At 41.7% G+C, this 144,179-nt stretch overlaps 5 protein-coding genes across 8 annotated transcripts in view; 1 reads left to right on the forward strand and 4 right to left on the reverse strand.

The window, feature by feature from the left end:
- Positions 1 to 8,547: 8,547 nt before the first annotated feature.
- On the reverse strand, positions 8,548 to 27,775 carry frmpd2 (FERM and PDZ domain containing 2; the record flags this gene model as incomplete). Its single annotated transcript, XM_084341791.1, has 29 exons — positions 8,548 to 8,614; positions 10,085 to 10,175; positions 10,627 to 10,836; positions 10,917 to 10,983; positions 11,228 to 11,442; positions 13,523 to 13,718; positions 14,638 to 14,723; positions 15,482 to 15,575; positions 16,244 to 16,342; positions 16,476 to 16,657; positions 18,473 to 18,589; positions 18,990 to 19,097; positions 19,642 to 19,722; positions 20,007 to 20,107; positions 20,405 to 20,603; positions 20,738 to 20,897; positions 21,027 to 21,212; positions 21,316 to 21,468; positions 21,916 to 22,054; positions 22,145 to 22,280; positions 22,599 to 22,773; positions 24,925 to 24,996; positions 25,117 to 25,273; positions 25,543 to 25,630; positions 26,688 to 26,763; positions 26,907 to 27,086; positions 27,185 to 27,250; positions 27,351 to 27,514; positions 27,655 to 27,775. The coding sequence occupies 27 exons, from the start codon at positions 27,773 to 27,775 to the stop codon at positions 10,799 to 10,801; spliced, it is 3,456 nt and encodes a 1,151-aa protein (XP_084197917.1). The 3' UTR covers positions 8,548 to 8,614; positions 10,085 to 10,175; positions 10,627 to 10,798.
- A 6,329-nt stretch (positions 27,776 to 34,104) lies between these two features.
- On the forward strand, positions 34,105 to 68,292 carry mapk8b (mitogen-activated protein kinase 8b). 3 transcript variants are annotated; one of them, XM_084342931.1, is made up of 12 exons: positions 34,105 to 34,391; positions 44,015 to 44,195; positions 46,930 to 47,059; positions 47,671 to 47,729; positions 49,364 to 49,502; positions 52,820 to 52,985; positions 55,612 to 55,683; positions 57,434 to 57,616; positions 59,765 to 59,889; positions 61,113 to 61,176; positions 62,504 to 62,581; positions 63,027 to 68,292. In XM_084342931.1, the coding sequence occupies exons 2-12, from the start codon at positions 44,074 to 44,076 to the stop codon at positions 63,218 to 63,220; spliced, it is 1,332 nt and encodes a 443-aa protein (XP_084199057.1). In that variant the 5' UTR covers positions 34,105 to 34,391; positions 44,015 to 44,073; the 3' UTR covers positions 63,221 to 68,292. The 3 variants fall into 3 exon arrangements, with proteins under 3 accessions (XP_084199057.1, XP_084199056.1, XP_084199055.1); XM_084342930.1 differs by lacking the exon at positions 55,612 to 55,683 and adding an exon at positions 54,615 to 54,686 and having other exon boundaries at positions 63,022 to 63,163; XM_084342929.1 differs by having other exon boundaries at positions 63,022 to 63,163.
- Positions 68,293 to 69,119: 827 nt separating this feature from the next.
- Positions 69,120 to 105,954, reverse strand: arhgap22b (Rho GTPase activating protein 22b). 2 transcript variants are annotated; one of them, XM_084343068.1, is made up of 10 exons: positions 105,764 to 105,954; positions 96,732 to 96,931; positions 91,764 to 91,851; positions 78,574 to 78,702; positions 75,686 to 75,893; positions 75,115 to 75,247; positions 74,907 to 74,980; positions 74,702 to 74,823; positions 73,036 to 74,080; positions 69,120 to 72,319 (listed from the first exon to the last, which is right to left on the reverse strand). In XM_084343068.1, the coding sequence occupies exons 1-10, from the start codon at positions 105,804 to 105,806 to the stop codon at positions 72,097 to 72,099; spliced, it is 2,265 nt and encodes a 754-aa protein (XP_084199194.1). In that variant the 5' UTR covers positions 105,807 to 105,954; the 3' UTR covers positions 69,120 to 72,096. The 2 variants fall into 2 exon arrangements, with proteins under 2 accessions (XP_084199194.1, XP_084199195.1); XM_084343069.1 differs by lacking the exons at positions 91,764 to 91,851; positions 96,732 to 96,931; positions 105,764 to 105,954 and adding an exon at positions 83,239 to 83,342.
- An 11,885-nt stretch (positions 105,955 to 117,839) lies between these two features.
- Positions 117,840 to 121,600, reverse strand: lrrc18b (leucine rich repeat containing 18b). Its single transcript, XM_084341983.1, has 3 exons — positions 121,369 to 121,600; positions 120,119 to 120,386; positions 117,840 to 118,664 (listed from the first exon to the last, which is right to left on the reverse strand). Exons 2-3 carry the CDS (start codon positions 120,377 to 120,379, stop codon positions 118,149 to 118,151), a joined length of 777 nt encoding a protein of 258 aa, XP_084198109.1. The 5' UTR covers positions 120,380 to 120,386; positions 121,369 to 121,600; the 3' UTR covers positions 117,840 to 118,148.
- A 9,740-nt stretch (positions 121,601 to 131,340) lies between these two features.
- The window catches only part of vstm4b (V-set and transmembrane domain containing 4b), an 18,844-nt gene continuing 6,005 nt past the window's right edge, over positions 131,341 to 144,179 (reverse strand). Inside the window, exons 3-8 of the mRNA XM_084341945.1 lie at positions 138,312 to 138,365; positions 137,925 to 138,032; positions 137,708 to 137,741; positions 137,492 to 137,616; positions 135,957 to 136,021; positions 131,341 to 134,848 (exon numbers count right to left, since the gene is read on the reverse strand). Coding sequence (XP_084198071.1) covers positions 134,723 to 134,848; positions 135,957 to 136,021; positions 137,492 to 137,616; positions 137,708 to 137,741; positions 137,925 to 138,032; positions 138,312 to 138,365 — 512 coding nt within the window. The 3' untranslated portion in view covers positions 131,341 to 134,722. The remainder of the gene's footprint in view (positions 134,849 to 135,956; positions 136,022 to 137,491; positions 137,617 to 137,707; positions 137,742 to 137,924; positions 138,033 to 138,311; positions 138,366 to 144,179) is intronic.

Consider the following 144,179-nt stretch of genomic DNA (forward strand, 5'->3'; position numbering starts at 1 on the left):
TTGGCAAATCAAGAGAGTAGTAAAGGTAGTAAAATATGATTTAGTTTTGTGTGAAACTCTCAGTGAACTACATCGTCTCACACAAAATACGTCACCAACACCAACATGGCCGTCACCTCGGCACAGAAAAAGTATTTCAAAAGGTGAAAATCAAAACAAGTCTGGACTTATTGACAGCTGCAGTTATGTAAATGGAGACTCATTTCTGTGAGCTAGCTCATATACAGGCTCTACAGGGTGTCAGTTATGGGTTTCGGCGAGTCTTAAATGAGACGTTAGTTGCGCAGCTGCTGGGTAGATGGTCTTTCTAATTATGTATTTTGACAGTCTTATATTTCCTTAGTTTTATGGAGGTAAAAAATGTCAAGCGGACTCAAAAAATTAATTGTCTCTCGTCTTTAAGTACCATACATATTTTGTCTGAAATAAAGTCCCATGGCAGTCAACCGGAAGTGGCGGGACTTGGCCTCTCTATGAACAATAACGTTAGGGGGCAATGCAAATTATGGGAGTTTCCTGAGAGAAACAACAAAACAGCAGGGTGCTGGAAGATATGGTTTGTCTCTCCCTTCTCTCTTCTGCCTTCCATATATATTTGACCAGGATAGGAAGCAAATGCATACAATTACAAAATAAATCAGAGAATAAAGCCTCGGATTTAAGATGTGGTCACCATTTGACTGCAGCTCCTTCTTTCTTGATCAAACATTTCAAAACATTGCTGATCTCTGGCTCCGGCCCATTGAAATGATTTCTGTCTCTGAAGCAGCTGTGTCTAAGAGAACATTTTCTATAAGTAAAACCTCAACCTGAGAGTGCTAATGGGTCCTGGGGGAGTGGTCTGGGATGGGGAACGGGGCCTTGGGGGGAAATGGGGCTGGTTGATCGAGGGCAGGACAGAAAACGTAGGGCTTGTTAAACTTGTCTGGGGCTGATTCGGTCTCGCTGCGTTTCACGGAGGCTGATGTTAACTGCTGCAGCGAGGTGGAGGGTCTAGGCCCGGTCTGTTTATCCTGGACAGGAAGGTACCTGGGTGCACAGAGAGAGGGAGGGATGACTCTGGATGATCCAGGCTCTGACTGCAGATGGGTGGGCTTTACAGTACGTGTGAGAGTTGAACTGCACGGGTTTGACTGCATGTGTTCATGTGGCGGATGCTCATGCCATCCAACTGACAGAACGATTACTGCCTTTACAATGTACTCACAGATCCATAGCAGACTTTGACATAGGATGTAACTCCACTCCTGCACTATAAAATCCATCATTTACAATGGCATTGCACATGAACACATTTTCTTCCTCCATCTCAGCTGGATGTAGACCTGAAACTCACCTCAGTTTCCAACTACGACAGTCTTTGTTTGAATCCTTACACTGTGCAGGATAAATGCACTATGCAGCCTCCTCCTACTGTATAACAACAATCCTCACCTTGATTTATTTCCCCCGCTCATTTTCTCATGCATATCTGGGTGGTGCACTCCATCAGGATTCGAACCATAAAGTTGCAATGGAGCGTGTTTCACTCGACGGCACGGAACATTTGGTCCATTAACACCCGGCTCAGTGTCCCCGTGCAGGATCGGCCCGTGTGGAGATTCCTGATTTCCTGTGGAGAATAAACTCTCTGATGTCACACTTGACTGGAAAGTTTTACCAAGGGTCACGTTAGCTGTGACAGACTGAGTGGTGTGATCGTGTGTGTGTTTTATTAACATCATTTGTCAGGGAGGATTGATCGTTACACATCCAGCTCCATCATACTTGTGTGAACTAGAGTTGTAGAATATGAAATAACTTCAATCATATGCTAGTGGGCTACAGAACAGTTTCAGTGAGGTAGGTCTACTTTGGAAATTAGTGCCTTGCACAGGGAGTCTTTGGGATTAGTACTTAAGGAGGTGGGAGCATCTTTTGATTGAGCAGAGCCAGTTTGTTATTTGGTGTCCTGGTATTCTCAAAGAGAACTGGTAGTGAAGTAAGGAGACATTTCAAGTCATTTTCTTATGAAACATTTACAATGATAGCATGCTAAGTGCGTATTTACTATTTGAAATTATTCATAAAGATTAGACTATTAGATCTTCTGTATTGTTCAGATTTCAAAACAGTATTTTTCACTTTTAAAGGTGCAATACGTAAGAATAAGTCACCTTTAATTCATATTCCCAACAAATAGTGGCAGGATATCACAAGAGTAACTGCTAACTGCGGCTAACTGTATTCTTTTTATTTAACCATGACTGTAGCTACTGTTAGCTTGTTAGCTCAGTTAGCCGTGCAGTTAGCCACTGGCACAGGAGTTTTGGACCACTTGGAGAAAGAGGCTCGGACTAGCTGGTTAACACAATACAGAGACGTCTTTGACGTAACATCTCCACATTCTAGTGACCTTTTTTGTTATTTTTTTTTAATATTTTGAACTAAAGTTCTTACATATTGCACCTTTATCACTACATGAGGCTTTCAAGATGGAGATTAACCGCTGTGTTTGGCAGACCTAACGCTGTTAGTTTGGCTTGGGGCGCAGAAGTGTAGGCCTAAACTTCCCCTAAACAAAAGCAGGATGTTAGCTTACATTCTGATACAGCTCCATCCTGGACTGGGTAGCTCAGACAGAGCAGCTTTACTAGCTACATGTTGGATGTGTTAGTTGTGAATGGGACTTTTTTTTGTAACTGGTAACCTCACAACAAAATGTAGTAGGAAATGCTCCCACTCTTACTAACGCTGGGTTACTAATGAAGGTAACAAGCTAATAAGCAGTTATCAAGAAGGCCAGCTCCATCCTGGGATGCCCTCTTGACCCAGTGCAGGTGGTGGGAGAGAGCAGGATGACGGATAAGCTGTCATCGCTGCTGGTGAAGGAGTCCCACCCCCTGCAGGTCACCATCACTGCACTGGTCAGCTCCTTCAGCGACAGGCTGATGCACCCCAAGTGTGTGAAGGAGAGGTATCGCAGGTCCTTCCTTCCTGCTGCTGTCAGACTGTACAACCAGCACTGCTCCCAGTAGACCTCACTGTGCACTGTGCAATACAAAACTCTGCACATATCCACACACGTTCTGGTTTGCACAAAATGGACAATTTTTAATACCCATATTTATTATTTATTGTTTGTAAATAAAAATACCAAACTGTTTATACTTACACTGTCCATATTATAATACTATGTCATATTGTAAATACCAAGTTCATATTGTAGATACTATGTATACACGAGTTAAATTCTATTTCTTATCTCTTATTGTATTGTTTATTTTTTACCTTTTATTATTGTTTAAGTGTGATACTGTCCTTTGGCTGCTGTGACTAAGAAATGTCCCCATTTGCGGGACAAATAAAGGAATTCTGATTCTGATTCTGATTCTGGTTAGCTGGACATGCTAATGTTTGCAACTTAGTTTACTTTACACATTTGCTCTTATGATACTGTTTTATGAGAGGATAAAAAAAGAAGTCAACATCCACTCTTTATATACAGAAATCCTAAACTAGAAAGTTGCCATGTATGGCTATCATGACTATAAGCTTTGATTCTGCACATTATTTTCTCAGCTCAGTATTTTTTTACCTTCCTCTTACTAAAACAGTGGCAGGTTCCTGTGTCAGACTAGATTTTGGCCATATTGAGCTCCCTCACCTTATGTAAGCCTCATTAAGGCTGGAAAAATGAGTTAATTTGTCGCACAGTACCTCATCCTTCTGGTCTCATCATCACTGTAAAGGGATTCAGGGAAATTAAACTCCCATCACTCCTCTGTCTGTTACAAGTACCATTGCTCCCTCATTGTAAGTCCATAACCAGAATTCTTGGCCTTGAACTATCCAGAACATCAGGCCCTGGCCTCACCTCTGCAGCAGGGAGACTGAGCCTCTTTCCTTATGGCCGTTTGATCCTTTGCACAGATGGTTTTCTTCAGGAAAAGGTGCTGAGTGAGAGCTGAAAAAGCAGGTTTATGGTATCAAAAGATCTCAAGAATACTGACCGTTTATGCCGACCTGCCAAGAACGGCTCCGGCTAACGGGGGAATGAGGAAACCCAAATGCTCTGAGTGAAGGCTAATAGTTGTTTTTATTGAGAGATGTGAGCCATAATCACATATAAGATGATTTTTGTGCAATTGGCAAGCTTGAAATTTGCCAAATGCAGCGATGACATGTAATGTAACTTGTAAAAACCTAATACCCACCTGTATCAGCTAAATACTTGATGTTGGAGCGGAAAAAATCTCCTTGGTCGTAGACCTAACTTCTCAGATCCAAGCAAGATATCTTTATCCCGCTCCACCATCTCTTTAAATATGGTCACACAGGCTCCAACAAACTTGAGGCTTCAAAACAGTTGCCAACAAACCGACGGGTGACGTCACGGCGGGTTATGTACAGGTTTGAATAAGATAAGCTGAGAGTGTTCCAAGTCAAAGGTTTGTTGGCGGACTCTTGTCAAATGTCTTGCCGTGCCCTCAATCAGCCACATTAGCTTAAATTGGAGGTGCTCAGCAGCCAGCAGTAGAAGACTGATGATGTAGTGTGTGGCTCCCAGATGTAACTGGGTGTAACCAAGTGTGAAAAGGGGTGTTGGTGAGAAAGAACATGTGCACAAGACACATTACAGTCACCTTTCCCAGGATAGGTGGATCCTGTCAATATGTCTTAAAAGCTCCACTGGGTGGAACTGAGTATTTATTTCAAAGAGAGCAGGAAAGCTGTAAATCTCATCTAATGAAGTCATCTGTTAACCTTTGGCATCAATCAGAAGCCTTATCAGCCCCCAGCAGTCATATCTCGATGACTTGGTGCTACGGGGAAGTTTTGACACATGGAGTATCAGATTCCGGTCGTCAAAATGATCTTTCACGATCCTTTCCACCTCATGAACTGAGACAAACACAGCCGAGGCTCTGAGACTCGGGGCTCCACGGTCCTCTCCGAAGGTTGTTTTCCTAAAGCAGTGGAGATGTATGATGAGGATTTCCGTTGAAAGAGCTGTCGAATTTCTCCCTCGTGTGTTAGGCAACGTTCCCCTGGGGCGACCTCCCACACTGAACAATGTTGACACATTATGAGCTCGCTGTATAAGTCTCCTATTTCCTTTGATTCTCTCACTTTCCCTCAAAGTGTGCGTGTGTGTGTGTGTGTGTGTGTGTGTGCACGTACGAACACACACCCACTTAGCCCTTCACCCCCTATTCATCTATTCAACGTATTGAACTTTTATTCTCGTCTGACTGCTTCCTTTTCACTGACAACCCCTCAATTACTTTTTCAATCTCCTCTCCTTTTTTGACTCGCTCAGAAAGGTGGAATTCTTTGGCCGGCTGCTCCCGTAAAATGTGCAATTATCATTGTTTTCATTTTTAAATATCCACCATCTTGGTCAGGATATAATTATAATTAGGATATCCTTTTCCACTCGCCAGTAATAAGTCACATTTGATGATTTCCCTTCCACAGAACTGCGGGGCTTTTTCCGAGCCCCGGAGTTTGTGTCGCTGGATGCCTGGCGTTGCAGCCGCGGTGATGGATTCGAGGCCCTTCTCAAAAACAACACGGCTTACCTTTAATCGTGGCAGTCCACTTTACACATTAGCACAATCAATTTAATTGGGGAAATTGCTGAGCGAGAGGTGACATCAAAGACGGAAGGCAAACAGCCCAACGCATGCAATCACCCAGCATCCATCGCTGCCTCTGGACAGGGCCGTGCGTCACGGTGACTGAAGTGGAAAATGTGAATCGCTCACAATGCCTTGTAATGCAGAGAGAGGTCTTTGAGGCCTGCCAGACTGCATCACTGTGCCCATTTGTCTGGGTGGTGTTTTCACGTGACTCCGGGGGTCACGGAGCTCCGGCATGTGACTCCACATCTTGGAGCAGAGATATTTATCCGTAGCCGTGATGTGTTGGACACACGGTACGAAACAATCAGCAACTTTTATGGTTTTAGGAGCCAGATTCTCGTATGTCACATTCCCCCCGGTTACATCAAGGTAAGGGCAAGGTCAGACCAGACCACTTGCTTGAGTTCCAGTTACTGTATAATGCCGGTCTTTGTAAATGTGTACAATACACAATGCCACGTAACACAGTATGTGGGTGGGAAATTGTCACACCCTGCATGTGTGCTCATAGTTCGTGACGTTTAAGTGCAGACTGGAGTCAAAGCTTTTTACAGTTTGTCTGAAAGCAGGGCTGATCGTGAGTAAGAAATAATTGGTTAGGTTTAACCTTAAAGAGATGTTAAGAGACCTTCCCCGCCTTTCTCGGTTGCCGTTTCTTTGTGAAGGACTCAGAGAGGATTTTCTGCGACAGCCCAAAGGATGTGACTTGATGCAGAGCAACAGAAGCTACCGTTACTTCTGAGATGGAGTCCTTTGACATAAACGAACAACCGGCTTACAACACCACGCAGACGTGTGGAGCCCCTTTAAAGTGACAGGTTTGCAGGATATGTCCCAGATTTTATTTTAAGGCCACTCGCACAGGGACGGCCTTCCATTCCGAAACCCCTCCATTGCGAAACACCGCTGTTCCGAATCCGACTTTCAAGTTCAAATTACTTCCCAATAGGGTTAGGGTCAGGGGTACCCCAATAGCCTTTTCGGAATAGCGGGGTCTTTAGAAAAAATGGGAAACCACACCATTACGAATAATGGAAGTCTATTTTTGGAACAGCAGGGTTTCGGAAAGGCGGGGTGTAACCCACTCGCACCATGGCTAGCTCACTCGCTAACGGAAGCTAGTTGCCACAGCCAAAGAAGTCACGGCCCTTCCTGTGTGCCCCATGGGACCTTACTTAGATCTTTTTTTTTTTAGTAGTCAAAGGGGACTACTGGCCATATTGACAACAGCACTTACTGTATATGAAAGGAGAGTCATCTCCTCTGTGAGCTAACTGATACACAGGACCAGTTCTACAATGTTTCAGTTTAGGGTTTTGGTGAGCGTAAAACGAGACGACGTCACTAACTCGACCATTGGGTGTGTAGTCTTTCTTATATTTCATTAGTTTTGTGACAAATTACGACTTTCTGGAGTGGAAAAATTCTAAATTAAAAGCTCTTATGTAAAATTCATGTTACAATTCAAACAGGATTAAAAAAAGGGCAGTTAGTGGTTATGCTGCCCCCTATAGTTTTGGAGCTACCTTCAGCAGGTGGCCATATCTTACGTTACACCTTTAAAGCAGTGTTAAATGATCTTTTTGGGCACATCTCTGCACATAAATACAGTATAAATGTGAATGATGTCATGGTGTCTGAGGAAGGAAAATAATGTAAGGTAGCCAGAGCTCTGTTTTATGACATTCATGGAAATTCAGAGGAGCTGTCACCGAAAACTGCGATAAAAATGACTTTGAAAATCTGGAACCCTGGTGAGGTTTTCACTACTACGAGAACAAAAGTCAGCGAATGGACGGTGTTCTCGTCTCGTTTTTAATTTAAAATATTAATTTTTGTTGCACTCACACAACACTTGGCACAGCTAACAGTGGCCCAAATCCAGCATATCAGTGCAGTCCACCATAATACTCTGTTAGCACTTAATGAAATGTTCCCTGGCGTGTGCAGTCACGCACCTACGAGGTTGTAACAACACATGGGTTGTGCAAACAATCACATTTGCATGGTTTGTGTGCTAAATCAGATTAGGTTCAAACTATTTACATATATTAAACATGATGCGGGTCGTGCATACTGAATGCTTGGCTTGCAGTTGTAATAAGTGGACTAGACCAATAACCTTCTCTCAGCAGTGATGCTCTCACTCTGGATACTCCACATATGGTTGTACATATTTTATTTTACACCTCCTGCAACCTCAGCCACCCTTATAATCTCATCCCCCACCCACCAGGTTGGAAATCACTTGCGAACAGCAGAAAGACAGCGATGTCAGCAGACAAGACTGTTGGAGGAAATCCATCTCTACCTCATCTCTCAGCCATCAGTCATCACCACGTGCAGTGACCTAGGCAGAGGCTGCACAGGTCAAGGCCACGCTGTCCATCTCTGTTACCCTGTTCATGAATAAACAGAGGCCAGTGTATGGGTGTGCATGTCCGTCAGGGCGATTACACGCACACGAAAACACGCACAAGCGCTCACACACAGCCTCGTGCCGACTCCACTGGCATAATTAGAAACATTTGGGATCATTTGCAAAGGGAACACGAGCTCTGATGGGATCCAGATGCACTACTGGGTTTCACCAAAATACAGGAACCCTTATTTACGAGGGGCCATTACTGGCTCCTCACCCAGGGAGGTGTGTGTGTGTGTGTGTGTGTGTTTTTGTGTGTGTACTGCCTGGTTTGTCCAGATACTAAATGAGTGTTTGGGGGTGGATCATCCATATTCAGGTCAGACTCAGTTTAATGTCTTTTGTTTTGCTGAGAAAATGAGGTTTTGTATTTCGGAACACTCAAAAGCAGAAGAAGTTGCCAAAACACAGGAAAGTTGATGATTGTTTTATTTTTCAGAAAACAGAAAAATGGAATTCACAGTTTGCTTCACCATTTCATGATACATATTTTGTATGACTGGAGTTTATAATTAATACCAGTAATTCTTCTTGTTTAAGTCGACTTCTTCCTCTGGTCGATTTCCTGTTGAGGAAAAACAGAAAAGAAAAAGTTGCTGTATTAGCTTTACTCTCGTCTCCAGGAAACGCTGTTAATTAAGTCTTAGTGAGTGAGAGTGATGATTGCTGTTTGCCACACAAAGAGAGCAACTGTTGTCACTTCTAACACTATGCTGCCACCTTGTGGCCAAGAGATGAACAGGTCATAAAAAAGTTAATGAAGGTTGCTTTAGACCAGTGGTTTACAAGGGTGTGAGAAGACGTTCTTTGACCTGAAATGCTGCGCAGGCACAAGATTAAAAATGTTTGTGTTGGATATAATCCTTGGAATAGTTACATTTAGAAAATGGTTCAGATTTAGATTTAGATGAGAGATTGATTAGATTATGTAAAGGTTCATGTCAGCATGACAATTGTCTATCTGTGATTTTTTTTTTTTTTCTGAAATACTGTAAAACCTTCATTAAAATGGCAAAAAATGGTTCCCTATAAACCTTACTTTCACCATTCATTCATTCAGGCTGGATTTTTCCCAGAAAAAAACAGGAAGAGGCATTGTTTTCCCAGGTCGCTACCCCCAGGTAACAGTGGAACAACTGGAATAACTAAAAACTCTACACTGTATTACAAAAAAGACAAGAGCCTCGTTGATGTAGGAGGCAAAAATAAAGGTAAAGAGGGAGAGGGATAGAAACCAAGGTAAAACAAGAGTAAAACAAGGAACAGGCATTGAGTCGATGTCAGAGTCTGTCTCCCTGTTGATATGTTTCCACTTACTGCTTGACTTGAGATGGTTCATAACAGACATTCTTTTCATCAGGCCAGTAAGTGACAAAATCAGGTTTTTACCCTTTACTTGCTTTGGACAGTAGCCAGGCTGCTATCGGTAGCCATGTTGCTAACAGTTATGCAACAGGGAAACAGTAAGAGGGGCGGGGGGGGGGGGGGGGGGGGGGGGGGAGCTGTGAAGCTGTATATATCCAGTTAATAAACTTCTGGTTGATTAGATCAGAGCTGACTTTTTTATGTGAACAATGAATTCTGTATGAATGAACTGTCTCCAGCCCATGTTCACTTCCCTGCATTTAATCTCCAGACTTGCAGAGATTCTCCATCCATCCACCAGATGCCCTCACACTTTCCCACCGGTCCCAGTCACCTGACTACTACATCCACTTGCTCAGCTCTTACTCACACCGTACCCCCCAGTGTTTACTCTAGCCTATCTCCACTTTCTGCTGACCAGATTGTCAGTGTAGCTTTGTGCCTTTGCTCTCCAGCCACCTGAAAACAAATCTGTACCTGCCTGCCTGCACTGTTAACCATTCCTGTTTACCTGTGGATTCTTCGCTCCTTCTGTTCAGACTTGCTGCTTTTTGCTTGTAAGTATGCAAATCACTGAACTGTTCCTGTCTGCCCGGTTGTCTGCGTTTTCAGTCCTTTCCCGCGTGGTTGCGCACACGGCCGCCTGACACCTCATTATCCTGCTACTCACATTTTCATTTAATTATTCCTTTCACAAATCCATCCGCGTTCAGCCTCCGACCCCGCTGCTCTTGCGTTCTGTCGCTGTTTCTTCAGTATGCCTGGAAAACAGACAGGACAAAGCTGAACTTGGAGTAAGAAGTTGCATAATTGACATGAAAAAGACAAAGCAAACAGCAGGAACTGATTCAGATCCAGAAGTATTCTGTATTCTGGTGGGAAGCTTGTGTGTGTCAAGCACTAACATGACGAGAACAGCGTGGTATTAACACCTGATTTTTAATTGTCATATTTTGTTATGTACCCTGTCATGTTGTGTCATGTCCCACTGACTAGCATTATGCCATGTCACAACATGTTGTGTAAGATATCAGAGCGTGCTACATCACGTCAAATGCTGCTGCCTTGTTTCCTGATGTCTTTATGTAATATCAGTGCCTGGCTGCAGTGTTTCAGGTGACTGAGAACATCTGTTTATCCCTCTGGACTATCATGAAGGTCAAAACATGCTCTGTCAGCTCAAGTCACGTCGACTGGAGGAGTATCTCTGACCTTTCTGCAGCGTCGGGAGTCCGTTGATGCGATCAGCGTCACGCACTGATCGGAACACCGCTATTGCTCGCTCCGTCCTCGGTCTCCCTCGCCACGTCCTGATCGATCAGGAAGCACGGTGTCGCTTCTGAACATCCGCTGATGCTGGTGCTGCGTAACACTGCGACATCGCTCATGTGCCGATTAACTGATCAATGGACGGGAGGACCCCTGCAGAGAAGAGACGCAGGTGAGGAAGTCAGGTGGCCGCATATGTGTGTGTGTGTTTGTGTGAGAGTGTGTGTGTGTACCTGGTGCAGGTCGACACAGAGTCAGTCGAACCTCAGGTGGTGAAGACTTGAACAGCTTCAGCACCTTCTACAGAGGGAAGAAGGACGTTTTAACAGGCCCGTTTGAAAATAATTAATCTAGAGATTACATCTATAAATTTGGAGATACGTGTTTTCGAGAGGAAGGGTGTGAAATGTTGTAATCTGAAAAGTAATTAGTAACTGCAGCTGTCTGATAAATGTAGTGCAGTGGCTGAGGAGTGGCTGGTCTTGGAGCAGATCTTTAAAACGTCTCATGGCAAGTAAATGTGAACTGTGAAATGTGCACATACTGGATAGGACAGCTCCTTGAGTGACTGGCCGTTGATGGCTAACAGGACGTCTCCTTCCTGGATCCTGCCGCTCTCCTGGGCTGGCTGGCCATCGAAAAGCTCCTTTATCCGGACCAGGCTGCCAAAGTCCCGAGTGGGCGGATCCAGCTCGCACATCAGGAAGCTGAAGCCCAGGCCGTTGGCGCTTTTAGTCAGAGTCACGTCCTGGGTGTTTTCTGAAGGGGTTTTGAGGTGAGAGGCAGAGATGGGGAAATGATGGGGTGAAACGTGATGTTTGGAGGTCAGGAGATTAAATGAGTTGGAAAAGGGAAGCAGATGGGAGAGGAGGAGGGACGGGAGGAGAAAAGAAAACGCTGATTATCTTTTTTGTCGAGTAAATTCATTAGACTATGTTTATTTTAATTAGTTTAGTGTTGTCCAGATTTAATCTTAAAATGAAAAATGAATTAAAAGCAAAAATAAAAGCACAATAGATATTTGATGTTGAGTCTTTGACCTCGTCACTGCAACAAAACTGGGATTGGGCAGTGACTCTCCCACAGGGACAGTTAGACGGCAGCAAAAGGTGTGTACTGTATATGTCATGTTAGAGTAGCAGCAGGCTAGCTGTCTGCCTGAGCTGGCTCAGTGGCTTTGCTTCAGTGTAGTGCAAGAAGGACAGATACATTTATTTAATGTACTATTTTTTTGTTCAGTCATCTAAAGGCGACAGTCAGACAGTTTGGGATTTGCTTTCTTGCTGGAAGTAAGAAGATCAATTACTCTCTCATATCTCCCTGATAATATAAGGCTAAAGCCAGAAGCTAGTTAGCATGCAGACAGCTAGCCTGGCTTTGTCCAAAGGTAGAACAATCTGCCTACCAACTTAAATAAATGAGATACATCACGTCTTAATAAGGGAACTTCAGAGGTGTTGGGAGGTGGATTCTAGCAGCCGGCCTTGCTTTTTTCCTTGTCTCCTGTCTTTGTGCTAGCTAAGCTAACTGGCTCCTGGTTTGTAGCCCTATATTTACCAGTCAAACGTGAGGTATTGATCTCTCAGCTGTCACTCTCAAAAGGAAAATGAACAAACTTATTTCTTAAAATGTCAAACTACTCCTTTAACAAACTATATTTTTCTCAATAGTTGGCCTCATTTCTGGTCGATGCGAGACAGTAACTGCAGATTTGCAAAACTCTTGTGACATTCGTACACATGTTTTGTTATTGTGCCAATGTACGCACTAGTTATGTTTTTATAATGTGACGACAGCGTGGTTAAGATCTGTTTAGGTCAGGGACAGATCGTGGATTTGGGCTAAAATGATCACTCTCACAAGATCTTGCGATGGTCTGGGGTTACCATGTGGGCACTACCTGGATTTCCCCCACTATGCAATCATTACAAACACAACACAAACTATAATTTAAAAAGTTTAGTTGTTAGATATCTGATCACAACAACATTGTGTCATCTCAAAAGATGACATCACAGGAAATCAAGGCTTGTTAGGTCAAGATAAAAAAATAAAAAATTCACAGTCAAGATAAAGAAAGCATTACTTGCATGTCCTCTTCAGCCTTCTGTAGACATGATGAAAGACAGCAGTAAAATCAATTATAACACCATTTTAATCAATTAAAAAATCAATTCAGTTATATTATTCAGTAGCAGATACAAACATAAAGGTACAGCAAATGAGCAAGAATACAAGTCCGTGCAGAAATGGGAAGGACCCTCCTTCACATTTCCTTTTCAAGGATCATAGATCACCAGCTATTTTGGCCTCACATGTCTCGTGTTTGTAGTCACCAAGTTGATAACCTCTAATTGGGATAAAACTGACTCTGTATTGTGTTTAAACATGTGATCTGCCGAACTGTGTTAGAGGAAAGCAGAGAGATGTGCGACGACAGATATAGAAGGACAGGCCAAAGGATAAGGGAGGCCAGAGGGATAAGAAGAGGAAGGTCAGGGTCAGTAAGGAAGATCAGGATGAAGAGAAGGAAGTGTGTAAAAGTTCACCTTGAGGCAGTCAGACTAGTGGTGGGCTATTAAAGCATACAACAGCTTAGGGCCGACAGGTTCTCTCACGCAGGTTCTTCCTCAGCAGTGTGAGGTGTTGTGACTTAACGTTCTGAAGCGAACTTCACGTCCATCTATTGGCAAAATGTGATCCATTATGGGAAGTGCACGAATGCTCTCTGCAACTATTTCTGAGCAGCTTCAAAAAACAGATCCTGGCCTTTCTTAGTTTGTTGTGGCCACTTCAATGTGTTTTGTGTTTTAAAGTCCATTGGTCTGAGCTCTCCTACCGTCATTGACAAAGCTGTAGTCCCTGGAGCGCTCGGAGTTCGTTATTGGAGTAGTAATGATAGTCGGGCAGCTGTTGTTCCTTAGCGGGCTGGTAGTTCGAATGATGCTCTGATTGGATACGCTGCTGCTGGTGTTTCCACTGAGAGCGACCCTTGGTGAATTCATTGACTCCCTCTCCACCACCAAGGTCACCACCTAGAGGAACAAAGACGAGGAAAAGTCCAAGAAGAAGTTACCTGACTTTTCAAACTTTCCCGCTGCTAAAACAACCTTTCTAGCTTCACACTTGCACAATTCTGGCAGATTCCCAACTGGGCTAACCCCGACTTTAGCCGAGGGCTTGCTTGTCCTGCTCCGGAGCAGAGTAAGCCTGGAGTTTGCAGGTTTATCTTTGGAAAAATGACTAAACACGGAGCTAACAGTACAGTTGTGAAATGAGGCTTAAGTAAACAGATTAATCACTTTTGGAATGTAGACATCAGTCACATTTTAACATGCTTTTAATCCAGGGCTAGTAGAAATGCAGTGTGAATGGTACAGCACTAGGTTATAAGGTTAACCCAGGTAATAATGTGTGCATGAAAAGGGGATAAGTTATCCCAGGGTCAACTTTAATGTGTTAGCATGTAACATATACTAACTCAAGGTACAGCTGAACACAAAGTGTTAATAAAATAAAACTTTTGACTTGATCAAAATAAATATTACATTTTTCCTTCAGAGGACAGGAATGTCTGTACCAAATTTTGCAATGCAATGTATCAAATAGTTGTTGAAACATTTGACTCAAAACCACAAAAATCAACCTCATTGTGAAAGTCACAGCTCATCAGAGTCATGAGGATTCGTCCTCTGGGAACCATGAACGTCTGCACAAAACACTGTGACAACCCATCCAATAGTTTTTGAGATATTTCAGTCCTGACCAAAATGGTGGATCAACAGAACAACAGACTGACATTGTCATCCCTATAGGCGATGCTGCTAGCACGGCTAAAACATCTCATCAGCAGCAGCATACAGTATGTAGGTCATCATTCTCTCTCATAATCATGCTCTCTAATGGACTTCTCACACTGACATAATACAGCATCAGTCACATGTTGTCTTTTACCTGCCCAGTCTTACTCAGACACCCCACTGCTTGATGGTAGGTGAAGCCCTGGAAGCTAATCCCATCCACCTCCAGCAGTCTGTCACCTGGAAAAGAAGAAAAAATACTTATGACAAAAAGATTAAATTCCATTTCCCTCCTCTGCTTGTTTCGGTTCCTTGCATTCCTACGCTTGTGATATTGTTCTTTCTCTCTTGAAAGCATCAACTAAATGCCAAAATGTACACACCGCATTCTCCAGCCTTAATAAGTGTTGAATTTCAGGGACACAGTGTTAAACGGAGTGTTGTTTGTCCAGTCGGAGAGCTGTGATGGCTCCAGGGAAGATGCTCAAAAATAAATCTGAAGTGTTAAATGTAATTATTTGCGGTTTGCTATTATTTAGTGCAGCTTAAAAAAACAAAGACTTAAAATAACACAGCACAACGTTTATCCTAAATGGATTTTCTTCTTTTAATTTTGCCATGTACAATTTCAGCTGAATGCAGTGTGTAATATTTACTATTGTTTTCCTTGATCCCGAGGAACAACAGAGGCTTTAAATAATCTTGTAGCTCTCCATCAGAATAACACATTTTTAAAAGGTGGATATACAGTAATCCTGCAGTCCAACAATCCTGTGCTCAGGCTCGGAGCTGTTTCACTATGGACTCAGATGTAAACCTCTGGGGACTTCCTTGCAGTGTTGTGGTGAGTCTGCAGCCAATCTGCACAACTATCTATAATTTATCATGGTGAAAAATCAATAAATGGCTGCATGGGGAAGCTTCAAGTGACTGTAAACGGATCAAACGCAGGTTCATAAGGCCTCTGTATTGTTAGATTTGACATTTAGCTGTAATACCTGCTATTAATCGTCCATCTCTCTCAGCAGCCCCTCCTGGAACGAGGCTTCTTATGTAGATTCTTCCATTAGGAACGTTAGTGTTGACACCACCCTGATGATTCATGACAGAAACTCATTCAGAACACATCTGTGATAAACTGATGGGAAGGAGGGAGAACCAATATTTTGACATTTTCCCAAATGTTTTATTATTGTCAGGATGGATAACTGGTTGAAAAGTCAGGCTAAGAGTGTAAAATAAAATATTTTGGATAGGTTAGCAGCTTTATGACATGTAAGGAGCTGAGCTTTATTGCAGAATTTCAGGGAGGAGCTCCTGTTGGTGCGGACTCTTTCCTTTCTAACTTTCAAGACCTTTTACATGCATAAAATGAAAAAGCACAATATGTCTCCTTTAAAACACTACTATCAGACCTCTAAGTGTTGTATTGAAGAAACTGGACTTTCAGTTTCTTGAAAAGTTGCCTTCGATACAGCACTTAGAATTACCATGACCTGGATGACTGAGAACCTTCATCAACATGCTATTATCAGACTTAACACCGGCAAATACTATATCACTCCATGGGTGATGACATTTACTAATGCCACATTATGTAAGACGTCCACTGTACTGTCGTTTGTTTTTTGCCTTCTTTTTAACACAATTTTACATAATGTCAAGTCCAGTGATTCTAAGTATAGTCAAATAACATTTAAGCCTGGGGTGAGTTCTGCCATTTACATTTACGTCTCTTACAAAATGTTACATATACTCACGGAGATGCTGATGCCCAGACTTCCTGATATCTTCCTGAGCTCTACAGTAATCTCCTTGGGCCTCACACAGATTAGAGGGGGAGACAGAGAGCAGCCGTCCTGAAAACATGAGAGTAAACACTCACGTCTGTCCTGTCTTTTTATACGTCTGACAGCATACACACCTACCCAATGATCTATGCATCCATACTGATTATTGTCAGTATAAATGTGGCAGTATATACCATATTACCTGTGCACCGAGGACGCGTACTTCTCGGGGGACGTTAAGCCTGTTGCTGGTCTTCGGCGTCATCATGACCGACACAAGCTCATCCAAACTATCCTCTACACATCGGCCGTCTGCCATCAGCGTGGACTGGGACTCGTAATTCCTCAACACAGGAGAGCGCACACTGATGGGACTAAGGTGGACTGTGGAGAAAAACAACAATGAGTAAATGTTATACATCAAAATACTGATGTATAGAGGCTAAGGCTAACTTGGAAGACAATTGAAGTGTTGCACTCAGTTGTGCAAACTCAAATTGACAGACATAGTTGTGTGAAGAATGAAAAAACAGAGGTAGAGTGAGAAGTTCAAACTCTGGCTCCTTTCTAACCTCTGCACAGCTGACCAACTCGTGATGTGAATTTGGTTTGAAAGTTGTATTGTCGTATTGTCGGAGGAAGTTACAGAAATGGATGGACACAGAGCCCCTAATCTGACATCGGAAAGTTGTGGGGGGGAAGAGTTTCAAACATAGCTAACATTAGCCACATCTGTTTAAACACCCAGCAAGCACTTCTGACAGAGTCGGTCAACATGTCGTTTTTATATACAATAAAAAACAGTGATTTTATGTATTTCAGTTACACAAATTACATAAAGGCTTCTCATGTAATTCAATTACATAAGTTCTAAGTAAAGTATGTCATTTAATTCTAAGTATTTCTATCATGTTGAGTTAATGTAAATACATTAAATAACTTAGTCTGCTTTAATAGTTTTTCAAGTATGATACATAAAAATAATCCATGTGTAATGCACTATGGTGCCTTATTGTTTTCCATATGTAATGCAATTAATGTAATTGCATTAACTTAATTTAAGAAGATTAAGTTATTTAATTCATATCAGCTCAACGTGATAAGCATTAAATGACATACTTTATGTAGACCTTATGTATTTCAACTACATGGCAATCTTATATGTGATTGAAATCAATGTTTGAGGGAAAGTGTATATTTTAAAAATAGATGTCTTAATTATTGGGCTTTAGATGTGCTTGTAGGCACCTTTGGACAGACCAATGCTAGCTGTTTACAGTCTTTGTGCTAAGCTAAGCTAAGCTAACCAGCTGCTAGCTGTTGCTGTATATAGCACTATCATTACTGTATGATGAATATAAGGCAACTGCTACCAGCAAATTAGCTTCACATAAAGACAGAGGAATCGTCCAGCCTGGGTTCTGTCCATAGCTAACCAGCACCTGTAAAGCTCACTAATTTACACAATTACATTCTTGCACTAATTTAAGCCATGTGAATTTCTTCACCTTTGAATGGAGCCATGCTACCGGTTCCCCCGTGCTCAGCCTGTGTGCTGAGCTTAGCTAGCAGCTGCTAGCTTGCTGTAGCTTCATATTTAATGAACATACACAAGAGGGGTATCAATCTTCTTGTCTAACCCTCAGCAAGAATGCAAATAAGTGTATTTAAATGTATCTGATACTCACTGATGTTAAGAATAAAGCTTTATTTTTGTCCAGGTGGCTAAGCTACAGTACATTATATTGACTGAGATATAATCAAAGTCCTTCTGGTATGAACTGTTTTAGCATTTAAAATATAAAGGAATGGCAGATAGAGAGAGAACACCTCTCAGTTGGACTATAACGTGTTTCACATCAGAGTTTGAACTTTATACTCTGTGATGAGAAGCCGAGGAGGGTGTTTGTTTTTGCCCTTGAGAAAGAGATGAATCAACCTAAACTGACATTTTGCCCGGAGACAAACAAGTGGGGTGTTGATATAAAGATACACTTATATTTCTGACATATTATTTCATATAACAATAGAGAGCAAAGCAGTCCATCCAGGAACAGGTGCATCAGTAGAATAGGTTAATTACTAAATCACCAATACTGCACGCAATGGGAAGGGGAAGGGTCACAGCCACAGTATTATTACACACATCATATACTCTCCACACACAGACACACACACACACTGACAAACACAGTGCACCTTTTGGCTGGGAGATAATGAGCTGCACCTCCTCAGGGCTGCTCTGCATGACCTCCGCTGCCTCACTGAAGGTGACGCCCTCCAGGCTGATGTGGTTCAGAGAGATCAGACGACCACCTGCAGGCAAAGGTCACAGTGAAATGGTGCTGGCGTCCAATTTCAGTGGAGAGCCAAGAACTCAGCACCACCTCTGAACCCACGTGTGACTCCAAAGGCCTGTGATGGAACCCCACAGACACCCGTACCCTCTCTGTCCTCTCTTTCCTGCTACATATTCTTTGAATCTATTTTGTTAAAATGCTGGATGAATTCAAAAGAAAAAACACCCATCACTTTATAATTTGACATTAATGCACCAAAATGAGGTGTCCACTATTTGAAAAACACATTGAAAGCGCTTTAACAGAACAAATTAGCTGTGATTTTAGGAAACAAGATTGAAAAACAGAACTGATAGGGGCGAAGTAGCACACAGTGTCACTAAGGGTAAAGCAAAAACGTCCACATGATTCTCTACCTGGTCGGATGCGTCCATCCTTTGCGGCGGGTCCACCAGGCACAATGGAAGCAACAAAGATGCCCAAATCATAATGTCCCACAGTGTCCTCTCCCACTATCACTATACCTGTATGGACACGAACCACAGATGCATCAAGAAAAGACTTATCTGTAAGATTATGACTTACATAACGCCCTCACATGATCATAAACATTTATATCGGTAACATCCTTAAAATGAGCATTAATTAATAGGTTATAAGGCCCTTCTTTTTAACCTTAATAAGGCATTACTCTTACTTTAGATCTGGTAGCTGCAAAAAGCAGAGTTAACTGTTACTCAGTGCATAATTAACAAGGATTAATAAAAAGCCAGTTTGCTCGTATAGTTTGCTTGGTGCTGGGATAATCCAGGAAAAGACATTCAAATTCCAACACGTATAGCAGCATGAATGTGCATGTACTGGAAATTAAAGCAAAGGGGTGACATTAGTAGCAACAATTGTAGAAAGGGATCCTCAGCATGTTGCAGTGGTAGCTTAGTGAACATCTGCTGTACATAACGTGAAAAAGAGCAATCTAAAAAGCAGTTAAATAAAAATGTAAAAAAAAACAAACAAACATGACAAATCTCTCTGTTGATGCTGTGTGTTAAAGTGTGATCATCTTACCCAGGCCAAGCTTTGGGTCTTTCTTCAAAGAAACACATAAAACTTCTCTCTCTGACGCTGACCCTATTTTTGTTGGGCTTTCTGTAAGACACAACATAGAAAACACATTAATGTATTTACAAAGCAAACTTGTTTGATGAATACATATACATTCCATCATTTGCACATATTTAATCCAAGTCATACTGTGATATAGCAATGACTATGATTATATATGAAAATAAAGAAATATGGACAATTCATGGCAGCAAAACCTCCAATAACATCATCTTTGTTCTGTGACTTTATGATGGAGCTGTTGAGGTACAACATGTCTCACATGTTGGACATCAGATAGGAAGAATGGGCAGAGTGCTTGGTTATACCTCGGGCTGCTGGGGAGCCAGAGGGCGCTTCAGATCCGCTCCTCTGAGAGCAGGATGGGGAACGCATACCAGTGCTGCTGCGCTGACTGCTGGAGCAGGTACTGCAGAGGAAACACAGACAAAACAGAGTGATAACAGAGGGACTGACTGATATTACACAATCCTGTCCTTTGAGAACGGGAAGTGCTTTTTCTGCTGGAGTGGCTTGTTTGGAAAAAGCAGAAGAAGAAGTGGGTGAAATTACAGTGAGCTAGCCTTGAAGGGCAGACTTAAGATCACGTAAAGAAGGGGCACATTGTTTCTAAATGAACTTTTCACAAAAAGACCGTATGCTGTTGTTTGAGTGTGCAGGAAGTGGGAATATGCATATATAAGAGAACTGCTACATGACTAAGTACCTCTGCTCGTTGAGGCTCTGGTGCTGCTGTTTAATGCGGGCCTCGATCCTGGCTGTGACATCATCGCACAGCTTGGTCAGGGACTCGTCCTGAGGTGTGGTCAGACCGCTGTCGTCCTGTGGCGTCTCTGAACAGGAGAAGGACTTGAGCCGGCTGCTCTGAGCACGACACACTGTGGCATACTGCACGATGTTGTCCTCTGGAGGTAAACGGGTGAAGAAGAAGTGGAAACGGACAGCAAGAGAGGTCGATGGATATCAGTTTCTGACAAAAAATGCTGAGTTCTGCATCTCAAAAGCTGACTTTATCGATAGTTATGGTGCAGTAACTGACCTGAGACCAGGCTGTGGGTGAGCTGGCGAGAGTTCATCTCATTGTTGAACTTGTGTTGGGCTGAGCACAGGTTACACAGGTATTTGGCTATCTTGGATCTCTCTGTGATGAAGGTGTACTTCTTCTTGCTGCCCCGACACTCTACTACAAATTTACGCCTCTGCAGGAACACGGAGGGATGTTTATTAGAAATTTCATTACAGACAACACTTTTACTTTGGCAGCAATTTGATTTGAATTGAACCTAGTTAAAGGGATGATATGATAAAAAACCATCACTCCCACTCACACTAGAGGAGATCGTTGCTGTCTCCCTCCAGTACAAACTCTGACTGGTGGATCGGCAGCCATTTTTAACATCGTAGACGATGACTCCTTTGGCACAAACCCCGAGGAGGATCTCTCCTTCTAGAGGCTTTTTCTCGCGCATCACGCGGTGGAACAACACGCCGTATTCAGGCAGCTGCTGACACACCTGAAGCCACAAATAGAGAGTGGTGACTACAGTATATTTCGTATGATACTAATAGTAACTGCACAGCTGTGGCATTCATTATCATATTCGACTGTTTTGCTACCTTGAGGAACTCGAGCTCTGATTCGTCGGTGAGCATCTGAGCGTTGTTGGTGTGAAGTCGAAGCAGCTCCCCCTGAATGTAAGGCAAGGCACGTTTCTCCATCACGCTCTTGGAGACATACTGGTCAGGGCGGTAGTAGTTCCTACCGTACACCTAAACACAAGATACAATTTTTTTTTTTTTTTAATTTATGCACTAGAGATTTAGTTGTGTACTCTATGGCATTTTTAAAGGTGCAAAAACAGTTTGAAGGAGAAGCATTGATTTGTATGTAAATCTGCAAATCACATACACTCCTTAGATTAGCACATCAAGGCTACTGTACCTACGATGTATTAAGTGTGCTACAGGCATTGATTGGCACGCATCAAATGACACACCAATGTGTGTTGGACTTTGACAAAATAGTTGTATTCATGTCTTCACCATGTTCTCACTGCTTCCAGTAATTATACTATACCAAATACCATTGCTATGACAGTTAATTGACAATGATATTTCAATGTGACACCTTTAAATCAGTTTGAAGTGGGATGAATTTGATCTTAGATGCTACTGCCTTTGGCTTTACATGTTTTGTTAAAATGTATGTTGCACAACCTCAGGCATGCAGTCTCCACACTCCGTCTGCAGGGCCAGAGCTCCCAGGTAGAGAGCCGTTTCCTCATGGCAGGACAGTCTGTCCTCTAAAAGGTCTCTCCTGAGCTGGAGGTAATACTGGTGTCGGGTCTGTTTGTGCCTGAAAGAGAAGACGGCAGACATTTCAAAGATTGGACTTGACTTTAAGGAACACATTTTTTAAGTAATACGCAGAAAGAGAAATACTTACAAAAGAAGAGAAATGTCATTGACAAAGAATTTGACCCTGAAGAAAAGGACAAAGGTGGTTGTAGGCACTTTCTTCCAGCTATCTGGAGCAACTTTGGAAATCTTGCTATCATTGTCCACAAAGAAGAACTCATTATCTGATGAGAGGAACGAACACAGAAACATTTTGAGTTAACATGAATGATGGATGGCTTCTAATCTACATACACCACACAGAGTCCTATAAAAACAGTTGTGGTCACAGGCCACTGACCTTGTGTCTCTGTTGTAAAACCAGTTTTGTGCTTTTTGCTGTTAGGTCTTGAGTTTTTACTAACACAATCTAATCATATCACCTCAGTGACCTCAGTTGGTCATTTAGTTATTTACTCATCCCACCTATTTACAGTTTCAACCTAATCCTCATTCTCTCTGATTACTACACACTATCTCATTATTTTCTTAAACCTCTTTACCGTCGATATAAGCAAGGCCAAAGTAGAAATGTTCCATCAGGTTTGAGTGAGCCACGATCATGTCAAAGACGTCTCCTCCTCTGGATTTCACCTCACACTTGACCAGGATGTTCTGACCGTTTGGCATCACCACGCTCAGCTCTCTCTGGGTGGTTGCAGATTTCCCCTTCTTTGACTGTAAGAGAGAGAAAAAGAGCTTTAGGGACCGAATTCAATAAAATACCTGACAGGAGTGACCTTTTCAACTTTTGCTGGGAGTTCAGTGGTGGACAGTAACAAAATACATTTACTGCAGCACTATTCTTAAAGCAGCTACAAGAACTTTCATTTTGTGTTGATTCTGGCGGCCCCTGTGGACAAAAACAGTATGAGCACCACCGCCTCATGTGATAGAGATCTTGAACTGGTTACTGTGTTCAACTGCTCTGAATGAGAGTGAAAGAAAGATGCGGAATATTTTTAATACTGTTTTTCTTTAAAAACAGCTGTTTGCAGGATGCATATGACGTAATGTATCTATTTGTGGCTAGGTAAGATTAATAACTGTAATATGATGATGATGAAACATCAATAATTATCAACAAATATTGCACTTTTTACTCCATTTTTTTATTCAGCAACATTATTTACTAGATTCAGATTAATGATATATTGTAATATAATCAAAAAAGAATAAATGATGATCTGTATTTCAGGTAATACTGAGACTTGCAGGGGAAATTCACAAGCTACCCAGCAGCATATAGTCATTTAAAGGAGCAAAAAGCGAAATCATTTCACCGCTAGGTTTGCTGTTGAGCACTGCCTGTAGACCAAAACAAAGTGTGCCATTAGCCACACCTCCCTCTGCCTCTGCTCGACAATGACAAATGACAATGACAATATTTCCTTCTTAGCAACGACTTTTTAGCAAACCCCCAGCTGGATTGGCGGTTCAGTGATCAAGTTGTTAGAGCTGGTAGAAGCACTGCATAGCTGTGAGTTGCTCCAGTTGCCGATCGCAGCTGACTGCTATCGGCTGATTGGGCTAGAGCCATGGCCAGATCCTGGCTAGTGCTAGCACCGGGAGCTAATGCTAATGTTCCTACTCTTCTCCGTGAGTGAGACCGATGTTTCAGCCTGGTGTGACAGCCCGTGAGCCCCCCAGGTTGTCCGCCAGGCAAAATTTTACAATGCTAATTGAAATGTTAGCTGCCTGTCGGGCTACTCACCAAACACAACCGTAACGCCTGACCCATTGCTGAGGACCGAGCTGGTAACAACTCCAGCTCCGGACATTAACCCATGCTACATACTCATGCAATATAGCGGCAAGTGTGTAAAGTTACTGTAACACAGACAATAAAACAGACATTTGACTTTATGGTGTAACTTGCCTGTCAAGAAGAAGAAGAGCCAGCTCCGAGTCCGACTGTAGCCCCTTTAGCTCTCGTAGCTCCCTCCACCTCGGAAACGCCAGGCCAATGTTAATTCTGGTTTTATCCCTTTCTTTATCGGACAATTTCTTTGCCAATGACCGTTTTTTTTTTTTAGTCTGCTCCTGCTCGTCTTCATTGGAAGGTTTTGTTCCGCTGTCTGCCATTGCAGTTCGAAAATGCTGCCGCTGTCACTACTCACTGGCTGTCGCGTTTTACAGGGAGGGAGGAGGCGGAGTTTCACATGAATGCACATGAACGCGCGGCCGGACCGGCTTGTAAACATGAGGCTGGAGATCAACACAGAGAGCGGGTGTGTGACGTCATCCTATACTCCAGATGAAATTACACCTCTCGTTCTCCATGTAGCGATTTTTTAATTCCTTCAGTCTTAAATAATGCATTTCCGCTTATTGCTCCTTTAAATTAGCCCTGTTTTTACCATCTGCAACATTAAAGTGCTATAACTATAACTATGATCCAATAATATACTACACATTATTCTGAAAAGGGCCATTTTTACTTTTAGTCATCTCAGTATATTGGTACTCTAAGTATATTACAATGGTAATACTGTTGTACTTTTACTAAAGTTAAATATCTACCTTTTCCACCACTTTGTTCAGTATACTATAAAAGCTGAAAGTTATTTTATAAATTAAAATATATAAAGAAGGCACAGAGTTACCAAGCAAGCAAATGACACAGAATCTTGCAATACTCCTTTTGATATCACGTTGTTCTGTGTTCCACCTTTAGTGACATACATGAACACTGGACACAGACTACTTTGAAGTGAACAAAACTCACCTCTTGAGGCTACAAGACCAAGTGTGTCCTTTCACACTACTGTAAATATCTCCAAAGTCCAAACGCAATGACAGGATTGTATGTCTTTTTTAAGAACTCACCACGATGGATCCAGGCAGCTCCAAGACAACCACCGGCTCATCTGACATCTTAATAAACTCAGGACCCATGTCCTGCAACGGGAGACAAGGCAAAGGGAAACACATCGTCAGCTTATCCGTCACAAGAAATTATAATTATATAATATTTTTTTTCTATTCTTTTCTATAACGTGATATAATAAAGTGGCTCACCTTCACTTTCTTGTCATTCAGACTCATTGTGGAATCGAACCGTGTGATGGATCTCGAGTTGGTGTTTCGTCCGCCATCCATGTAGGGACTGCAGGGGCTGCGGTTCAGCTGGTGCCAGCTGCTGTAGCTCTCCGTGTGTCGAGGTCCCGAGGGAATCCTGAGAAAAATGAGTTTTCCATTCTCAGTCTGACAGGCAGCGAGATCTGTCACTCATGACATGACACATCACACATTTCATGCCAGAATCCTCCTCTGGGGATTTTGTCTTTTTACTTGTGACTTTTCCCTAATTGACGGTTTAATATTAGCAACTTGCCAAACTTTACTTGAAGTGGTTTATTTTGAAGTGAAAACATGTTTTTACTGTGTCCTCTTACTCAGCTTCAAAACTGTAAATGGGATCATAACAATGAACGGACTTCATACCCGGCAGGCTCGCATGGATAAGATGCTCCTGAGAATGTTCTAGAAATCTTCTTCTTCAGCGCCCACGGTGAGGTACTAAAAGAGCCTCCTGAAAAAAAAAAAAAAAAGATCTACTGTTCACATGCCGATGTTATAGCTTTCACATTTGACATAATAAAATATCTAAAAGCAATAGTTTGACATTTTGGAAAATACATTTATTTTCTTTCTGTCTGAGAGTTGGATGAGAAGATTGATGCCGCTCTCATGTTTGTACAGTAAATATGAAGCTATTTAAAGTAGCCAGTTAGCTTAGCTTGACATAAAGGCTCTGTCCAAAGGTGAAGAAATGAACATGACTCACTATAAAACATGTTTTAGCAAAATTTTTGTTAAAAACTGTAAAAATAAATAAATAAATAAATAAATAAATAGCTTTACAGTTGATGGAAGTTGGATTTTGCTAACATTAACTAGCTCTTATTCACTACAAAGAAATAAGAGTGGTAGGTATATGAAGCAAGCTTGCAGCCAGTTAGCCACCATTTTTCCAAAGTGCTGTTTATGTACTGATTAAACAAACAAGACATAATGTATTAATTAGTGAATTTACTGGTAGGCTGATGTAGCCTAGCCAACTATGACCAGAGCCCAGCTAGCTGTTTCCCTTTGCTTTCACTCTTGGCTCTGTCCATAACTGGACAAAAAAAAACAAAAAAAAACACCCACCAGCAGCTGTAAATCTCACTCATTTATGCATTTAAATTATTCTATGGTTTTAAAAAATGAAATAAAAAGCATTTCTTTGTGAGTAGTGTTAATTTTCTCTCATTTATGGGGCTAGGCTAGCTGTTTCCTCCTAGCTTCCTGTCTCTAGACAACTAAGTTAGCTAACTGGTGGTAGCTTCATTTTTAGCGTACAGGCATGAGAGTGGTATCAATCTTTTAATCAAAATTCCCACCAAGAAAGCAAATAAACCGTCTTTCAGAAAAATCAAACTATTGCTTTGAAGTCCAACTGAAATATAAATATAAAATACACATTTCTCCATTTTGGTTTCTAATTTTTAATCAAATGAGAACAAGCCAAATGGATTACATAGCAAATATAAGTGCGGTAGCACTGAAAATCTTTGGAAATCAGACAAAAGGGCTCAGTTTCTTACTGTGTAGTCTGTCCCTGACCATTTGACTGCGGTCTGTTAGCTGGGATCCATTTTCAGCCATGGACACATGATCAACCTGCAAAGACATCACTGTCCAGCTCAAGGAAGCAAGCACAAAGTCAGCTCTATCAGTAAACTCAAACACTAAAGAAACTAAACCGCTCGAAACCAAACATGACCTCACCTAACCAGCTGAAACCAAACCAATCACACACTCACTGAGTTTCTGTAGACGTCTTCTACCAGTTGCCTGATGAGCCGTTCAGCAGGAGGCAGCAATGAGGCCCTGTGGTGAAGCTCGCAGGCATCTAGCACTGTCAGCAGGTCGGTCCGCCTGACCAGCATGTCCTCGCACATGCTCAGCAGCAAACCCTCCAGCTCCGCACTCAGCTGGACCGGCTGGAAGAAAACAGGTGACAGCAAAGTGAACGATGTGCAAGTACCAAGAATAATGGCAGAATGGGTTTGAGCAAGCGACAGAAGAGGGAGGAAAGTACCTGGTTTTGAGGTAGATGAAAATCAACGCACCAGTAAAGAGTCATCCCCAGTGAGTACACAACCATCTGGGACAGAGGAAGAAGGAATTGATTCAGGCATTCATTTCTGCGACCCCTGCGACATTTTTTAATAAATGTCCTTGCAACAAGTCTGAGCTTCCCCAACCTTTTCGGCTGCAGTCCTGGTGGAGGCGGTGTGACCCTGCTGGACCTCAGGAGCTGTGAAAGAGGCCACGTCTTCATTTCGGGCACAGCTCTTGAAGGCCAGACTCCCATTGGCTGACAGTAGCACCGAGCCTGGGCTTAGGACACTGCACATGTTACCTGAACCTGAACAGAGAACACCAGGCAGAGCACATTGTTTCAAAATGGGTTTTTTTTTCTTGATGCTCTTGAATGCTGCCTGAGAAAGAGCCCTGTACCCAGGCAACAGGTGAAAATGGAGGAAATGAGAACTGATAAGTTGTAACCTTTTTTGGAAATGTCCAGTAAGGCCTCAGTGGTGGCAAGAAGCAGACACCAGACTTCATCCTCATCCAGTGGTGAACCCCGGGCCTCCAGTACTTCTGCCAGGGTCACAAATGTACCCATCCTGCTGGGAGACACACACGGAAAGTGTGCCTTCAATCGATCCGTCACTGATGAAACGCCAAAAGAGTTCACAAAATGCTAATTTAGCCTACCACCCCTGGATACATCTTTTTAACTCCTAAGTCTATGGCAACTCCCGCTGCCAGAAGGGGAAGGCAAAAGTATAGCACTGCTGGTTTAAAGCATGTAAACATTCAACTTGGGAAAGTATAATGCTGAATCATGCATGGGTGAAAGGTCATGTGCTCCTGTAATGTACATTTGTTGCAGTATCAGAAGTCGATGTAGAGACAACAAGCTAATCCTGAAAAGAGGCGCTAGTTGGAAGACATATACAGACAATATGTAATCTAACGCTCTATAATCGCTCCTGTCAGATGTCTATATTGATATGTACAGGGTTTTTTAGATTGAAATGATAATAATTTCGATACATTATAATATTATTATACATGACACATTGCAGGAGGAGTGCTGGCAGTGGGAGGGTTAGTGTCATTTCTTTGGGGGAGTAGGTCAGACACGCTGAGCATTAAGAGATCAGAGGTCGGCATTTGAGACAGACAAGCTCAGGGTTTAGTGGCATTAGAGCTAATTGGAAACAAATCCAACACTTATGTTAATTGCTTTTATACTTTTACTGTCACAATAATCTCTACTGACAAAATCTAGTTTCATATAAAAAAAAACAAAACATGCAGAACAGCTTCAATCACGATATGATCGCAGAAAGCTGCAATTTTAGTTTTCAAAGGTTGGGAAAAGAAAACACAATACATTTGGACATCACTGCATGTCTGTTTTTGTTGTTTGTTAAATTGTATTATTATATTCCATACAGTCACTTCAGTTGAGTGTGGTGTTGAGCAGTTGTAAAGCACTTATGGGCTTACGTTGAAGGATTTCTGGAATAGTAAATTACTTTGAGAAGCTTCCGGTAAACATCCGGTATACTAATGACAAACACATTCAGGTTCAGGTGAAACCAAGCGATGTAATTATTGTGCACTGGGCTATATACTATTTTCTGAAAGTATTAGATACTATTAGAATCGGTTTGAGAAGCACTGGACGATGGTTCACTGCCAAATATGTTGAACAAGGCAATGACCTCTCATTTCTGTCTGTTTCAGATCCTACATTAAACTATAAAATTGTTGTAAATAAATATAAATGTATATATATGGACAGGACTCCAGGATGCAACCTTTTTTGGTTACACATGGGCGGAAAAATCTGTCAAGTATGACTAAACATTGTCATTGGTCGCACCAACGCGCCTAAAAATGTAGCAGTTAATTTGTTTTTACAATTGAGGTTATCAAAATGTCTTTGCTGGAAGCGATTTCAATGAAGAAAACTGTGTATTTGCAACTTTCGATTCTATTTTCTGCTAAGCAATTAAATTAAAATCAATTATTGGGTGCACATTAATGGAAAAATTAGGCGTACCAGTGCAACAAGTGTGAAACGTTAGTCTGGCACTGACTGATAATATACAGATAATACTATCCCAATCTCATATCACAGGTGAATATTTTATATGCTGACTTTAAAGCAGCAGTCAACACTAATGCCCTTATGACCTTTTTTCTTATTATCACAAGGAACAAAACAAGGTCGCACACTTCCTCTGCTTGCTCTTGAGGACATTGCTATTGATCCAGGCATTTGGGGAGGGCGTTAGTAACATAAATTGAAGCTGTGCGTGAGTGACATTATAGTATACTACTCTCTGATCCTTCTGTGCAGCCTCTTTCTTGGTGGACACAATTTGTGCTTTTCACAAGTTGTCTTCTTCAGTTATGACAAATAATAAAACCCTTCATTTTTTTGCAGTGGTGTTAATTTGTTAGAACAAACAACACCAAGAAGCATCTTATTATAATCATCTTATTCCTTCTCACAGAGGATAACAGGAGGAAGACAGAAGAATGTAATTAGTCTTCATTGTTTTCCTCCTTGATGACGTTACTTCTCTAACTGACTTTGATCTGTTTTAATTGAATTTACTGCTTTAACTGCTGCTGGCATTTCTACTCTACACTGTGTAGACACACGCGTTTGCATCCGTTTAGCTCTGTGACCTCTCAGCATTCAAACCCTGACAGAAAGCAGACATGCCTGCTGTGACGTGTCAGGTGACGTGATAGATTGCCAAGTAACCCAGCGCTACCCCGTAATCAGGTTATGTGTACTCTGGTTTGATTCAACCAACAAAACCTGGGGGTCAGGTGTCTGCATGTTGGCTGCAATGATCGGGGAAGGCCTCGCACGGCAGACATTTTGACTTCATAGTAGGAAAAGCTCAGGTGTTGCTAATAACATTAGCGATGGCTGCAGTAAGCTGTGACAGTGTGACAGTGAAACTGGGCAACCCAGGGGCCTGAGACTGAAGCAGCTAAATGGAGCTCAGCCATTGTTGAATTTATTAGTTACACTTGTGACTTTCCTACTGTGATACGTTCAAATGTCTTTGATGAAAAACGGTAGCCTATAAAAGTAGCACCAAAGTATAACGGTTAATATGGAACGAATGAAAAGTTAAACATTAAAATAAGAAAAACTGATTAAAAGCATAAAAAGATTTTTTTTAATCACACCAGATCATAAAAAAGACATTGTATTATGAGCATTTGAGTGTTGTTGACCATGTATGGTAAGTTTTTGTCACATTGTGTTGTTTATCCAGAGCTCACAGTCTCCTTTACAGTAACATTCTGCTTCTAACTCTTTGCGAGCTTCAGTAAATGGTCTGACACAGAGGCAGCCTCAGCCTCACTGACTTCCAAACATCTACACGTTTGATCCCAGACAGAATTTGTGTTGCTGCAGCAGCAGCAGCAGCATATATAAAGAATCCCGTACCTCATCATCCAGCCAGCACTCGCAGGTGGTGTAATAAATAACATTCAGACTAAAACATTACAACTTGACTCCTTATGTAGCCTACCTTATTTCATCCGGTATCTGAGGAGATTCGTCTTAAGTTCCTTCAGGCATCCACCACTCTGAATCTAATCCTTTCTCTCATGCATCCCCGGCTGCCGTTCCACCCACCTCTCCCTCGTCCGTGTGCTGCACACCCTCATTTCCTCATGACAGATCAATTGTCTCTGCAGAGAGGACACATCAGCTCCATAGCACAATTTCCTCTGCGCTCACAACTAATGACGTGTTGTTTCTGCGTTTTCCTTCATTTTTAACTATTTTTAGACGAGGGAACATAAGAACATAATTGGATTTGCAGGGCAAGCTAGCGGCAGATGGGGCAGCAAAGGACCAATCCATTGTAGGCCGCGGCACTGTGTTAATCTGATGTTTCAACCACAAGTGACACACTAATTGTCCCGCTTTCTATCAGTTTATTAGATTATGGATGCTACAGGCTTATACAGTGTATCCTTACACCTGTATCTGTGCTACGAAAGAGTGCTACAATCGTTATCTAGTGAGGAAGAAAAGTAGAAATACTCCAAAGCTCTCAATGCAAATTGTACCATAAAAGTGCCATAACAAATATCAAATGTAATAAGTATCAATGGTAAAAATACAACTGTGAATAATGAACCTAGACCAGATGTAACATATAACATCTTTTAGGTCATATAAATAAGTATAACTAAGTCATATGACTGATGTGGAATTTCAAAAACACACTAAGTAACAAGCACAACTGTCAAGACAGATTGAGATGAAGAAAAAAAGTGACATCCAATACAATTTAAGAAGAATATGCTTACCGACCATCATTAAGAGAAGCCCTGTAACTTAGTCAGGATGTATGTCTCCATCCTTGACCGTCAAAGGACTAATTAACACACTGACCTGTGGAAGACAGTTCAAGGTGATGCCTGCGTGTGACCCCCTGCCACGGACATAAGCTTTCTTAAGGGTTAAATTCAACACCTGCGATGATGGCTGAACACACCAACTGTAGTAACTGAGTGTGGCATTCTCAAAAACTTAATCAGCAGCAAAGTCCTGCATTCTTAAACAATGCCATGCATTTTAAAATGTGTTTTTTATTAATGTAAAATCTTAATCTGAAAGGTAACTAATTAATGTTGTGGAGCAGCATATGGTATAATTAAAAGTTAATGTGCCTATCATCCCACCACAGTGACGATTGAGTACCCTGACATTTCAGTGATAGATATTAACAGGGTTTAAAGCTTTTAAAGTGGTCCATACGCCTGGAGGAAATCAGTCATTATCTACTACGTTGCTGATGGAAAGTCAGGTGAAGTTGCGTAGTCCACAAGACATTTCTGGATCTTCACATAAAAACAGCGTTGCAGCATTTGTTCTCCGAAAACGGCCGAAGTAGATGGGGACATGTTTCAAAACGTAAATAAAGGACTGAATAAAAAACATAAAATGTTTGTCTGCAGCTTGTCTGGTGTGATCCAAGTCTCAAGAAGCCACAAGATCCCAGACTGAAAGACATTATTTACATGCTGTTTAAAAATGAAATCTTCACTGTAGCAGCTAAGCTAAAAGTGTTAGTGTGCACCCTGTCAGAATCAGAATCAGAATCAGAATTCCTTTATTTGTCCTGCAAATGGGGACATTTCTTTGTTACAGCAGCCAACGGTCAGGAATATTACAATAGACAATAATACAAATAAAAAATAAACAATATAATAAAGAGATAAGAATAGAATAGACTCGTATATACATAATATTCACAATATGAACAGTGTAACAGTGTAATTATACAGTGTGGGCAGTGTATTTTTATTTACAAATAATAAATATGGGTATTAAAAATTGTCCAGTTAGTGCAAACCAAAGTGAGAATGAGAATGGGATATGTGTAGAGTTTGAGTGCACAGTGAGGTCTACTGGGAGCAGTGCTGGTTGTACAGTCTAACAGCAGCAGGAAGGAAGGACCTGCGATACCTCTCCTTCACACACTTGGGGTGTTTCAGCCTGTCACTGAAGGAGCTGACCAGTGCGGTGATAGTGACCTGCAGGGGGTGGGACTCCTTCACCAGCAGCGATGACAGCTTATCCATCATCCTGCTCTCTCCCACCACCTGCACTGGGTCAAGAGGGCATCCCAGGATGGAGCTGGCCTTCTTGACAAGTTTATCAAGTCTCTTCCTACCTGCTGCCGAGATGCTGCTGCTCCAGCAGACTACTCCATAGAAAAGTCATAGAAAGTTGTCAGGAGTGCCCCCTGCACTCCAAAGGACCTGAGCTTCTTCAGCAGATGGAGTCTGCTTTGACCTTTCTTATAGGTTGCTGCAGTGTGATCAGTCCAGTCCTGTTTATTGTTCAGGTGAACTCCCAGGTACTTGTATGATGTCACCATCTCAATGTCTGTTTCCTGGATGTTGACCTGTGTGCAGGATTGACTGTGCCAGCGGAAATCCACCACCAGCTTTTTGGTTTTCCGGGCGTTGAGCTGGAGGTGGTTCCGCTGGCACCAGTCTACGAAGTCCTTAATACATTAATACGTCCGAAATGTTGCTAGCCTACACTCAGTTTCCAGTGTATTAGGTAAACACATAACTTAATGTAATAGAATACAAAAGCCCTGCAATAAATCCTACCCTCATTAAGTTTATAGGTTATACAATTTTTGTTTTAGTGCAACTAAAGTAATTTTGGCAGCTACAATGATTGTACTGTTGATTATAATGGGAATGTTTCTAATATTCAATATTCCACCTCATTTTTAGCACCGCTCAGTTTAATGCAATACTATTAAACAGCACTTCTACCTACAGCCTCCAAAATGTACATGAAGTTTTATATTTATATCACTTTTCTGAAACGTAATGTTAAAACCATCATGAAGGTAAAAATGTATTGCAAAATTGTTGTACTAAACTGCATTTTCTTTCAGCTAACTGTAAGCTAGCTAAAGCTTAGCGTGCCTAATAAAATGGCCCCTGAGTGTCTACCAAATAAAATTGGACAATTTTGCAGTTAAATTATTAATTCAAATGTGTAAAATAAGTGGTAGGCTACATTAACCAGCCTATAACTAATTCAAATGATGTATATAAAAACGTTAATGTCCATTTTTATTTTACATTTAGCTACAACAGGAAATAGAAAAGAAAACTGTGCTACCTTAAATGCTATCTCTGTTGCAAATCGGTTTATGTAACATTTTTGTATTTATGCATATATTATCTTTGTAATGTATATATTTATAAACATTCTTGAACACATAAATATGTGTAAAATAGCAGTACCTCGCGTTGTATTCAGATACATTTCAAAACGTTGCGAAACCGTTGCTTCCGCTTTCCCTGCGCGGCTGCCGGGAACGCGCAGGCGGTCTTGAACGTCCCCCTGGTCCTCATTGTGCAGCCGAGGAAACATCGCAAGGTTTCGACGACGTTGGTATGAAATGGCAGAAACTGCTTGTGTCACGGAAGCACAAAGATTAGGTTACGTAGAAGCTACACATGTATTTTGCGATGATCCTGGCCTGCTAGTGTGAGAGGAAACGGGAGTGTATCCGGAGGAAAAAGGGATTAAAGAGCTGTTTTTCCTTCCAAAAAAAAAAACCGAAAAAAAAAAACGTCCGGGTTGTGTCTCCAGCAGGCAGCGAACGGCGACTGCGGGTCGACACTGTTGGAATTAACCGGAGAGGGTGAGCTCGACATATGGATTTTTTTTCTTCTTACGAGACATGTTTGACGTGTTATTGTCAACTGTTGGGGGGGATGGGAACGAACTAACGTGTGTCCCGCACGTTACTGTAAATATGTGTTACTACAATATACACGGTGACCACCACAGCAGGCAGCACAGGTCTGGCCTAACTGGTAAAAGGCAACCAGGCTGAGTGGCTACACTGGGAAGCACACTACTGTAACCTACCCGTGTCAGTGCTACACACACATTAGCACCGCTCACACTGTCAACTGTGAGCCGGGTGGTGTTGCCAGTCATAGAGCAAGTGAAAGGTTCAACTGAAAACGCCGTGACCTCGAGTCTGTGGTCAACCGAAGACGATAACATCTTCCATGTAAACAGAAATCTCATATTGACGCCTTTGAATACACCCTGCTGTAGCTAGCACCACTTGGCTGGTATTTACCGCTTTGATATGATCTCTGTTAGCTGGAAAGGTGGAAAACTCAATTCCTGCTCTGTAAACCGAGCACGGGTGGGTTTACACCGGTTATTATGCTGTAGCAGCATGTTCAACACCACTGAGCAGATGGGATATCAATATTTGGCTTCATTCGAAGACTGCAGTCTGCCCGATTATGTGTTTTTATTGTGATTTAAGTGCCTTACTGACCTACAAATTCAAAAGGTGGATGTGATTATCCTTCCCTGGCAATTGCACAATATTGTAGTTTGATTTATCTTTGTTACAGCAATCAGATCGTGAACATGTGTCAGCCTCTTACAGTAAAGAAAGATAGCTTATCAACCGAGGGATCACATGTGAAGTTTTGAAATCGGTCGCATTATCAGTGATATTAATAACAATTGTCTGGTCAAAGGTAGGTTAGCGTGTAGTGCATGCATCTTGGTTGTGCCATCTATCTATCTGATGTGTAAGGTGTAGTCATGTTTGGGTGACGGAGCTCCCACACTGCACTGCACACATTGCTAGCGAGGTTTTCGAAACAACCCTGCCAAGAGAACAGCAGCGGTCAGCCAAAAGCACCAAGAAATCTGATTCCTGCACCAAAAGCCGAAAGGTAGCCTGCAGAGATGGGATTATGATTCCTGGCTAACACATGATGAGCTCATATTCATATCTGCAGGTCCTATTGGCTGGCAGCGAAAGATTTTAGGGCCAATCGACATCTGATTATTGGATCATTTACATTTTTCTCATTAGCTGAAGGACAGTGATAACAGTATCAAGGCCAGCAATTCCTCTTCTCCTTGCTGTAACTGAGTGCACTGAGAGAGAACCATAATTTGCCTGGTTAGGTGTAGTCAATATTTGATTTAAAGACGGTAGTGTGTGCTGGTTGTCCCTCTCTAACCTAACAAATAAAACATCGGCATGCCACAGTTCAAGCTGTCATGGTTGAAGGCAAAGATAGTTTCCCCGAGAAAGAATCACAACACTCATGTCTTTGCACACCTTTGGATCCTTTCCAAATTCTCTTCTGCAAGATGTGATATTTCATTTGTTGTTTTTCTGTCCTTTCTGTGCCATTGTTTCGTGCTTACACCTCATGTACAGTAGCTGGTTAAATAAGCCTTCTTATAAAGAATTAGAGGCTAAATTAATTACCATCTATATATGTGTTCAGCGCGGTGATATGTTGATTTTTCAAAAAAATTGCTTTCCATTCATTTGTTTCACTATTACTATTGAGCTTAAAATCCCCAAATATCAGATTCTAGTTCATAAAATGTAAAAAAATAAAAATAAACAAAAATCTACAGTCTATGATTATTTTAATCATGATTTAGTCATGCTCATCACAATTTCACAGAGCCCAAAGTGAAATCTTCAAATTACTTCTTTTGTCCAAAACCCAAACACTGTTCATACATATATATACATAAATGACAAAGAAAAGCAGGTAATCCGTAATTTTAAGAAGCTGGAACCGGCAAATGTTTGACATTTTTGCTTTAAAAGTGACTAAAAAGATTAGTTGATTATAAAAAAAAGTCAGCAATTAAATTTCTTTCGATCAACAAGCGAATTATTGACTAATTGTTGCATCTCCGCTACCATCCAGATAAATCGGTACAGATACCACCGTGTAAAACATTTATAGCTAGGGTCAGTCACATTCATCAGTTAAAATCTCTCAGTTTTGACCTCTCTGCTCATTGGCACTGTTTCTTTAGCCATTTCAAAAGGCAACAGCATGTGTGAGGTTTATTAACAAGGCAGGAAGCATATTGATGTTACAGTTTGTTCTGGGGGTGTTTCTCCTTTTGCATGCTGCATTCAGAGGATAGGGTCATTGTCTGGTGTTTGAGATTGGGCTTTTGCTGCTATTGGATGCATGCCTTATTGGATGATGGTGATTAAGGCGGTAAAATTAGGTTGAGGTATGTCTCGTCTTTGTTGGCATGGGTTTTAGATAAGGGTATAGAGTATAACCGTTGCATCACTTGTCTGTTCGATTTCGGACTTTAAGAAGCCTAAACCTGTTTGAAGTTTACCCACTGCATGGCCAAATGGGGACTTAAGTAGCCAAAGTACATTGTTACCCCGCCACTGAGTTGTTGGTACCCCTTCTTCTTTAGGTAATGGGATTGGTTGTTAGTATGTTGTTGAGTGATGTAACTTAAAGGCGGTATTTCAATTCGTTATTCATTAGTTAATTTTCTGAATTTTGAGAAAATATTCTATTGTGATAAGTGTTCATATTGTTTGTATCCCCCTAATTGATTTGAACATATGTATTCACGATTAACAAATATAACCACAGGAATATGATTTGCATGCATGCCTCTGATTGTTGCAAAGCATGTGAGACGCTGTTGGCACCCTGCTAGCATCAAAATGAGTGGGTAAATGCAGTTTTTTTTAAACCCGCCAGTAGACAAGTTTGCCTTTCTGTTTTTCTGGTGTGTCTTGCTGGAAAAACAGGGAATAGTTGAAACAGTCTTAACTTCAACAGGTGTCAAAGCATCATGCTGGAAAAAGGGGTGAAAATTGGCATATCCACCCAGGTAAAATGTTTTCATCTGATTGGAGCTAGAGCCAGTTAATAGCTTTGATTTCAGGAATATATGCCAGTTGTACCCATTCTAATTGAGGACAAAAGCCAGATGAAAGTGGGTGTAAGTGGGTTTTTTGACCAGTGTGAAAGGTGTATATGCCAAGCCAAGAGTGACACACCTCTAGTGGTCATACTTGAGCTCCCTGAGCTCCTGACAACAATGGATTAACAGCAGATTGCATGTCTGAATGTAAATGCAGTTTAACTTGTTGTCCCTTTTTTTTTTTTAGATGATGGCAAGGGGTAACTTAGAATATCTTCTTTTATGGTTACCACATTAGCTAATGTTGGGCTCAGATTTTAGTAAGCCTGGACTTAAATACCCCAAGTCAACTCTCCAGTTAATCAGAAGAGAAATGTAAATCAGTGCTATTTTGGCACTGAATGTGCCTCCTATGAGCTCTTACCAGCAACCATTACTTTGGCTGAACGTGAGCAGTTCACAGATAAAACGTAACTCTCCCAAATTACTGTTGGATTAAACCTCAACCCCAAGATCACTCAAACCTTGCTGATATTGCAAGAATCTAGGAGGTAAAGTCAGTGTATCAGAGTGAGCAAGAGCAGACCTGTGACAGCCAATGAGAGACATTTACATTCCCAGGAGAGTCGGCGTGATGGACAGCTGTGTGGGAGAGACCGGGGGCAAATCTGGACAGGACTGCCAAAGCGATTGTGTGTGTTCACCTGAACAAAGGCACACACCTGACACTTTTTGACACGGTTATCTGTTCTCTTCTGTCTGGTTGTCAGAGACATTATTTCCTCACAGCCAGCGATTTACGAATGACGGCAACAAGTTTGGCAGCCATGGTTGGTGGGAAATCTGTTCTATAGCTGCAACATGGATGCCTCAGTATGTATCTTATAGATCAGAATGGCCTGTGATGATTGAAGGTGTCATGTAAAAGATAAAAAATGAACTTGTAGGCCTGTCTGTTATTTGCAGAACCCACTTCATTACTAAGCTAACAGCTTTCGGTCATTCATTCATGTATTTGTGTGAAGCCCTGGCTGTATAATGTGTAATTCTGTGCCTCCTAACAGCTGAATCGGGTCGACAGCCTGACACACACTGTCGTATTGCTCAGCCCCGTTTTTCACATGCAGCCACAGCTCCTCCCGTCTCACAGTAACCCCGATATGTGCTGGTGCGTCTTCATACGAGGGAAAATCATGTCACACCACACGCAGAACCTTAACATCAGCTCAGACATATTCTGTAGTGTTTTAATGGGTCTACACGAGTACACACGCTCTCTCCAGTGTGGCCTATATTTGCTTTACTGAATGACATTTTCTAAAAAGCACACTAGAAGTGGCTTACTTGTTATTTGTGGTCCCTTTGCAGCCAGATACTGCTGGCATATGAAGTTGATTTTTTGCTGCAGTATGGATCGGTCTAAAGATGATGGAAAAAAAGGCTTTAAGTCATTTTCTGTGAGGTGTGGGTGCCCATCAGTAAGCAAGACTTGATTAAATTGAATGTGGCAACGTAATTTAGATGATGCGCAACATCAGACTGAATAATGTGGAAATACTGGGATGTGGGAACACTATTTGTCAAGGTTATTACTGCAATCATTATCGTGCAATACATTTTTGCTTCTTTGCTACAGTTGGGAAGTAATCACATCTTCCCAAGGCAAAATGTTTGCAGGTTGTCCGTCCAACCATCCCATTCATGTGAACACAGTATCTCAGGAACGCCTAGAGGGAATTTCTTCAAATTTTGGCACACACATCCACTTGGACTCAAGGATCAACTCATTTGAATTTGGTGGTTAAAGATAAAAGTCACATTGACCTCAGGCCTTTTACATCTCCAGAACGCCTTGAGGAAATTTCTTTAAGTTTGGGACGAAATGTTTTGCAGTTATTGAGCTTCAGGTAATTGTCGTCACACCTTGTGATGAATCAGCCCTCTGTACGTCTGTGTATAAATAGTCTGTGAGTGAAGACAACATGTTTCTCACTGGAAATGATTCACTGGAATCATACATCAATATACATGTCAATAGTCTTAACTACAGAGGGTATATTATGAATCTGCACAGATGTAGATGTAAACTTGACTGGTGGGCAGAGGCATACAACCAGGAGGCTCTTATTTTATTTTATGTTGTGCTAAGGCTGGGGACAACCTGGTTAAATTGAGTGCAGGTGATGTATGAGATGGTAGGTGCGATGTTAAATTTCAGGTAGCAATCAAATGGAAGCAGGTGGTGGACATACTTGAAACATTAACTGCATCTTTTAACAGCTTGTCTTGGCAAAGACACTTCAGGAACTTTTCTGTTTGGATTCTGCCACAACAAGCTGTGTGTAAAATATGTTTTCATCACTGTGTATTATTTACCATGCTGTTGGTACATATGGTATATTGATTATGTGCCGCACTGAGCCATCGCTTTGGGGGCCTCATGTAAAATATGGACTTAAGCCAGGAACTATCAGTTTAACATTAATGCAGTGTAGTGTAACTTTTTTTTACCTTAAAATGAAAGCATCAAAACTGTAAGCATCCACACTGATGAACAATGAGGTTCTGTGAACATGAGCACCAAGCACACACGCTGTGGGCTTTAGCTGTGTTGGCAGCTTTAAAAAAGGATAATGATGATCTGTTGTCTGGTTGCGCAGAAACAAACAAAAAAAAAAAAATGATGGAAATGGTTGTATGAAAAACCTTCAAAGAAGAGAGGAGGAAGAAGAACCCAAGACTCTGTTAGAAGAATTGTCCTCTTTCGAAGACAACTTTTATTCAAACCTTTGTGTGAATAAACGTCAGTTGTCATGGCGATCGTCAAATCAGTAAAGACAAAACGAACTTCCACATCAGTATGCCTTCAGTCTATTTAGATCTCATAACTATTCTCGACCAAACCGTCATTTGTGCTGGCATTACATAAGGGGAAATCAAAAGGCAGGTAATTTAAGTTGAGATTTATTGATTACAGATGTACAAGTTTGAATGAGATTCCTGCTTAAAATGGCAACAGACTTTCCCCCCTCGCGTTTCCAAGTGGTATTACTGTTGGCGCTGCTGTTGCAAAGACAACTGGATCGTTTGTTTCCATCAGAGTCGCATATAACAACCACACAGGGCAAAACGTGATTATTCATTACTTAGTCTGTATTAGAAATGGATCAGCAGTTAACCTTCCGTTTCCTGCGTGACCGCTTGCCAGATGGCAGACAAAATAGTACAGTCATAGCGAGGTTTATCGGGAACCAATGTAAACACAAGTGATTGAAGCAGAAAACTTGTCTATTGCCACTTTAAGGAAGGTTTTTTATGCTCAGCATCTTTTGATTGCTATAAATGAGGCTGCAAGTCGGCATAAACTGCCTCTACGATTTTGTGTGCCCAATTCAAATGCAGTGAAAGCCGTGCCCAACTGGCACAAACCAGTCTTGTGTTGAAGTCTTTCTTTCTTCAACTAGTGTGTCGAGTTGGGTCTTGTGTGGGGTTATGGTCACAGAGAGAGAAGTGGTTGGGGCTAATGTTAGTTTGCGGTCTAGTGAAGCAATCTGACGACTGATTGGGGTTAAGGATAAGGTTGGGTGCTGCAGGTTAAGGTGAGGAGAAACAGACAAACATAACTGCACAGTGCTGCGTAACAATGGCTATCATCACCACAAGACAAATCTGAATTGATCAGCGTTTTTGAGTGAACTTGCTCAAAAAGTTTTAGATTGTACAGAAGCTTCACTCTGTTAATTTGTGTTTCAGTGCATCCATGTGTACAAGTGTTGGATCAGGCATAAGTTATTTTTTTGTCGACCGTTTTGCAGCACGTCACTTGCTATGAAATTGATTTCCTCAGGCTCTTTTGTGATCCTTTTATTCTTCCCTGTACCTGTGCAGCCTGTGGCTCAGCTGCAGACTGTAGACGAGGTTCTTCAGCAGGAGAGAGAATAAGATGTTATGATCAGAGTCAGAGAAAGGAACACTGGAGAGAGGAGAGGAGACAGAGATGAAATATAAGCATCTGAGAGAAGGAGCCAGCATTAGAGTTCATTGTAAAGATCACTTCTTTGGCGTAATGGTCAAGATTTCAGACACTTTTGGAATTTCTAAAAAAGATACGTCCTCTCGCCAATTAGTGTATCTCATTAAAGAAAGAGCAATTGATGTGCTCATGAATATGTTTTCGTATGGCTTTCTACTCTCCTCTGGTCTGAATGCTGAATGGGTGTGAACCAGGTCTCTGTTTTGAGTTGGTTTTAAACACTCTGGTCTTGACTGCAGCCCTGCAAATTAAAACGAAAGGAAAAATGGAAGAAACGAGTGAAGGTTGAAGAACCTCGTACCTAAGAATAGGAAGATGAGTGTCGTGGAGCGGAGAGCAATGACAGTGAAAGGCTCATAGGCTCACGGATACTGAAAGAAAAAAGGGGGGTGGGTTTGCATTAGTCTGAGAAATCCAGAGGTCAGGTCGTGGTCCGTGAAATGTACAGCTATCATCTCAAAGCCGACCTCCTCAGCACAGCGTTCCAAATTCCACTAATGATTCGTCGTCTTCAGAGCCGGCATGAAACCCTGCTTCCTGCTTCCTCTCTGTCTCACTGCCTACATCATCACTCCATTGCCCAGACCTTTGGGTTTTATATAGTAGCCATTATAATTGATGAGACTTAGGATTGGAAGCATGGCTGGTCTGAGTTTCTGATATCTAAGAATTTTTCCTAAATGACAAATCAAGATTTTTATTAGGCTAAAGGGGCAGTGAGACAAGATTTATGCCGCACCGTCAAACACATGAGCAGATCTGCTCTGTTGACACGACAGTCTTTGAGGAATAAAACTTGACACAACATGGGGTCCCTACGTAATACCAACCTTTGTAGTAATTAATTGAATTAGCTGAGCGAAGTGGTGAGGCAGCGAGCTGTTTCTGAGCCAGACTGCCTGTGGAGTGGGGCTTTTTGATGGACATATCTACAGTCTGAGCAGTTTATCAGCCGTTCCATTCCTAAACACTGGCTTTGATGCTGGTAGCAGGCAGGCAGCTCTTGTTTATCCATGTTAAGTATTAGTTTGCCACACATATAGAGTGTTGAGATGAAGTTTGACACTGTGTTTGACTTCTGTTCCAAAATTCAATGATTCATGCCAAAAAACGCTTCCCTTATACTTGTACTAAATAATTAGGGCTGGGAATCTCTAGGCACCTCATGATTCGATTTGATTCAGAGGGTACAATACAGTTATAGAACAATTATTTTGATTTCAATACACAATTTGTTTTTATACCTGTGGCCAGAGGCATTATGTTTATGTGTTGTCTGTCCATACGTACGTCACATTCTTGTGTATGCAATATCTCAGAAATGCCTTAAGTGATATTTCTTCAAATTTTGTACAAATGTGCATTTGGACTCGAGGATGAACTGACTAGGTTTTGGCTGCCAAAGGTCAAGGTCACTGTGACCTCATGAGGTCCCATTCCTATATCTCAAGAATGCATCAATGGGAATTTCCTCAAATTTGTTACAAATGTCCACTATGACTCAAGGATGAACTGATCAGATGACCAAAGGACAGTGGTCAAGGTCACCGTGACTTCGCAAAAGACATTTTTGGTCATAACATTCGATCTTTACGATAAATGTTTTACACCAATGTCAATTAGGATGAAATGATGAAGTTATGACATTTGATATCCAAAAGATCAGAGTTTTAATGCACTGTGACATCATAATATTCTGGTAAAAATGTTCTGCCTGTTATTTACACCATAGCTCAGGAACAGCAACTTGACTGATGCATGGAGGCATACTAGGTTTACAATATCTGCATCGAGACAAAGTCATTCAACAGAGAATCATGATGCATTTAAGAATCAATTTCTCCCCCCTTCCCGTCAGAGATGTTGGGTTTGTTCTGTTTTTCAGAGATCCTTTATTGATTTGCTTGGGAAGAGGGTTTTAGTCGGGACTGATTTAAGAAATTGAACTTCATGACAAACACTTCTATCTTTTGTTGTTTATTGCTGAATCACTGAAGGATGGGTTTTTTGTTGAACAGTGGAATATTTCCTTACCCTAAACTGCAAAAAGCCACAAGGATAAAGTCACGTTGTTATTGTCAGATTTGTAAAATGCCCCTTTCTTTTTAAAGAAGTGATGAAATGATGGTTGTTGGGGCTTAAAACCAATAATCTGTTGTTCTTTACAAATCAAGACTTGATAGTCTAACAATTCCATAGCCATCATTGCTGGGAAATAAAAGTTCAAAGTCCAAAAACCAAATCAAATCGTGGATTTGGAGAATCCTGACACCCTTATCTCCCATAAATGATGCTTGACAGAAAAACAATAAAAGATATTATGCTCCTCTGAAAAGCAGTGGTTAACTTGAATCTTATGACAAAATCACACCACTTTTATCAAATTGGAAAGCATACGGTTTATAAAGACTGCCTTATCAGTGTTTTGAAAATCCCTGTATTTTAGTTGAGTGTGAATTTTGGCTGCTGGAAGAGAAAGTGTGAACCCAAAGGTAAAAAGTAAATAAATGACAACCTCTCTTCCTCTCCACTCACTGCAGGTCTTGAGAGGAGAGCTCCACTTGGATGCCCAGTCACAGCGTTTGTCCAAGGCTTCACCATGAACCGGAACAAGCGTGAAAAGGAGTACTACAGTATAGATGTGGGCGATTCAACTTTTATGGTTTTAAAGCGCTACCAGAACCTCAGACCAATCGGATCCGGAGCACAGGGAATTGTCTGGTGAGGAAAAAATATTGAAAAAATGTCTTGATCTTTGAAAACATAATTTGACAGGATAAACTCAACTGAGGGTCCACTTATCGACTTAATCAGCCTTTTCTGGAGTTTTCAAATGCATCTCATGGGCTTCATCAGCGCATGGTGTTTGAATAATTGTCATGGAAATGGCAAAGGTCTCTTATTTAGTGTCACATGATGAACAGTAAGCCATCTCCACGACAACTTGACAGACAGTGAGATGTGGTTGGAATCCCTGAAAAATACGATTTTAAGTTGATCTTCAGGTAACAGTATTTTGTCAAACCATATTGGTATTGTTTTTAATGTTTATTTATTCATTTGTATTTGATTATGAGGAACTCACCATAACATTTTAAAAAAGTGGATGCTAATGTGTTCAACACAGTAACTTATGAAAACCTTTGTACTACATATTTTGTTTTATGAACAACAAAATGTGTTCCTGTGTAATTTCTTTATGAACCATGATAATAATGAGTGATCAGTGATGATAAAATAAGTAATTTCACAGCCTTATGTACAGCTGAGTTTGGTCAGCCATGTGCACAACGTGTCTAGAGTGTTTCACATGGCTGAAACAAACTTGCATCTATTTGTCAGTCAGAAAGGGTTGAAACTGCAGAGTTCATCTTCCTATATAGGAACTGTCAGGCAAGAAAACATTTATTGGAAGCTACTGATGCAGCGCTGGGTCTTTGCCAGCTGTCGGCCCTCCGATTTGATGAGATCAGATGTTATAACATCAGCAAAAGTTGCAAACACACCAAAATTGATGCACACTGTTGTATTTGTTGACAGTACAGTGTGGTATTGTGTTCCTTGTGGATTTCAGTATGATATTCTATCACATCAGCAGTTGTCCCTCGATGGCGAGCTTTACATCTACATCATTCCAGCGGTTGATTAATTGGAAGGACCTTCAAATTTTTAATTAGTGGACAACAGGTGAAGTCCAAAGTAATCTAGTCCCAGTGCTTGTCACATAAACTAAACAAGTTGTTTGCCTGTCATTAATCTACTTTGGTCCTTAACACCAAGAAATCGATGCATTAGAGCATCAGTCAAGACTTGATTTTGTTATGAAATGACTTGCTGGTTATCAAATATGAACATCTGCCCTGCTTCTCTTACTCTGGCTTAACAGCTGCAGGATTTCGTAAAAAAACAACATTTTTTTAAACCCCAGTTTGTCTGTTCCATCACATAAGAGAGCCGACTGTCCTGCTGTCTGATGTAACAGTGTTCTTAAACAGGAACCTGTGCTGAAAATGCGACCCATGAACAGCAAAATACAGTCCAGTAAACACAATGTTCCTCCGAGGACGTACAGATGTGAAGACAATTGGATTAAAATATACATATTTGCAACATGTTATTGATAGGCTATATACACTATGCAAAATGAGTTAGGGATATTAGGTCATGGGTGCATATATGCTTCTGCATCGATATGCATTATTTTTGGGGACCAGAAATATTCACAGAACACAAAAAATAAAAATTCTGATATGTAGTAGTAGTATATTGTGATATATTACATTTTCTCAAAACTAAGATTGCAAAAAATGCTTTCACATTGATGCAACAGTCCATTGTTGCCATACATTCATTCTTATTGACTTGCCGACAACCTGACATATTAAAGCAACATTATGTAGAAATTGGCATTTTTTTGCGATTTGGCGCCCCTCACAGTAAATACAAATCCCAGGCCAGAAATAATGTAGGTGCCAACTACAAACAAAACTCATTACATCATAACAATATTATGTGTTGAATACTTGTATCTTGAAGTAAACATGTACGTAACGCTGTGATCCTGCTCTCTCACTGAAGTTACATAGTGCAGAAACAAGTGATGGGGTGAGTGAGACTGCCAGACACACCATTCACCCTATTACAAGACCCTGTAGCATCAAATTATTTTGAAGCTGTTATTTTAAGGTAACACCCTTAAGTATAATTTAGTCTAATGCAACACAACCCCAAAAGGTACATGCAACAAGCCAAGTAAGTTACTAGCCAATGAAAATAGTGAAACATTTAGCAGCTAAAGAGACAGCTATTTCCATTAGGAGTTGTTGGAGTGACTATGAGTAAAAATATGAGTGAACTTTGAATGTCTTTTAACAAGCTGTAATCGTGACCATTCTTCAGTAAAATAGGCGGACAGCGGCACTGACAAACAGCCAGACAGCAACCTGAGACCAAATACAAAGACACACACACACAGATTTTAAACAACACACATTAGCTTTCAAGCTAATGTCTCCTTCTTATTCACAAGAGTGGACACATGTCAAAATTGTTTAACATTTTTGATTTGACCTTAAAGCAACCCTTTTTTCTTTCACCATGAATTTTAACTGCAAACATGGATTGTTGATTTTGATTTCAGTTTGACATTATGTGGTACCCTCAAGAGGTTTTAACAGTCTAAAGTTGCTGTGTGCAGAAATGGAAATTTTCTGATTTTGAGAGCCCTGAAGAGAAGAATTAAAAAAAGAAAGACACAGTGGTGCGACCTGTTTATCAGCTCTTTGACTATTGCTCCAAACGTGCTTGGTTAGTGTGCAACCTGTGATTTCATTCCTCCTTCGACATTGCAAACAGTCACTGGAAAAGAGCGCAAGGGGTTAAAGTATCAAGTACTCTTAGGCTTTTTGACACATGTTATTGTTGACTAAGTTTTTGATTTCATTCTTCACCACAGTTCAGCGTACGACCACAACTTGGAGAGGAACGTCGCCATCAAGAAGCTGAGCAGGCCCTTTCAGAATCAGACTCACGCAAAACGGGCCTACAGAGAACTGGTGCTCATGAAATGTGTCAACCACAAGAACGTAAGAGCTTTCCGACAGTTTCTCTGCATGTTTCTGTATTTCCTTTTCACCAGTAGGGATGGAAGATATGAGCTGTGACACTGCATACCATCTTGTATTGGTGTGTTTCTTTTGGTTATGGGCCTGCATCTGGGTTTAAACGCATTAGGCTATTTCTGAGCTCAAACCAGCCTTGAAGTAATGTGATGAACACACACGAGAGCAGTGAATTCTCAATAGAAATAACAGAAGACACTTGGATGGAGCAAAGCTTCCCCTTAGGAAAACTCTGGAAAACATTTAGCCTCTAAATTTAAACATCGTTCCTGTCAAAGAGGGTCAACAAGTCATAATGATCCAGAAATCTTCCCACTTTGTCTGATTGACAGGTGATGTTGAAAACAGGAAGCTTGTGGATTACCTGCCGCTGCAACGTGTTTTATCATGCGGTGTTTTGAATTAGAGAATGTCCTGTTGTTACTCATGATTGATGCTCTGCTTGCTGCACCTTTCACATGTCCCTGCTGGTTCAGCGGTGCATCGGGGTGTGATGACGCCGCTCACTGCCAACTTTCATCTCCCCTTCGGACTCGCAGATTAATAACTGCGTTTTCTTTTCTTTTTCTCCACAGATAATCGGCCTATTAAACGTATTCACACCACAGAAGACACTGGAAGAATTCCAAGATGTGTGAGTATCAGTGAGCCGAATGACATCTGCTCGCTGTGTGTTTGTAAAATCAATACAGGATGGAGCTCGCTGGGAGGTCGGATTATCTGATGTGACTTTTAGGGGCTTGTGGTTAGTGTGGTATCCTGAGTTACTGCTACAAGCACATAGTACAGGCAGGTGTATTTCAAGGAATACTTGAAATTGTATCACATGCATTCACAGTTAGTGGACACGTGTCCTATTTTAGAGTTAAGTTAAGAAAAACTCCTCAAAGTAACTATGAAGGTAAAACACAGAAATCTTCAACATACAAAAAACAAAACAGTTGGGTGGACACTCCCTTTCATAAGATCATCATCGGGGCATATTAGGCAGCCTCCTGGTTGTGTATGAAGACGAGAAGACGCCTATGCGAGTGGAAACTGGCTGTGGACTCGCAGATAGTGGAAGAATAAACTGAGATGTGGGGGAAGTGATGGTTTCGCCGAGTATGACAGGAACAAACATGATTAATGCCATCCTCTAGCAGCTCCGTGTGTGTGTGTCTGTGTGTGTGTGTCTGTGTGTGTGTTTGTGTAGTGCTGTGTCTGCCTGATTGGAGCTAAAAAGGAAACTGGACAAATCATAGCCAGAGGGTTTCAGGGCAAACACACAGTTGGAGGATGGAGGCTGAACACTCCATTTGCCTGTGTGTGTGTGTGTCTCTGTGTGTGTGTACCTGAAGCCACACTTGTATTACAGAGCAGTAGACAGAGCATTATACCAATTTCTATATATGTATTTCAGCCTAAATATACATCAACATGGCACACAGTGAATTACACCCATTTGTATTAAAACATGGAATGTAAACTCGGATCATCCAAGCAGAAGTCGTACTTCCTTCAGTCTGAAGCTTCGTGCTCTGTCACCAAGATGTTTTCTTTTCGAGTAAAAATCTGTCTTCAGGTCGGTACTCCATGTAGGAGGGTTGTAAGGACTGATGATGTAACAGCTGCCAGTTAACATAACATCATCAGTGTTTTGAGAAGGAGAACCCTAACTGTCACTTCCTAAATGCCACGGAAAGCAAGTGCTGCGTGGGTGAGGATGAGGATGTAGGAGATCAAGATGTAGATTTAAGGTTATTTATGCTTGTAGTTGATATATATAGTTAAAGAAATGAGAAAAAATGTTTATGATTTTCTTTATTTAAATAGCCAGGAAAGTTGAGCCTTTTCCACAAAAATGTGACAATTAGGGCTGCGACTAGTGATTATTTTCATTGATGATGAATTTTCTTTTCGGTCAATCCAGTTGTTTGGTCTGAAGAAGTCAGAAAATGGTCAACAAAAAAAGTCAGTGTTTCCCAAAGACCAGGATGATGTCCTCAAGTTGTCTACAAGCCAAAGATATTCAGTTTATAGTCATAGAGGATTAAAGAAACTAGAAAATAATCAAATTTAAGAAGGTGGAATCAAACTGATTATCAAAATTCATTTAATAGTAGACAACTAATCAAGGAATTGTTGCAGCTCTATTTGCATTTAAGTTCAGAGCTCTCTGGTTAATGTAAAAACACAACACATGAAAGCTCTGTGTATGCAGGATTCTCCGTTAATGTAACTGTGTGCCCCTGCGTGACCGTTTTCCCCTCTGTGGTTTCCCTGCAGGTATCTCGTGATGGAGCTGATGGATGCTAACCTCTGCCAGGTGATTCAGATGGAGCTGGACCACGAGAGGCTGTCCTACCTGCTCTACCAGATGCTGTGTGGAATCAAACACCTGCATGCTGCCGGCATCATACACAGGGTAAGGCGCACTGATGCAAGCATGGGTACACACAAAACAGGTGTTCAGGTGGCTCCAGATAAGCAGGTCCAAATGTTGTATCGTGAGCACACATATGAACAAATGGATATGCAGATGAACGGATCTCTCGGCATCAGAAATTTCGAGAAATGAGCAGTGACAAGGCTGCCAACAGTGATATGTTGATTAGATTCAGCAAAATGTGCCTATGTGGCTGGCAGCTGTTCACCAGAAAAATATGGCATTGAAAAGCCAGTGCAAGCCAACTGAGCAGCAGCAGACTGATTGTGTATATTGTTTCCAGCTTTATAAAGTTCGGTGTTGAAGGAATAGTTGTTTTGGAAATACACTTACTTGTGAACAGTTAGTGGAGAAAATTAAGTCAACACCCCCTTTAAAGCCACAATTTATAGTTTTTTACAGTATGGATTAAACACAGGAGATTTGGCCCAATTTTAATCATGCAAGCACAAAACAAGCTGAGAGTGGTAGACTGCATGGACGTCTCCAAGCGCACTAATATGATGCTATTTCATGTCATATTGCTACTGTGGTTATGTTACATCTTCAAGGGTTATTTAAGTGTCATTTTACAACAATGACTGTAAACTTACAATGAAATGCAAGTTGTAGTCGCTTTATGCTACCCAAGAGGTGTTGATGGTGGAGTGTTGAGGATGAGTTCAGGATCCTCACAGCTTGAGTAAAGAAGCTGATCTGTAGTCTGGTGGTACAGCAGCGGGTACTTGTGTATCTTTTGCCAGATGGTAGCAGGGTGAACAGATCGTGGCTGGGGTGGGTGTTGCCTTTGCGTATCCTTTGGGCTCTGTGCAGACCCATCACTGATGCTCTGTAGATTGGTACCAATGATGTTCTGGGTGGTTTTAATCACCAGCTACAGAGCCTTCCTCTCCTGGGCCGGTTTGTGATGTTTCCAGTCAGGATGCTTTCTATTGCTTCTCTGTAAAAGTTGATGATAACTTTGGCGCCCGTATCTAACCTTCTTAAGTTTCCATAAGAAGTAGAGCCTTTTCTGTGCTACCACGGTGACGATGTGTGACGACAATGACAGGTTCTCTGTGATGCTGATAGAGCAGCATTTGATTCATAATTCAACCGGAAAGGAGGCTGCAACGCACAGGAATAGTCTCGATGTGTGTAGAGTTGTGGTAAGTGTGTTTATTATTTTGTAGCAGCCTGGTGTCATTTCCAGGTGATTTAATGAAAGTGGACTGTCGGACATAATAGCATAATGACTCTTTTAATCAGAGGCAGCAGATTTATCAACCTGACTGCAGGGATTCAGTTAAGTGAAGGAGGAAGTGTTCATACAATATAAAGCAGCTATGGACAACAGATTATATGAGTTAACTGTATATTCCTGCTTTAATGCCATTAAACATTATGTGTCTTTGTTAATTTCAGCTAAATGCATCCACTACCTGTACAGTGCTTGACTAATTTCGATTTAAATTCAGAAGTTTTAAGCATTAGTGCGTTATTGCTGCTCATTTGCTCCAAGATTTGGTTTGTTTTTGTTGATAAAATCATCAAAATGGCAGCAGATTGACCACCAATGTATCAACAACTCTCTTTGTCGTGTCTTATTTAAATGAACCTCCCTCCTGTTCATGTGCAACAAAATACTACACAGATGGGCAAAGCCAAATTAAAGGTGAGGAAAGTAGTCAGAATGCTGCTTGTGCTCGTCTTGCGCTGCCATTAAAACATGGCCGTTTTAATCAGTGAACCGGAGAGGTGCAGGTCGGTGGTGCTGGCTTCATGTCACCACACAGACATGAGTGCTGCATCAGTCTTCTCATCTAACTCTTGGAAAAATTGTTAACTATTCCTTTTAAATTTTGGAGTTGCCAATATCTCATTCCATTTCCATTTTCTGAAACTGAATTTATGAAATCTCCAGCGAACACAGCCAAACATGAAGGGTTTGTTATGCAGAGGAGATGATGCACAGGTCGCAGAAAAAGACACGTACACATGTACACACTCAGGTGCTTGCTCACTTTGAAACAGCTGACACAGGATGACACACACACACAACGCCCTAAAGCACCATCAGCGACATTACAAAGTATCTGTCTTCTATGCGCGCACACATATACACAGTAACACACACACACACACACACACACACACACTGTGAAGCACTCTGTCAATCACCCTCAGTGGAAGACGCGGCAGTAGATCGGCGGAGCTCCTCCTGCTCTGCCAGCCAGAACTAATTGAGCCACAGGCGCAGCTAACCAGCGCCGCTCGCATCAGCGAGGCTCGGCACGCAAAGCTTTCATAAGGTGAACAGATGCAATGTGAGTCATGGATCGCCAAAGATTCTCTTGTTCTTCTGGGGCTTTGTCTCTGTGGTGAGGGCTCTCGAGTCGTTTTTTAAGATGCTCAGAGTCGCTAAGCGCTCCCTCCAGAACACACTTTAAAACCTCTCAGGGCAGTCGAGCACAACAGACTCATTGTCCGGAAGCAACGATGATTATAATGATTTGTACCTGCGGTGCATTCATATTTCCTCATATTAGTGCTGCATTGTTTGCTAGTGAGTTGCCACCTCGATGGCAATAGAGGTGCATTATTCTCTGAACCAGGAAGTGATCACAACAAAGACACAAGTGATTGGCATGAAATGACAGACGAGGGATCCAATTTGTCGTTATGTAAATTATGCTGAACGCCGACCAGTAGACCTGTCACGGCTCGCAAATTAGTTTTTGTAATGAACGAATTGGCAGATAGCCACTAGTAGATTATATAGCCACAGGCACAGTGTCTTGTTTATGACGTGACAACTCACCGGATGGAAATTCAGAAGAGGGAAAAACTTTCTCTGCAAGTCGAACCGTGTCTGAAGCTCTTAAAATCAAACTTCCAGTTACAACTGGAGTTATTGCTCAACATAGAGCTGCAACAGATTAATCGATCAGTTGATCAAAAGACAATTCATTTCCACCTATTGAAGCAAGATTTTAATAGAGAGTCAACACGGAGCCCAGCAGTGACACGGATGTTAGTTGAGTTGACGACAGGATGTGTTGTGATCAGTTATACCGGTTTTCTTTTAGGAGAGTAAATACAGGTTGAGGCTGATGCTCCATTGACCGAACACGGGCGGCCAACTGTTAGATGCAGCTCATTAGACAGACCTCTTCCATTTTTACCTTTCACGATAAAAGTCCCATATACTAGAATACATTGCATAAATGCTTATTGGGGTGAACTTAAATACACACCGGTACCACCAGTACCACCACCTGAGTGTTAATCAGGTCTGTGTTGTGTTTTCTGTCCAGGACCTGAAGCCCAGCAACATCGTGGTGAAGTCCGACTGCACACTGAAGATCCTGGACTTTGGCCTGGCCAGGACAGCCGCCACCGGCCTCCTCATGACACCCTACGTGGTGACCCGCTACTACCGCGCCCCCGAAGTCATCCTGGGCATGGGCTACCAGGCCAATGGTGAGTGTGGGGGGAAAGCAGCTTCTTGACAGCGACCGGCCAATGAGGAGCTCCTGAGCTGCTGCCTGGCCTGCTGCATGGCCCTCTCCACTGAGATGTGTTTTTCGACAGCACCTCCCAAACACACTTCCACACACACTCTCCCGCTTCCTGCAAAGGTCACACTTCAGGGGGAAGTTGGCATGTTGGGCATCGGTGCTTTGTGGGAAACTTCCTGTCTGGGGACTCCAGTTCCCAGCAGTGCTTTAGCATGCGTTTGATGTTTTATTAAGAGGTTGCCTGTCCTGAGCTCCTTACAGCCTGGATAAAAACGGCAGAATGAAAACAGGCACTTGCATGCTCCTGCAGATTCACTCAGTGCTCCCGCTTAGAACGTATCACAGTTAAAGCAATATGGTCTGAAAGGAGTAGTTCAACGTTTTGGGAAATATGCTTATTTGCCATGTTTTAGATTGATATGACCCTCATACCTGTCCAGTAGATATAAAAAAGTAACAAAGTCTGACTTCCACCACCTCTAAAACTCACTACTTAATATTAAAACATAACAGTTTGTGGTGTAAAAGGGATTATGTGCTGGACTATTTCTTGGTGGACGACTCAAGGAGATAAAGCATGTTAATCAGTGAGTTTCAGATATAGTGGTAGGCAGATTTTTTTCTACTGCTACAGAGCCAGAGTAGCTGTTTCCCACTGTTTCCAGTCTTTATGCTAATCTAAGCTAACTGTCTTGCTTCATATTTAGTGTGCAGGCACGGACGTGGTGTCAGTCTGCCCAATAGAGTCTCGACAAGAAATGTAACAATTCCCAAAACATTCCTATGATAGACATGTAACTCCCTCAGCCTTTTAGGTCTAAAGTCAGATGCATAATAGCCATTTAAAGGAAAAGTTAACAATGAACACAATGAAAATTCAGTCCTTATATACTCACCCCCATGCCAATTGAAAGTCCACAAAACATTTCTGGACAATCACAGCAAAACAGCTTTGCTGCATTCTCCTGAACAATCGAAGTAGATGGGGGGGAAAAAACATACAATGGCTCCATACTGCTTGTTTGGTGTATTCCATGTGTCTCAAAGCCCTGAAATCCCAAATCTTCACTGTAGCTGCTAGGCTAAAGGCGTTAGCACGCACCCCGTCTGAAATGGGTGCACAAGCTTCACCACATGATAAGATTGTTGATGACACTGTTTCAAATCAATTTGGGATCTCAGGGCCTCTGGCCACATGAATTATGCAGGACGGAACAGCATGGAGATATTTTCTTTTCTGTTATTTTACATTATAAAACAAGTCCCCATCTACTTCTTCAGTTGTTCAGGAGAATGCTGCAGCACTGTTTTGCTGTTAAGCTCCAGAAATGTTTTGTAGAGAAAAACTCCACCTGGCTTTGTATCTGCATGAGGGTGAGTAGTTAATGACTGAATGACTCGGATAACAAAATGAGGTGGATACATAGCAAGCTCCTGTTATAGCAAAACTCTGTAGAATCTTGTTAATACTAATACTCATCCTTGGTGCTCTTGAGCAAATACATTGACCCTAATTTTTCCTGCTGACTTGTTGCATTTTTTTTTTTTTTGCTTATTCTCTTCTCCCTCCTTTTATGCTGCGCATATGTAGTGGATATTTGGGCTGTGGGCTGCATTATGGCAGAAATGGTTCGCCACAAAATCCTTTTTCCAGGAAGGGATTGTATCCTTGAGCTGCTTGCAGCAGTGTCTGGCACTTGTTGTGAAACGAAACACAGCACACGAACGTCTGTTGTCTCTTCAGAACCATTAGTTTTCATCTAACGGATCGCACGGAGATCATAATCCTGTGAGCAACTACAGAGATTCTATTCCTCGGATTTGCCTGACATTTCGACTTGCAACCACCCACCTGCTCCTCTCACAGATGCACAAAGTCACACGACACGCTCCTCACTCACCTCTACAGCAGAACTGTTGCTTCAGAACACGACTGCGACATGAGGAAACCGAAATAGAATTTAATAGTTTGCTCTCCCATAGCTGAGAATCGCACCGCAAACAAATACCCTCGCTATCTTCAAACTGCTTTCCATATGTAGATGCCATAGATGCAATCAGACAACATTTGTGAGCCTCTGAATCTGCAGTGTGACAGAACAAAGCTCAAAAATGATCATTTCTGGCCTCATGGATCAGGATATTCCAGTTGAACACATCAGACATGAGTTGCAGTGAGGATACTGAGGGTGTTAAGATGCATTTCTGCAAAAACATTTCCAGAAGACCTTGAAAGTCTCTTTTCAAAGCTTCTGATTCACTGTTTGTGTCCCCGAAGCAGAAATCGTTCTTTGATTAGTAACACTACTGTTCTTCCAGCAATGTGCAGTATACACAGATTACGCTAGCCAAGAAGATAGATGATAATCAATTCCCTTAGCCCTGTGGGACGCTGACCCGGGTTTAAGAGTGCACTCAACTGCATGCAATTCATTTCTGTCATGTATCACACACATCACCTCGCACCACATCATGTTTTCTCCCCTTTTGTTCATTTGAGGGTTTTTGTTTTTTTTGTCTCGGGGTTGTTTTTCTGTTTGTTTTTCAGTCCTGCATGCTAATTTAGTGGTTGTCATTTCATTTTTCAGTTGATGTCTGGTCTGTTGGCTGCATCATGGCTGAAATGGTCCGGGGTAGTGTGTTGTTTCCAGGCACTGATCGTATCCTTAAGTTGAACCTCCATCCAAACCCCCCCCCCCCAAAATGCCGTCTCGTCTCATCCTTTTGTCTGTCATCTTGTTCATATCTTTGCACACAACGGGAAAAGCTGCCGAAGCTGCTGCGCCTGTTTCAAGAGTGAGGATGTTTAATGTATTCAGGGTTGATGCTGGTTTCCTTCAGTGGCTGAGCTGAAGAGGAATAAACCTTCCTTCATGGCTGACAGTTTGACTCCTCAGCTCGTACAGCACAGGTGTAATTAATGACATTAACGATGGATCTGTTTCATTTCTTTGACCAAGCATGCTATAGCAGTAAGCTAACAAGCACAACACCATGATCGCAATGTGAGTAGATGTTTAAAATGATGTAGGTGCTTTATTCAGTATTTCTAGTTGTTTTATTGGGCAGTAAGTTAACATTTAGGAACTCTGTTGTGCCATATTACTGATTTATGACTTTACATTAGCTTCATGAAGCTAACAGTTGCTTAACACTGTAATATGCTAATAGATAACTTTGGTTAGCTATGGTTAATATAGGATTAGCATGACAAATTAAAGCGTTATATTTGGTGTTACTATGATAAATCGTATCAATGTCATGTTTCAGGTTTTTTGAAAGCTGAATGAAAATAACTCAGTGAAGCTAGTGGAACATAACCTAGCTTGAAATGGTAGCAGGACTTTAGCGCTGTAAAAAGACTAATATTTACCTGCTGATTTGGCTCGTGGACATACATAAAGTCAAGTTCTATATTTGACTACCATCATTAAGATGACATTTTTAATGTCTATTAAAGTGACCATTCTGGTAATAATAATTAGCACATTTTTTAGCATTAATGGTAAGCTTGGAGGGCTAAGCGAGTCGCTCCTAGACATTTGGCAATGTTAGCCATCTTCTGTTAGAGTGAAGGGATTATTCTACCCCTACCAGCCAGCAGCATGTGACATTTAAGTCCCATCAATGTAATTTTAAATCAAAATGGAAAGTGAGGTAGCATTTGCAAGCATAGCATCTTGTCAAGTTTGATTTGTTTGGTCTAAGTGAGGCAGAACCTTCAGTGTTCTGTCAGCCAGAATGGAAGTAAACAGCTTAAGGTCTGGATGTAAAACACTTATTGGTCCAAAATTTGTACAGCCTGACTTATCTTTTCCTGGTTTGGTGTGACTGGCCAGACTTTCCCTCCTTGTTGTTCATTCATTTTTTAGGATGAACAAAGATGTGAACAAGGCATTCCTTTGTGTGTCCTCCAGGTAGATCCGTACATGTTACATCTGTATGTATGTTTGTGTTTTTGTCCTCAAGAAAAAAAGAGTTGCATATTTCTAGCATCTGGGCTACTCGAAGTGAGCATCTAATATGAAATGTTGACAATCTTCCAGATGTTTGAAATCATTTTTGCACACGTTTAAATAGGATTCAAATCTCTTACGACCTTTTCCTCATGAGTAAAAATGCACTCTATTATCTTAAGTCAGACGGTACCATCTGTTGTACCTTCTTTAGCCTCCCTCGTCCAGGAACATCATTGACATTTCCTTTTCCATCACCGTTGCAGTTACATTTAATTTAGAAAACCTATCCAAGCCAGAACAATGCAGTACAAGACACAGCAACTCCAGATGGCTCTCTTTTATTATTCATCACTTCAAAATGGTACTGAAAACGACCCAGCCCAACTCTGGAAGGGGGCGCTCCTTTTGTTCAAACCCAGCCCAGTGCTTTTCTTAATACTGTAACCTTAAGATATCGACCAGTGGAATAAGGTGATCGAGCAGCTGGGGACACCGTCTCAGGAGTTCCTCATGAAGCTCAACCAGTCGGTGAGGACCTACGTGGAGAACAGGCCACGGTATGCCGGCTACAGCTTCGAGAAGCTCTTCCCTGATGTCCTGTTTCCTGCAGACTCTGAACACAACAAACTGAAAGGTAAAGATGCTGTTTTCTTTCTTTAAAGTATACTATGCAGGATTTTCCGAAGATTTATGACTCATACAAAAGTTATCCATCTCAGTCATCACTTATGACCCAGGAGAAGTGTTGTGGTGTTTGCAGAGACCCTGCTTTTTGCCTGTATTTGCTTACTTTCTTATTATTTTGACGTTTATGGGCAAGGACTGAAAAAAGAAACACAATTGGTTTTAAAGGTGCAATATTTAAGATGTTTAGTTGAAAATGTCTAAAAAATTTATTAAAATTATCAACAAAACATAAAAAAATAGCGATTTTGACATCATGACATCTATGTATTGAGTTGAAGAGATGCTGTATTTGCTGAAGTTAGCATGCTAACCAGCTAGCGCTGGCTTGTCCAGTCCTGTGTTAGTGGTGTAAACACCAACAATCCTCAGGTGCTTTGAGATCCCAGTCCACACTGCCAGATGCACGGCTAACCAAGCTAACTAGCTAACAGCGGCTATAGTTAGCAGCAGAAAGCAGTTACTCTGGTGATATGCTGCCCCCTGTCTGTCAGAAATATGAATTATCCAACTATCCACCAGGTTTTATCCAATGTCTCCTTTTTTTCTCCAAATATCTTCCTCTGGAATCACTTACTGCACCTAGTGTGTTTTATAAACAGCATCAGACAAATCCTGAACAGTATGCCTTTTAATGTCCATGATTTATAGCAGAGAAATGATGTGAGGTTGTAATGTCAGCGCCAAGAGTTTAAACCACTTTGCTGCATAGTTCCGTTATTGCAGGTGCAGCAGTCGTCCAGCTTGAAGAGGAACCATTTGTAAAAAGTTAAATAGCTGTTTTATCGCATGCCAGACGGTGCGAAGAATAATGAGGCAATCAGTGTTTCTAGAGCCACCAGTTTTATGGCACAATGTGCTTCAATTTTACTGCTAGAAATCTGAACAAAAGACTTTAAAGCTGGTTCTTTTCTGCTATTGTGGAATTTATCACAGGTGGCCTCTTAAATGTCTTTTTTTCGTAATTGAAGGATTAATATAATGCCTCCACGGTGGCTCAGTGAGAATGAATCCAAGCATTTGTCAAAGCGGCAGGATGAACTTTTCCCCCATATAGCATCAGTTTGTGTTGCAGCCTTACAAACATCTACTGACAGCAAAGCCCGAGTGACAAATCACTTTTCAGTGGCTGCCTGAGATTAAGCACTTATTACGGAAGCTGACAGTTCAGGACCAACTTGTTTACTGTGAAGAGGAATTTACCTCAAGCGTGTTCATGTGTAAATGGAGAGAAGATGACAGGAAGACGCACAGCGAAACGCTGTGGAGCTGTTGCGAGATGTGGCAAAAAAATCCCCCCCCCCCAAAAAAAACAAAAAACAACGGAGCTCATCTTTTTCTGGCCTCATTAATTTACAGAGGCAGGAGTGTGACAAGAGTGTATTCCCCTGAAGTGCTCCTCTTAGACTGCATGTGTTGGATGTTCACATTTGGCTCGGAGAGCTTCGAGAGCCCACGCTGGCTTTCACAAAGAACATATGATAATCACGACGGATGTCCTGAAAGCCCCAAACACAGCCCAAAAAAAGATGCTCCTGATTTTCTATCTGTGGCTTCGGTTTAAAAGGGAAAGTTTAAAGGAGCCCCGGATAGCTTTTGACCACTAGTAGTGCTGTGGAGTAGTGTTTATAGGCAGGAGCACTCACAAGCAGATAAAATGTTTCTGAGGTGCCAACGATAGGGAAAATGTGTTTTGTTGATAAACACTGAAAGTAAACAACTGTGTTTAAAAGAAAAGTTTAAAGAGTACCTTTAAACAAGCTCACATTACTTTCTGGAAACCTGCATGCTTCTTTGTGACATCATCCTGAGCCAGCTGGTACAATTAAACCAATTAGAGAGGAGCCCTTACTCCTGATAGGTTTTCACCACAAAACAAGTTCAAATAACTGAAATAGTTCACGCCCCCAGCATGGCCGTGGTTGCAAAAACTACTGATGCAGAAACGTGGTGGGTGCTGCCTGCTCAGGCTTGTGAGAGGTCACCAATCAGAGCAGACTGGGCTTTTGGGAGGGGGGGCCTTATAAATCTGGTTGTTTTAAATGTTGTTTTACATTTATTATTCATTTTCTCTTTTTCTGCCACAATGTCTTTCCAGCGAGCCAAGCCCGAGACCTTCTATCCAAGATGCTGGTAATCGACGCGTCAAAGCGGATCTCGGTGGACGAGGCTCTCCAGCACCCTTACATCAACGTGTGGTATGACCCCACTGAAGTGGAGGCGGTAAGCACTCACTGATTAATAATTAATTTCAACTCTTTTAAAAGCCCCCGAACGCTCGGTTTCAAAATGTATCTCTGGCGTCTGTGTGATTTGATCAGATTTGATGGACTGTTGCCTTTTGGCCTAAAACAACAACCACACAACTGTCTGAAGATTTTGATTCAGATGTTGATGAATTATGATTTGGTGCAGAGACATATGAGCCATCAGCTTTTTCCAGCTGAGGCCCACCCACAGAAGAGCACAGAGAAAAACATGAACTCAGAAATTTAAATAACCAAAACTGTTCTGACTGTTGCCGGACACGGACACGGACACAAGTAGAATACATAGAAATGTAATAATGCACAACTTTAAAATCCCTCGATACGTTATTAAAATAATCCATGTCCTCTCCTCTTTAAAGAATAGTTGTGCTCTGCATGTTAAATGCATTGTCAGTCTGTGTTTGGTGACACAACAGTGTCTGTATGCTTTGTGATAATCCACCTCACACTCCTTGGAATCACAATGAGTCAGCCAGTGCAAATTGATTTGGCCTGTGATCAGCGAATTGAAAGTCGAGGTGAATTGCTGCTCCCCTCCTCCTCCTCTGTGGCATGAAGGACTCCTCAGAACTGACAGTTCAGCCTTGAAAGGTGCAGATTTGTGCACAGATCTTGCTCTGATGCTCTGACACTGCATAAATGCATCACATCTCCACCGGACTCTGGGGAGGATGGATAACTCTATCCCAGGGCTAGCGCTGAGGTAGTTTATTCCAGCTCGGTGCGTGCGATAAATTTGATTTTCGAGGTTTGTGGTGTGTTCCTGGAGAGGTTTGTGCAGTCCAACGCAGAAAACAAATCAGCATTAAGTGGGTTTAATGAGACGAAGGTTCACTGCAGCAGTTTCCCTCTGCTATCTTGTGCTATCAATTAGCTGAGTCTGTAGGTTTTCACTTTAAGCCGGGAGCTACTGCAGCTCTCTAGTTTGAGTTGACTCATCATTCACCAGCTGTAGTGTTTAGCTGGAATGAAAACACGCACAGCAGACGTTAAACATTTCCTAGCTTGTAAAAATAAAGGTCATTGTGAAACCTGCAAGTAGAAGTTGTTCTCTAAAAGAATGTAAGTCTTTTTTTTTTTTCAGTAATATTGGCAGGGTGATATGTGTGGACTTGTTGCTCATGTTTTCAATGAGCTTACTGAAATATAACAAATGTGTCTGTCGTCTTCTTCCAGCCACCACCCGTGATCACAGACAAGCAGCTGGATGAGAGGGAGCACACAGTGGAGGAGTGGAAAGGTAGGACGGATCCTCTGTTGCTCCTCTTTGATACGCTGTCAAAAGTACTTTTTGTAATGTGTTGCACAAGGTCGGTCTGTGTTCGTGCTTTGCAGCATACGGGACATTTAATCTTTGTTCTCCAGCTGACATGCACGTTTTCCTCTCTGAACTCATATATGCACTACTGTTTGATGCACAATCCTAATTTCACTCATTTAAATAGCTGATGACCGTGTTTCATACATTATAGATTCAAATCGTTGTTCCTGTATTCTTGGTATTTTGCGATTAATACACTAGATTGTTTAGCTGTGATGAAATAGAAGCATAGATTACCTCTTAGTAGTCTATAAAGACAAAAATGACCAAATTCTGTCTATGACAAGTTTGCCTTGCTGTTTCTTCTTTTTTCTGTTGTTTCATGAAGAATGAGGAACAGTGAGCCCAGTCACAATGTTGCGGTGGTTACTTTTTGATATTGTTCACCTTGTGACTGCTGCTTGAATAGAGACAGACAGGAAAACCTTTTTTGTGCTGCAGTGCCCGCTGCTTAGACGTGCGTCATAGTATCGCACTGGAAAAGAGGGGAAAATTGTGGGACCTGGAGCCGATAAATATCCATGACTACTGCAGAGTCGATTGACCCAGGAATGAATGCAGATTGTACACTTTCTGATTGAAGACTGAAGCCAGGTGTTAGTGGGTTTTTTGTCTAGTGTGAAAGAGGTTTATAACCTCATCAGAATGCATCCAGAAGGCATTAAACTTGTTTAAGAAATGTCCTAATCAATAATATTCTGAATTCGGCACATTGAGCTGATAAAGGAAGTTGCTGAGGAGTGAGACATCTTGCTTCTCTCTAATCTCTGTTGAGAGTTGCACATGCGCAGTAGCAATCAGGCACCTGACAAGCATGGAAGCCATCTATTGCTACAGCATCTCTTTCAAACTCAAGCAAATAATATAATATATAATATAATAGGTGTTAGAGGGTTTTCTTGTCCAGTGTAAAATGGGTTTTAGATACAACACTTAACATCTTGTAAAAAGGAAAAGTATGAGACTTTTGTGCAGTATCATCAGCGTAGAACTGCATAGCACAGACATCGATGTTTTGTTCACAACGTAAATGCAACATGTAACTAATAATGGCGGTGGACCCGTGAGTGAGCGTGACCCTTGGGGAACACCAGAGGAGAGGAGGTGCCTCCCTCATGCGGACGCTCCATTTAAAACTTCCTCCTCAGTGCTGACAGTGATGACAGCAGCTCACAGGTTCACTGTGCAAGGCTTTTTTCTTCCTCCCCTTTTTCTGTATTAACTGATTGTGACTTGTTTGTTGCAGAGTTGATATACAAAGAAGTGTTGGACTGGGAAGAGAGGACAAAGAACGGTGTCATCAGGGGACAGCCAGCGTCCATAGGTTAGTGGAGTTTATGTGAGAGAGATTGTGTAAGTGAGCTTGTAAACATGTTTAAATTATTCCCTTTTCTTCTTTTTACAAACTGCTACAGCTCTGCCTGTCATGTGGTAATCATGTTTCTGTCTGTTAAAGTGTATTCCAGTCTTGGACTCATCTTTGTACTTAATTACTGTAATTCCTCAAATGTAATCTTGCTGTATGTGGGCAGGACCCTGACAGCATTAGCACACTAATATGTCTAGTTAAACACTAACTATGTGTTGAGTTATGACCCTGCTTAGGTTTAGCATAAATCTACACGTCTCACCTGATTATTAAAGCAACATTGTGTAACTATTTTACCTTGAAATAGCAGCTACACATACTGTCAGACTTTCAGCAGCCCGTGCTGCGTGTTCACTTCCGATGGCTGACCACAGGTCTGTCCCTGTTCCTCATAGCACAGGTGCAACAGTGAGCAGCAGCCCCCAGCAGCACCACCAGCACCACGCCTCCACGTCCTCCTCCGCCAACGACTCCTTCATGTCCACCGACCCGACCCTGACCGACACCGACAGCAGCCTGGAGACGGCCAGCGCCGCCACCGCCGCCGCTGCTGCTGCCGCTCCAGCCACCGCCCCCCTGGGCTGCTGCAGATGACTATCATCTCCGCCTCCTCCTGGTCCTGGGCTTGGCCTCGCTCCCTGGTCACATCCAAGACCACTAGCCCGACACTGGCTCCTGGCCCCACCCACCCTAAACCCCCACCCTCCTCCTCCTCCCCCTCCTCCTCCTCCTCCTCTCTGTGCTTGTCTTTAGTAGTGTAGCGATTAGCCAGCTAGCTGTTTGAGAAACATTTTGATTTCTGAAAGGACAGATCTTTTTTTCTTTTTCTTTTTTTATTACGGTTTTAGTCTTTTTTTAAAATTAGGATTTCTTTTGGTTTGAGTCCTAGCTGTAATTTATTGTGGCATTTCTTAATTTTTTCAGAAACCTAAGATGATGATAAGAGAATTTTTATGATTTCACGATGCTCCGGTTTGTATTAACCGACAGTGAGAATTTAAAGAAATATCTGTAAAATGTTTTAATGTGATCTATTTTTCTGTTGAAAGTCATTCGTTTCACTTGTAAGCTACTGCTTTTACAACTTGCCATATAAATGTAGACTGAGTTTGTACAGATTTTATGGTAGATGTAGTTTTATCTTCGATACAAGTTTGCAGTGAGCCATCGAAACATAATTGAATTGACGAACGTACGGTCTTAGTACTCCCCTTCTGTTTTATCTCACGTCGCGTGGATACTGTCTGAAATGCAGATCCGTTCGTCTGGACTGAGATCTTGTAGATTTACTTGTAAAAACCTTCTTTTCTTGTGAGTCACTACTACTTCCTACATTGTTAAAATTTTAATGAAAGCTTTATAATTTGCTCATTCTTCACTTCCTGTTCAGACACGATGGGACTTCAAAATGATTTTCACTCCACCATGTGATTCATTTTTACCTTCTACATTTCAGCTATGGGATTGATAACGGCACAGTGAGGTCCCGCAAGATAACGTGGAGCTTTTTTTTTTTGATGACTGTCTTCTGTATTTTTTTAAAGTGCTTTAAAGAACCTCTTCCTCTTGTCTGCGACAGGCTGTGGGACATGAACCGGAGTGGTGGTGTTTGCTTTGGAGGACACGGAGCTCTTTTGACGTTGTCCACTGGCTTTGCTTTTTGACAGTTTCGGGACTTGAGAATGTTTTATTTTGTCGCGCTTTGGGAGGTTTATCGAGAGTTTGTACGGGGGGTTGTTTAATCGGTGACGGTGTTAGTAGAATGTGCTTCGGTCATGTAGGGAAATGTGGTGTTGAGAACGTGTCGATGGAGGGATAGTGATTCTGCAGCCTGATGGAACCGTGTGGAAAGACGTCTACCAGATCTTGTTATTAGTAATGTACTATTTTCTGAATTTGGAAATTGGAAAGTGATTTTTCTCAAACATGGCCAAAACTCTTAGTGTACCAGACTTGCCTGCAATTGTGAATAAAACTCAAAGGAGCTAAAACTTAGCAGCACAAACAACCAGAGTCAAAAGAAACAAATTCTTCTTACGGTATGCAATAATCGTGCCCTTTTTGAGTGTTTTTTTGATTTAAGCTTGGAAAGGAAAAGTGCCTGTTGTTTGTCATTCATTCCTGAGTACCTGGGAGGAAGCGCGTTCACGTAGGTTTTCATGGCGTCTGGATAACAACAGTAGTTTCCATATCAAACCGATAATGTATGATGGGGTTGTAGTTCTCACAAATGTATTGTATATTTTTCTACTTGTTTTGATTTTGACCCTTTGAGTGGGAGACTGTGGTGTCTTGCAGGGTAAGAAGGTGATGACGTATGCGTTGAGATGCTTGAGCACGTGTTCGAGTCATTTCAGAAGAAGAGGCAGGTTTATCAAGGTCTTTCATCAAAGTAAAAAAAGAAGCGTTTCTTTGCAGTGACAGCAACCGAAATCTAGGTTAATAACAGTTTTTTGGCTTTTCTTTGAGTACTAATTTAATGTGATGACTGTCGGAGAGAAGAATTGACAAGATGGACGTGTTGAAATTCAACTGCTGGATCAAACTAAGAGAGTGAACTGGCATCGTTGTCAGTATTTTGTGATGGTTCGGATACTGGTGACTGTTGTGTAGATCGATGCTTTAGTTCTGAAGACATATCTCAGAGGCAGAACCAAACAACCACAGTGTTCCTGGCTAATTCATCTTGTATGTTTAAGTTAATCAACACATGTCCTACTAACTGAAAAAATGCTCTAACCATGGTTAGCTAAAACGAGCTATATTAGCCTAAAACCATCAAAGCGAAAGGTTTGTTAAAATTAGAATATCATGAATATCATAGCGCCCATTCTGCCTGCTAGAAATGTTTCCATAACTAAACTTCCTCTCTGCAGGAGGCAGGGTTGGGATGTATTGGGCTGTCATGGATCATGAGCAGGTGTCGTGGATGTTTGCAGCAGAGGCATAAATATTACCGTGTCCGTCTAGAACCTGTCTCGGTCGCTGATTAGGTCGTTTTTCTAGGAAGCTCAAAGCAAAGTTGCAAAAAAAGTTTGTAGCATGACGCTACTGTAGCTCTGTGCTGTACTCGACCTGCAACTCGTCTGCCAAATACGTGAGGCTGAACACGGACAGAACCATTTATTTAATGACTTGATTTCTCATACTGCCACACTGTGGCTCATCTGTTCTGGACTTGCACCAGCTATTCGTAAATCCATTACTGGGTGTGTGTCCTGCCTAAGTACAAAAAATAGCTAGTCTGTAACTAGTGAATTAGTGAATCGGGTTGCACCATTAAAACTTAATGAATGTCTGAGCCCATGAAAACATTAGCAATGGGTAAATTGGTTTGCTAGAACTCGTATCAAAATAAATGTAAATGTAACATGGAATTTATTGAAGCATAATTGAAGAATAACTTCCAAAAATAACTAATAATAAGTCGGTCAAACAATATATTAAACTCCTTTGTAGATGATGGTAGGTTTTCTTTTAGTAAAAAAAATGGAGTACGTGTGTTTCAGAATTAATATACATGCAGTTTAGAATAAGAGAAATATTCTCTTTACGCTGTATTGCTCAGTTTTATTTGGTTCATTCAGTCTAACATTAATGGCTAAACATTTTTCTAATTTGAAGTATTTTGTGTTTTTTTGTGGTATTACACATTTATACAAGTGTACTTCAGAGCAACGACCATATAACGATACCTCTTTCACTGTTCAGTCTAAACGGGTAATATATTAGCACGCAAACGTTAGCTTCCTCAACGAGCTAAATAACAGTTAACATTTAATATATTAGCAAACACACGTTAGCTTTCTCAATGAGCTAAACAACAGTTAACATTTAATATATTAGCAAACACACGTTAGCTTTCTCAATGAGCTAAACAACAGTTAACATTTAATATAATAGCAAACACACATTAGCTTTCTCAATGAGCTAAACAACAGTTAACATTTAATATAATAGCAAACACACATTAGCTTTCTCAATGAGCTAAACAACATTTAACATTTAATATATTAGCAAGCAAACGTTAGCTATGTCAATATGCAAAAGTTAAATGTAATAAACTAGCATGAAATCCTTAGCTTTGTCAATTGTTAACATTGGAACAGTTAACATTGGATATATGAGCAAACTAATGTAAGCATTGACAGTTTGCTGCGCCACAGTTAATATTTAATATATTATCAAAGTAATGCTAGCTTTGTCAGTTAGCTAAACAAAGGTTAACATTTAACATGCTAACAGTGGCTATGCATCAGTGAAACCCAGCAGTCACTGGGTGTTAATATTGAAACAACAAGCTAATCTCTATATAAGAACTAGTTTATGTGGTGCAACCCATTTTAGTGTTGTGATGCTAAATGTCCACTTTTTTAAACACTTTAATTTGAATTTTAAACTTACGAACAGCTGGTGCCATCGGATCCTGCTCTCTTTTTAGAGAACTGAAAAGGAAGAGCTTGTTAATTATCGAGCATTAACAGCTTGCTAGTAAAGTGCAGTGGAGGAAACTGTACATTACAAAACTAAATTCAATCTGCAGTCAGCTATTGTAGATTCCAACCGCAAAAAACGTAAACGTGCAGTAGTCTTTTGATAAACAAAGAGGTAAAGACTTGAGCAGCGTCACATCTGTAAGAAGGGAGAAAATCCATGGTGTGTATCCATTTGTCATATTAGCCCATTTGTCGTATTAGCTAAAGTTACCAATCAGAAAAAAAAAAGACTTTGTTGTCTAAAGTGCTCTTAATTTTCTCAGCCCAACATTAGGGGCTTTAATTGGAGTATTTTCTTTTTTTTCTTCTTAGGTTGTTGTTGCTTTTTTTTTTTTTATAATTACTGCATCTCTCCAAACAATGTCATTCTGATTTAAGTCGGCTTTGATGAACTACCTCACGCTGAATTTCTGCCAGTTCTTGCATATACTTAGTCGCCTGCAGAATTAGCTATCGAAGACGTGTGAATAACAGATTCCATTATTTATTTATTTGAAAGTGTACTATTTGTTGGTTTCAACAGACTTCTAGTTTTGTACATTATGTATACTTCACCTAGAAGTAAGAGAATTGTTATATGTATTTTTTGTTCTTTTTTTTTTTGTTTTGTTTTTAAACTAAATGTGCAATACCTTCAGCAAACTGTGCTAGTAGTATGTGATGGGCCTAGCCTTTGTTAGCTGTCTCCTGAAGGTAAAGAAAATGTTTGGTACTGTCAATCCATGTTTTCCTTTTTTATGAATAAGATCAATTTTTATTTCTGTGACTTGTTTATAGTCATGATGTTACGTAATCAGACTTACCCGCGCCAAACCAAATCTGTCGGCCAGGGTTCGATGCCGAGACGGGAAGTTCTCGCAGTTGCAACGTGGCCGACAGATTTTTGATTTGAGACGCGGTAAGGACAATAATGTTAATAAACACAAAAAAGATGAGTAAATACCTACAAGAAATCATTATATGTATGGTGCTGGTTTGTAATGTTTGCTAGTGAATCCAGCCATGCAAGTAGTTTTAAGAATTCCTGGATCTGCGCGTCCCAAAAACCGCAACCAACGAAGAAGTGCACTACTAGAATACATGCACTGGGATCTGATGATGCCACATCTTAAAAAAAAAAAAAAAAAAAGTTAAAAAACACGTACTGCAAATAAAAGAAATACACTTTGATTTATTGTTGTGTGTCTCTTTTTTTCCTGTAGTAATAAATCACATCACATTCATTGCTCAGTCTAGTGAAGTTGAACCTTGATGGCACCAGTTACAGCACATGATTCATTAAAGGAGCCCCGTGTATGTATTTCGGGGTTTTATGGGATGTACTCGTAGTCTCTAATTTGACCGGCAGGTGCAGCATTTAAAGAAATGTTTGAATAAGAACAGGCATTAGTCGGCCATTTCAATATGTGTAGAAATTTAGAACTAAACAAGATTCAGTTTTCCAAGAACTTTAAAAAATAAATTATCAACAATGTGAAGAAATTATACTTTTGATGTAATGTTACAGACGTTTATGTTGCAGATACTTAAGTTAGCATGCTAACTGGCTAGCCTTGGCCATTCTTTCTAATAATACCATTATGTACCTAAAGCCGGGGCGGCTGTTGCTCAGGGGCAGAGCCAGCGTCATGTCACCAGAAGGTCACTGGTTCGATTCCTCTGGTCTGCATGTCAAGGTGTCGGTGGTTGGCAAGATACTGAACCTGATGTGCTGGTCAGCACCTTGCATGGCAGCCACCACAAAACAGTGTAGGAATTAATGTAAGTCACTTTGGACAAAAGCATCTGCTAAATGTCAAGAGGTGTGGCTCACCTCTGGAGGCCTGATAAACAAGCCATGTGGCTATCTGAGCTAACCATCCAATTGTTTGAGTTCGACAGGTGGCCAATTCTTCCACATTGCACCTATGAGGCTCTTTGTCCTTGTTTTAAAACAATTAGATTATTTGAGCGAAACACTTGATTACATACTCCAAGAACTCAGGTTCACTCATGTCTCACAGATGATCTTTTTCACCTTTATTCCCATACATGTCCATTCATTACAATAGTGGAAATCCATAATAAATAAGCACCATAGATGATCAGCAGAGCAGTAAGAAACATTGAGCCTTTGCCATGACACACACATAAAGGAAAATAAATGCATCTGTTGGAATCAAAGAACCTGCGATAGATTTCGACCATCATACTGTCGACTGTGATCATGACGAGTCAAAAAGGACGATTACCGTGTAAACCTGTGCAACTGAAGAGGTTAATGGAACAACAGCTTCATGTTTCTTATAAAATATAAAAAGGAAAAATACAGTCACATTGTCCAACCAAAAACACTTTCACTTGTAATTATACTGTCTGTCGTGCCCTTTAAGAATGAAGTGTGTCTGAACCCACTTCTGGACATTCTTCTGATTGGTGATAAGACATTTTCAACAATGTAACCACATGCAATTCTCACAGGGGAGACATCTGCAACTCTTCATTTTGGAAAGTGGACCAGATCCACACGCAGCACATCACAGCTTCCTGATGTGATGCACATCTGCGTGATACATCCCATAATACATCACATGTCCAGCATTGATAAGAACTGAAGTCAGAGCGACGGGCTGCAGAACTGGATGAACTGAACACCATCAGCGACTTATTGTTTTTTGTTCTCCTGGTTTACATGTTTTTTCACGGGGCTGGTTTCATCAACAACACGTTACATTCACTACGAGGATACATTCTCAATTCAAAAACTTCCATTCAATTCACGATTCACTTTCACAAAAATTGGCACCTTCTAAGGGAGATCAAGTTACTCATCTTCAGCAGTTTGCCTTTTAAACAAACAAACAAAAAAAAGTACAATGCAGCCACTGTGTCGACTATGCGCGAATATATGCACTACATCTCCGGACAAGCAAGCAACACTACATTTTTTCCTATAAACACTTCCCTGAAGGCACAACCAGGAAATTCCATTGTTTCTTTGAGGGCAGTGTTCAAGCTTCATGTGCCAAAATCAACATGGCTTCCAGGCAGGCCGTTCTGATCTTTAGTGAGCGAACAGCTGAGGCGGTCCAGCTTTGGTATTAACTGTGTACTGTAAATGGCCTTCACCTACTGAGCCACGTGGCCTGTGTTCAAGGCAGCATGCGCTAAGTTGAAAATGCTTCATTTGTCCCTGTTGTGTCGTTTGTACATTTAAAGGTATACTGACATCTGTGAGGGTCGGAGTTAACCCAAGACTGAGGCTTTGCCATCAAATGGAGACCATGTAGATGGTGACGAGAGAGGCACTGGAAGGGCCTGAGGATGAGAGAGTACGGAGGCAGCTGTTGCAGAGGTTCCACCTGTCACTGGGAAATGTAGTCGTCTAAACCTGCTTCTGTGTTATGAAATACAAACGTGATTCTACGGTTAAACATCCAGGAAACAAATGCCTGCAGTACAAAAAGAGGACAGGAGGATAAATGCAAGTGAAGGAACTTCTGCTAAAGCCACCATTGCACAGTTTAATTAACAGTCAGTTCACTCAGATTCACAAAAAACTCATTTTCTCAATCACCCCTCCTTCTTTCTAGCCATGCAAATAATTTGGGTTTTATTTGTCCAGGTCTGTCTGAGATCTCAGCTGCAAACTTAAAAGGAGGCGAGTTTTGTTGTTCGTGCTCACAGTATTAAAAACCACATTTGAGAAAAATTCAAATTCAGCGATCTGTTCAGAAAAAGTAAAACTTCTACTCTTCATATTTTAAAAACCTGTCCAAAAAGAGGGACATTTGAGTAGCTTGCTTCCAAAACAGGCAAGTGAGAAATCATGTTTTTTTGTAATTTGGTTGAACTGACCGTACAGTTGAAGGAACAGCATGACATTTTAAGAAATACATTAATTCACCTTCTTCCTGAGATCAACACCAGAAGATTGATACCACTACTCCAGCTTCATACGCTAAGTATGAAGCTGGATTAAGGCAATTAGCTTAGCCTCGCATAAAAACTGGACACAAGGAGACAGCAAGCAGCAGCTTACATTTCAGTTTATGAACTGAACAAACAAGATATAACATATCAAAAAGTTGGTGAAGCTACACCAAGCTGCCGGTTAACCTAGCTTAACATAAAGGTGGAAAAAAGTGGGAAGAGTTAGCCTAGCGCTGCCTGAAATTTAAAGAACCCTGCTAAATATTAAGCTAAAGCAAAGGCCAAAGTTAGCTTTGCATAAAAGTTAGAACTCCCATAAATCTTTGTTATAATAACAAATAAACAAAATATAAAATGCTAGTAAGTAAATGACGACGCCACGGCAAGCTGCCAGTTAACCTAGCTTAACGAAAAGGTAGAAGACAGTCGAAAGAGTTAGCCTAGCGCTGCCTAAAAAGAACCCCGCTAATGTCTGGTATCAACCTTCTCGTCTGACTCTTGGCATGAAAGCAAACAAGAGTATTTCCCATAATGCAGCACGTATTCCTTAAAGATTAATATCAGATACAGATAGAAATCAGTCAGCTGTCTGCGTTCAGCATTAACATCTCTATTGAGTCTTGTTTCAGGAGGAAAATCCATTCTGGTCGTGTCCTTGTACGATAGTGGTTGAAGAAGTCAGTGCTCTCCAGTATAGAGAATGCAGAGAAGTTACATTATGTTCCACCATCACATACACCTGCACTGTTAAAATACTGCCTTCACAAGACAAACACTGGACTCATCTTCTCATCTTAACGTTCCATTTCAAGCATGCGTACAAAAGTCAAAACCACTTGGTGCTCCGTGGAGATGGAGACAGTCACTTCCAGTTTGATATCTGCATCCTTCATCTCCACCTTTCAGTTTGAGTCTGTCCTCAATGCACACAGGTTTGTCCAGTTCCTTTATTTTATTTTTTGACTCTTCATTTGAAGGAACGCCCTGATGCACCGCGGAGGACGTGAGCCCTTGTAAGACACCTAACCTCGAAATTACAAACCCTGATGTGGCCTCGCCGTGTCAAATGTCACTAGTCCTCGCACCCAGGGCCAGATCTCCCAGCGTGGAGAAGAAATCCTCCATCTCCTTCTCCAGAAGCCGGTTGCGGTTCTCCGCGTCCTCGCGCGCCCGCTCCGAGTTTCGTAGTTTGATCTCCAGCATGCGTTGCTTCTTCCTCTCCTGCTCCATCTCTTGTTCCAGACGCTCCATCTGCGCACACAGAGCAGCGCTGGACTCCTCGAGTCTGAGGGGAGGCAGCACAACACGGACACAAGGCGGAGGTCAGTGACTTCACCTTTACATTTTGGATACACAGCGAAGGTTAGGACCAAAGGGCGAGGAACCAGTCCACTCACATTACAACAACAAAAGAAGAAACAACTCTCGTATTTTACTGCTACCTCATAAAACTAAGATAGTTTTGATGTTTGCTCTGGTTCTGAGACGTGTGAATAGAAATTCTTTTGGGTACTGGACATTATCCAGGCACATAGAGGTGTCTGCAGCACTACTGTAGGAAATAAATCCATGCTTTTCTTTCTAGCGTTTCCAAGTGGCATTATTATTGGCTCTGCTTTTGCAGACAACTAGATTGCTTTCCGTTTTCCACAGAGTAGCTTGTACTGACAACACAGGACACAATGTGAGTTTATTTATTCATTTAGTCAATAATGGCCGTGAAAGCAAATAGACAGAAATGGTGCCAGGCTGCCGGACTGACTGGAAGGAGAATTCATGGCAGCAGCAGACAAAACTGCATATTGAAAGTGAGGTTTATGTGGAGCCAGGCTGAACACTGATGGTGTCATTATTCTATATCCATTCCATTGTGTAGTCAACATTTACTTCATATAAGACATGAAGGCAAAACACGTGTCTAGTGCCAGTTTAAAAGAGGAATGAAAGTATTCAGTATTCAGCATTAGAGTCATATTATTGTTGTGACAAACTCAGACTTACTTTTGGATCCTGGTCTCATACGAAGTCTTCTGCTTCCTCAACTCGTCCTTCAGTCCTTCCACCAAGCTGCTCAGTGTTAGATTTGTCCCGTCTCCGTCCTCAGACATGACAATGGACGGCACCCCTGCTGCCGTGGCCATGTTTCCATTCTCACTGCAGGCTGCGCTGCTACTGCACAGCTCCATGGCCTCGCAACTGTCCTGCTCAGAGCTCGGGTCTGTCGTCGTCCCTCCATCCCTTCCCCTGTCCGTCTCCCTCTGGCTCTCCATCCACTCCTCTTTGTCCGCACCTTCAGCCCCTACTCCGCAGTTCTGGTTCGCTGAGGGCTCACTTCCTGAGTCAGGGACGGAGATTTCGCAGGAGGACGTGGACCACGGTGTGCTGGATACACTCGGGACGCTCCCCATGCTGGAGGAGGAGGTGACGTTGTCGTAGGTGGAAAGTCTCTGCGAGGAGCCAGTGGAGTCACGATCCCGGGCAGAACGCTCGCCTGACGACGTGCGCCGGTGTCCCCTCAAGGAGGACAAACCGTTCATGAGCCAGTTACCTCCACCTCCACCACCACCAGCTCCACCTGCTCCCCCACCAGAAGATACACTAGTGTTATCAGCCACAGAGCTGCCGCTGCTACTTTGCTTGGCTTGTGTCTGTGAACGAGGGGCTGAAGAGCTTTTGAAGGAGTACTTCCAGGATGGAGTGGTCTTGGCTTGTTTACTCGGGCTGACCAGCGTCTCTCCTTTCCCTGATGAAGACCCCAGTTTTGGTCCTGGGTTCAGGTTTGGGGTCTGGGTGGGAGTGACGGCTGCGCACAGTTTGGCATCCAGAGATGAGGCGCTGCTGTGCAGCTCTTGGTCGGGGTTGGAGACCGGGCAGCTGGGGAGGTCCTCCTCTGAGATCCAGGCTCCCAGGCTGCGATGTTGGAGCTGGTGTCCCTGGAGAGGGAGCTCTGTCTGGGGTGCCATGAGTCCCTCCTGGTCCCTCCCTGAATACAAACGGATGTGTTCCCTGATGAGGATTGTCATCAGGTGCTGAACCAGAGAGGTGCCTACGGATCACAGACAGAGAGGATATCATTGAGGTACACTTGGATTATTTCAGTTTTTATCCTGCACATACAGCAAGTTTACTACAAGGTGTCACGTGATGTTTAAAGGTGCAACTTGTAAAGATATAGGGGGCAGCATATCCTAAGAGTAACTCCAAACTGCTGCTCACTGTCCTCTTTGTTGTAGCTATCTATGGCTGTAACTAGCTGCCATTAGTAGCTCGATTAGCCGTGCATCTAGTGGTCCAGATTTTGGGCTCGTTGCACCAGGGGAGTGTTGGTGCCACGACTACCACAGCAATGTTGTGACGGAAGGGGCTGTTACTAGCTTGTTAGCTTGTCTCCAACACAAACTGTTGTTTCAATACATTCTGTTGATCATTTTTTAGCGATTTTTCTTTCTTTAAAGTACAATATAGTGTTGTGTGACAGGACGGGCTGGGGCTAGCTGTTTAGCATGTTAACTTCAGTAGACATCTCTGCAACACAGTAAATAGACATCTTTGATATGATGCCAACACTATTGTTTCTTCACATTTTAAACTTAAATTCTGGCCATATCTTACAAATTGCTCCTTTAAATAATGTGGTGTGGAATAGTAAATGTCACATTGTCTTTACCTTCCATGATGGTAACTGGGTCCTCCAACTTGGGTCGAAGGATATTTGGTCCAAATACTGTGGCGAGGTTCTGGACACCCATCTTGTTCTCGGTACAGTGGGACTGGACCTCATCAAGGAATCTAAGGACAGATAACAAAGTTAAAAACTGAAGCAGAGCAAAACTGAGGACAATAAGGAATAAAACAAATAACAGTGGACTTACTTGCATATGTACTTGAGGAGGTTGTAGTTCGGTAGAGGTAGAGTGCTAACTTGCCTGCCAAGCTCCTGGACCCCCTGATGAAGGACAGATTGTAAAAATGTCAGATGTTGACTGACCGACTGACAGACAGACAGACAGACAGACAGACACACACACACACACACACACACACGAACACACAAACACACACAGGGTACACTGCACACACCTCCTCCTCATCTTTGGCCAAAAGCTGTGCACAGGTTAGAAAGTCTTCGTATTTGGAGAAGGGAATGACTGGTTCAGGCAGCTCTCGCAGGTACAGCTTTAGCAAGGATGCCACCGTGTGGACGTCTGTGTTACTGCAAGAGAGCACAGAAAAACTGTCACTGGATGATCCATCATTAAAGGTGCACTACGTAGTTTTGGGGCAGACAGTCAAATCAGAAGAGACAGATCTTCACTGACTGACATTTTATGCCTAAACAAACCAAATAAACAAACTCTCTTCATTTCTGTAACTGGATAAACAAACTGACCTTAAAGGACAACACAACTCCATACTGTTTTACTTTGAAGTTAGAAAGGTGGCAGGGTCCACCACATATAAACAAACAGTGTTCTGGGACCTTATTTCCTCTGAGAACAGCTGGTTTATTCAGTTATGGAAAAATAAAATATTTCTGAGTTTGTATTATCACCTCATTAAAATTGTAAATATTAAAATTCTGACCTTCTTCTACAAAACTACATATTGCCCCTTTAAATTTCTTAAAAATCTGGTGTACTTTTATTCCTACCTGTCAAACAGAGGCTTGTCGCCACAGTCGAAGGACTCCTGCAGCTCTTTGACCAGGTTGGCCTGTCCTGGCATCCGAAAGAGACCCTCCTCGTCCAAACCCCTCTCCCTGATGAAGTCCACGCACTGCTCCACCAGCAGGGGGGCCAGCCGGGGGCCAAACTTCTTCTCATACTGGACTGTGTCCTCTAAACGCTGACCAAATATCCCTGGTGACAGATGGAGGAAACACATTTACTTGTTTTTGACTGTAGGTCCAACAGATTATCCACTAATGCATCTAGTGAAGGCACCTGGAACAAATAGAGGTGTCACAAGATTATATTTCAAACGCTTTCTTATATTTATAACATGTATATCTAAGGTATATTGCATCTGTGAGACACTGTGAATATAACAGACAGATGACTCCAGTTATGCAGACACAAAGAAAAGCAAAGAAGAAACTGGCTGCTCTGTAAACTGTATATTTAAGACAGGCCTACATAAAAAATTCAAAAATTAGAAGTAGAAGAAAATGACTTTGCTCAACGTTTCACATGGTGAACTGGCTTGATTGTTACCTGCTGATTGGCTGCAGCAGTCGCAGCTGCCTGACAGCTCGCAGTAATGGTAGTAATTCACCGAACAGGAGCTGCAAAGCAGCAGAGAGTGTTTCTCATACACCCCAAACCCACATTTCACCAAGTTCATCCATTCCGGCTCAGGCATTTGACTCCACTGGTAGATTAATCCTGCATTTACAAACTTCTGAGCAGCAGAAACGAGCTACAGTCGCAGGAACTGACCGAGGAGTTCAGACAAATGGCAGCTGACGGGGGTCAGTGTGCTCTGACCGCAGTGCTGCTGTTAACGACAGGTCTATAAGTTGGCGACAGATCTATTCTGGACTGAGAACTGAGAGACAGACACCCCTCACCCTGTGAATCTGAGAGGGAGGCTGGGCACATGACACAACATGAGGTAGCCCAGCTGATAACACATCACACCACCTAAATGTTGCTGATTTTGGTTCTGCTCTTCCCTCTAAAAGAAACTGTACTACATCTGTGAACAGGGGTGTAGCTGGGATTTAGGGGGCCCACACAGCCTGGTCCCCCCCACCCCCACCCTATGAACAACAAAGTGGCTAGAAATGATGATTAACTCACCACAATTTGTTTGCATTTTAAAAAGATTTTAGGAAACCCTTGTTCTAACTGAAATAGTGAGAAATGCTCCAAAATTAAAGGTGCGCTATGTAGTTTTCAAAGATTTGAGATCTTCATCGACTGATTTTTTTTATGCCTAAACAAACTAAATAAACAAACTCTCTTTGTTTTCATGACTGAATAAACTGAATAAACAAACTGACCTTAAAAAGGACAATTTCATACTGTTTTACTTTGCTTATATGTGGCGGACCCTGCCACCTTTCTAGCTTCAAAAAAGTGTTCTGGGGACCTTATTTTTCTCTGAGAACAGCTTGTTTACTCAGTTATGGAAACAATAAATATTTCTGAGTTTGTATTATAACCTTATTGATACTGTTTTACTGAGTATTGTTTTAACATCTCATTAAGATTGTACATTTTGAAAGTACACAGTGTCCCTTTAAAGCTGCATTAACCAAATTTTGTCCACCACTATTCAAGTCACATTGCTAGTAAACACATATTTTACCATTATTGTTAGGACACAGTTTACTATGTTCTCATGAAAAAAACATCTGTTGGGATTCAGCTCAACTTGTAAATCTTTAAAGCTATAGGCTAACTATAAACTGATAGTTACACGAAATGCTAGCTGAGTTTAGCATTGAGTATAGTAAGTTAGCTCGCTGTACCATCCACTTTTTTTGTTTTGTTTGTTTCAAAGAGTTTAGAAACCATGTTTTGATCATCTGACTGTCTTAGAGCTAAAGATAAATAATAAAATAGAAAGAAAACTCATCATTTCCGATGAGGAACTACTCACTGGGAGTAGCCAGCATCCATTGTTCTAATTATTAATCAATTAGCTGACCAACAGAAAATCAGTTGATGGGCTGTTGATGTGAGAATTTACTGGCTGACACCAAATGAAGTTTAAAATGAGCCCAGTGATGTCATGCACTATATCATCGGTGTGTTATTCTACATGTATCCCCCTATTAATACAAGGCTCCTTTGTAACCCAACACCAGGCTGTTCAGCTGCTCTGTATGTCCCAGTTCACACCAGACAGGCCTGCTTATATTTCTGGCCTCCTGTCAAGTACACTGGTTAGACGTGCAGACCAGAGCAGACAGGGTGAGAATTAACTACAGGCTCGGTGCTGCACCGAGAGGAAAACAGTCTTGTTAGGAATTAAAGAAACTCAGCTCGACTGGATTAAAACTCACAAACTCAACTGCGTCCAACGTCCTCACAGTGTACTAGTCACCAAAGACGCCCAATAGAAGCATCTTATCCTCTACTTTTGAATTCAAAGCTACACTGATCTGGACTGACAGCAAACTCTGCTCACATATCCCCCATCAGGTACAGTAGCTTGACAGCAGAAATAGACACATCAGGGTGAGAATTAACTGCAGGCTAGGGATGAGGCACAGCGGGGGCAGGTGATACTTTTCATGACTCGGCTCAAGTTTGTAACCCACACAGTGTGACACTGACACACCAGAGAGGCGCTCTGTAAGCTTTTCCAATTTCAGCAGCAATGTCTTTTCAAGAAGTGCTGTGGGATTTCTGGGGTGTGGAAAGGAAATGAGGACTTCCTGGTTTAGGATGAGGCTTTTAAGGAATGACCACGGTCCTATCTATGATTATTAAATATTAACTGCTGCCCGTTCCTCTGAAGCTTCTGAAGGATGAAAACTGTCTATGTTTTTAAAAGTGATCGTGTTTCAGTTCAGAGGTCTGGCTTTACCTCCTCCAAACGGCGCCCAGATGACCCGCCGTATGGCCTTGACCCAGTCATCCATGTCTGTCTGGGAGTTTGCCATGAGCAGGAAGGATTCATGGCTGATCGGTGCGCGGTCCTTATCTCCTGTTCCACCTGGAGGGAGAGATTAGGGGAGGAGGGAGAGAAAAAAGTAGAGTTGAGTACAGCAGAGATATTTTTCCTCCAGAACAACGGCGTTCATTATAGAAGTTAATTTATATTTTTCTGTACATTGTGTCTCAAACACTTGAACCAGCTACCTAGTTCCTAATCTTTATTACACATTATACTGTAGGCTCTGGGGTTTGAGCCAGCACGCACATATTGAATCGGTGTGTCCAGACTGGTGCAGACAGACCGTGAGGCAGCAGGTATATTTCACGAGAGACAGTAGAAAAAAAACGCAGTATAAATCACAGTATGAAAAGCAGTGCAGGAGGCAGAGTGAATCCAGCCCAGTCACCAAAATAAAAGGTTAGCAGCTAATGTTTCTGCACGTTATATGTAAGCTACCATATTGACATTGCTACAACATGTGTGATATCACGTTCACATGTTTATGACCTGACTTCCATATCAGGAGGTGGAGAGGATGGTGGTTGAGTTAAGCGACAAGGCTGTCAGGCCAGTGACGGCAGTCTGAGCCTGCGTTTCAACATTTCAACTCATGAGACCACTGGATATATTTAATGAGACCTCGGGACAAGTTACAGCCGTTTGTGGCGGCCGAAATAGATATTTTAATTTAAAACATTATATTTTCCTATAACCCTAACCAAGTGGTTTCTGTCCCTAAACCTAACCAGACTGTAAGCATAGCACTGCAATATGGCAAGACTAGCACAAGGGGAGCAGGAGGAGTTGAGCTGTGTGTTATTAAAACCAATGTGCTCTAAAGACTTTTCACCACTAGATGGCACAATTGTCATGTAATGCATGCTCTACAGTTGTACTTTAACCCTCCTGTCCTGTAATAATGGCACCAGTTTATATTTCACTGAGGACACTGAGGTCCAGAGCAGCTTCAGTGAGTGCTGAAGCAGATTGTCTTGTTTTCTACTTTTTGTTTTCCTTTATAAACACTAGTGATGTGTGCAGAGTTGCCTGCCAACAGACTGTGTGATATGCAGCAGTGACACTAGAACTAAATGCACATTGATCAGGCTGAGACAAGAATGCAACACGGTCTGAAACATCAGTGAGTGAGCGAATACATCTTAATATCTTTGTGTTTTCACTGTTTTCTTCTGCTCCACGTTTAAATAATCTAAAGCATATATCATCCGTCTCCCGTTTGTCTGAGCCATTAGTGTTGGACGGTGTTGTTGCCACAGACACAGTCACTGTTGTCACAGTCATTTAGCTGCGAGGAGGGAATCCAAATATAAACAGCGGTGCCATAAAGCTAAGTGCCATTGTCGCCCAGCTCTGCAAACTCACACTGTCATGATGAACACCACACTGTGGTCTGTCTTCACATGTGCTCCGCTGCCCTGGAAATGAGGACCTGAGGATGCATTACTATTTGATATTGCGCCCTCATTAATACAGCGTGTGTATGAATTATAATGAGTCATATAATGATAATGGTAAATGAGTGCTTCAGTATGCCCTGAGGAAAGGAGACTAATTGAAAGTCTGATTGAAAATATAGAGAGGAGACGCTCTACATCCAATGCTTCCTGTTAAAATCAATCCCAACACAGCCGACAGACATCAGAAGTATTGGAACATCCGAGCCTGGGTAGATGAGGAGTACAAAGATCCCTATTGGAGACAATTAAGATAACACTGACTGCAGGGTTTACGGAGATAAAACGAGTTTTCCTCTCAAAGTCTCGGCGATAGATTTGATTTCCACGTCGCAATCGACAGACAGAGGTTTGACATTTAGGCCTGAGAGACAGTTGAATGTTTACAGCTTGTGTGCATCAAGCTTTTGCCTTTAGAGTGTCTGACATTTAAAGAACTGAAGCTATGATAATGTAATTCAACGTTTCAACTTCAGTCCTTAAATGTCAGACCGCTCGCAGACGCTGTTGAGTGGGAGATGAGAGACGGGAAAGAGAGTGGGTAATTTTTATAGCGCTGAAGTCCTTTCTGATGTCAAAGTGTGAGCTTATTATACTGTCAATATGGAGACAGATACCTGGACACGACATGAGAAGAGACACAAGTGATGTAATGCACCTTTGAACATGAACAATATCAGTCTGGGTTATTTTTGCCTCCACTTTTTCCTGTTTCCAATTAGCTAACATGGTTTTCAGCATTATTTTGTTAGTCAAGTTATTTATAAAGCGTCAATTCACAACACAAGTTAGCAAAAAGACCCAACGTTGCCCCTTTAGCAAGCACTTGGTGACAGTGGCAAGAAAAAAATGCAGCTAGCATTAGCACTCAACAGCCGTCAAGTTTCAAGTTTCGTAAATAATATTATTAATGACTCTTACATGTTACTTATTGAAAAGGTAATTTCATTACTCAACAGAGACATTAATCTATTAAAAATTGATTTATTAAATTAAATAAGATGTTACAGTATTTTCATTAGCAGCCTACATATCGGAGGTGTTCGCTGACCATTGACAGCTAGCTTAATGTTAGCTTCACTCAGCTCTCCATTAGCCTAGTCCTTACAAACCGAGGAGCTCACACTTCCTCCAACTGATGACTCCTGAATACAGGTGTACCAATGGCTAACGTTAGCAAGCCAGCTAAGAACACACAGACATACAGTAAATTAGCAAAACTAGCAAAGAGTGACCAGAATGCTAGTTTCAATGCCAAGCTAACATGTCCCAGATAAGTCTGTCTAACATTACCTAACGCACAGAGACAGAATTGATATCAAGTCTCCTGACCATTTGGTCAGTATTATTGAAAATGTTGTAGAATTTGTTATTTAAAAATAGGTGTGCCAGATGTTGCATCAGTTGTCGTGCACTATCACACACCACACGGGATAAACCAATTAACTAGAACGCCCGATGAACATGTCAGTTCTCGTCGCTGTACATCTGTCAGGTCGGACTATTATCAGGCTGATATTATGTAGAGGTGCTGGTATGACAACTTTTTTACCTATGGAGGAGTCAGGCTAGCTGTTTCCAGTCCTTTTGCTAAGATAAGCTAATTTTGTCTACTGGCAGTAGTTTCCCATCCAGGGCACAAAGAAAGGAATGATATTGATCTTATCTAACTCTCAGAATATTTCCCAATATGCTAAACATTTCTTTTATAGTTGCTTTAGAGAGACTTCAAGCACTTGTTGAAGCTCATAGTTTAGCATTTAGCAGCTTTTTGAAAGCACAGATTGTATTATTGTCATTGGTGGAACAGGCACACAGAAAGCTGTGACCTCTCACTAACTATACTGTGTCTCTAACTTCTGTTCTGGCCAAGAAAAGGTCATTGAGTTTATACACTGTCTGGTGTGTGTTGTCCCTCAGGCAAAGTCCTCTATTAATAATGTGACTGATGATTGGGCGCTATGAATTGGTTGGGGATTAACTTTATGCGACCTTATTATAGGTATTATGTATGAGTGAGAGAGAGACAAAGAGACAGAGCAACACAAAGAACCAAAGACTAGCAGCAAGTTGTGCACTTTTGAACACACACCATCTCATCTAACCATCGGTTTACAAGACTCATTGAGAATTACAATCACAAAACATAATTATAGTGTTATGTTAGTTTTGCAGGATGGTGATGGTAACGTGATTATAGTGGCAATGACAAACACTGGTTAAGATACTCATGTGCAACCTCACAGTGAACGCAGGAACACCACAGTACTGCCTGACCTTAAAGCCACTCTTCAGACCTGACCTCATGGTTATCATCCAGCATGCACTGCTGTGGACACAACAAGCTCCCACAGTACAGCAGACACGGAAACACCAGTCGTACTGTGTCAGTAACTGTGTGCTGCTGCCAAGAAAAGTAGTTATTAACATCTCTGAATGATTCCCTAAGTAACCGGATGACATTCATTTGCATGTCAGGATACTTCCTGCCAAGGTCAAAGCAGGGGAAGGAGAGGGAGATGTTTGTTACGTTGCTATGTCACTTTTCTTTATGTTGGGTAACAATTCATTCACTTTTCTATTAAAAGGGGCAGTGTGCAGTTTTGGAAAATTAATTTTAACTCAGAATTTTAACTCTTCTTCTCAGAGGAAAATAAGGTCCCCAGAACACTGTTTGAAGCTAGAAAGGTGGCAGGGTCCGCCAAATAGAAACAAAGTAAAACAGTATGAAATTGTGCTGTCCTTTAAGGTCAGTTTGTTTATTGAAGAGTTTGTTTTTTTTCTAAAACTTCTTCCCCAAACTGCACAGTGCACCTTTAAAACATTTTGCAGAAGTGGATGAGTTACTGGCAGAACGAATTTTGCAGCAAAACCTTGCACATGAAGTCACTCTCCTGTCTATATTTTGCTGATCCATCATAAAAAAAATCCCAATTTATGATGTATCCTGCTGAAAAAGAATAAGCTAATGGCAGAAACAGAAGTCGGTACCTTTAACACGATGCACAAAAGCCATAAATAAGGTTGCTCTAAACACATCTGAGCTTCCATCAGTCTCAAAGCTACTCAAGCGCTCCACTACTCTAGTAAAAACTCTCCAGCATCTGTTTCCCGTTACCTTGGAGATGTTGTTTCTTCAGCCTGTCCGGCTTGCAGCAGACCGGCCCCATGTCTGAGTGAGCGGCGCAGACTGGAGCTGGGACTTCCTCTGGCCTAAAGCTGCAGCATGAAGCGGCTTCTCCGTCACCACTAAGTCTGCTTGGAAGCAGATCAGTACGCAGGTAGCACCGACGGCCAGAACCTGCCAGTGAGGCATGCTCGATGCCAGCGGTGAAACAAAACCCGTCAAACGAGTCCCACTACTTGCCCTTCACTCGTTTATTCTGTCCATTCATTCACTCTATTCTTCCTGCGTCTTTCATTCAGCAGCCGTGGGCAGCAGGTCCGTTCCCTCAGCACCCCTGGGGAGAAGCAAATCCCTGAGGAGGAGTGTAACAAGGCTCGCTCTCTCTCTCTGTGTCCTTCCCTCTCTCTTTCTGAGTGTGTGTGTGCAGTAGCAGGGAGATGGGCAGTCCTCCAATCTTTGCCAAACAAACTTGTATACACACACAGAGCGAAAGCAGACAGTGCTAATCAATCTCTGGGAGATACAGGCCGTCCAGACTTTGGATTCTTGCAGACTTGTTCCGGGGTCGTACTGGACTGCACGAATGTCATATTATGCGCAAAATCTGACACTCTCTATCCCTCAGAAGTGATTCAGCCCGTGACCGCTTCATGAAAAATGTTCCTGTTTTCCAAGTTGACGAGGTACAATGAGAGGTACAAGTGTGAGAGGGGTTCTGTATATTTCTTGAAAATTCCACTTGTAATAGAGGACAATCATGTACATATGAGTGTAACTGATGCGTACTCAATAAAGCTCTGTAGTCCATATTCTTCACTTTAGCCGCTTACTGTTTTTCTTCAAAACTAAATACAACTTCAACCTTTCTAAAGACATTTGAAGATATATTAAAAGATGATCACTCATAGACCATAAAACTCCATTTCTACTACACTATCACTGCCCACAGACAAGCCTCAGATATAAGTAACAGTTACGTTAAGTGAGTAATGGCAGGCTGAGGGAAAATGGTGGCATCATGAAATTGGTAAATGAGGCTCTATGTAACAATTTGTGGCAATTGACGTGTTTTATTCTCTTTTTTAGTGTCCAGACGTGAGCAGATTGTAACATGACATGAAATATGAGACCTTCCTCGTCTCTCTCGGTTGCCTCTACAAACCTGTGGACGATTTGTATAAGTTGTTTTACTGTCCTTGAACTGCAGCGCTGTTAGAATACAGGCTGATTATTCAGAGCACCACACTCTCAAAGTGGCAGAGCGCCGAGATCAGTCTGTGTTTTTAATGAACAGTTGGCCAAACAAATCCAAGCTAAAAGTAGAAACCACTGACTTGAATGGCAAATTAACCGAAATAATTCAATATACATGAGCAGAGACTAGTGAGCTGTTCGTGTGCGTAACATTAGCTCACTGCTCGCTAGTAGCCTGTGTTTCTAAACGTATTTTCATCACTCTCTCTCCTAAAGGCGCAACATTTTGCATTTTAGTACAAAAACCATTTCCTGACAGTGAGCCATTTGCCGCGTCAAACAGAAATAGCACGCTCAGCTACTGTTAACAGTCATGCTCTCATTTTAACACCAGATTAGATCTACAGATGCACCCCAATCTGTTTAAAGGTGCATTGTGTAAGAATTTTAGCTAAAATTATGAACAGGATGTGAAGAAAAAACTGTTGTGATGTATATGACATCTATTTATTGGTTGCAGAGATATCTACTGAAGTTATCATGCTAACCAGCTAGCCCCGGCCCATCTTGGTCCAAAGCTCCTTTGCTAGTGATGTAGACGTCAAGACATCCTGTGCGCCCAGTCCTGACTGCAAGCTGCACTGCTAACTGAGCTAACTAGCAAACAGAAGCTACATTTAGATGCAGTTAGTAACTGGAGTCATATGCTGCCGCCCATTTGTTTTGAGTATGAATGTGACAGGTTGCCAAATCTTTCAGTACATATTACACCTTTAATTCATAGCCTACATAAACTGAACAGATGCTGCCAGCTGTTGCCCGTGTCCAGTCTTCATGCTAGGCTAAGCTAATTGCCTGCTTAGCCTACTCTAGCTTCATATTTACCGTATAAACATGAGTGGTATCAATCTTCTCATCTAACACTCGGCAAGAAAGCGAATAAGAGTATTTCTTCAAATGTCAAAGTATCCTTTTAACAGAAGAACAAAAATAAAAAATCCTTCTCCCCTTAGCTGCATCTGAAATTCATGATAACCTGAAGAAAGAATCTCAGCGTGACTGTTTCTTTTAAACCTCCCTTTGTGTCCCTGCTCTCTGGTGCTTTCTAAAGGCCATGCACTACAAAATCACACCCAATTAGGATTAACATATATTTACATATACAGTATAGCTGTGGTATTACGGAGGTCAAAGGGTAAAATAACTGTGTGGGCTCCGAAACCCCTGTAAAATGGAAAAATCCTGTGTCTGTGTAAGTGTGTGTGGGCAGCCTAAAAGTCCAGTCCACAATACTGAATTAGCAGAAGCTGTCACGTTTGCACAGGCGAGTGTGTTTGGTATGTGTGTGTGCCGTTTTCCAGATGGCTTAATTGCTTCACACCAGCACAACAGAGGGCTTATAGCCTTGAGTCAGCCGTTAAATACACAGATTATTTTAAAAATATCCACTCATTTATCCGTTTCCTTCATGCCTACGGGCTCAATTCAGACTCGGGCACATGACTGTGGAATCGGCTTTGTTTGGGTGCACTGCTTGCTCCGTCTGGAGTACATACAGATAAAATTTTTAAAAAAAACATGGTGGGAGTCCAATTTTTAATTGCTTGCATGCTAGACCGCTGCGGTTATTCCACACATATGCCAAGGGGAAATTACAAGGAGTAGCAGGTTGAGATTTGTGTTTCTTCTGCTTCCACTGAGCAGCATTCAAAATCAAGTTGACTGCCAGGATTGTGTTGAATGTGTTGATGCAGTGTAAATGTTCAGACGGGGATTTTTATACTGGCTATGACCCTGAGATTGTGCGCCCATAAGACATTCGTATTGAATGATGATTTCACGCTTTTCAACCCGTGAAAAGATTCAATCGCTGCGTATTTCCAAGCAGTTGGGATGCTTTTCTTTCCCATGATGTCATGAGTCAATTTATGAGAAAGTGTCCTCAATCTGCTTCTATAAACATTGACAAGGCCTGTATGCAAAGCCACGGATAAAGCACAGGACACATTTAACTCTTGCAGCATTAAACTGTGTGTGTGTGTGTGTTCAGTGTGTGTCTGTGTGAGGGATTCTGCATTCAGCTGTTATCTGTCTTGTATCTACCTTTTGCAACAGGGCTGGGTACTCCATATCTCAACAACAAACATAACCAATGGATTTACCCTGTGGCTGGACACACACACACACACACACACACACACACACACACACACACACACACACACACACACACACACACACACACACAACTACACACTGTCTAACCAAAACAAAGTCCATCAGTCAGTGACATGACCCAGATGATCAGCCAAGGTCCCTGGGCTCCTTTGAAGGACAAGGGTACTATTAACAGTGAACAAAGGAGCGTTGAAAGTGAGAGAAACCCAGCGGCTTCATTTTTGGGCCGGTCTGACCTCAGGTTGAGGGTTTGTCAGTCCGCAGAGTCCTAATCTGTTATCGATCTTGGCTCCCAGATGTGGGTTTTTTCTGCAAAGCTGCTGCTTCTCATGATTCCCTGTCAGTTATAAAATGAGAATGAACAAACGCTTCCACTAGAGGTTGTGTTTTTGTGTGTATTTTTTTCTGTTATTACTGATTTATTTCTTTGACGGACAGGGTTGTAAAAACACCGACTGCGGTCAGTTTTCAACGACACCTGATGCAGATGATTGATTTTTTCCCCCCTCCACAGTGACAGCGCAGGCCACAATATGAACAATGCAATTTTACAATCACATAAAATATGAACAAACGAGAAATTAAATTGAACTCGTTTGGCCTTCTGTGGCCTCACCTGAACTTAAACCTTCCACCAGGTCTGTATGGACTTTAAAAGGGAGGTTACCACAAAGGCGATTGGTTTTACGCCTTTGTCTCGGACAAAAGAATTCTCATGTTGTTTTAGAGCGTTTTCACACTTGGGCTCTTTCAGCCCTCCAAACGAAGCCGGAGCAATTAGTCAGGTTTTTGTGCCCGTATTTGAAAACGCCAAGAGAACTGCTCTGAGACTCCGTCTTTGGCAGGTGGTCTGAGAGCGGTTCGCTTCAAGTCAGCACTGCGGTTCACTTAACCTTTCCACTGTGAAGACAAATGACTCCAGTTTTCCTTCTCCCTTTGCCATTGTATTTTACCCCCCGAGGCTCGCTGCAGACAACACTGGGACACTCAAAAACAAAAACACAGAACCATGGTTGCTAACGGTAGCGAGGCTTGTGGACGAGGAGTAGTTTGGTCTGAAGAACAAACTAGTGCACTCCTCTAGATATGGAGTACAGACCACATTCAGCAGCAACCTACCAAAACACTCAAGTTTACCTCTAAGCAAGAAGCGTCAACAGGACTACTATGCAAGGTAAAAAATGATGTCAAAAGCACTTTAGCTACACGCAATAAAATGAGGGGAATCCTCAGCCATCATGTTCCAAGTGAAAGCTGCTCGTAATCTAACGCAGTAAAGTATGAACACGAAGAACTGGACTACATGTGAAAACACCCTTCATTTTGTTCTGAAGGCTGAACGCGTGCTCTGCTGCCACACAGGAGGCTGTGAATTACCGCCGCATCTTCAACCACAGTTTTAAGGTCAGGGAAGAATCTTTCCACGGACATGATCAAAAGTTTGTATGTAGCAGGTGGTCCTTTCAATTTTTCGTGTGATGAAAAATATTCAGTTAACAAGGCCCTGGCTTGCCTAATATGATGGTCAAAGTAGCGAAATAGAAAGAGTCTTACCCGAAGACATGTGGTTAGGTGGACCCTGGGATTAAACTGCCAACCCTGTGAGATCCTGTTTGTTGAACCATGAAGAGTTAAGGACTCTTGTACAAGGACTAATTAAAGAACTCTTCAGAAACCCTCTCCTCAATCTCTCATCGGTGCTGGCTGTGATGTCCTCGGGTGGCAGTTCATTCATCGGCCAACAGTAAACACTCACTACAGTCTTTGCTTTCCTAGAAGCATAAAAGATTGTGTAAAAGAGCATCAGTGCTTATTGAGATCACTGCTGATTACTGTTTTGCCAGGCTGGTGATCTTCTATCTCTTCTGTCTCTGTGTATTGTTCAGTGAAAACTGGCTCCCGTTGCGAGGAGAAAGCTGCAGACATGACTGGACACCGTAATGACTGTTTTAAAGATGAGAGGAAGCACTGTCCTCCTTGAAGCATTACTTTTAACTCAACGTGAAGTCTGAGATCCATTCATCAGTCTATTCATTTCATACAACAGGAGTGGATAAAGCCTTCGTCACTCTAAGCCGATTACAGAGTGAAGAAAGAGCAGAGTAACTCATGTGTTTCTCCCCACGGAGCCGACAGATTTGATAAACAGAAGATGCAGTCAGCGCTGTAGGTGGAGGAGAGGAAGAATGTAACTCATACTGATTCATCTGGAACACAGTGAAATACAATCAGACTCCTCGTGTTGATCTCGAGAACATCCCCAAGGTGCAATATGTAAGAACTGACCACCTGTCAGATTCATACTCGAAACAACGAGGCTCAGCATATCACCACGAGCGAGCTGTAGCTGCCGTTAGCTCGGTCAGCCATTCATCTAGCTGCCTGAAGCGTGAGATGGAAGCACCATGGGAGTGTTGATGTTTACGCTGCATGCGCAGAAGCTTTGCTTTGCTAATTGGCTAGCATGCTAACTTCATTGGATATCCCTGCAACACAACACAGACATCATACCTTCAAAACTGTTATATCTTCGAAGTCTGTTGATCATTTTTGTTAATGTTTGAATGTTTTCAACAAAAATTATAACATATTGCACCTTTAATTGACAACTATTGTGGTAATTAAATAATTGATTAGAGAGAGTCTCTAAGAATTCTCCACATTCTCTGATTGCAGCTTCTTAAATGTGCATATTTCCTGTTTTTGTATCCCTATATGACAGTAAACTGAATATCTAAGTTGTGGACCAAAACAAGACATTTGAGGGCTTTGGACAACACTTTTTGACATTTTTCACCATTTCCTGACATTTTATAGACCAAACACTAATACATTAATCGACAATGAAAATAACTGACAGATTAATCAATGAAAATAACGCCTAGTTGCAGCCCTAGCCTGCATGTACTCATGGAGGAGAGGCTCTTGCTCATGACAGTGCAGGATGTAAACATTTTTAAGCCAATCATCTTCCAGCTCCTACATATAAATTAAATGACTTCCATTTCCATCCCATTGTTTTGATGAAAGCCACTTGGCTGAAACATTAGCGTGTTAGCCGACATGGCCTGAATAAATTGAAATTGAGATTTGTCAACTCTGCCCTGAAGATTTGTGTGTGTGTGTTACTTTTAAACCTTTGGGTATTCGGCAGTTGGAACATCGGCACTTGGTTTAGTACAAAACAGAACACTGGGTAGGCGAATCCTTGCAAAGATTAACTAGCTTAGTAAGCTAGCGTCTTAGATTCCTTCTGAGTGGTGATACAGTTGGCTGGTGTAGTTTGGTAGAAAGAAAGTAGTTCCTATACAAAACTGCTCGAGTACCATCGAGTTCCATTATATTTAAGTGGGGGAACCTCTATGGTCAATATCCAAAACTTGGCAACTCACACCAAAATAATGTAGACAGATAAATAACACTTCAGGTAAGAGGAAAAATATGCATTTTTGACTTTGAGGTGAACTGTCCCTTTAAATCTTCATCAGGGTTCAAATTTAATTATAAGTCTTTTATGTATATTAGTTTTCTCAAACTTGAAGTATTTCTGCTGTCCTGCCTGTCTGCTTGCATCATCCACCTGTCTACTTTCCTCTTCAGCTGTCTATCTGCCGTCTCTCCCTCCAGTCTGGTTCCTCGGGGTGCCGGCCGTAGAAACTCACGGGGTTTCTCACCCCTCTGCTATGTTGACTGGCCATAAACAAAACACACAAGAGACTCACAAGCCTGTCGGCCATTCTAAACACCAGGAGGGACCTCCGAGCAAACACTCCCACAGTGACAGGGTGATATATGGAGCCAGAGGGACGGACTGTACCACCTCTGAGCTCGGCGGCTGTGTTGCAGCTTCGATTGCAGGACTTGATTTTGAGGTTGTGTGGTTGTTGTCGTGGTAAAAGCCCCAACACACATACTGACACACACTGACAGGTAAGAGTAGGTGTTGTGTTGATTGAGTGAAAGACTATGTGAGGCTAATCTAAGCAGACTGTTCTCCCTCTGTGCAGGTGCTAACATGTGAAGCATGACGGCTCGCTCACAGACCTGAGATCTGCCGGCGTGGAGCAGCTTCAGATGATGGAGAGGCCAATTTCTTTTCTATTTAGTTTATGGCACTTCTGGAGTTAGAAATGTAATGCTGGTACGTGACATGTCTGCAGCTCTGAGGTCATGCGAGTGAGACGGACCACTACAGCAACCAATGCTTGACTAATAGTGCTCCCTGCTGTCTGGATGCTGAATAGCAGCCGGAGAATGAAGGTAATTGAACCCTAGTTTATACTGTCTGTTTAACACAGTTTTTAAAGTAGTGCAGACAGAAACAGCTGTTTAATTCACATAACACAGGAGACATAACATGTTTTATGTAGTTTCTCATTGCTGCTTCCATTTTTTAGACAACTTTAATGAGTAAAACATAGCACCTTGCAAAGTGTTTTTGTGATATGACTCACTTGTGAACATTTTTGGAAAGACCTCTTCTATACTAGCTAGCCATGCACTTTTCCTGTTTCTGGACCAAACGTGGTGTCATAAAAATGGCCATTATTAATTCCACCCCTTGATTTTTTGTGTCTTATTCCCACATCGTCAAATACTGACACTTTCAGGTTGGGTTAGCCACCATCCCAAAGCAAAACTGATCGACATTTGTCACCATTTTCGATATTTTAAAGACATAAACTAATCGATTGGGTGAGAAAACAATCAACACTAAAAATAGCGTGCAGCTCTACAACCCATACATACTGTATATGGTAATAGTTTTATTCTTATTTGTGACCGATGCCCCCATATAGATATTCTAATCTAGACAGGGAATTTATCAAGTCTAAATTGTGCTTGGATTATTCATAATCTAAGCAAAGACAAGCACAACAGGAATACAAGCTATGCTGAAGAGCAGGAAAAATGTAGTTCATGCTATAGCAACTAAAGGAGCATAAAAGTCATGTTTAAAAGTTATTTATGAGGATGGACAGCAATCTGAACACCCACAACTGAATTGCACCATTTAGTGCACCACTAAAAATAAGATAGATGAAATTACTTAAATGGACACTGTGCGAAGTGGCAGGGTGTTTTCTTGGAGAGATGTGAGGTGGTTAAAGAGGAGGCAGTGGAGAAGCTAGTGGGGAACTCACCTGGTACGATCTCAAAAAGGTGTCTTCCTGGTTCGTCTGGATTCGCTGTGAGCTCGTTGACCTGGCATCCCTGCAGAGGGATACAGCCCTGAAACACAAAGAGAGATGCATTTAAATATAAGACTGAAACAGATGCAATGTCCTTGTTTCTTTCCTCTCCTTTCTTCCTTCTTACCCTTCTGTCCTTTTATCACCTTTTCTTTCCATTCTTTTTACTCTTCGTTTTCCTCTTCTATATCCCTTCATATTGAAATGGAAATTTTGAAGAGTGCAACGTCCTGTGCCGTGTTTGATTTCACCTGGTTTGTACCGACTTTAAGGGAAGGAGACATTTTCTGTTGAAATATTTCCATTTTTCGCTCATCTCCAGCCAACTGATGTTTTTCTCCAAGTTTATAGATCACCATGAAGAATTCTTTCCATCCGGCATGTTCAACATTTTATGGGTTTTATGAGCTGATCTGTGAATGAATGCAGTATACAGTCCTGAATCACATTGATAAGTTAGACATAATCTTGTTTAATAACATGTAGACCACAAATCCTAATTGCAATATTGTTCAGAAAAAACGCAATTACGTTTTTTCCTCACGTTCAGCCCTAAAATCATCTGTCCTCCCTCCTTCTGGCTCAGTGTCCTTCTACATGCCCTCTGGCCTTTCTTCTTCCTCTCCTCCTCTCGTCCTTGCTCCCTCTCTCCCACTTCCTTCCTTCTTGACCCCTCTTAAATTTTAAGGAGCTACTCCTGTGATTGAACAGGGACCCACACAGATTATCAGAATACATTATCCAAATCAATACCCATTTAGCCTGGAGAGCCGAGGGCCAAGTGAGCTGTGAAGGGATGCCAGCGTCTGTGGGTCGGCCCACGTTAATCTGCGCGCTGGCATCCTCCATCAAACTGGGAGAGGAGTCTGCCAAAGAGCTTCAGACCAGAGGGCCGGGCGGGCTGTCGCCAACATTAGTCGCCATGGCAACAAATGGAAGGGGTGGGAGCTGCGGATGGATGGAGCACGGGGGCAGGGCAGGAACCGCGGGGGGAAGAGCTCCCAGGGGGGCTATGTGCTCGGAATAACACGAGTAGCTGGCCGGGGATGAATGAATAAGAAAAGGCAACACGTCACCCGAGAACACAAATCACAAAAAACAAGCAGTGGAAGATGAAAATGTAGGATAGATTGCACAGTTTGTCCTTTTCAGTGACTTTGAAAAGAGCCCCCGTCTGTATTAAACCGGGCTCTCATCCATGAGCCTTCAAACAGATGTGGACACGCCCAGTTTAACCTGGTTTGCACATAAATGCCAATCATCATCCTGGACCAGGACACCAGCCCGGGCCCCTGAAGACTCCCACTCACTTTCATCTCACTTTGGAAACGTCCTCCGGCGCTGCCACAAATATCACACTCCGTGAATGATCGGTACCATGTGCGGGGCTCTTAAATTGAGCCGCATAAACACCTCGGACTCCTCGTTTAACACATGCTGTGAGGCTCTGACCATTTTCACCAGCTGTCTCCTTGCATATAAACCTGAGCTGATACTGGATCCCAGTCAAAGCAGCAGCAGTAAAGCTGCTATCACCGCGACCACATCGGACTCAACACTCATAAGCACCTTCCTATGAGAAAGTTTACTGCAGTGCTAATACTTTTTAATGAAGCCCTCGAAGCTGTCACCAGCTGTTCAGTCCCACTGCACTTCATAGTTTCCCAAAAATATATACTGCCATACATCAAGACTGAACGCTGCTGGAATGTGTCCGGAGTCTAAAATCATTCACATCATAGATAACTCTCATCCCTAACTCTCAAGTGGGCTCATCCCACTCTCCGGACACTCTGAGATCCCAAATTGATTTGAAAAGACGTTATCTACACCCTCAACGTGTGCTTAAGCTAATGCGCCCATTTCAGACAGGGTTGTGCGTTGACACTTTTAGCTTAACTGCTAAAGTTACGGGGTGTAATTAATATCTTTTTCAATCAATTTGGGATCTCAGGGCTTCCAGAGACATTGGACGAGCTGTATGAAGCCATTTTGCTTATGTCTTTTCCAGATTCAAATTCTGGTCCTACGGCACACAGGAAGTGATGTTTAATATGTTTCTAGCTTCTTTTGTATTCACAGAAAATGAACTGAGAAGTTAACAAGAACAGCATCAGCAACCAGCACTGAACAAGAACAGTGTGTCACCAAACTAAAGCTCCATCAACAGAGAACTGAAGGCACAATTGACAAGACATGACAGATGAGCTTACACTATTTGATTGACAGGCGTTCTCTACAGCTAAACATCACATTAATAGCAATTATGTAATAAGATGGAGGCACAGCAAGCTTCATATTTTTACTTGGTTTGTGTGTGATGAATTGCAGCTGAAGACTCATTTTGTATTCCTAATTATCCCTTCCTCCTCCTCCTCCTCCTCCTCCTCCACCACCACCCATGTGTTTGTCTTTTATCAACATAAATCTATTGTCCGATAACTGAAGACCATTTGTTCTGAAGTGGATTTATCCCCACATGATGAAAAGGAAAAGCAAACCTGTATAGATCATGCGTCAGTATTGCCTTCCCGTCAACCAATTATCACATCTTTTCATCTTGGTCGGGTGGGTGGAGGTCCTGTTCTGTACCCCCTCCCTCCCCCCTTAAAACCCCCACCACTCCCATCCTCGTATTTCCTATCGATTAGAAGATGAGAGGAAAAGGGAAAAAAAGGCTAGAGTGACACTTTCTCACACATCCTGCTCTCTGAGGGGGGAGGATGCGTGTGTGTGCATAAATGTGCATTCCTCCGAGTGTGTACGTGTGTGTGCGCTCATCCATGTGTGTGCACTGAATCCACTGGGAGTTGCAAATCAATACAAGCTGGATGGGTATTGGCAAGCTCTGATTAAAGACAGTCTGTCAAAGCCTTCAGTCAGTTGTTCCCTGCAGAGTGGACACTGCGCTGAAGAGATGCGTCATTCTGTGTGTGTGTGTGTGTATAGCATGTGTGAATGAATGTGTGTGTGTGCGCTGACCCACTGAAAGACAGAGATGGCAGACGGCTGCTGCCTACATTAAATGAATGGCAGTCACGCAGAGTGAAGACGGAGGAAATCAATAAAAGTGTCGAGATTTCAGCCAGGAATGTAAAGAGATGATTATTATGCTCGAAAGGCCATGTTGGTGTGTGTGTGTCTGTGTCTGTGTATGAGAGTGTGTGTGTGTGTGTGTGTGTGTGTGTGTGTGTGTGTGTGTCACAGACCTGCCCCCGCTGTCTTTTGTTGTTAGATTACATCATCGCCTCATGTTACGGTTTTGTAAGCCTGTCAGCTGTTGGCCGTCCATCCCAACATTGTTTATATGACTGTGTGTGTGTGTGTGTGTGTGTGTGTGTGTGTGTGTGTGTGTGTGTGTGTGAGGTCAGTCCAGGCCAGCTACCGTGCTGCTTCTGAACTCATAAATAGGAATCATAATAGGAAAATGTGAGTCAGCACCTGGCCGCTAAAGACGTCTCTCATCACAGAAACAATGGGATCGATTATGGGTTTACTCTAAATATTTTTATAATGGAGCACTAATGGAGGAGGAAACCAGGCGTCACTCTCTGCTGTGCGACTAATGCACTTAAACTGTACTGTGAGTGCGATGAGTCACCACTACCAATGTGTATTTCCTTCTGCTGGCACAAATAAAGCATATACAGTAGTAATGTTGGGAGAGTTTTCTTAAAGAACAGTGTTATTGGTAGTTAGTCTACTTTACTCCTGTTTTCATCACAGATTATTTTGCAGTGCATGACGTGGCTATTTCAGATTTTCGGCATAGACCATATTCACACGGCAGCCATTGTCACACTCGGGCTGGGAAGCTCAAATGGTGGCTGTTAATGGCTGTTAAGATAACGGATAGTGAAAATCTGGAGACAAACAGGCCACATTTCAAGGCACAACAACATTTTGAACCTGTTAGCGTACAACCACTTCCTAGCTAATTTTAAATATTACTTTTTAATATTACAAGTGAATACGATCTATGACTTTAATGCCTTACATAATGGATAAGAATGAATGAAGGCCCTGATGTCGTCAGCTACTGTCCATGAAGAACTTGGGGGTCCACCATTGACTGACATGGAACTTTTCTAAACTTTACAATATGAATGTGTTAATTCTGATAATATTTGTACGATGACTGTCACTTTACCTCAATTCATATTTTTTTTCCTATTGTACTGCTGTAGCCACTAGCTAGTTAGATGTTTAGCTATTTTTGCTCCTTTAACAGGCTGGTTTTTAAAATGGAACTTGAAACGTTAATGGGCGTGTCACTGTAGGAAACCCACAGGTGTAAATAATAAAGTCGACAATGTAGCTGCTTCAGTTTCAGGGTCCTGGTATATTGCAAATAAGCTCACCTTCACAGTAGAATGGAGTAATCATTCATTCATTCACCTGTGCTAGAGAGAGATACCAGCCAACTAAATACACCTCCTTTTTTTCCCATCAAGATCCATTCATTATTCCCTGAGAAATTAACAAAAATGTCAAAAACGTCCTATTTTTGCAATTTTGTACAGTTCTGCACCAAAGGTTAATGGGGTCTAGTCTGGGTCAAACCAATCATCCATCGACTTTGTGGAAATCTGTTCAGTAGTTTTTTGTAATCCTGCTGACAATACAACCAATCAAAAAACACGGGTAAAAACACAACCTTCTTGGCGGAGGTAATAATGCAACTCAACTACTCTTCTCTCATTATCAAATACAATCATTTGTTTGTGTTTTAGTGCTATCTGGCTTGTTAGCCATAAAAGTCCATCAGTACCTCCAGAGAGTGGGTAGCTGCACCACTGGGACCAAGATAGAACATTTTGATTTAATTGTGTAAATGCATTTACACAAGCCAAAGAGCAGTGAGTTATCGTGGTTTGATTTAACCGTCCTGTCAGTGTATTCCACATTACGTATTATTACCTGCGGTTTGGTTTCCTCCTCGTCCTTGTAGAAGAAGAGCTGGTCCGAGCGCAGCACGAACCAGCGGAGCTGCCAGTTCTTCATGATGCTGCGCTGCTTCTTCAGCCAGCCAGCCTTCAGCGCCCCCTCCTGGAGGCTGGGGGAGGCCGGCCGGCATGGGCCCCGCGACACCTCGCCCATCACCATGCTCTTGGACCTGGCTGCAAACACACATACACACACACACAAAGCATTTTTATGCTGCATTTACACAAGCAGGCAGAACGTGAAGGGTCGGGAATGAATTGGTGTTTCTGCTTGATTTACTACAGTTCTCCATTTTTCTTTTCATTTTCTCCCTAATAGAAGCTTGTGTTATCCCTCATTCTGTATGCTGCATGCACACACATGTCCTGCCAGGCTCTTCAGACATGAACACACACAACCTTCTGCCCCGGGCCGCAACGCCGCCAGATGAAGGGGGAGAGGGACTGTAGAGAGGCAGCAGGCACAAATAATGACAGAAAGGAGATACAATAGAGACTGTGAAGGGAATACACACACACACACATACATACATACACGAACATAGCCTCAGGTGACAGGGATCCCCCCCTTCTAGTTCAGAGGTCCTTGGAGGAGACTTATTGTGTGTTGCAGCAACCCAATAGCAGAGCAGAGGCTTTTTGCGCTAAGATAATAGGACCACATGGGACTGGCTGGCTGGCTGAGTGACTGTCTGGCTGACTGAATCATTCTCAGCAAACGTGCGTAACCTGAGCTCAGTCAAGGACAGGTTTAAAAGGGAGGGGATGGCAGCTTTATAGCTGTGTCTCAATGTGACATCAGGTCTGTCCTTGTATGACATCAGCCGCGAAAAATACACAGATTTAGGAGCGCGGCGTGGATCATTTTTGACATTATTACATCAGCTGACACTGAAGCATGACTTGTGTAAGAATAAAACACCATTGCCATGTATACTGTCAGCCTTTGTGCTGTTATCTTCTTTTATAATCTGTGAGGTCAAATCTAAAAACAGAGAGGGAACACAGAGGAAACGTGACTGAAGGAGGAAGCAGGATGCAAGATTTCAAGGTTTTACATAGAGGGGAAACGCCACAGAGCAACAGAGCTGAGATGAGGGCTGGCAATGCTATTTGATGATCATGTATAATTTATAGGAATCAATTGTGCAGACATCCTCCCTGCTGGTGTGCATTTGTACCACACACACACACACACACACACGCACAGAAATGATCAATGTTCAGATGGCACGGAGGGCAGGAGGGGATGGATGAATGGGGAGGACGAAGAAAATCAATGTGTTTTCTTTTTTATTGTCTCATCTCTCCCTGTCCAGCAGACATACAGCCTAAAGGACAGCACTGGTGTCATTTTTATTTCATGTCATAGTCTGTAAAGCCTGTTGATCCTCAGAGATGTGCCAAATGGTGGATGGACTCATCATTTGTAGATTTTTTGTGAAGAAATTACTTTTATGAACATATGATGAATATCATCACATAAATGGCTTTCCAACCATTCACAGCACTTAACACATTCACTCATTCACACATCCATTCATACACCGATGTTCAGAGGCTACCATGCAGGGTGCCAAACTGCTCCTCACGATCGATACAGAGCTTTTCTATACGAGGTGCCTCACAATATTTCTATTTCTGACACGCAGCCAGAGCTGAACCAGTGACCCTCGATTAGTGGACCTGCTGCACCTCCTGAGGCACAGAAAGAGAGAGTTTTTCTTGGAATAACTGATGCTAAGAAAAACTAACACAGTCTCCAAAACTGTATTCCTTGGCCCCAGTCTGACATTTAAGGGTTTTCACCTTCCAGTGTCGATGTGAATTCTGTGAAATACTCCTGTCAGATACCAAAGGTTATCAAATTAACCAACAATTACAGTGGCAGCTTTACTATCACAAATATAAACCAGTACCAGTATATAAAGCCAGTATTAAATGTTTTGGTCACTTTGGGTCCAATATGCACTCCTCTTTTAGCTCCGTTTAGGTCTCCACCTACTCCTAAGGGAAATATCTATCTCTTTAGCTACTAAATGCTCCCCTATGTTCATCAGATAGTTGCTAACTGTATCTATCCGTAGGTTTGAGCGTTTCTCTGCCTGCTACAACTGGTAACATGATGGAAGCTTTGAGACTGAACCAAAAAAGTGGCGTATTAAACCAAAACAATGAGCTTAAAGACACTAAAAGAGAAACTACAAAGTTGGGTGATAATTCTATGTTGGTTAATCACTACGAGCAACACCTTTTACATTACACAAAGACATTTAATACATTGTTTATAGAGGAATCTGGTCTATTTTGCAGTTCACTGTAATAAATGGATCCTTTAAGACCTTGTTGAGTGTGTGCACAGACAGCCAAAAACCTTTGAGCATAGTGTCCATTATGTCTTTTGTGGGGTTATGAAAGAACTTTGATGTGTGATGTTTGGGCCTGGACTACCTCTCTGGGCAGCTTGTCATGTAAAATCTGAGCAATATGGTGGAAATTGGGTTGCTGAGCAACCAAACATGGCAATATGTACTGCTTTTTAAGATCAAAACATCCAATGGAACAATCTTTTGTCCTTGTCCTTTCCTTCCTACCTGTATACATAATGGACGTGTTTAATAGCCATTAATAGACATCTTCTCCTGCCTGCTTTCTCTCTTTAGCCGACCTCCTCTACCTCGGCTATTCTCATTTATCCGTCTTGTGTTAATTCCACTCTCTCTCGACCCCCCTGCCTCGTCTCCCTTCATTTCTCTTACTTTGACTCGCTCTGATTCTTCTCTCCCGCCTCATGTTCAGCACTGCTGGTTCTGTTGAATCAAAGCTCTGTTATTAGTAAGAGCACACGTGCGCGCACACAAGAGGATCCTTGCTCTCGCCACTGGCACGTCATTTAAGCAGGTTTTGTCTAATAAATGAGTTCTTGGATTTGAGGCACATTTTAATTAGCTATTTTTAAAATGTAATTATTTCCATTGTTTATGAGTGGAATGTTAATTCTTGAGCATAGCAAAGATTGCTTTTTGCAGTTGGGTGATGTTTACAACACAGAGCTTTCTTTCTGCAATAATTCAAAATCCAACGGAAAAATCCTACAGGCTTTCTATTGAGGGAACCAGGACGATGCTAACTTCTTGGTTGGCCTGTAAAAATACGTCATCCCTGGCACTCTCCATGAATTGTCAAGATACAATTCTTGGGTTTTCCAACGGCTTCCTAACTCCTGAGTCTTTACATGTCCTCCGTCATACATTTAGACTTTGTTTAAAGATTGTACCTGTGTGATCCAGATGTTTGTCCCACTGCCACCCTGCCTGGTACTGATTATTTTGGTAGTAAACCAATTGTTTTAGTCAGTAAAGTGCTTCACATGTGATCAATAGAAATCCTGACTAGGTGTCTTACTCTTTCCACCTTATTACCAGCTAAAAATGACACCCACCTTCCCTGTCCACCTTCACCACCCTGTTTTTCCTCACCACATCACATCCCTTGTTTCTTTCCATCCTTCCTTACCCTGCCAGTTGGAGCATAAAAGAGCACCACTGTTCGACACATCAGCTGTCTGGATCACGGACTGAGTGGAACTAAACTGGCCGATGAATCACGCCTGAGTCACAACAACTGATTTTTGAGTGTGTGTGTGTGTGTGTGTGTGCCAAGCACGACTACCCAATGCGCCAATTTGGACCTTCTGCTCGGAGTGATTCAGACCTTCCTTGGCTTGGGTGGAGCTGCTCTGTGGTCACTTCTACAACTATCAACTACAATGCTGAAAAGAGGCTGTTTGACTGTAATAGTGCACTCTATGCATAATCGCAGCAATTCACCGAAACAGAGAGCGTAATTGTGGCTCATTCATTTACAGTAGATAGTAGTTAGGGAAGAACTGAGTCAAATAATAGGGGCTGAACATCATGCCTGACTCTGAGTGCAGATGTAGTCTGTCCACATTTGTTTATGGTGAAATGCCCCAGTGATAATATATGTAAATTAGTATGTGTGTCATGTTATTTCGGCAGCATGGATGAATAATTCTGGGTATGGAGATGAATATCCAGGAATAACAGATGGATTGGCGACTCATTCAGTCATGAGCTCATACATGATATCATTAACGTGTATGTGTGTTGGTGCAGATGGGTGTGTTAAGCAGATTGGATACTATCGACCATCTTATAAAACTTTGACTTAAGCAGAAAATGGAAAAACAGGTTTAAATTGAAGTAACAGAATTACACAAGAATCATGACAGATTTAAAGCATTTAAAATAGCAAAGGTTTTAATGGAATCATCGCCATCACTGGATTCAAGCTTCATTTATTTGCCATTTATTTTACAACAAAATGCAAGTCGTAGTCCCTTTATGCTACACAACAGTAACTATTTCTTATGGTGCAGTGGTAAAGATGAGGATGAGTCCAGGAGTCTCACAAGCTGAAAAATAAAGCTGCTCTGTAGTCTGCTGGTATGGCAGCGGATACTTCTGTATCTTTTGGCAGATGGCAGGATGGATGTGTATCTTTGCTTCCTTTGTTCTAAAATCAACAATCAGCTCCTTGAATTTTTTTGACGTTGACCAGTAGATTGTTCTCTGTGAGCCACTCTGCAAGAAGGTGGATTTCCTCCGGTTACAAACTCATCATTGTTTGTGATATGGCCGATGACGCTGGTGTCGTCCGCATATTTCATAATTGAGTTTGCTCCTGAGGGCTAAGTAAGCAAATTCACACTGACTAATACTAAGCCATGTTTCCAGCGAGGACCTTTGAGGGAACAGAGAGTCCACATTGGCGGAAGATATCGTAGCTTATTAGCTCTGTTGCATCTTTCATAATTATTTTATCTTCTCTGCAAGAGAATAAACCACACCACAGGCATCGTCCCATAACAGACTGAGGTAAAGAACTGGCTAAATGACAATTAAGATAGCAAGTTCAGAGAGCCTTTTTTGTACAATCTTGTGAGCAAAATGTTGAGGGTAAAGTAAAACAAATTAGCATGTTCATGGACTAGCTCTGCCAGTATTCATTATGTATATAACAAGTCTCTAGAGCTAGCTACTACTCATGGTTGAATTTCAACCGGTTCTTAAAGTGCAGGTTTATTCTCAAACAGCTGAACTTGCTTACTGAAGTTCTCTTAATTCTGTTTTCCCAAATTGAAACTTGGTCCTCCACCACCCTGACCTCCGCACTCTTAGCCTTCTGCCCACCTTGATACAAAGAACTATCCTGTATTGGCACTGAATGTTGACCCTGGATGTAAATAGTGACGTTTTTGCAATTTGGTCAAAACTAAACCTTCATAAAGGCTGCATCAAGCAAAGGTTCTACAGGTCTACACCAGCTCAGATGGAGTAGATTCAGCCAATTTCCCCAAGCTAAACTAACCATTAGATTCAGCCAATTTCCCCAAATGCTGTACGGTTGGTGATGTTTATGCTTGCTCTGACACAGGACTTGATAAATCAAATGAGAATGCAAATATTGAAATACATCGTTTTAATTCCTGGATAAAATTTGGACTCACAAGTGTCAGGTCTGAAGTATGGAAGTAATGTTACAATGTGAACAAATGGTCGTCTGCAGACTTAAATCAAAACACAAGTGTTACAGTAGAGCACATGAAGAGACACTTGATACTACATTCTCAGACACACACACATACATACTGTATGCCTGATCGCACACACCCTAGGCCCCCATGATGTCACTTAATGTAGTTTGGAGTTGTATATTTACCATCAGCAGGAAATGGGTATATGGCTCTTACGCACATCATAGAGGAGCCTATCCATTAGCATAGCAAGGCGGGTGCTCCACATTTAGCTAGACAATACTACACTGATGGCTAAATCACATACACACAGGTGGACTACACACAAGCATGCACGCGGGGACGCTGAAGGAATTCAATTTCATTAATCTGGTTGTTGTGTAGTGATTTATGGCTCGTGGAAAATGGCCGGGAGAGTTACAGGTGCATCAGTGCGTAACTTCCAGTTAGCCTATCATGTTGATTAATGTGTTAACCATTGTGTGTGTGTGCATGCGTGTGGCAGCCTTTCTTGACATGTTCGGAGGTGTGGCCAATAATATACAGGCCCCGTATGTGAAAGCTGCAGTGGAGCAGAACTGATCTGCAGCAGCGGGTGTGTAGCGTATCTCTGCATTTCTGTGCATCTTATCATCGCCACATGCTCATTTTCTGTGTGTGTCAGTGTGTGAATGTTTTATCTATGCGGTATACTCTTGCTCACGGTATCTAGTTGTGAGGGTGTTCATTCATGTGCCTCAGGAAGGCAGAATGTCAGGGTGCTGCTACATTTCAGGACTTTGATCATAAAACCATGGTAACGCACATCAGAAAGACACAGCAAGAGAATGAAGCAGCTGATATGTGGGCAATTAAAGCTGCTACTACAATTCTGGTGCCAGTTTAAGAAAAATGCACCCAATACACACCCTATTACAGTTTTAATATGTTGTGGATTGTTATAGTTACTGAAGCACAGCAGTCTTATTTGGAGAACGGCAAATTGTGTTTTTACTTACACAAGCATTTCCAATTAAGAGTTGCTCTGAAAGGAAAGCATAATGGTGCAGATTTAATTACACCTCAGGGGCAAATCCAAATAATCAGTTGGGTAAATAATGTTAGCTTGACTTCTGGGATATTAGCATGCAAGATGAGAAAACTGATACCAGTCTTATGTGTGGATGCTAAATATGAGGCTAAAGCCAGCAGAAGATCATCTTAGATTAGCACAAAGACGGTGAGCAGAGGGAAACCGCTATCTTAGCTCTGTCCAAAGGTAAAAAATCCACCTGGAGCCACAACTTGTTTTTAGAATAATGTAAGTTGGACTTTTATGGAAAATTTTCATGTTTCCTTTCTTCGTAAAATTAGAAAACTAATACCAGTCTTATGTCTCAGTCAGCATATTAGCCTATCTTAAAATAGGCACAAAGACAGCGAGCAGGGGCAAACAGCTAATTTGGCTCTGTCCAAGGGCAAAGTAAATCTACCTATAACTTTACATTTTTCTACAGAATAAACAAATGAGACAATATGTTAATTAGGGTGCCCCATGTCTTCCAGTCTTTATGCTAAGCTATGCTAAAGTAAGCTCAGCTAAAGTTAAAAAGGTACAAGTGACATGGTAAATGTCTATCATTTTTACAACACTCAACAATACAATTGAAAGTTTTTATGCTACATTCACAGAAAAAAAACTATTTAGCAAACCAAGCTAAACTAAGATAGCTTTTCTGGCTTTACCTTAATTTCGTGTTTTAGCTAGCCTACAGACTGACTGTGTCTACATTTTCATCTCACTCCCACCAAGAAAGCAAAGGGGTGTTTTGTTTCCTAAACTATTCTTTTAAAAAGTACCATTAGCTTTGAGGGGGAAGACAGCGCTGTGACACCTACGCATCTTAGTGGTATACTTGATGTAGAAAAACAACAGACTGCAGCCATTTCAGATTGCAACTATGACAGAACACAAGCTAATCTTCCAAATTCATATAAGTCATATCTTTTATATCATATCTAAGCTAGATAGCTCGTCACTGACCTTCCAAAGTCAAATATGACAAAGCTTATGGTTAGTTAGTCAGCTGACCTTCTAAGATCATGAATGTCGCAGCCATGACTGATCAATAAAAAATGTCAATGACATTTATACTATTGATTCATATTTCCAGTGACTTCTTTGACATTCTAGTTCGCCGGTCAGAAACGGTTCAGTCATCGAAAATGTCATGCACTCATGGGTTAGTGATGTGTCCTTTCTTGACCCACTTTAACCTCAGCTCAGCCTGAACTACACGACCACATCTGTCACATACCCGTTTATTCATGGGCTTCACACAACAAATGTGATGCTGTCAGCAGTGGAGCAACAATTTACAGACGGTATGCAGAGAATGCTTCTCATGCAGGATCATAGAGTCGCTTTAATCTCTTTATTTTCACTGTCTTAACAGAAACGATGCATTGATGTATTTCCAACACCCTAAAAGTAGTGAGACAGTTGTATTTGACCTTTTGTTTTTATCAATTTTTGTATATCGTGTCCTTCTGTAAATGCACATGAATCCTCCTAACTCAAAATTATATCTTAAAGCTGCTCGCGCTAAACCATCACGCTCGTTAAAATTATTTGTCACGGCCTAAATGCAATGCAATCAATTAAGTGCTAATTTACAAAATGTACACAGTGAATCACACTTACTTAGTTTAAATCTGCTCTGCTGTCTTAATTTATGCAAACACAGATTTAATCCACTTTGCTGCCAATTTCATGCTGCTCCAGCCGGGGATTTACACATCACTCTACCATTCTTGGGAACTATTCATTTCATCTTAATCAGATCCAGCTGTATAATTGCAGTTACGGAGATTAGTGCCAAGGAAGGAAAGAAGGACACACACACACACAATGGCACACATGGACATATTAATACAGTCCATCCACCATAGGACACACACATATACTGTACATGCACGAGTGTGAGCACACACACACACACACACACTCAGGCGCAGCAGCTGACGGCAGCCTGATAGTGCTGAGCGCTGCAGTGATGAAACCAGAGATGCTGCTCGCTCCTCTTAATAGAATTCACACTGGCAGCATCGGCCAGCTGTAGTAGAATGCTAATGTACGCGAGAGCTTTCCTGCGTGGGCTGACCCGCGCTTCATTCAGAAATACACTGACTGCAGTAGGAAAATAGATGGAGTGGAAAAAATGTTTTTTCTGCAGACAAATTCTTTTGTAAAGGAGAAAAAAGCACTTTTTCTAAAATGAAATATATTTGTAAAAGTGCAGATCAGAGTCCAGATAAAGACTAAGCATCACATTTAACACATCCTCTGATCTCTGAACTCCCATCATAGCCCCTGTCAGCTACGACATGATGTGTCACTACACAGTTACAGATGTGTGAGCAGCTAACGCAGCTGGCAGGTAGTGTAGACGTAAACCGTGTCCTACCTCTCCTGGTCTGTCTGATCTTTGGGCTCAGCATGGCTGTCATCGCTCGTCCACGCGCTGTCCTCTCGGCATGTTCATGTACATCCACACACCCCACCCTCTGTCTCTCCCTCTGCCTCTCTGTGTCTTCGCCTCTCTCCTCTTCTTCTCTCCCTGACCTTCTGCAGTGCGGCCGGCTGCAAGGGGGTTGGGTGAAGAGGGGAGGGGAGGAGAATGGAGAGAGAGAGGGGGGTGGTGAAGGAGGAGAGGGAGAGGGAGGAGGAACTACCCCTCTTTATTTTCCGCGCACACGCCCAGTGGCCTCCACTCCTCCCTGTTACATTATTCATAGCGGTACATCCGCCTGGGGTAGATGGAGGAGGAGGTTTTTGGGGTGGGTCTCACACCGGCAGATCACGGAGCTGACCGGCGAACAGATGCCTGATTTTAAGTGTTGTTATTTTCTGTAGTAAGTGCTTTCTATAAAGAGCAAAAAGAGGAGGAGAGGGGGTGTTCATCTGGCAGGTGTCTCCTCCCTCTGCATCTAATTAAGCTGTAGAGGTCCTCAGCTTGTCTCCACCTCCTTCCCTTAATCACTCATTCCCCCATCCTTCCTCTGCTTTCTCTCTGGCTTTATAGCCGTTTTATCTCCTTTTCAAATCTTTTCCTCACACCGATCTCGCATCAATTCTACTGTAAATCCGTCAGTCTCTACCCTCTTTTCTTCTTCATTACCTTCCTTGACCATTTTTCTTCTTTGCCACTTTTGGCTGTCGAAGAACGATGCCTGCCCTCAGTTCAAAGTCAGACGTGGGAAATTCCCAGCTCATACAGAAGGTCGTAATTACATCCTCCAGGCATTCCAGTGGCACAAGTAAGAAAAACCAGGAGAGAAAAAATACTGTTACCCTTTCTAACAGACATTGTCATGTCGCCTCGAGCTACAGGGGGCTGTAACTGACAGTGTGAAGGAGTGTGGCACTGGCAGGAAGAGAAATTTGAAGCCTTGACGAATGTCACCAGTGTTCAATTTGGTAGCTAGGTTTGATTTAGTAGCAGTTTTAAATATGTGCATTAGTTGTAGTAAAATTTCAATTTCATTTTTATTTCTAATGTCATTTTTGTTCTACATTCTGATGTTTTGAGCATTTCAAGGTCACAGTAGTTGCCATGTTTGCTTTGTACTAGCAGACAATGCTGTATTTATGGCAGACTGTAATAATGCAAACGCAGTTCGTCACTTTCTGCAGTAATAGACACACTCTTCACAGTTAATCCGATTGCCATTCACAAACTTTGGCTGTTTGAACAGAGCCGCCCACACGCTATTGTTCTTACTCACCTAGCATTACTGCAGCCATGTGCTCTCCACTGCAGAGCAGCCTGATCATTCATCAACATACTGTTCACTGGACAAGCAGCTAAAACACCAGGAACATTACCGCAGTTAATATTTGATTTTTTGATACTTGGGGGAATTAAAACATTTACTTTAAGGGAAGATGGTTGACAGCATACATTAATCCTGACCACAAAACAGAAACATGGCTGATAGCCAACTGACATTAGCGCTTATGCTACTTCCACAGCCTTTGTTAAGTCAGCATTAGCTTCTTGGATCTACTTAAACCTGGACACAGCGTTGGAGAAGGAGCCCTGTTCATTCCTGTGGAAGCTGCTCAGTGGTGCATGAAGCCAAAAAAGTTCTAATTTCTGGGTGTAAAATTACCCAGATCTTCTGCATAGCTTCCAGTCAAGGGGCTAACTTCCGGTTTAGTCCTCCGCTAGGTTGAATGGGAATAAAACAATTTAATGGTGTGGCTCTTCCAGACTTTTCAAATGTTATCAGACTGAATGGATCAAATTCTGATGGCGAAACAAGTCATTTCACTGGGGTTGTGACACCCCTCCAAAACCACCAAGTGATAGCTGATTGGGAGACTGTTTCCTGGTCCACTGTGTACATTAACAGTTCTCTTGTTTTACTTCAACTAGCTGCTAACATTAGCACAGTAACATTAGCTGCTACTACGTTGCAATAAATGCTAATTCCGCTAGCATGTTAGCACTTAGCATCTCTATTTTAACACACTACAGATTGCCGAACAGTAAAAAACATACACACAACAGTATTTACCTCATGCATGTTTCTTAATGTCCGTTACTCGTCGATACTCTGTATCCACCAGAGTATTGGACTTAATTACTCTGCAGCTCTACACCTGTGGCCGTCTGTGAACGTTACGTCTCATTAGCGTCAATCTACAGGTTCACCATTAAATCCCGCCCATCTACCTTTCCGATAGGGCAGACAAGATGCTAACAACCAATGCAATTAATAAAGCTACAGATGGACAACTGAACGCCCTGAGGTTAGGTTGTGAGCTGAACTGAGCAGGCTACTGTGCACTGTAAACAACCCTGTTAGAATTTCAATAAACTTTGTTAACACAATGACAAAGACTATTAGCCTGCTACATCTGTTTTTAATCCATTATCAGTGTTAGGCAAGATACTTTCAAAATTCAATAAATTACATAATATTAGTTACCTTCATTTTAAAGTAATATATTACGTTAGTCTGATATAGATATGAGATAGGGATACATATTTTTACTTGTAGGCTAAGTCATATGAAACACAACAAACCTATACCTTCTATAATGTGGCCCATAATGACATGACAAGACAAAAATACCCTTTTCTATGCCTTTTTATTTTAGTCCACAGAACAAGGAATGCATAGACATTTTAAAATGTTTAAAAATGTTAATCTTTATTACGCCTCTACTGGTGAAGACAAAATCAGATTATTTCCAGAGTGAGAAAACTACACAAGAAAAAGCTTTTGTTCAGTTTTTTTGATCAGGCTCGAGTTCATAAAGAGCTGAAGAAATTTCCAGCTGTAGGTCTTCCCTGGTACGAAGCATCAGACCTGTCACTGCTGTTAGCAGCTGTGCTGCAGCAGCCGGGCTTCCCTCCTCCTCCAGTGTATAGAGGATAATAGCCTCGAGTCCTGCACTGCAATTGAATCAGAGCCGGCCTCACGTCAACCACAGCTGCTCTTATTACAGAGCAAAGAGGGAGAGAGACGCAGAGGGGGTGGAGGAGTGTGTGCCCTCACATATCATACATGCACATTAACCCACGAGCCAACAAGCAGTTAAAATGAAGCGGCAATTGCAAAGATAGATCTGCGCGCACACACATGAATCCAAAATGGATCCAAAATGAGGCTGACAGAAACAGAGATAGGGGTCACACAAGCTGAAATGAAATGGAGAGAAAGAGGGCACACACACACACAAAATGAAACCAAGATGAAGCACAGCGAGGGAGTGACACACACACACAAACACACCAAGAAACCAAAATGAGACAGCAATAAAAAGACTTCAGTGCCAGTGTTTGGTTTGAGACAGAGGTTGGGTGAAAGCGATGCGGTCACACCATACTGGGTGTGGCTCTGGGTGTCGTTTCCCTCTGAATTTATCACCAAAATAATCTCCCTTTTGTTCAGTTATCACAGTGTGGGATGTTGGACCAAAGAGGAAGAGACAGGAAGGTGAGAAGAGGAGGGAACGTGGACTCACAGGCTGGATGTTTCATGCCACAAACCGCCAGAGAAGAACTTAACCATAGCCTTTCCTGTTTTTGTTTAGCCATAACCACTGGGCTGCTCTCTGTGTACACTTCACTGGCACCATAACTTTGGTATACAAGCTTCCATGCCAATTTCAGAGCAGGCTTCAAGTGCCCCCTCGCCCCTTAGAACAGAGTTAAAAGGTGTAGCGGTTGAAATGGGATAACCCTTCAGGACTCTCATACCTCATCAGTAGTCGTGGCTCTAATGTAAACTGACGTGACTGGACTTTTCCAATATCCCTTCTTCAGCTACGGTGATTTCTCGCGTGTTACTTTGGCGATCTTATCACAGTGACATTTCCCATTTATCTGATGGAGATAAAAGAGCGTAGACACTCGCAATCCATTCACAACTTCATGATAGCGGAGCAAGAGCTCGTGAAGTATGTTGTTCTGATGTCAGGTACGGGATATCCCCTGTTGGTTAGTCCGTGTCCTAGACTGTGGTATACTGGGAATCAAGGAAAGGCATGCTCAACATTATCATATTGTGCTGCCTACTGCCTCTGCTCTGACCTATCAGGATGCATCAAGTGACGTGAAATACACAATAACCTTCCCAGACCACCTCTTGGAACTACACTTGTACTTCCATCACAGTGCAAACCGGACTGTGATAGCAATAGTCTTCATCCTGCGACTGTCTGACTTGAAGATCAAGGTATACTAATTATTAGTGAGACTGCCGTGCAAGCAAATACTAAACAGTATTTATTCAATTTAAGATTGGGAAGATTGAATGCGGGGACAAGGTATCAAATAAAGAGATCACCCTGACAAACCTGACTGGCTGAAACACATTAGAGGAGATAAACTTCATACAGTATAAAATTATGCTAACAATGCGGATTAGTTTCCAGCATTTCCATCAATGCTGAGCAAGTATTTTAACTTCAACAGCCAGCAAGGTAGTGTCAAAAGCCAAAAATCCCTCCAGCATTTCTTCAGAAATTGCATTCTGTGGTTATGCAGTCATTCACAGCTGGTATTTCCCATCAACGCAGTACTTACCAGCACTGCAAGTCTATTCTAACATAACACTGATTCATTATTTCCAGGAGGTAAAAGACACAAGGTGGCCATCTCAGCACCTGGCCGTTGAAATACTTCCCACGTTGGCAGAGGAGGCAAAGCAAAAAATGATGCCGGGTTGCCAAGGCCCTGTACTCCTTTTGTACAACCTACAGGTTTGTGGTGTTGGTGTACCTCCAGGCTCACATACTGCCACATCTTGCATGGCTGTCAAAAGTCTTTCAACCTGCAGATTTTTTAAATTTCCATCCTTCCATCCATTGTCTGTAACCACTTATCCTTTTCAGGGTCATGGGGGGCGGGGACTGGAGCCGATTCATCACAATTTAAATCATGTAAATCAACATCTCCTTAAATCATATACCCAAGTTGAAATATCGACCCTGCTAGCCAGTGAATGTGACGAATGGGGACAGATCTGCCCATTACTCAGCTGTTTGGCAGCAGTGTGATGTCATTCAGCGTCAACTGTGAGAGAGACTTCTCAGCAATGAGCAGGGTAAGAACAGAGGGCATGTAGTAGCAGCCGAAGTGTGTGCCCAACATTTAACCCATTGCATTTTTATTTTCAGGCCTTGGTAACAGGCTGCAAGGAGAGCATCTGACTGCTCGCCTGAGGATCTCCATCAGTAGACCGGCCCTGAGTAATTTATGAAGGGCAGTGGAAATGATTTTCTCAAAGCACAGGAAATTAAATGTACAAATTCAGGGTGCAATTGGAATGTAGGAGAAGTTGATCAATACCATGTCCTCTACCTATAATACATAACAAATCTGTATGAAAGGCCAACATGCATGAAATATGGACATTTCAAGCTGAGAAACAGATTTCTGAGAATCACTAATCGAGTTCTACAGTTTGGATTGTCCCTTAAAAGTCTTTATAAATCCAGCCTCTTGATTTTGAAATGTAAAAACTGTCTGTGTGAAGCCACCACACCAGCATATGTCACAGCGGTAGAGAACCCTTCATCTGGTATTCATGCCCTTGTCCACTGTTTCCCTTTATTCTATCTATTCTTTGTTCTATCTGTGGGAGTTTTATCTAACTCATTTGGTATTGAGGGTTTTTGATGACGATCTGACTCGCTGTCAGAGCTGGGCACATTATGCACACTACGCTGTAAGAGCCGTTATGTGCCGCAAGCTTTCATTTGCTTAGGCTTGCCAGGGTTTTGCAACGACCTTCCCTGCCTGTTCTCCTGGTACGCCCTCCAAACATAAGCTACCTGTCTGTGAGTGAGTGTACCACCATCGTGGCTCAGTGAGTTGATTTGTCCTTTGTTTTGGTACGTTTAACTGCGCAGTTACACTCGTGAGCAGAGTGTAATTCTCTCATCCTCACGAGGCCCTAGAGCCCCTAACATTGTCGAAACATTTTCTGCTGACACATAACTGGAAAAACCTCGACACGCCATTACAAATTTGCTGTTCGCTGAACTGCAGAACAACAAAAGTCTTTATGTAAAAAACGGAAAGTCGTACAGCATCGAACCCTGACGATGCGACCATTGATTTCTTTCTTGTTAATAACTGTGTTTGCCTTCCCCTGCCGCCACCGAGGTCAAATAATGTCACCGAGGATGGACCGTGTTCGGAATGCTAACAAGTCCTCCGGACCCACGGTGTTTAGGAAACCTTGTTAAATATTGATACTGAGGGTGATTAAAATTTCATACTGGCGGGGATGGGCTGTACTAAAACAGACCCGTGGGTGGCTGGCGAAGGTGTGACTGTTGACTTAGCATTACTTATTGATCGCCGCCGACTGGCTGTGATGGGCCTCAGCAGTCGGTCACCAGCGAGAGGTACTTCACTAACAGCTCTACCTGCACAGCTCATGATTTCATTAACCTTAAAAAGCTTAATAAAGATGGTGTCTTACATCTCAGCCGCCCTCAGGTACAAGTCATTAAACCTATTCTCCATATATTATGTTAAATAAGAACACTTGTCACAGTGGCTCACAGTTTTCTTGCTCATTAAACCTTTTCGCCCTAATAAGTAACGGTAACTGAAGCTCTCACCTCACGTCCGTTAATTAGAAGCTCGTTAGGAGACTAGTGTGACAGTCAGGTGTTCTCCCCTGAGGTCTGTCTGTCTTTATGTCCGTCTGTCTGCCCTCGTCTTCTCTCTCCCCCACTTCCCTCCCTCGCTACTCTGTCACCGACAATTAGCACAGGGCCATGACTTCATCCACTAATGGTTATGAGGGGAGCTGACAGGACAGCAGACTGTGGCGTATGCAATATGGATGGAAGCCTTCTGCCCGTCTGGTTGTGCGCTCGTCTCTTTGTCTGAATTTTCGTACTCAGTCCTTTTGTCGGGTTGCAGTTGTCGCGCATAAGCATTTTCCAGAAGACGAGCCGCTCTGAAGGCATAATGAAATTAGATGACTTTAAAGTCAGACTCAGGAAGCAGGAGGGAAAGTCATGATGTCAGAATCCAGCGAGCTAATTTTTCCATTACCGAGTAATTCAATAAAACCATTGTTTTTTGTTTTTAAATATGTTCAACCTTTCTGAGAAACTAAAGTGTGTCACAAAACGTGATCACGAGCACACTGATTGTTTTTTCTAATCTCATTTTTTAAACTTTTTAGTAATGCCTGCTGCTAAAGAATGTCAGAATCTTCTCTAATAGCTTGACACCACATGAGGGGGGTTTCCATCAACGCATCCTCACACCTAAATGACTCGATAGGTCTATCGCCACCCACTTCCATTCCCCCCTACCAAAAATAACACGACCATTGCATTGGTTTTCCCACTAGTGCAAAGCGAAAATGCGACTCATTCATCTGCAGACGATTTCTTTGAATTTCAGTTGAAATTCGCGCTGCAGTGGAATGGAAACGTTTTGCGTACGTCAAGCTGGCGATGTTTCACCTGCGACAAACTTTGAATTGTCGGAACTGATTCATGTAGATGTTTTGTGACAATCTGTGATCCCTGTCTAGTAAAATTGGAGTTAACTGCATGACATACTGTTGAGCAAGGTGAGAGGTGTTGCTGTAGTATAAAAGCAGTAAACCCACAGAGAGCTTCCACCGATGACTACAGTCCCTGTGAGCTCTTGGGGAGGATTTACAACATTTAAGCTCATTGTCTTGGTTTTACAGCTCACAGCTTTACTGTTATAGTCTCACTGCTCTCATCAACTTCGCTTTCAGACGCAGGAGGCAGCAGTTTCGACCAAACAAGCTCTAAAAAACTCACTGCACACAATCTGCCCAGCACCAAGCGGGCAGCAGACCAGGGCTGACTCACCAGATGTAGACTGTTGGTGTAATCCTGCAGACGTGTTGACATGTCAAAGCAGAAAGAGCACAGGTGTGACCAATAACGTTAACGATGGCTCCATTCTATTAAGAGTCCCAGTGAGTGAGCGTGCACAACACCAGAGCACTGGAATTATCTCACCTAAATGGAATGCGGCCATCATTAATGTTATAAATTCCACCTGTGCTTTCTCTCTTTTGACACATCAAAATGTCTGCCGTGAAAAGGATCTACTGGCAGACTGTTTCAGTCAGCAAGCTTCTCCTCTTCTGCTATCTGCTCTATGCCATTATTCACGTCTCTGTCTCTACAGGAAACATCAGCAACAACCTCCAAGGTAGCAACGTACATGCTGAAAATGGTACGTTAACCTGACATCAACCTGGTCACTAATAGACCATAGTCACACGGCGGCCATTTTCCTCTGAGATCACACTCAGGGTGGGAAGCTAAAGCAGTTGCGAGTCCTACAATCGTAGGGAATCTGAAAAATTGTTATCATTTCACTACTTTTCAATCAATCGTCAACTGAAAAGATGATATAGTGAAAGAGATGAAAATCTGGTGGGTTTATATTTCCAGTTTGATAACTCATTAGCTAACGTTAGCATCAAACCACTTCCTCGCTAACATTTGATACTCTAAATAACATCATAGGAAAGGCTCAATTGAACTCTTTGCACAGCGCACATCTGTACACATTTATTTCATTCTGGAAGTGAATTGTCACAATGTATTCAAAGGCTAATGTTAGCTAGGAATGGTTGAACGCTAACGTTAGCTAATGGGTTATCAGATATGATGTTTTACCTTGAAATATGGCCCAGGTCCCTCTATCAATTGTATTTCCAGTCGCTGATCAATTAAATGATATAATTTTTTCCCCCTTCAGCTCAGCAGCAGAACATTATCTCAGCAATCGAGTTTCCCACCCTGAGCGTGGCGTCAAAGGAAAATGGCCACCGTGTGACTATGGTCTATGGTAGGAATATAAACAAGCTAGCAGTTGTTACCTTTCTTTTGCCGGGATTTAGCTATTTTAATAAGGGCTCGTTTCCCGGTGTGTAAATGTGGCAACAAAACTAAAAGAAAAACAATATATTTTTGGGGCACTGTCGCTGCATCCTGGTCTTTGCGACACCCAAGACGACTGTGATTAGTTTGAAGAAACGATCAATGAATGAATGAATGAACTGTGTGAACAGCTTGTTGTGCAGCCCACAAATGTATTTTTTTGTTAACACTGATTTAAGTAATCAATCTTTATGTCACTATGGTGTAATTTTGATTTAACTGTGTATCTGTAAAGCAATGCAGTTAAATAACCCTAACCCACTCATGTCTGAAAATGAATGAGCCAGTAATTTACTCTGAAATGATCAAAACTGGTACCTTTGATACATGAAAATGTAAATCCTAGAAGAACCTTTACCTCCAGGGAAAGCCACACAATGCCTTTTCTGGTTTCATTTGTTGCAATGTAAGCGCAAGTGCCCTATACCTCCGCCAATAAAGGAGCCGGGGCAATGCAATCAGAAATAATTAGATTCTATTTGGGGCCACGTTGCTTCGCCTCTCCAGCAGTTCTGTTTCATTCATTCAGCCTGCCCGTGTGTGTTTGGTTGATTGACGTACAAGTTAGACTTGGGGGGGTGGAGACACTGATGGAACGGCTGAGGGAAATAAATCAGGGAGAAACAGAAAGAGACCAGTATATATGTATGTATGTGTGGGAATTGATTTTCAATAGCACTGACAGTGTTCGTGTGTGTGTGGAGCGTTGCCCAAAGAGCATTAGACTGTTGAGCTGTAACGGACCCTCAGCTACAGCTGCACAGTAGTAAACCAAGCGATGATCAGCCAGGGAAAAAATACAATAAAACAAACTGATGTTAATACAATTACAGTCTTTGAGGAAGGGTGGATACCAGTTGAACTAAGCCTTGGTCATTTTTTTTACCATAAAATTGACAATATAGCTTCAAAATTGTATTCGTCATTAAAATCTGCTTTGCAGCTGTAGTCGTTAATCTATTATAAGGAATCACAGGCTCATTATTTTTTGTATGTCTTTACCTCAGTCTCACAATATGGCTGAGTCAATACCTGGCGTCCTGCTTCTTAATGAGCCTATCTGCTGAGATCTTAATCCAGTCTACTCAGCACTCCTCAGATCAGCGATGCAGTAAAAACCGGGTGACAAGGGCCTCAGAGGTTATTCACTGTTTTTAGATTGTATTGACTGTTTGTGTGGACACAGAGGGGACAATGAGGAGTGAAAGAGAGTAATAATCTGGTTATAGGATAAAAGAGGAACAAACAGGACAGAGGCTACGGCCTGCATCCTCTTGAAACTGTGTTATATGGTGATTTTTAAATTGAGAGCCTGCAGTCAGCCTAGTTTCCACTTGTGTTTATTAGGGATTGACTGATTACCGGCCTGGGCGATCATCGAGGCTGATGTTCAGCATTTTTCCGATTGTCAGTATCCGATTGCTGATAACATAAATATATTTAAAAACGCAATATTTTTGCTCTGATGCAGTCGCCTCTCTCTGTCTGTATAGTCATAATGTAACCATGATCTCTCCCCAACCCTAACCAAGTGGTTTTTGTGCCTAAACCCAACCAGACCATAAGAATGGCATTGTCGCAACATGAAAAAAGAAAATGAAACCAAAAGAAACATATAGTTGCCACAAGTCAGTGGTTTTGTTGACATTTATTCTAGAGATTGAGTTGCTGCTGTGTAACCATATAGCAGCTGGGACATGGGCCAAACTAAAACCTCAAAGTACTTTGCAAATACATTTTTATACCAAAGATGTTTTTTCTGTAACGATAGGTCGTTCTTATCACGTTGATTTATGTTCAAGTATTTGGTTTTCATTAGTTATATGATGCTTTAAAAAGAGGGTGTGGCATCATAACTGAGAGATGAACCCTGCGTGCCACTGAGTACATTGGGACGGAAATTCGATGCTGTGGCTCCACCACCCGATTGCTACAATGCAGACTTACGTCATTAGTTGTCTATGTGTGTGTATTCAAAGGTTGAAATTACTGTCGGACAATTTATGGACAAGAGAGCAGGTAATATCTGTAGGTAGTATTTGGTGTTGGATGTGTGTACTGAAGTGATACAGAAATATAAATGTTAGAAATGATGAAAACAACCTCATATCTCTCTCAAGTCAGCTTATCAGCCTGTTTTTTTAGTTTGACTGTTGTGTAATTTTAAATGTATTCACAGGTATAATTAATCTTTCCATTTAAAAAAGAAAACAACCAGCATTTGTGGTTATTTCAAAGACCATAGTGATATAATAACACACTGTACCGACTGAATAAATTATGTTTCCTTTTTTTTCTTTCATATTACCATCAAAATGCTGCTTCATGTTCTATGACTGCATATGATGTGCAGACATCAGCACTTCTTGACAGAATACTGTTACTGGAATGAAAGATGACTTCATATAATCTATAAAACATTTATAATCAATGACAGAGATGTGCTGCTTGACAACACTGCTGGTACTCAGTGTGTCTTTGCTGCCCTCTAGGCCACAGAGATTGCAAACACATGCAGTATAGTTCATGCACTCAAGGACTTTACTTAAGAACACCTTTCTAGCTTCAAACAGTGTTCTGGGGCCTTATTTTCATCTGAGAACAGCTTGTTTATTCAGTTATGGAAGAGATAAATATTTGAGTTTGTATTATTACCCCATTAATATTGTAAATATTACAATTCTGAGTTTGAATTTCTTCTCCAAAACTACATAATGCCCCTTTAAGTTACTTTATTGATGATCAGATTAAATAAAACGCTGATTCCAAATATGACAAAAATGCTGAATATCAGATTAGATTCTTGGCCAGACCGATAATCGATTGACCCATAGTATACAGTATATACATACATGTAAATATATGTATAATTTACTTTTACTTGTACTTTTGATGCTTAAGTTATTATTTTTTTTTCTGGAAAATGACTTAAGTACATTAAATATCAAATACTTTAAGACTTTTACTCAAGTACTATTTGCATGAGTGACTTTAACCAAAGTAACATTTTAATACAATATCTTTACTTTTACTCAATTATGGCTTTTGGGCACTTTTTACAACACTGATTTTAACCATGTGAGACTTTATTTTGAAAATCTTTCCATGGATGAGACAGATTGCTGCTCAAAAATGCAGCAGAACAAGAAAACAGTTAAAATCCCATGTGTTCACAGGCATCAATATAACACAATTGTATATGATAAAACATATCAGCTCCATAATTAATTAGGCTCCCTGTACATTTCAGAAGAGCAGATGGTGCTGTAGTGCAACTTAAAATCACTTTGCAACTGAAGACACATTGCAGTGTGAAATCAACTCATATTTCTGAGTACAGTAAAGTAAAATAAAATGAGTTATAAATAATCATTTTAAATTTCCCTGCATGAATGTGATTTTAAAGTGAAATCCATCTCTACATCTCGCTGCCTCTCTGCAGGGTTGTGTATACGCAGTAATCCGGGCTCCTTCCTTGTTTCCTCATCCTCCAGCTTCTTCTTCTCAGTCTGACACCTGTCCAAACAGCCCTCACACAGGGCGCTCTCCTTCACCAGGTAAAGCCTCTCCGTCACCATGAGTGACTCCCGGCTGGGTGCCTTCTCGGTGAGGATGGGGTTTCGGTCCAGGTTTACTCTCTCCAGCTTGTTCAGCCTCGAGAGGCAGCCGGGGACACGGGTGAATCGGTTGTCGGAGAGGCCGATGTGGCGGAGCTCCTTCAGCAAACCGACGGAGGAGGGGAGAGCTTCCAGCTGGTTGAGGCCCAGTTTGAGCGTGTGGAGATTCTTTAGCAGGCCGAGCTCGCTGGGGAGGCTTGTCAGGCGGTTGTTGCACAGGTTCAGAATCAGAAGGTTCTGCAGGCGACCGATAGTCTCAGGGAGCTGCTCCAGCTGTAATGAAAACACATCTGTAATGCACAATATACTGCCAGACAACAGTTTACACGTTACAGTTTAATTACAATCATTTCCTGGAATTTATGACCTCATACTCTTTACTTTTAATGCAATGCTCTGTATAAAATGAGTGTTTGTCAGACATCATGGCATCCAGCCAGAGACTGATCCATTGCAAAAAGCATTTTGCCTGCTAAAGTTAACATCAGAAACCATATCATGGACATAGTCACACAACTAATTGTGATTATCAGGTGGGCAAACCAGGCAATTGCCCAAGTACATAAGACTTTGTGGTGATTTTGTTTGTTTTTCTGTACAAAACATAAAAAGCACAGTATATCACATGAGCCAGCATTATAAGATAATAATTAATTTACGTTTAATTTCATGTCCACAAACTTAATCACCACCTAATACATGCACATTATATACAGGGGGGTAAACAGGGTCGATAGGGGCCCTCAGGTCATTTTAGAGGGTTGACCCAGCCCTGTATAAAATGTCCGGTGGCACACAAACACTAAACATTCAAATATGTTAGGATACAGGAAAAGATTAGTTCTTATGTACTATTTTGGACTATTTTGGTCGTGGGTTTCACACACTTTCTGTCATAAAACGTCTAAAAGCAAAAATCTTATCAGATGGGGATCCGTGTTCTAATTAGCGTCAGTAGACTGATATATAAATGATCCTTTTTGAAACCCATGCTCCAAAGTGAAGAAGATGCCAAAGCATGCAAAACTAAAGCAGAGGTAAAAACATCCAATCCCTTGGTCAGGCTCCAGAGCGGTCACATAATACACAATGAAACATTCAAGAGTCCTGCTTAAAAGGTATGTTTATATATGTTACTATGTGGTTGTTTTTTCTGAGATGAAAACACAACAGACATCAACCACAAATGAATGTGTGTAACACTGTGATAATGACAATTTGACTCAAGCAGTTTAATAAGATGGTGGAAAAAGTGATGCATTCACAAAGATCCAGACTTATGATCCTAAATGTGGGTCAACCTTCTAAACTATAGAAACCTACACTTCCCACAATGCAACTCCATACCGTCTTTGCACGTTAAACATGCACGTCATTCCTCCTTATAACCTCACTGAGCAGTGCAGGCTTTTGGTTATACATCTGTAGATTTAGAGCCCACGTCTGTATAACCACGATGACGTAGACGGGGTTATTTTCCTCAACCCGGAAAAGCTAAAACAGCTTTTTTAACCAGCAAAAAGACTGACCTTTATGAATGAGAATTGGCAGAATTAATTGATTTAATAATTAAATGATTAATAACGGTTAAACTTGTACATCTTTTTTTGAAATAGAGTTAAGTTTGCAGTGGCACGTGTGTGAAAGTGTTATTGTTAAGGGTGATTTTACTATTCTGACCCTTTGACTTGCTTTTTGAAGTATCCTCAGTTTGCTGTCATACTCACATAGTTGCTGTGCAGATCCAAGACAGTGACGGTGATGAAATGGCCGATGAAATCCGGGACCTTTCTGATCAGGTTCCTGCTCAGGTCCAGTTTGTCCATTTCATACAGCTTCTGGATGCACTTCGGCACCGCGGAGATCTCCTTGAAGCTGAGGTCTAGACAGCGTTTGCCATCCAGCGTCATCTCCACGCAGTTCTGAGCCATTTTTAGGGTGATTGTCTTACTTTTGTCTGACTGTTTGGTTTTCTTTCCCTTGGCCATCCTGCTGCTGCAGAGAGAGATGGGACAGTGACCAGGTCTGTAGTTAACAGTGATCAGTAACGGCTGTGACAGAGGAGTTGACAGTGGAACAGGTCTGTCAGATTATGTTACCCAACAGAGTCCAGCCAGCTGAAACAGTAGACAAACTTGAGTTTTACCTTTCTGCTTAGATAAAATATCTGTAACATTAACTCCCATTGTTCCATGACAAAGCTAATGAACTAACTTCACAGGGACTTTAAAGGTGCAATATGTAGAAATTTTGGTTTAAAACATTCAAACATGAACTGAAACTATCATCACGATGTGAGGGACTAACAGCTCTGACATCATATCAAAGATGTCTATGTATTGTGTTGCAGAGATTTTTCTAATAAAGTTAGCATGCTAACCAGCTAGCCCCCGGCCCATCCTGTCTCATAATACAATCTCCTGCATGGCTAACTGAGCTAACTAGCAAATGGCAACTGCAGTTAGCAGTAACACTGGTGAATTGCTGGCTACCCTTTGTTTGGAGTGACCTTAGACAGGAAGCCAATTCTTACATATTGCACCTTTAATCTAATGTATTGACAATTTGGAAATAGTTCACAATATAAGACAGACAGTGTTGCACTTACTTAACATAGTTTGTTTTTAAGATTGGCTGTGTTAACTGGCACTGAATTACACTGAGATCCAACTACATCTGAAGAAAATTAAAAAAATAGGAAGTGCTTAAAGGGTAAGTCCACCAATTTTGCACATTACAGTGTGTTTCCAGGATTTAGGGAGTGATACTGCACATATGAAAAAGTAGTTTAAAGCCTTTTGTGGCTCCAGAGGGAGCTGCATGTCATCTGATAAAATGCAGTCGTTCTCCCCAAGTCCTGTAAAGTAAACCCCCTTTAAATGTGTAAAAATGGCAGATATACGCTTTAAGAATAGTTAGCTGTTTGAAACACATTTCTTCCAATATATTAAACCATGAAGAATCTTTGAGTTCTTACCAGCATTAATATGTCCGCTTCCTTCGATCCAACAACATGAATATCAGCTAAAAGACCAAAACTCCTCACTTAGACACCTAATTATAAATATAGTCAACATTAAGTGAGCTGTAAATAAAAACTAGTCAGACCGTTGTGGGTAGAGACCGTTGGTAGGAGCTGACATGTTGTGCAGCGGCTGTCTGTGAGACAGTTTGCTGCTCCTGGATTCACTTGTCCAGACATGGCATTTGTTTTCTTTTGTTCCCAGGCAACTGCTGCTTGCTCTGTCAGTAGACCAGCTACAGCAGGACACACATTTTAAAAGATTACAGTAACTGCTGCTGGGATGGTTCATATCAATACACATGAATGCTGATCACTGATTGTATCCAGGAACCGGTAAATATAAGTTCCTCGGAATAATGAAGTGAAAGGATGTGATTTCCCTTGACAGCATTAGGGTTGTAGTGAAGCATAACAATCTCTAATGTGTGTCTGAAATGGTTTTTCCAGGAAGAATAGTAAAAGTCACATCGTACAGTGTATAATCGTATGTGATAAATAAAGATTCTTCTTCTTAGAATCCTTACAATGGCCTCAGTGTCTTGTTATTGCTCTGTGGTTTACTGACCTGCTTAAGTCTGCTGTGTTTATTTGTCTGACCCTTTTCCCAAAGCTGTGATATGATACAGCAGTCACACGGCTGCATTGATCTCTAATCTCACACAGTCGCATCTCAGACGTTACACAGCTGTCACCTGTCTATATTTAGCCTCACGCATTTCCTATGAAACGCTTCCACTTGATGTGAGAGCCATGCAGTACCTCCTTCCTGCCAGCAGGTGGTGCTGTGTTTGCACAAATCCCATATCATCATGACACTCAACCTTGAAATCAGCACAGATCCCAGTCAGAATTTCCTGTGATGAAGATGTTGACTAAGAACTGGTGACATGGTAGCAAGGTAGCCTCGCCCTACAGTGTACCCTGTTTTATCATCTATTTTTCTTTCAATGGGACCATAACTTACAAAATAAACTTCATGCTGTATTGAAGAAGTATTGACACTAATGACTGAGACCATAAACTTATCAGGAAACTGTTTACTGAAGGGGAAAATCCGATGAGAAGTAGGGTCATTTTCTCATAAGCTTACATACAATCACTCTTTTTTTTAAAACCAGTGGAGTCGCCCCCTGCTGGCCATGTGAAATAATGCAGGTTTAAGGCAGTTTTGCAGTGTCTTCACTTTTCAGACCCAGGAGCGGCGTCCATATTTAATAAATAAGTCATGCTGACGCCAAGTTGGTCAGAAAACGTCGCAATGCCCTAAATTATAAGTACAGGACCTGATTAATTGGGAGCCATGTGGAAATGAGTTTGTGGTCAATGAACTATTCAAACCTGGTAATATTTTTAAGTCTGCAACACTAACCTAGAATCAGGGCATTCATGGAACCACATTAAGAAGAGGGTATCATATGCATGTAAACACACACTTGAAGCATAGCAGTAAATATAACAATCCCACAGAAAGATGAAAAATCTGCTTGGGTTAGGGTTTAGATTCCTGTCAGAGCAAAAACAGCCATGGTAATGCAGAGCGCGGAAAAAAAGCAGCCACAAGATGCCACATTTTTCTGTCGTGTTGCTGCAGACAAACCCAAACGCTTTCGACTTCCTTCTTGTTGCCCATGACTTCCACCCAGTCCTGCCCACTTGTTGCTGTTGGATTCTCTCTTTCATTTATTTATTTGCAATTCTCCTGAAACAGCAGGCGACAGGATGATACGGTCTATGAGCCTGAGTCATTTCCCTCAGCCGAGTGAAATACAGGTCAGGAGATATGCAGGTCACACAGGAGGAAATGGTGCTGACCTAAATGAGTGAAGTGGTGCACACAGCAGGTCCGATTACACCTAATGATTGGAAAACGTGGGCAGAGAGTGTGTGTGTGTGTGTGTGTGTGTGTGAGCTCAACAGAGACTGTAAGAGAGAGCGGCAAAGAAACAAAGAAAAAGAAAGTAAAATGGAAGATTATTTTTCTTTCAAACTGTTTGCATGTATTGGCATTTTAATCGCAGGCTATGTGTTCTAACAGACCACACAAAAACTAGGGTGGGCTACGGTAAGAGACACCAGCTATCAAGCTAAACAATAAATGCAAAGTTAGTTAGGATAAGCTAATGCAGCTAACAAGCTAAACAACAGATACAAGGTTAGACTTAGACTTAGACAGATTTTATTGTTCTGTGAGCAACAAATGAACACACAACGAAATTTTGTTTCAGAGGCTCAGCATAGAATTAAAATGAAAGTATATCGGCCAGCAGGCCAAAGTATATAAAAAAATACCAAAATAAGAAAATGAATATCAAAAACAGAAACATACTAAAAAGTGCAAATTATTGAAAGTGACATAGCGACTGCTGTAGGGCATTGCTGTAGCTAACAAGCTAAACATGATACAAAGTTAGCTAGGGTAAGCTACTGTAGCTTAAAGGCTAAACAATAAAGCAAAATTAGCTACAATACAGTAGCCTATTGCAGCTAACAAGCTAAAAAATGAATATAAGGTACCAAGAGTATGCTATTGTAGCTAACAAGGAAAACAGTAAATACAAAGTAAGCTAGGATAAGCAATTGCAGCTAACAAGCTAAACAAAAAATATCAAGTAAGCGAGGGTTAGCTATTGTAGTTGTCTGTAACTGTCAACTTCAAACGGTGTCAGCTCTGAATTCATTGCATCCATGAAATGTTTACACATTTATGAACGCTTTGACTTCTTTAAGAATCATGAAGTAGTACAAAACTATTGCTAATAAGTACGATGCCAAAAAACGTGTTAATAAACTATTAATAAACAATCCCTCTTAAAAATAGGGATGGACTACAGAGACAGAAATAGAGACAGATTCTCATGGAGATAAAGAAATAATAATAAAGACAGACCCAGCACTGACATCATGTACGTCATCATCCGTATATTCATTCACTGGCTCGGCAGGGAGGATTTCCTCTCTTTCACTCACTCGTTTCCTTCCTTCCTGTCTTCCTTCACAGCTACATGACAGCAACTTCAAGCACTTTCCTGCTGGTCACTACCAGAGTTTTGTTCATGCAAATTTTTTACGGATACATTCTTTATTTCTGTCCCCAAAGGCTTTGGTAAAAACCTGAAAAGCCTAATTTAAAGTTGGAAATCCTTTTGAACGGAATTGTTGATCATCAAGTCGATCAAATTTAACCTCATGGCTTTGTAAATAGTAGTGTGTGTTCATGTTACTTTTTTGTTCAAATATACTTTATTTTCAGTGCTATCAAATAGAAAAATGCTATCAAAGAAAACTAATTCAGAACCAGATGCTTTAAAGGGGTAGTGTTCATCCTCTCATTATTTAGAATAAGTGCAATTGACACACCAAAATAAAAGCATGAAAGCAGCAGAGGACTTTTATTTGTATGAACCACTCGCCAGAGAGCCTACATTTTGTGTTTTCCTTTTTACATGAATGAAGACTTAAAGTGATGCAGGAAAAAGGCAGAAATTGGTGCAATAAAATTCACCAGAATGCAGAAAATAAAGTATTTGATTCTCAAAATTTCCATCCCTCACTTAAAGGGCATTTTTAAACCTGGGCCCTGAATTTACATGTTTCTCTGATGTTCCCGGACACAGAATAACAACCTCAGCCTGTCCTTTCAGTCAGAGTTGCCCCAAAGGATTACTTTGCAGCCATAGCAGCCGTGCTGTGGCTGCCAGCTGGGTCTATCTACTGCACCGATTACAAACCTTCTGAATCATATGCACACCAAAACAGGTAATCAGAGGGCCCAGGTTTAAAAGTATTCCCCTTTAACATAATGTAATCCTCCAAATTTGCTTTGTCCTTTGGTGAACCACAACACATCATCATCATTTTTGACATAAACGCAACATAGTGCAAAAATATTATTAGGATCACATGGCATGCGTGGTGGTAAATTGTCACTGAACACTTCTCAGTTCTGTCCTGGTGTCATGCTCTCACTTCCCTTTTAAAACTGCTTCGCCGGGACACTTTTTGATGAGCAGAGGGAACCAGAAGGATGCAGACGCATTGTTATTCTTCAATCTTCATATTTAGTCTTCGTCTTGTCCTATTGTTCAAGCCACAATACAAAACAACAGTAAAGCTGCTTTTGCGCAGAGATGAGTGATAGCTTGTTGGACGTGTTTAAGAAAGCTGGCACCGCGGGGGCATCCATGTGTTTATCTGAGCTCTGAATGGATGTGGCTGGCCTTCCCTCTGACTATGTGACTGTTGTGCTGTCTTTGCTTCAGGGCTGCGAGTTCAAAGAGCGCCGTTCATTTTCGTAAATGTTTGTCCGTGTTTCATCAGGAAAAGCTTACACTTGATATAGTGTTCACTTGAGGAAAGTGTTTTTGAATGGACGGGTCAATTATTCATGTGATAATTGTTGGCATGTGGTGACAGTAATGACTGGGTCAGGATTAGTGTGCTGACAGTGTGTGTACAGAAATGTGTTTGTTTCAGAGTCTGAATTATAATACGTACAGAGATCAGTCACCATGAGTGCTCCTAATTGTTTCCACTAAGCTGCCAGAGGAAACTCATTCAGCAAACTGTGTGAACGTATAACTAAAAACACATTTGTGTAAACATGACTATAAGCGATCATTTACGTCTACTGTACACTCAGTTGTGTCGTTCTTTTCGGCGTGTATGAGCTGGAGTCCTTCAGTATTTTTGAACCACACTTTTGTTATTGCTAAAATGGCCAAACCACAATAAGCTTTCAGCTGTTGTGAATGTAAAATGAAATCACCTCCCTCTCAATATAGTGTTGTCTAAATTCATAGTAGAAAACAGTCATCGCTATGACTACACGATTCCAACAACTGTAAACCCACCATGGTGTCACACACTGGTTTGTTGACCACTGTTTTGAAGCTTCAATTCATAAGATGGTGGAGCTATTGAGGATAAGCATAGCATAACATAGCATAGCATATGCTGCTTTATTGTCTATTTTAATGAAAATGGGACCATAATTTCTAAATTAAACATCATTCTGTATTGAAGAAGACTTAAACTAGCGATTGAGACCATAACTTTGTTAGAAAACTGTTCAGTGAGGTAATAAATCAAGTGAGAAGTAGTGTAATTTCTCATAAGCTTACATGCAATTGGAATTTTTGAAACCAGTCGAGTCACCCCCCCTGCTGGCCATAAGAAGGAACGCAGGTTTAAGGCACTTATGCATTGCCTTTACTTTTCAGACATGGAGGCTTTATACATATTTTCATGTCTATGGTCCAGGTTATTAAAGGTGAATATAACAAATATAGTAGAGGACATTCATAATGTAGCTAAAAGTATCAACAGAATGTGATGAAATAAAAGTTTTGGCGTCATGTTAGCATGCTAACAGGCTAGCAACATCTCATTCAGATACAACATTCCTGTGCAAGTGGTGTAAACGGCAACAATCTTCTGGTGCACCGAGCTCCCAGGCTAATCGAGCCAACAAGCTAATGGCAGCTACAGTTAGCAAAAGTTAGCAGTCACTCTGGTCAAATGCTGCTTGCGGTTTTGAATTTGAGAGTGCGGTATATTAATTAATGTGCAGTTCTTTGAGCCATGGTGATGGTGCTTGATGACATAGGACTCAAACCAGTCTGAGCTACATAGCAAGATATAATTTTCTTCCTCTAATGCAGTGAAATAACATCAATCTGAACTCATAAAATCATGGCTGCGATCTCTGTCAGACTGTACAGTATCAAGTTTTAGGTATCACATTACATGTATGCAATGAATGCCTGGTGAGTTGGAGCGATGTGATGTGGCAGTAGGAAAAAGCAGAGACATTGTTAATCTGTGTCATCCATTCAGCCATCCATCGTAGGAGCAATCACACTCCAGTGATATTCTGTTTTATATAACTAAAATATTCTTTAGCAGCTTTAAGAAAAATACAATACAAGCTGACTTACAGTCACTCAAATGTAATGAAGTAACAGTAGCAGCTAACAGTATAAAATCAAAGCAAAACGTTCCAATTGTCATGTGGAAACCTCATTCTGACTTCATCGGCTTCATCATTTGCAACTTTGCACCCACACCACGTTCCTCACAGGCTGTTAACAATCTTGAAAGCCGTTGTAGTATGATATCATCATTTGAGGAACCCAAAGGGGTGAAAGGCAGCCAGCCGGTGAGCCTGAGTCCAGCTGTTTCTCATTAATACTGCTTGGCCTGCAGTTCCATACAACAGCAGAGTCAATCATAGTGTTGAGAGATGACAGTCGCCTTGGCTGCAGACTAATACATCTTGTAGTGAATTGCCTCATCAGTTACTGTGTGTGTGTGTGTGTGTGTGTGTGTGTGTGTGTGTGTGTGTGTGTGTGTGTGAGACAATGAAGTGCTGGACAAATAAGAAAAAGCTGTTGGATTCAAAACAGCAAGAGCAGATACTGTCATCTGACACTTATGTTAATAAAGGTCAAGATGTCAAAGTTGAGTTGACATGCAGATGGGAAAACCAGTCTTCCGTTCCAATTCAGAGCTTTTTCGTATTGTCCAGTACCATATTGACCTTTCTACAATACGCTTCATATCACGCCCGCATTACATGTTTATGACTTTCAAGTTGGGAGAAAGGCAGCTGGGTCAGCTGGCTGCCGCACCAGAAACCACTGATTGAGACAGGCCATCCTCATCAGAAACACAACCTAATGGGTGACTATGAAAGCAGCTTACTACAACCCATCTGTATAAGGAGGAGGTCCCAGATGAAAGGTCGGGTTAAACAAGCAAAGGACTTTAATGTAGGAGACCGCTGTGGTTTCCCAGTGTGAAACCAGAAGTCAACAGTAAGTTCTTTTAACCTAGTATTGTAGTAAAGTTACGCCATGTACGTACATTTACATAATATCAGTTATGGAGGTGAGTTTGTAACTGAAGTTACAAAAGTAACAGTGATTTTATGTTATTTTGAGCCAGCTAAATCATGTTTTCCTAAACCTAAGTAATAGCAGTTTTATAAGTAGTTATCTTGCCTAAACCTAACCAAGATGTTTTCTTGGCTAAACCTAACCAAACTGCGAGCGAAAGACGAAGGTGCAATATTCCTGTTGCTGTTACGCTGCAACAGTCATGTTCTTTTAGGAACAGTGATCTATGCAGTTATTGACATGATATGACGTGAGGATGTGTTGGTTTGAAACTGTGTTTCAACATTTGGAACCTGCAAACCATTTCATACCTGCCAGTTTTTTTGGCAACATAACCAGGTATTTTGAGCCAAAGCCACATGACCTCTTCCTCACCCGTACCAAGTGTTTATTGTGCCTAAACCTAACTAAACCATAAGCACATTGTTGTAACGATGAAATGCAAAGTTTCAACATATGTTTGTTTTGCAGCAACGTACATTTCTAACATTAATCCTACCCACTGTGTTGACTTTGTGTTTTGTCATCTAGTAATAGAACGAGCTGTAAGCCTGATGTTTTCTTTCATAGTCTTCCTCAGAACTTAGAAAACAAGTTCTCTTTTTCAAAATTTATGACTGGACTAACACAATGTGTAGTTTTAAACTCACTGAACTTTTTTAGTGTTCTGCAAATAGTTGATCGCCTCTTTGAAGCCATCAGTTTGTTTCTTAGCAGCACTCCTACACTCAACCAGAACCCTGTTGGGACTGAGGGTTCATGGGCAGCATCCAAGTAGGCCTGGTTAAAGACCTTAACTATATGGTTTTTGTGGACAAGACCTTAGAGTAGTGCTGTATACTTACAGCGGGGAACAAGGAGGAAGAGGTCACCCTTTACATGTACTGACCGTTCAACTGGACATCGGATCCGAGTTGCCTACAGGACAGCCGGTCCCGAGCCTCAATCTTATTCCGACTTCCTGTGATTTCCGCTCGCTGAGTCTTTCATTATAAGCTCTATTTTGCCTCGAGCCCAGTGTAGCCATGCATTACTGTAACCACACAGGATATGTTGGTTGTAGACTGTGTTTACTATGCATTGTATTTTTTTATGCATGGAGATGATAGCATGCATGAGACAGAACGAGCACAGACACACGCGAGGGATTCAGCTTTAACAATAGGTTCAGTTTGGCTGTTTTACTGGTGACATCAGTTGTTTCTTTTTAAGGGAGCGTCTGCAAGGCCTGCTGTTTTGTGCTCAGACAGGAAACTAGCGCCGTCACTCCCACACCTTCATGTCTGCCTTTTCCCACACAAATGTGGAATTTCTTTAACCTCTCTCTCCTTTTTAATCATTCCTATTCTCTTCCATTTCCTTTGCTTTCTTTTTCAACAATCCCACCCACTTAAACAATTGTATTTACCTTACCGATCATATTCTATTGCTGTTGAACCGCTTCCCTTCTCAACTAAGTCATCTACTAACCTGCGCCTTTTTGTCAACTCCGTGTTTTCTTTGTGGGTGAGACATTTTCATAAGACCTCTGGGGTTCCTTTTGTACCACGCACACACTGAGCTTCCTCTCTCTTTTCCTTTTGAAAATAATTTGGAGGTTGCAAGTAAACAAAACCTAACATTTAAATCTCCCCCTCTCTCATTACAGCGCCTCCACCACCGCAAGAGTAGCTGACACCCATCCAGGCTGTTAACGGCTGCACCCCTCTCATGTCTCCTCTTTGTGTCAACACTGAGACGAAATATGACTGGAGCAGGGGAGTCAGGGCTTTGATCACAGCAGAGATATTGCTGATGACTTACAGTGAATGCATATTGGTAGCATATGGATGCTTGAAGATCACAGTTTAGTTAGATCTCTTACTGCATGCTTTAATCCAGTCCATTGAATTAGTGAAATGCTTTCAGTGTGGAACTTGGACCATACATCTTTGATGGAGCTAATGGGAAAAATACAAGCAGGAACCAAGAAACCTACAAGACATACAGTAAAGGGAATCAGCTTTATGGTGATTAAATTATCTTTTAAAAAAAGCCAGATGACATGTGCCTGAAAGAGAATATCACAAATTTCCATTTAGACATTTCTACATTAAAAAGTTGTCCAATATTTGCCCAATATGTTTTATGCTCAGTCATTCCCACATTGTACAATGCTTGTTTAACCATAAGGTAAAACATACATGTCAACCTCAGTGCCTCAGGCAGCCAGTGTGGCCAGTTATCAGTTGATTGTTGTGGGTCAAGACAAGAAATAAATACCTCACGGAAGCTCCACACGCTCACAATGACAATGTTAGCATGCTTATGTTTAGCAGGTTAACATTTGCATTTTAGCGCCAAACAGAAAGTACAGCTGAGTCTGATGGGGACGTTTGTAGTTGAGGCCATCCTCATCAGGATGATGACCACATAGGTCCACTGTCAATTCAATTCAATGTTGTTACAACCCATATTTAAGTTTCTTGTTTGGCAGTGAATGTAACTTAGGTACGTTCGTAACTTCAGTTATATGAGTAACGTAGTTATTTTAAGCCAAACCACAATGTTTTCCTAACCCTAACCCTAACCCAAGTCATTTTAGTGGCAAAATCCAACCAAATGGTTTCAGTGCCTAAACCTTACCAAACTGTGAGTCTGTGATTCAGTTGTTTAGGTATTAGAATGTGTTGTTTTAATTTAATAGATTTTGCTTAAGTTTTGATTTGACGCCTGTAAATAAAAGGTTACGTCATCTCTAATCTTTCTGAGGAAACAATGAAAGAGTCAGAGGACAACACATTGTCTTGTATGTGCAGCATTTTGTGTCAATCCATCCAGTAGATCTTCAGTAATTTCACATTACAAGTGACACATTTTGCCGTGCTGTCAACGCTAGAGGAAAAGTCAGGGAATCACCTCAGAGGGGTTTAACAAGAGGGGGCCATGAATGTCTCTAAAATATTATGGCCATCCAACAGTGGTGGAAATATTTCCGTCTGGAACAAAACGACTGACAGACAGACCAGAAATCTCTCTGGCAGCATGCTGCTCACATCCACTTTTATATTTATTTCACTTACTGATACACAGTGTACAGATGAAACGAACAAAATGAACAAAAGTACAAATGCTGGAATGTTGATGAATGCAGAGGTCAGTGGTCGGCAGAGAGAGGAAAGAAAGAGTGAGGGAGAGAGCAGAGAGGCACAATTCACACACATGGTTCTAGTTAGTGGAGTCCCATTAAAGGACAGTGTGGCCTGGAACAAACTCTACATTTCACAGTTCGAGGGCATTTTTAAGACACTCGTGCCCGCCACTGAAAGGTCACTTTCAGTAATTTCATATATGGATAATAACACACTGTGCAACTGAAATATAAGTAAGAGAACAACAATGGAAAACTGGAATGGTGACTGAATGGAGGTCAATAGGGGTTTGAACTGAAGTGTAATTAATACGCAGGGGAACAAAGAATGGTCTTTGTCCACATCCATCAACTTCCTGTGAAATTAGGTTATGAATTTCACTTCACTATCTCGACATTTTAACTTTTAACCATAACTTAACTGTCTTTTGGTCGTGAGGACGGATCCTTTAATCACACCAGTTCAATACATTTCATGTGTATATCAGCTGCTAGTTAGCTAGCCATAGTTGCTACATAGCTTCTCAGAAAGTCATTACTTAACTCTGAAGCCAATACCACATATAATTTAATTATTGTATGCTTTAGAGACGAGTTCAATCATTGTGCTCAAGTAACTTAATAGAGGTAATTAGCTGGTTTAGCTACGTTTGACAAAAAGGGGAAAATTGTCAACTTTAGCAGGAATTTAGCGGATTGACTTTTTCTGTAAAGGGCTTTATCTCAGTGGTGGAAAGTAACTATATTTAATCAAGTACTGTTTTTGTACTGTACTAAGTATTTGTCTGAGGTAAGGGTATTGTAATTGTGTATACCAATTTTATGCTACAACATTTCACAAATACATTTTAGAGGGAAACATTGTTCTTTTTACCTCACTGTTACAGGTTAATAGGGTAAAATAAAACCCTATTAATAATACAAAATACATGTTATAATAAACCAGTGGTTCCCAAACTTTTTGTGGTCCGTCAGCGTCTGGCTGGGACCTCTTGTCATATTGTATTGTAGTACGAGTTTAATTACATTGTGCTGATAATATTTCCGTACTTTTACTCAAGTAGGACTTTGAATGCAGGACTTTTATGTGCCATTAGGTACTTTAAGATTGTTACATTGGTACTTTCAGTCATGTAAAAGATCTGGGTACCACCACTGCTCCGTCTTCATGGATCACTCCACATAAGATAGTGGAGGTTTTGGGGAAGGGAGGAATCCGGTGCCTTTGAGTCTGGGTTTCAAGTTCACTGTTTTAAAAAACTCTCCTTTGCTTTTCCATGCCTGAATCCAGAGGATCATTAAATGGAAAAATAAGCCTAAGCACTTTCACACTCAGATTCATGGGAAGTGAGAAAGCAAGGAGACTGTCCAAAGGTATGTGGGATTACAGTTGATATGGCCCCCAGCTCTTATCTCAAACAACAAAATCACCTCAAGACCTGACGTAACTTATGAGTCACATTAATGTGAAACAGTCCAAACACCAAGCTTAGTTTGTAGATCAGGTGTCACAGTTGTTTGCAGCCTTTTGGATTTATAGTATGTGCCTTTGTGTGTTTGAATCTAGAAGGGTGTTTAGCCTTCACGCAACTCCACCCCTGTATGTATATGTTCGTGTGTGTGTCGCTAAAGGCCTGTTAAGTTGATGTTGGCACCAGATGAAAGGGTTCACTTGGTCTCACATACTTGGTTGTGGGGTGAGGTCGGGGGGCTAATCGCTACCTTAATATCAACTCTGTGGAGCTGTGGTCATTATGAACGGCATCCTGACACAGAAAAAAGCGACTGAACACAGATGTTGTGAGGCAGATAATGTTGGGAACACACTCGAGGTAAATCACATTTGATAACGCATTGATTCACATGGAATAACAACGGATGTCTTTAATTTACTTTGTCTCGCCTTCATAAATCTGCTTGCTCTAGACGGGGTTTCCCACATTTCACTGCGCTAGTGAGTTCAACTGGCTGGATCCCACAGGAACAAATATATATTGCATGCAACACACATGAGCAGAGAAGAGTGAGCCATTTGTTAGTGTAACGTTAGCTAACTGCTAGCTACTAGCCTGCATTTCTGAAACTTCTTGCCTCTTGGTGGATTTATACAGAAAGAGCACACCATACTAGTTTGAACAGCTCCGCTCTCATTGGAGTGTAAAGAATTATACTGAATTTAAGACAGCAAACTAAGTTTGGAGCTAATTAGCTTAGCTCAGAGAGTCCCGAAGACTGGATACAGGGGAAAAAAAAATCTTCTTAAAAAAAATCAAAAGTTCAAAAATACACCTACCAGCACCTTAAAAGCTCACTAATTAACACTTTGTTTGTTTTATCCATACACATACAGAAATGGAAAAACAACAATTTGTAGCTTTAAAGCGAGTTACGTACATACTCCATAGCTTACTTTATAGCAAACAACAACCGGGAGACAAAGTCCAGAAGCAGCTACAGCGCGTGACTGCCCCTTGCCATGTAAGCCAGCTACCTAGCTAGCTAGAGCCAGACTAAGCTGTTTTCTGCTGCTTTGCTAAACTAAGCTAAGCTAAGCTATCACCTCATGTTTTAGTTCCTTACTAAACACAAAGACATCAACAACCGGAAAACGTTCGCCAAGAAACAGCTAGGCTACAGAAATTCCCATAGCCATATTAGCAAGCTAGCTGGTTTCCCCCTGCTTTCACTCTTTATGCTAATAAGCTAATAAAATAAGATAATCACCTTGTGTTTCTAGTTACATACTTAACGCACGGACATTAGACCACTAGGCTAATAACTGCCTTATTGTATCTCGCTTCACCTCACCCCACAGTGAACTTGACTTTTCATGACTGTGATAACCGTCCTGTGGTGTCTGCTTCTGGACACCACAGGACGTTAACCTGCTGATATTGTATTGCAAATATCAAATTAAACCTGTTTGATGTGAAGGGGCAGATTATCCTGCAAGATTAAATATCTAATCTGACCTCTGATTATCATGATGGACGGATCTGGTCTAAATCAGCACCATAGTCTTCTATTGTGTTCCCAGTTTGAGCTACACGGGATTCAAACATGGGTGCAAATACTCCAGTATACAAAACATTTCCTTTTGCATCTTGGTCTTAAGAGAGTTATAACAAAGAATATAAAAAATCATATGTACAATTATTGTGACATTACACATTTTTCCCTTCAAAAACCATCTGAATACAAAATAATACAGACTATAAATACAGTAGACGATTCTTCTTACATACGACACAGTTACTAGTGGTGTGTGTGTGTGTGTTTCTCATAGCTGCTCCTCCCCGAACAGTATCTGAGCGTACACGGTGCCGCTGCACGACGCCTTGGTGTCCGGAATGGGTTTCACCAGATCCAACTCTGCGTAGGTCAGATTCTCCTCCACTATCTTCGGCTGGAGACGGAGGGGGAGGAAGGGCAGAGGGATGTAATGATGGAGGAGAGGGGGATGGAAAGGAAAGGAAGTGGTATCAGTGGTTAGAAAATGAGCTCCACCATTAATCTCAGGCTCAAGTTCTCTTGTCTGCATAGAGCAGCAGTTAGCATGCAGAGAAAAGAATACTTCCAAAAGCTTCCCTCTGATTTACAGCGTTGGTTTGTTAAACGTCTGTGTGCAGACGTTACCTTACAGGATTCAGGGTCCAATTTGCCTAAACTCAATTGCCTCTTGCTGCATTCTGTGCCGTTAAAATGCCCAAGCTGCCACAGGGCCACCCCATCGCCATCCCAGTGACAATTACAGTTAAACTTTGGTTATGTGGCACATTTTATGACATCTTCTGGTACTTTTACTTGCAGACATTCCTGTCACATGCTGGGTGTTCTACATTGTATTTGGCACATAGATATATGGTTGGCTGGCATAGAGCCTGGTATGGTAACTTTTTAGGCAAAAGGTACCAATTTTGGTAGAAAAAAATGATTCTCCCAGGTCGTTCTGTCCTCATACAATAGGACGTCATACGTACCCTGTACAGACGTTAAAGTCTGGATAAGGATAGTGAAGACTGCACTATGAGGAGCATATCTCATGGTCTCTGCAACCTGGTCATTCAAAGCTACTGTAGATATGTCTACGGAACAGATGTCTGACGAACCAAGCCAAGGCAAGCCTCGTAAGGACGCCTTTGATCTATCTATGTTAGCTGACTTAGTATCTGTGACCTGATTACATCCTACTCCTCTGACCAGAGGTGAGAAGAACTCTGCACTCACCCCCCTTGATATGTTGTTAAACATGTATGGGAGGGATGCTTCCTGAAGCTGTAGATATAATTTGAGCATTTGGGAAGACTTGTTAGGATTAACATGATATTGCTCTGTGCAGACAGATGAACTGTTATGTTGTTCCTCCTTGATCAAGTTTGTATAAACTATCTCAACGTAAGTCATCTGTGTCTCTGAGTCTTCTTCGTCTCTCCTGAATGTGGTCAACCATCTTAATGTTACGCACAGGTTAACATGAGGTAAATTCCTACATCTTTTGCAGTCACGGTACTCACCAACACTACTTTCCTTGGTTGTGGTTTTAAAAGTTTGGGTTTCCGTGTTTTGTCTCCGATGGGAGCTGCAGGGACGAAACAAATGTCAGTGGTTTAGCAGAAATCTGTGCACAACAAGAAGCAGACCTCTCCATCAAATCCACAAACCTTCATGAGTAGGTTTTATTATATTAGTAAATACTCAAGACTCTAACTGGTTCTAATACTTAACAACAGCAACAGCATTACAGCATCTTTCAGCTCAGTGTTTAGTTTTACACACTCTCTCACTTTCTACCTGCACCTTAGATATGAAGATTGATAGCGCTCTTATGTCTGAGCAGCATGACACCATCTGTTTAGCTTAGCTTAGTATGAAGACAGGAAACAGTGGGAAACAGCCAGCTGGGCTCTGTCCAACAGTAACTAAATCGGATTACCAGCACCCCTTAAGCTCACATATTAACATTACAAAGGTGCAATGCCATTGTTCCGACAGCCCATCACTCTGAAACCCCAAATATGAAAAAAACAACGTCTGATTGGACTGAGAGCCCATTCGTCTGACATCCTGATATTCCATTAAACAAACACCCATTGTTCCAAAAATACACACAAGTATCATCCACTGTAACTCAACAGACTTTTAACCCAAACCATGATTGTTTTCTAAACCAAGTAGTTTTGGTACCTAGACATTTCACAATGTTAACCACGTGTTAATTATTGTTAATAGGAAGGTCACCTGACTTCATTTTCTAGCACGTCCAAACACAGTAAGATATTGAGGGCAAAGAAATCCAGGGAGAGTGTGTTTTTGTAACAATAACAGCCCTTTGGAGCAGTAGCTTTTTATTTTTCTGGATAACTGGCTGTCGGACTAATCAGATTTTGGTCAAACGGGACATTTTTTGGACTGGTTTTGCCATAATGTGCTGTCTGAACAGTGGGCATATCTTGTGTTTCATCAAGTTGTTCTCCTGCACCCAAAATGACAAAACATTTTTATATAAACGACTTTAGAGTTAACATCAGTTGCACAAAACAGCAACAGTCGGCGAGGTCGGCCCTAAATCACTTCAAAACCCTCCAACAGCAGTATTTCCTTGTCAGCACAGTTGCTACTCTGCTTTTTAAAGATCAACTATGAGCTGGGAGGAAATGTAGGGATTTGGAAGCTAAACCACAACATGATGACCATTAAGTTCGTACTGAACCCAAAATAACTTTCTGCTCTCAGTGAAACAAAAGCAACATTCCACAGGCTCCCCCATAACTCAAGACTTACATGTGGACGGGGTGGATGTTTACCTCTCATGTTTGGAAAAGCCGAGCAGAACAAAATGAACCGAGAGTAAACCTCGGTTTGGACTGATGCTCATGCTCAGCTATTTATGTTGTACAGTAAATTAGCCACTTACGTCTCTGTTGACGAGGTGTGGCTCACTTATGATTGGACAGTTTACATTGAAAGCAAAGACAGAGCAAAGTCTGTTCTTTTCAACATGATTCAGAAAAAACTGTAGGTGTGGATGCACTCGGAGGCTCTTGTTTACCTTTTGCTGGTATCTCTGGTGGTATCTCCTCTTGGTAGTCCCTGCTCCTCTTCTTCCTGTACCTCCTCTCCTTCTTAGGCAGAGCCGGAGACACGCTGACCAAGCTGGTGACTGTCTCTCCTGAGCTGGATTGAGACCAGATTTCCAGATGTTCAGTGAGGTTCAACATATCTGAGTATTTGCTGCATGTGAGGCTGTGTTGCCCTAAAATCTTACCTGTTCTGCGGACTTTTGACCAAGTGGTAATTATCTGCCGAGATATAACACATTTAGAATGTTATGAGATGGATAATTGAACTTTAAATCCCACATTTTTAAACTCTAAGTCACTTTTTAGAGGAAAAAGATGGAGAAAATAATAGAAGACAGGAACAGGAACCAGATTGATGAGGGTCAAAGGTCAGCAGAGAGTTATCTCGATGCAGCCGCTCACCTTTTAACCTCTGCTTCCTCTGTATGTACTGGCAGGTTACCGTCACCGTGAACATGCACATACACAGCAGTCCCACTGAGCAGATCAGCACCGCACACAGGTACACATCTGAAACACAAAAAACACACACGTTAGTCCAACAGTGCATCAGCCTCGTGCCTAACGTCTGACTCTACACAAAAATGTGAAGGGAAAAAAAAGAAGTACATGTTTTGCTGAGCTATTTAAGGTACTGTACTATATCCTTTGGGTTGGGCTATTTTTGCCAGCCAAGGACGATACAGTGCCAGTCCACCACGAACACACACACACACACACACACACACACACACACACACACACACACACACACACAAACTCAAACACACTAAAAATATGAAGACTTACCTTCAAACAAGCTCCACAGGCTTTCTTTGGCCTTGGTGGCCGGTAGAACATGCACTACATGGAGGGAAGACAGAGAGAAGAGAAGCATGTAATGTCCGTAGTCATCACTGTGGCCTCGCTGCCGCCTGATTACACACTGGCTACAGTTTAAATAAAGCTAATTGTAGGAAGACAACGAGCTGAGGTCGGCCTCCTCCCTGCCTGATCCAGGCTCTGAATCACTGTCTCAACCTTAACCTTAACTGGATGAAAAGGGATAAATGGCTTACAAACTCAGACTTTAATGCAAACAGTTGGTTTAGAGTTCTGCATCATCATGAACTCTGATGCACCCAGGCTCTGGACACTGACCTCTGTTTTACCTTCAAAACAAAGTGTTGTGGTAAAAACAAGGCAACCTGTGCCGTTTACACTGATAACAGTGGGTAATTTACCAACATTAAATGTGTAGTATTTTTTATTTTTAAGATTACTCTCTAGCTTTTATTTAATGAGAACAAGGTCTGACATGGAACAAACCATGGACATTTAAAGGAGCATTAAAGGTCCCATATTCTGCTCATTTTCAGGTTCATACCTTCATTGTGGGCGTCTAGTAGAAGATGTTTACATGCTTTAATGTTCACAAAACACATTATTTTTCTCATACCGTTCTTCTCTGCAGCACCTCTGTTCACCCCCTGTGAGAACGCTCCGTTTTATTCCCTGTCTCTTTAAGGCCACTGTCCCTAGAAGCACAAGGCTGCTCTGATTGGTCAGCTCTCACAGGCCTGAGCAGGCATGGCTTTTGGCATGCCTGTATGTTTCAGTACATTTTCAGTGGACCTGCTTCAACATCATGGGACCTTTAAAGTTCCCACAAAGTCAAAATAGTTGTTTATGTGTTTCTATCACATATGTCAATGCTCATACACCAGTGTCAGAACGTTTTGAAGGTATTTTTTAAAGTATTTAAGAGTTTGTAGCCTTCTGGAAAATCATTTTAAAATGTTAATGACTCATCCTGCACTCAGGGGCATACATTGTGTTCATTTCTCATCCAACAAGCACTTTCTTTATTTTATGACGCTGCCATGGATGTATAAAGGAAGAACGTCATCAGAGGTGTGTTTTACATGTAAGATGGACAGGATCTCACTGATTCCGGTACAAAATCCTAACTTTATAACTTCTACAAAAACACTACTTTAGCCCTCGGCCTGCTCTGCCTCGACAAACTCTGGACAGATAGTTTCACTTGTTACTAAAGTAATTGCTGACAAACGTAGGCCACGGCTGTGATTTATGGAGTTCCCTGGTAGACAGATACTTGTAGCTTCGTTGCTAAAGTAATTCCGCGCTATTAACTGCTGCCTGTTTTTACACATAACTCTGCTGAAGCAACTGGCATTCCTCATGGCAACCAATAAGTCCTTGCTGTGCGACAGAGGAAGACAACAGTTAGTTTATATATGACTGCTGTTGGCTGGGAACCCTGCAATAAGTCTTTAATATGCATTTGATGGTTACATGATCTGATAACCCAGTTGTTCTGGTGCAGAACAGACATAAACTGGCAAGGAGCAGGATTGGTTTTGTATTTAGGATAAAGTTAATTAGCCCTGGTATTATCATCGTATTAGAAAAAATGTAATATCATGCCTGACTATGGTTGCTCAGCTTAATTGGACAATTAAAGGGAAGGGCTCAGCTAACAGTCAGCTCAGACAAAACTTTAAAGCACACATAATGAGACATAGAGAGGCTCATTAAAGTTGATGTGATTTAAATTGTCTTTTCAGCGTCACCGCCTCTTAGATAGATATGGCTTCATCCCAACATAGACAAGATAACTGTCACACCCAGAAATATACGAGCAGAATATGAGCACCGACGAGGAATTTAAAGGGAACGCAGCCTTAATCTGGGTAATGACAATCCCAGCTATGTGCTGCTTTGGCCCGAAATGGCTGAGAAAGTATGTTTCCCATACTCGACCTGAAATCTCGCCCCACACACTCACTCATTTCTCCACCCCTTCTGACCACAGTAGTCTTAACACCGCTGTCCTCTCGCTGAGCTGGTGGGAGGAAGCTTGTGAAGTGACACCCACCGGGCCATCTTGAAATACCCCAAACCGCCAGCAGCTGACGACAGGCAGGCTCGCCACGCCGGCTGGAGGCTTTCCCACAGGCTGCGCTCTACGTGCCGTCTGACTGACAAACTTGCTGTAAGCGTGCTTCCAGTGATTGCAAAACACATTCAACTGTGATCCTCCCTGCATCCAGTGATCCTGCGTCACTACTTCAGACAATTCTGTTTGTGCAAAGGCAGCGTAGTGAAACCTAAAACTCTGCCAAACATCACATAACTTGGTGCAAAGCCTGCAGTTCAGAGATTAGATACAAGAAGAGAGTTTCTGCAAAATGCTGCATCATGCCAATAACACTCCAGACAAACTATTTTTTATAGGCTAACATTAATTAAAAGTAAGCAATAACAGGGTACCCTCACCATTTTACCGACTCCTACCCCTGCGAGGTGATTTGCAATTTCACCTTGTATCAGTACCTTCCTTTAGATTGTTGGTTGAAAGGATTTTATGGACCCAGCAGTCCTCACACTGTTCTCTGTTGGGAACATACCTTAGGATTCAGTCCCCATCTGTGAAACCACTAACCCTACACTGACCATATGTGACCTACATTCTGCTGTTTGAAACACGCTGGTCTTAATCACTTTTAAAGGGAAGTTAGGCGAGTGGGTTGTGGATTATTACGTTCATTGCCAAATGTTTATTTTGCTAATATGAGTCGGTTTGCAGTTTGAAAGGTCAAGAGCTGAGCTAAATCAAAGCATCTGCTTCGTCAAAGTCGAACTGTGTGATGAAAACTGAATGTTAGATTCGCTCGCCCCATTAACTAGATGCTTGGGCTTCAGGATTTTCAGAAATTGCCATTCGTACCTGGTGAGTTAATGTTAAAAGCAGGACTTTAGTTTTGTCAAATACTGGATTGGCGAGATTATGTTGTCACAAGAACTGTTTTATCAAAACTGGAGAGTATATTTCAGTGAAAGAAGAGCAAAGAACAGCACTGAAGGCTTTTCTACATGGAAAAGATGTTTGCTTTCAGCAAGAGTGAGTTTTCCAGCTGGTTTCACCAGTGGTAGCGCTCTTCTAGTGTTGATCTGATTTAAGTTAGCCTGTTAGTCTAGACGGTGAAAGACAGATGGTGTTTAATCACCAGTATTTAAGTGCCTGTCCCTTTTTCCAAACAGTTTCTAAGGAAGCTTCCCCGTTGTAAAATAGTAAACCGTGTGGCATGTCTGGTTACAAGCTAACTAGCTTAACGAGCAAGAACGGCTTGACTGTTGATTCCTTGGAGTTTAACGGCTAAAAAAAAGCTATTTACTGTAGATAAGCTATTCTTTTTCCTTCACACACATCATGTATGTTGTAAAGAATATCAAATATCAACAATTTAGTAGGCTAAAGTTTCTGCAATGTGTTAGCTTCCAGTGGGGTAACAGTTAACTTTGGGTGTTGGCTAGTTGGACTGTTATGTTATCTGCAAAGCTTGTGTTAAAGGTGTATTTCATATAACACCACTAATGTTCCCTTTTCCCTATTACCACCATTGTTCATGAAAATCCAAAAACCACTGGTGTTATAGACAGTAGCAGCCGAGCTATCAGTGCTAAAACTACAGAAAAATACATCTGTACATGGCACAAACACTCTCCTGCTGTAGGCTGCACAGTGTCTGGGTGAAATATCATTTCCAAAAAGGGCTTTCTCCCTCTTGTTTAAAGTGGCAGATGCATAAAGACCCACCCTTCCTTCACAGTAGATTTTTCACAGCGTAAATCTAGATAACATCTTTGACATTTATGTGCTGTTTCTGCCTCAGGTTCTGTGTAGCTCTGTCAGTGCGGGCAGCTGTACATGTTGGAACAATCAGAAAAGGGATAAATCTGGTGCACTGTGACATAAAACTGGCTCTTATTCTCTCCCAGCAAATGTCTTCTTTTTACAGTGGAAACACTCAAACAAACTGCTTTTTGTTCGTCGCTGCCACAGAGTTGCATTCATCTGCCGACTGTATTTCACATTCGTGGCTCTTTTTTGTACCCCAACAAACCCAACGCTGTAAACATCAGTACACAGACGTGGACCGGGGTGAATAATGATCCTCTGTGTCTTCACCGTCTACTGACTCAGTCGCTGCTCTGATTTACTGTATTATAAGAGACTGGAGATGAATGCGAGTACACATCCACGTTGTGCGTCTTAACAAAGCTTTGAATAATCCACCCTTTCACTTCCTGTCGTGGCTCTTTGCATCTTCTTCTTCTGAGAATCAGCATCTTTCTTAACTTGCTCACTGAGTCCCTATTATAGCAATAAACATAGGCCTATTTTATTGGCTTCTTCAAACTGCATGTCCAGTTTTTATGTCTACAGAGATGTTTCTGACCACAGAACTGTGATATTTCTGATTTTCATTTTTCCAGTACAGTACACAGAGTTCCGTGTTCTTACTATTCTTAACCTCACGCCACATCCGTGTGCCGTGTACCCCTTGTAAACTCGCAGTCGGCCACATGTGTTAAAGACATACCTAAGAGTACAGTTTGTTTATGCCAAGAGGAGGCTGTGTCCACACGGCGCTGTGCCCTCAGTTTTTATTTTTTTACCAAACCTTCTGACCTCTCCGGTTGTGTTTATTATAGCAGTAGTAAGTAGAGTAATGTGTGGAAACACCTGGTCACCTGATGTTATCACACCACAGGAATTCCATCAGTTGGACGTCACAAACACACATTTGTGCACATGAAGTCTCGGTCATCTGTCGTCTCTCATGTGAAGTGGGGATCAGGGGCAGTGGTCCCAGAGGGGCTTTAACCTCTCAGATGTGTCGCTGATGTTTATCATAGCTGTCAACTGGAGGTGTGGATACTGGGAAGAAATACAACTGCCTGCTGGTCCACTGGGAAGACTTCCCAATGTCGCTAGAGCTTTGGCCTGTCCATTACAATTACCGAACCAAAGTTATTTCAAATGTATTTTGCTGTTAAAGGTTATATTGATAACATTTTTATACAGACAAATCAATAATAAAAACACATTATAATGATTGTGAACTAATCATTTTAAAACATTGATTATTGCTAACATGCTATTGGTATCATGTGGTATCTGTGGTTCTTGCCAGTTACTGTATTGCCCGAATGTTGCTAATATTTGCTAGCTAAGGTTAGCAACTGTAGCAACGTCAGCTAGTGCACAAACTGGCAACCACTTGAGGGGGCGGATGATTTGAACAACAGTGGTGTTGTAACGTGAATGCAATGGAGGGGCGAGATGGAATAACACCTTTAGTGGCTGAATGTTATCAGTAACACCTTTAAGCAAGTACTCGGTTGAGCATACATAACAGATAATGTACTTTTTATGAGTGAAAGTATCATCCTGATTAATGCTCTGCAACTGGATATTGGACTTGCTCACAAACAGACCCCCAGACAGTTGGGATTGGCAGTCACACCTCCTCTACTTTAGTACTCAACACTGGAGCCCCCCAGGGATGTGTGCTCAGCCCCCTCCTGTTTACACTGTGTGGCATGAATACAATGGAAGTGGGGAGCTTGAATGCCACATTTAGTGGCTGAATGTGATCAATAACACCACATGTAACCAGTGCAAGAGGCGACAGAGCTGTGTTTGGAGGGTAACAAGGGAGTTAATCTAGTGTCATCCAGAACTTTGTGTTTTCATCTCGCCCCTGCTGTGTAGTAAAACATGTGTTGTCGTAATTACAGTATCCATCCAAAAATGTCGCCATAGGCGTTTTTTATTAATATCTCTGAAACCGCAATGGCGCTTCC

The sequence above is a fragment of the Pagrus pagrus genome (genome assembly GCF_965226575.1).
Source record: "Pagrus pagrus genome assembly, chromosome: 21".
In the NCBI taxonomy this organism is placed as follows: domain Eukaryota; kingdom Metazoa; phylum Chordata; class Actinopteri; order Spariformes; family Sparidae; genus Pagrus; species Pagrus pagrus.

Coding starts and splice junctions, on each gene's coding strand:
- mapk8b (XM_084342931.1), top strand. CDS start 44,074: ATGAACCGGAACAAGCGTGAAAAGGAGTACTACAGTATAGATGTGGGC. Junction 49,503..52,819: donor CTGCCGGCATCATACACAGG/GTAAGGCGCACT, acceptor TTTTCTGTCCAG/GACCTGAAGCCCAGCAACAT. Junction 59,890..61,112: donor ACCCCACTGAAGTGGAGGCG/GTAAGCACTCAC, acceptor GTCTTCTTCCAG/CCACCACCCGTGATCACAGA.
- arhgap22b (XM_084343068.1), bottom strand. CDS start 105,806: ATGACAGCCATGCTGAGCCCAAAGATCAGACAGACCAGGAGAG. Junction 96,932..105,763: donor GATCAGACAGACCAGGAGAG/GTAGGACACGGT, acceptor GTGTGTTTGCAG/CCAGGTCCAAGAGCATGGTG. Junction 74,824..74,906: donor CTCCTCAAGTACATATGCAA/GTAAGTCCACTG, acceptor ATCTGTCCTTAG/ATTCCTTGATGAGGTCCAGT.
- lrrc18b (XM_084341983.1), bottom strand. CDS start 120,379: ATGGCCAAGGGAAAGAAAACCAAACAGTCAGACAAAAGTAAGACAATC. Junction 118,665..120,118: donor TGGATCTGCACAGCAACTAT/GTGAGTATGACA, acceptor TTTTCATTACAG/CTGGAGCAGCTCCCTGAGAC.